The 144,179-nt window shown below is 38.4% G+C and overlaps 6 protein-coding genes and 1 long non-coding RNA gene across 12 annotated transcripts in view; 4 read left to right on the plus strand and 3 right to left on the minus strand.

The window, feature by feature from the left end:
• The window catches only part of khdrbs3 (KH domain containing, RNA binding, signal transduction associated 3), a 106,885-nt gene extending 105,591 nt beyond the window's left edge, over positions 1-1,294 (minus strand). For both annotated transcript variants that reach the window (XR_013289029.1, XM_077549498.1), the window contains exon 1: positions 889-1,294. Coding sequence is in view for 1 of the 2 variants with exons in the window: in XM_077549498.1 (XP_077405624.1) it covers positions 889-979 (91 nt within the window). In the remaining variant the exon portion in view is untranslated. The remainder of the gene's footprint in view (positions 1-888) is intronic.
• Positions 1,295-10,739: 9,445 nt separating this feature from the next.
• LOC144037618 (uncharacterized) lies at positions 10,740-12,054 on the plus strand. Its single transcript, XR_013288978.1, has 2 exons — positions 10,740-10,875; positions 11,777-12,054. It is a non-coding gene; the product is annotated as an uncharacterized LOC144037618 (long non-coding RNA).
• Positions 12,055-12,986: 932 nt separating this feature from the next.
• LOC144037617 (CMP-N-acetylneuraminate-beta-galactosamide-alpha-2,3-sialyltransferase 1-like) lies at positions 12,987-19,241 on the minus strand. 3 transcript variants are annotated; one of them, XM_077549214.1, is made up of 10 exons: positions 19,164-19,241; positions 19,012-19,080; positions 18,348-18,384; positions 16,843-16,960; positions 16,541-16,770; positions 16,271-16,458; positions 15,263-15,442; positions 13,835-13,880; positions 13,636-13,755; positions 12,987-13,458 (listed from the first exon to the last, which is right to left on the minus strand). In XM_077549214.1, exons 5-10 carry the CDS (start codon positions 16,742-16,744, stop codon positions 13,285-13,287), a joined length of 912 nt encoding a protein of 303 aa, XP_077405340.1. In that variant the 5' UTR covers positions 16,745-16,770; positions 16,843-16,960; positions 18,348-18,384; positions 19,012-19,080; positions 19,164-19,241; the 3' UTR covers positions 12,987-13,284. The 3 variants fall into 3 exon arrangements, with proteins under 3 accessions (XP_077405340.1, XP_077405339.1, XP_077405341.1); XM_077549213.1 differs by having other exon boundaries at positions 19,012-19,187; XM_077549215.1 differs by having other exon boundaries at positions 19,007-19,187.
• A 28,035-nt stretch (positions 19,242-47,276) lies between these two features.
• Positions 47,277-89,842, plus strand: LOC144037306 (CMP-N-acetylneuraminate-beta-galactosamide-alpha-2,3-sialyltransferase 1-like). Its single transcript, XM_077548682.1, has 7 exons — positions 47,277-47,608; positions 69,539-70,078; positions 76,666-76,859; positions 82,709-82,888; positions 86,428-86,473; positions 87,981-88,100; positions 88,176-89,842. The coding sequence occupies exons 2-7, from the start codon at positions 69,761-69,763 to the stop codon at positions 88,347-88,349; spliced, it is 1,032 nt and encodes a 343-aa protein (XP_077404808.1). The 5' UTR covers positions 47,277-47,608; positions 69,539-69,760; the 3' UTR covers positions 88,350-89,842.
• Positions 89,843-91,204: 1,362 nt separating this feature from the next.
• cpsf1 (cleavage and polyadenylation specific factor 1) lies at positions 91,205-101,767 on the plus strand. Of its 2 annotated transcripts, XM_077548447.1 has the most exons (38): positions 91,205-91,366; positions 91,977-92,142; positions 92,225-92,252; positions 92,328-92,461; positions 92,545-92,625; positions 92,984-93,135; positions 93,226-93,372; positions 93,459-93,598; positions 93,677-93,787; positions 93,867-93,960; positions 94,137-94,224; positions 94,379-94,519; positions 94,612-94,663; positions 94,742-94,815; positions 95,089-95,163; positions 95,253-95,333; positions 95,613-95,702; positions 95,780-95,959; positions 96,036-96,177; positions 96,280-96,458; positions 97,118-97,254; positions 97,332-97,512; positions 97,587-97,793; positions 97,868-97,957; positions 98,029-98,172; positions 98,253-98,405; positions 98,481-98,597; positions 98,668-98,758; positions 99,477-99,561; positions 99,727-99,868; positions 99,943-100,095; positions 100,168-100,344; positions 100,553-100,619; positions 100,794-100,841; positions 100,909-101,064; positions 101,134-101,263; positions 101,351-101,489; positions 101,565-101,767. In XM_077548447.1, the coding sequence occupies exons 2-38, from the start codon at positions 91,999-92,001 to the stop codon at positions 101,610-101,612; spliced, it is 4,398 nt and encodes a 1,465-aa protein (XP_077404573.1). In that variant the 5' UTR covers positions 91,205-91,366; positions 91,977-91,998; the 3' UTR covers positions 101,613-101,767. The 2 variants fall into 2 exon arrangements, with proteins under 2 accessions (XP_077404573.1, XP_077404571.1); XM_077548445.1 differs by having other exon boundaries at positions 94,612-94,815.
• Positions 101,768-101,808: 41 nt separating this feature from the next.
• Positions 101,809-107,561, minus strand: adck5 (aarF domain containing kinase 5). 2 transcript variants are annotated; one of them, XM_077548449.1, is made up of 15 exons: positions 107,419-107,561; positions 106,287-106,372; positions 106,065-106,214; positions 105,907-105,982; positions 105,595-105,795; positions 105,373-105,513; positions 105,189-105,302; positions 104,960-105,091; positions 104,800-104,883; positions 104,649-104,730; positions 103,797-103,875; positions 103,637-103,728; positions 103,310-103,562; positions 102,576-102,692; positions 101,809-102,489 (listed from the first exon to the last, which is right to left on the minus strand). In XM_077548449.1, exons 1-15 carry the CDS (start codon positions 107,440-107,442, stop codon positions 102,387-102,389), a joined length of 1,734 nt encoding a protein of 577 aa, XP_077404575.1. In that variant the 5' UTR covers positions 107,443-107,561; the 3' UTR covers positions 101,809-102,386. The 2 variants fall into 2 exon arrangements, with proteins under 2 accessions (XP_077404575.1, XP_077404576.1); XM_077548450.1 differs by lacking the exons at positions 106,287-106,372; positions 107,419-107,561 and having other exon boundaries at positions 105,595-105,790; positions 106,065-106,210.
• A 391-nt stretch (positions 107,562-107,952) lies between these two features.
• The window catches only part of ctdp1 (CTD (carboxy-terminal domain, RNA polymerase II, polypeptide A) phosphatase, subunit 1), a 42,399-nt gene continuing 6,172 nt past the window's right edge, over positions 107,953-144,179 (plus strand). The window contains exons 1-12 of the mRNA XM_077548448.1: positions 107,953-108,455; positions 109,225-109,308; positions 109,715-109,808; positions 110,159-110,287; positions 110,364-110,514; positions 111,130-111,220; positions 112,055-112,221; positions 113,382-114,356; positions 118,270-118,411; positions 119,470-119,685; positions 120,252-120,405; positions 130,455-130,690. Of these exons, the coding sequence (XP_077404574.1) occupies positions 108,166-108,455; positions 109,225-109,308; positions 109,715-109,808; positions 110,159-110,287; positions 110,364-110,514; positions 111,130-111,220; positions 112,055-112,221; positions 113,382-114,356; positions 118,270-118,411; positions 119,470-119,685; positions 120,252-120,405; positions 130,455-130,690 (2,729 nt within the window). The 5' untranslated portion in view covers positions 107,953-108,165. The remainder of the gene's footprint in view (positions 108,456-109,224; positions 109,309-109,714; positions 109,809-110,158; positions 110,288-110,363; positions 110,515-111,129; positions 111,221-112,054; positions 112,222-113,381; positions 114,357-118,269; positions 118,412-119,469; positions 119,686-120,251; positions 120,406-130,454; positions 130,691-144,179) is intronic.

Here is a 144,179-nt window from a genome sequence, read left to right on the forward strand (position 1 = left end):
AAACTCAAAATTTAAAAATGGTACTAGAAGGCTCCGAATGGTCTCGGACATATGGGACTGTTAACAAAACCGGAAACAAACAAAGAGAAGCAGCATTCTGTTTCTATGTTTCTCAAGTGTGTAACAAACTGTTGCTCAAACTGTATTTACATTTAAATCTGACCTATGAATATTGTTGTTCATTTTTCATTTGTTCATATTTTGTGATTTTTCAACTTGATAATCATTTTATTGGAAAAACTGACCAGTCTAAAACAGAAAAATCTTTTCACGTATCTTAATTTTATGCTGATATGTTTTTCAACTTTTCATTTAAACTTGTTTTAGATCTTTTTCCTTGCTCATTTTAAAAGCAGGGCACCAGTCAACCACAGGGTGCATACTTGTCGAACCAGGACAGTCACTTTCAAACCTATGGGCAATTTGGACTCTAAATTTTAGAGTCTTTAATGAATACAACATACATGTTGTTGGAGTAGCCGGATTCAAACCCTGAATCTCATAACTGTCAGGCAGACAAGATAACCACTCTATTTAATCGATTCATTTTCTCTATAAACAGACAACCAACCATTAACTGACTGAATTGAACCCACGCTGCCTACACAGAAGCAAGAATACTTTGTCTGCAAAATAACACAACTGAACTCATCGTGAGGCCACAAAGCTCTCTCCCATTAAGTTCATTTAGCTTCCACCGTCTAATAAGATCACAAATCAAAATACTGTAAAACTGCCCTGCATCATTACCGTTTGTAACATCAGAATACGATGAAACGTAATGCGTGCACGGATAGAATTCTTGATCCAGCTCAACTTGGATCTGATTAGGTGCACTTTGACCTAATGAGGGTGCAGGCACTTCCGCGTGCAGCGGCCGGTCCTTACCTTGCTCCAGTAGCCGCAGAGAGTGCTGGAAATTCGGGTCCAGCATTTCCTTCTCCGCCTGAAGCTCCGGCAAGTATTGTTCGCTCCCCATGGCGTCCTTGAACCCCCACCCCCTAAAAAAAAAACCTCTTCAGGTGCACTTCGAGGAAAACTTGAAGACGCTTCGAGCGGTTCCGACGAGCGTTGTCCCAAAAAAAAAAGGAGAAAACGACGCTTGTGCCTGGCGCTAGAAGAGCATTTTCTTCCCGTCCAGTCCTGGGCTCGCTCGCACGCGCACGAGCACACACAAACACACGACGTGAGGTTTAATTGCGAGCTTGAATGGTGTTTTGTTTATCCCATCCGAGAGGAACTCCACCGCGTGATCCGCCGGTCGTGTTTGCTCTCTTCTCTGATTGTGTGCTTGAAGCCCACTCTTAACGGATCCAGCGGCAAAAACCACGCCGCCTCGTGATTGGACGGCGGGGGAGCAGAGAAGGCGGGGCTAAAGGTAAAGGAACTGTCCGTCGTGCTGAATCGTTCCAAGTGCATACAGTGTGGTACCTTGACAAATTGAATTCGTTCCGTATGCAGACCCCCGATTGTTTTTTTGTGTACAGTATAACATTGTAATTAAACATAATAACAGACAATTTAAGGAAATAAACTGCAATTTAACTCGTATGTTGGGACAAGCCAAAAGTCACAATAATGCCTGCCCACTCTTTTCTTATACTTATTCTTAATTCCAAACATCTGGACATTTCTGATTTATTATTTCCACAATGCAAATTATTGTATTGCTTTTGCCTGTGACTATCATACAAGCCAGGCAGATTGTTATAGTAGTCAAACGAGATTGCATCACATTTTGAAATCAATATAATCCTCCCAAATCAAACTACGATGACCCAAAGTCCAATGCTTTTTAATGTGGGGAACATCGTTTCACCGCCATTTTGACTTGTGACGTCAGCTTGGAATTGTCAATATCTTGGTTTTCATATATCCTAGTTTTCGTAAAATCCAGTTTTCAACAAATTTGGTCCGAGTAGTCATATATCACACAGGAATCTTTCCCCCAAAAAATAAAAAAGAAGAACACTCGACTCGGCCATTCAAACAATGGATCATGAGTTAACTAGTTGTCATGTGATTAATTACAACTAAACCTTTTAATCGCCTGATGACCCTAATTAAAAAAAAAAAAAATTAAAAAATTTAATTAGGGATGTCAGACAATATTTTTTTTTAATTGTAATTAATCACATGACTTCAATAGTTAACTCACGGTTAATCAAAAATTTTATATCTGTTCTTAATGTACAATATTTTAAAAAAATGTTTTCATACTCTTGTTAACAAAAGTGGAGAAAAAAAATTAAACTAATAGAAATAGTCCAAATGAATTTTTGACGTCTATAGTCGTCAATGGCAGTGAATGAGTTAATGTTCAAAAACCTTTTTCATCTGACCTAGGAGATCACTCAGTTACGGCAAATATTGTTGTATGACGGTCAACATATTGTATATAATGCAATTTGAGTGTCAAAACGCACGGGTCGCACAGTGGATCGGGGCCTTTGGGGCAGCTTTGCTAGGCCGATAATCCAGCCTCTGTGATTAAGAGCCATAAATCAGATTTAGCTGAACGTATTCCCGTTTCGCAAGGATGCATTGGTTTCAAAATGACCGTACATATTTCTTATATGGACCACTTGAGGTAACAGTCGGCGTGTAATAGTCTAAATTAACAACCAGAAGCCTCCCACACGCTGCAATTGTCCTTTTAGCTTGTTGAAATCATTGATTGTTTGTAATTGTACGGACATGTTGTCAATAGTTCTCAGGGAATCCAATCACCTTCTTGGGGGTCAGGCATGCTTTACTCGCGGCCGTGTTTATGAATTAATGAAACAAGAAGACAGAGCTGCCTTGTGAGGTTGTTTTAGAGAACAATGTGATGAGGCACGACCTCAATCTACTTTTCGTTTTTGCAGACATTCTTGTCTTTTGTTGGAGACTCATATTCAAGATATATATTTCTTTGCGAGTGTGAAAAAGAGATAAGAATCCTGTCAATATTTGCGGAGGATGCTGATGTAGCCTCAGGTGGGCGGATGTACAGTATCTGTAGGCCGATCAACACCGGTTATATAATTGCCTTTTTTTTTTTCTTTCATAAAATTCTATTTTGCGGAGAATATGTGACACGGAGGCGAAAAAACAAGATGGAAATATGTCTTCTATTTATAAATTGTGATGTGGGAGATGGCTGGTGGAGTTTGTTAGACGGGGATTGGAACTTATAAAAGCTCTGCAAGTACTTTAATGAATACATTCAGGTGCTAACAGCGCGTGATTAATGAAACTGCAGCCACCGGGAGACAACATGCTCCTCTTTATGCATGTAACTTCTTGTCTTCGACCATTTTCCCCACTCGCTCCTCACTTCCCTCTTGGATATATGAGTGATTCGCCGCAAAGAGAAGCGCATTATGAATCAGCTTACTTTTTAATCTCGCCCGGAGACCATTAAAAACCAGCTCAAATGCACTAATCTCCCATGCAGGGGAGCACTTTATTTATAGATATGCTTGCCATCTGTTGCGCCCTGTCTTCATAAACAAAAAAAACCCTTGTGCTGTCGTCGTGGTCTAAGGCGCTGATCAAAGAGCCCCTCCCTCCCAAGATATTTTTATTTAAGTCCTACAAGGCCAGAAGCTGCGGTGCAAACCGAGCCGATGAGGAATGTCCTGTCAGATGGGTGCCTGGGGAAGAAGAATGGTGGGCGTTTTTCTACCGGAGTGTTATTTTCAACATTGGAAAAATGGACATTAGTCTAATTCTCTCATTTTTATGTAAAAAAAAAATCTCCAACTTCTTCATTGGGACATGTTCGTGAGATCTTGCGTGATTAGAACGGACTCACTTGTCTCATCGGCTTTCCAACACAGTCTGCTTCACTTCAAACTCAGAGGAATCATTAGATGCGGATCTGCTGTCTTTTTTTTTTTTTTTTTTTTTTTTAGTGGAAGCAACACAGAGTTGTGGAAATGATTGGCATGCACTTTGTGTCGAATTCTGTAACACCAAATAGGTGTACAGTAGTAAACAAGGGATGCTCTAAATAACTTTAAGTGGCTTTTTATGCATGACTGAGTTGCTGTGGAGGTAAAGTGGCAACACTGCCTCCTAGTGGCCATGTCAAATACTGAAAACATTCTTGAGGTAGCTCCAGCAGCAGTGCTGTCAGGTTTGATATGGAAAGATGATAAACTACTATAAACTTCAAAATAAAGGATTTGGCTCACTATTAATTACATTTAACCCTCTGCTACCGAGTTATAGCATTTTATTCTACTTCCAACATGTGTTAGCAGAAGGCTTTTTAGGCTCATTCCTAGTTGAAGCTCAATTAATTAAATAAATTAATATATTAAATTCCAGTATCTTGCATATAGCGAAAAGCGCTTTCGTTCGTACCCACAATAGTGAAAAAGCATTTATGGTGCATCTCAATAAAAGTCCAAAAGAGAAATTGTTGATTTGAACTGAAATTCCTACCTACGTTCTATATTAACAATTACCATAGTGTGCTTGTTTCTTATGTAACAAGCTATAATTGTCAAAAACAAGTTTAAAAAAAAATCACATTTCAGTGATATGAACTGAGAATTACAATATTCTAATTTATTGCTCCGTGCCTGTTTATGAGAAACATCATGACTGATAATAATTTTGTCTTTAAGAGAGGTATTAATCTAAGTTTGTGCTACATCATACTGAGAGGTTTTTCTAACAGTTTGCTAATCATAATTAGCTCCATGGGAGTGGTAAAATATTCAAAACAGTTCTCAGTAGGCTACGGCAAGTGAAAAATGGCAAGGGTTGACAAGCAGAGGTGGCAAATCCAGGTCCAGAAAGTAAAAACCCGGCCACAGTTTGGCTTTAGCCATTGATGCTAGCTAGCGGGTAAATGAGCACCATGGGAGCTAGCTGGGGAGCTATAGCTAGCTGGCACCCGGGGCTAAAGCCAATCTTTGGCAGGGTTTTTACTTTCTGGACCTGAATTTGCCACCTCAGTTTAACAGATAAGCAACAACAGTTTAGCCCAAAAGTGGAAATTAAAGCTCCTCTTCGGACAAATTAACTTAAACAAAACCCTCTTTTGAGTTTGGCCTTTTCCTCCTCCACACATTGCAGTGCTTGCTTCCCTTCACAAAAGTCACCGACCGCATGCTGTGGCTACTAAACGGCGCCATTAAGCAGCTATTCAGCACAATTATACTGCCAGGGCCCATCCATCAGTTACATTGATCACGCATGGTCGCCTTTGACGTGCACACACTCGTCTCCTGCCCTGGAAATGTTGTGCAAAAGAAACCTAATGAGAAACTGTCAGCAGTGCACAGGTAAACAAATCAATGGCACCCAGCGGTTCTACCAAGGTCATCACGGCGGACACGCCCGCGTACATGCACGCGCTTGCAATAAGACCAAACAAACTTGGAGTTAAAAGTGCGGCTCAAGTCTAACCTCCTCATAAATCACATTTTAATGGAAAAAATATCTGCCTCAAATAAAAACCAAATATCAAAATTTATATAATATATAGAATTTTTTAACCTAATTTTGGTTACTTAATTCTGCCTGTTAGCGAGAGCCACCACATCGTGATAACTTACATTGATGTTTCTGCATTTGGCAATTTATTATTATATTATATTATTAGTATGGGATTTTTTTTTAATAGGTTTTAGGTGAACTAGTGAATACACACACGCTCGCACGCACGCACGCACACACACACGCACATACACATAATCACCCACATACAAAAAAAATAAAATAAAATAATATATATATATATATATATATATATATATATATGCATATATATAAATAAATAAAATAAAAAATAAAAAAAGGAGAGCAATGATGACATGTCAAATCGAATGAACAATACTGAGCTCTCCATAGAAGAAAAAAAAGTAAAAATAAAAAAATAAATAAAAAAGTGCGGCTCAAGCGTTTAGAGTATGAAGGGCGTGATAATAATTGGGATTTGGGCGCTTAGAATAACATTTACATGATTTAAAAGGAGTATTTCTTTCAACAGTGCTTTTATGAGAAAGTTGACGAGGTGCTCTCATATTGGAGATTCTAATATTTTGAAACATCCATTCACTTAATATGAATTCACGTGTATAATGGAACGTATGGTGTTCCACAGGGTTCAATTCTGGGGCCTCTGCTGGTTTCAAAGTAGCGAGTCACCAGATGGCGCTCAAGCCAGGCCATTGGCACAGTTAGCAGCTTGGCTTACCTTGTGCCAAGAAACTGGCACTCTACTGAAATGACTTGTTCATTTTGAGTGTGTCTCAACACATTTTACTTAGCAGTCCGTTTTAATGCAAGCCAAACGGCATGTTAAATTGGAGCCGTAGTTAAAGTAATTGTAGGGATTCATCGTTTCCTTGACAGATAGACATTATGGTGACAAAATGACTTAAAAGCCGCCTATGACCCATCCTGCAACACAACAAATTGTGCCTTTATTTGTATTTTTTTTTCTCCCTAAGACAAATAGAACAAAGCACAATCTTCTTGACAGGCTGTCTCTCTGAGCTCTTCCAGCAGCTGTCAGGAGGCCTGCGTCGCTACTAGGCCTGGACCAGCACTTTCTGCTCTCCATTAAAACTGTCAGCTCCACTCAGCGATGGCCTTTAATCACTTCAAATATCCTTTCACACGCCAAATCCTCAACCAAAAGACAAAAGCCGCATCGAGTGACCCAGCGGTCAAACAGGAAGAAAAAAAACATGCTAGCAAAATTAGGACGGAATATGTCACATGTAATACTACAAAATGAAATATTTAGTATGAGTCCTGTCAAACATTATTTTAAACTGTATTCATAAAATGTGACCGAGCGATCTCATGATCCCTCCTGTCTGATGTTTCATAGTCTAAACTGTTAAGTGATTTGCAGCCTGACCTCTGACTGACATTTGCTGGCGCGAACGATGTCTATAACACTGCTAACATTTTTTCCAAAGCTCCATCTTGTATTGACACACAAGTGAACCCAGCAAACATACCAAGGTCAGAAAAGTTACTGGTTCTGCTAATACTATACTATATATATATATATGTGAAGGAAAAACATTCTTGTTTAGTAGTTGAAATATTTAATTTGATTGCTCAATCCAATTGTTCTGGACTTCTAAGCATTTCTTCAGTTAATGAACACGGAAGTGCGTCTAGAAGTGCTGCTGCTGAACCGGCAATTGTTCAACAATAAAGAAATTATTACATCAGCATGTGAATTATTAAGACAGTATAAATAATTCATATTGGATATAATGAGTTTTGGAATCAGTAATTCATTTGACATGATTTGGTAGTAAAAAAGAAAAGCCAGGCAGCTTGCCAGGTTTATAAAACACTAGGGGAAACCCTGATCTGTACAATACAGTCACTGTAATTGTTTTTGTGATGTTTTAAATGCCATACATAATTCTTAATATGACTTCAACTGAAAGATAATGAGACAATTGTGAAGAAAGCAAATGAATATTGTGTGAACCACGATCATTTTGTTCTATTTGGACACGTTCAACTGATTTTGACTTTTGAATGTATTGAATATAAAAGTAACAGACTGTTATCGACTCATCAGTGGCGAGGAGGTGTTTCCTGTCAAGAACTCCTTCATTCTTACTTTGCGCCTCTTCACCCTTTTAGGGATGATGCCCCCGTGTCTCCACCCGAGAGGCTCCAGTGTTGGGCAGGAAATCCTTCTTCAGTCTAAGGTGATAACGTCACTGGAGCTGAGGTGGAGGAGGTCTTCCTTTAACGCTGCCAGATGCTTGCTTGGCTGCCTTCCTGCCTTCCCCTCTTCCTCTTCGGACTCAATGGCCATCGATTGGCCCAGGAGCGACACTGTGTCCCAGGGAGGGGTAAGCAGATACACCTCACTGCCTCCAACAATCATCCGGCCCCTGTAGGGACAAGTCGTGGTAAATTAATAGTGTGCTTGCAGCGACTGGATATTGTTAATGTATTTGCTATTGATGGGGGGAAATAACATGAGTAGCTTCAGCCTTACTTAACACAAAACATAAATCCTCCAAGACCAATGAGGTTCAAGGCGGACAGGAAGTGAGTTGTCACAAGCTTCCTGCCTGGCGGGAACTTGGGCAGATAAATCTCATTTATGTAGGTTATAATACTATTTTTTTTAAATTGCGTTGGAATGACGCTACAATAAAGAATACATATTGGAGTCCATGACTATGCGCAGGTTCTGATGAGGATTTTGAACAATTTTGTGCAAAAAGAAGTTTGGGGTTGTTTGAGAAAAATACTGAATAATATTTGAACTGTATTTAATCAACTTTAAATATGATAGTGTTTTATTTTGCTTACAATTTCCTATTAAATTCACATGAAAGCATGAGGTAGCTCTTGAATGGAACACACCACATCGTTTTAATTTTTTTCCATGACTACAACTTAATCAATCTATTATAGTTCTAAAATAATAACTATTTTATGGAAAAAAAACAAAAAACTAAATCAGAGGTCACCAACATGGTACCTAAGTGATGGGACATTGTGATTTCCTAGAGATATTGTTCAAATGATGATTTGAAAATGTCAACACCTACAGTGTGGTGATTTTGTTATCAAATATGATGAGTGAATTCACTACAAAAAAATATCATTAATAATAACGGATAACTAAAGGTAATTTGTGCAAATGTGTTCAGAAGTTTGTATGAAACTCGTAGTGCTTCTCATTAATTCGTACCTAAGAAGCAGGTCTTGGTTTCATAAAGGTTGGGCGAACCCTGATCCAAATGATTGATTCCTTTCTCTGTGACCTCATTGCCTTAAAAAGACCATTACTTCTCCTATTTTTCGAGTTGACAGCACGGCTCCTTAACTTTGCCATTGCTAATAGTTCTGTTCACGTGTGGCAAAAAGCCCTACGAGGAGTGCATGTTACACTCCAGTGCGCAGAGAGAAAATCAGTCTCTCTTATAATAGCTCTGGGCAATTTCAGACCACGCAGAACGACGAGGGAATCAATTTTCCTGGTTAGGTTATAGATGGATTTTCTACACTGGGGCTTTTCATAAGTACGAGTGAAGATATGTCATATGAAATATTAAGAAATCTTGAGAGAAAGCTGAGCTACAAAGCGCACATTCCGATCCCGTTGGAGGCCGATTTGATGATAATTGGATGCTTTTGTTAATCTTTCCTTAAATCTACATGATTGTTGAAGTGTTATCAAGCACGTACTTACTATAATATATTAACCGGATGCCATCCAGTCCAACCAAAATCAACTCTAGTCTGCCCCCTTGTGGAGAATTTTTGCACAGCTCACAAACGGTTCAACTGAGGTTATGTCTATTTACCTTTTATAATGAAGCGTACCCTCTGCCATTAAACAGCCCATTTGTCAATCAGTATATCCTTGGGCAAGGCAACAAGCTCCACAGTTCTTGCTAGTGGCACGCACAATGTCAAGTTAAGTCCCCTCAGGTAAGTAATAGGTAGGTAATAAGGAGGTCAAACCTGTCCAAACGGAAAACAAGGTGTTCTAATTAAGTCCTGAATTAAAGTAATAGATGCATAAATTATTAAAAAATATGTCAGGAATGATGGCCATCATGTAACACACAAGCCTGTACGGGTGGCTGGGGGCGTGTGTGTGTGTGTGTGTGTGGGGGGGGGGGGGGTCTTTTTGGACTCAGGTGACAATGTCAAAGTGATGTTAATGAAAAATAATGGGCATTTGCTGAGTGACATTCCACATTGGACTTGATTTTACATTTACAGTACGTTTTTGGACAAATAATGTGTATTCACCTCTAATAAGCTCACTTGCTACATAATTGCTTCCATGTATTGACTGAAGTTTGGCACAGAGACAGCAAAATTAATGTGCAGAACTATTCACTCGAAAACACAATGTGGCCTTTTCAGATTAATAACATTGCCAGAGCCAGAGTAATATATATTTTATGAACATTTATTATGTGTAAGAAACAACTTAGGAGAATGAAAAGCAGCAGTTGCATTAGAGCAAATGGGACCGCCACTGACTAAATAAGACAATTATACTATTTTAATCAACCGTTTTAATTTAACCCACCAAAAATGACATAATTCCTTTTAGAATATTTTGGGATGTTAATTAAAAGGTAATACTTTGTATAAATGTTAAATGTATATTCTATTTATTGTAATTTTATGTTTATATTTGTGTTTACTTATGTAGTTCTAACAAGAAACTCTAATCTTCCCATCTACAACATTAGCTGAAATTCTAAAATAGCATTTTTTTAAACTAACATTTAGATTTTATTTGACATGATACAACAGTTGTTAACAGGTAACACTTTCGATTTCCAAATTTTCCAAATTATAAAGTAGCATTGTAGTATTGTTGTACTAATTTTTGTTTTTAAGTTGTGTTACGATTTTTTAAATCAATCTTTGTTTCTGCTACATGACCCAACAACGTTAACAAAAATATCCCTTTGTACTCGATATTTGATTTATGCTGATTTCATATTTACATATTTGTATACTGTAGTTTCGTAAGTCAAATTAACACGTCTGCATATGTATTACAATTGTATTTTGTAATACTGATATTTGTGTTCAAAATTCATTTGCGTTTAAGTAAAGGTGTAAAAACAAACGCAAATTTGTCTAATCCAATCATTGCGACGGTGGGCGGGACTCACGTTGCCATGACAATGACGTCAATGTTGGTGTCGAGTAACTATAAGGTCAAAATAAAGGCAAGTGAATGGAAGATGGGACTATTGTGCATGTGTGTGTATGTGCGGTAGTGGTGGGAGGGGTGATAAACAACAGGTTGCCCCGAAGTGGACATGACGTATCCCGAACGACTTTTAAAAATAACACCAGCCTCGGATGGACGTCGATTTGGCGGAACGAGGCTTTTTACTCGGCCCGGTAAGGAGACGTCATACAGCAGAAGGTTAGGGTCACGGAGAAGCTAACTGAAGCTAGCCATTAGCCTAGCACAAGCTAACACTTTGATTTAGTGGCTTTAACCGGCCGTTTGGCGGAATAAAGTTACTTTCGCCCGCTCGCCCGCTACAAGGGGAGTATTTCCACGCATTGACGCTTTTAAGTGGCGAGTGCGCGTGAGTTGAAGTGATCTTTTTTGGCTGTTTTGTGGCAGCCTTTGACCAGTGGCTTTTTGGCCTTTCATCAAGAGTTTCCCTGCTGTGTACATTCAATGACGTCACAGCACGCAACGTAGAAATATGCAGCGTGCTTTATTGCGTGCAACAAAAGCGTTTGACATAAACGCACGTAAACATGCAGAGGTCACGCAGTCGCAGCTGCCAAGGTGACGGAGAAACGCTTGCAACGACTCCCGTGACGTCAGACTATTTTTTTTTCTAACTCGCTACGTTTTAAAGTGAAATGTAACGAGCGTCATTGAAATTGATAATAAAATGGTGGATCGCGTCAAATTGCAAGCAATGTGTGTGTATGCATATGTAGCTATATTATAAACACAAATATATAAACACAAATGTCTGCATAATATATGCACAATTTATCAATATGTTTCAAAATATAATTATGAATAAGATGTAATGTTCTGACTTTTGCCAGAACATTGAATACACATTCGTGTAGCTTTACGTTTAAAAAAATATATAACTTTATTCTCATAAGTAGGGATTTTCAATACCACATTTTTTTTCAAAGAGATTCCAGTACCAGTACTCAATACATAAAATTTACAAAGAAAAACAATGACAAAAAAACAACAACTATATATCCCAATATATAAAATTACATGAAATTAATGGTAGTGTTTTGTTCTTCTATTTTCTAGATCCTGATCGTAAAACGGCCACAAGAGGGCGATTGATACTGGTATTGCCCACCGTCACAAGTACCGATACCTTGAAATAAGGCTGGTATTGGCACCGACACTTGTATTGGTACTCACCCTTCCCTACTTGTATTATAACAACTTTGTTTTTCCTCGTAAAGACTTGTCATAACGTTATAACTTAACATATCACATTACAGCTTTTGAGAATTGAATTTATTTTTGTAACATGAAAATTCATAAAATTCAGACATTAAAAAAAATTAAAAATCTTGTAATATTATGACTTTTTTTTCCCGTTGCTTTAAAGGATTTTCTTCTTTACATTCCACCCCCCATCAAAACCATTGAGTGGCCCCAGGTAGTGGAGGGACTGTAAACATCCCCGACTGGAAGCTGTCTACCCAACAGAGCTTTCAGTCTGATGTTTGCCGTCGCCTGCTACTTCCAGCCTCCGCCGCCATGGACCAAGACGAGTTTGCTTCTCAAATCCGGGCTCAGTTCATGTAAACATCCTACACTCAGCTGGAATCCACTACCGAAGTAGCTGAGAGAAGGGTGTTTACGTGCGCTGGCTTGGAACTAAGACCACAGGACAACCACCAAGAGCAAGTCCAATGACCTATTTCTTTATGAAAGTTTTTTTTTTATGTTGAGAAACTAGTATTTTTAACAATTACCTTCAAACGTATACTAAATTTAGAAACACATCTCTCAATTCACTTTCAATGTCTTACCACATGCCAATTAAAAGTAACTCTATTTGAAAAAAAAAGTTTCATTTCTGAGAGCATCAATACATTTTCTTCTTAATACTAATAACTACTCATATTTCTTTTAAAAATTAACCTTGGCAGAACTTGTTGTAAGTTGCACTTACCACATGTCACCACTAGATAGCAGCACTTCGCTTATGATCAGTACAACGGTACATTTACACTTCACCTTTTACACATGCTACTGGCCTCTTTTTTTATGCATATATCACTGTGGTTGTAATTTGCAATGATGTAGTGAGGGTGCCAAAACATGCACGTGGTGTACTAAATCGAAATAAATTTTGCATTCCTCGTTGTGAGCTATTTTTGTGGCACAGGAACTTGACCTTGGATTTTTACAGTGTAAACAGTTAATTTGACTACATTTCCATTTGAGGTAAGAGCTGCCTCTTCTTTGTTAAGCACTTCATAAACATTTGCTTGGGCAGGCATTCCTGGGAGACATTGTTTATTTTATTATATAGTTTGTCTGTGTGTTTAACACGTTGGGAGTCTTCTGATTATATTAATAAAATTGACTAAATTTGTGCTATCAATGTGTTTTAACGTGTTTGGCATTACAATTCAGTGCAAATATTTATTCAAACCTTTCAGAGAAGATGGAATTTCATAATATATAAAAAGTCCTTGTTTTTGCCGTGCAAAAAAAGAAAGAAAATAAATCCACCTTACATACAGTATTTGAAAACAACATTTCCACAATGGCAACTACTCAATGTTTTTACAATTTTAGAAAAGGCTGTTTTCAAAAAAATGTATTTTTTTATCCTGAGCCAGCTTTTGGATCAGTTGATACTCCTCATTTCCATAGTGCAATCCAGTTCCGAGTTTTGGATTCTTGAGTTTTTCCCAGTAGTGACTCCAGTTTCCATTGCTGTCTGCCCCATAACCAAACACATGGACCTGTAACGGCAAGTATTTAGCCCCAATTTCAAACGGGTTGACAAAAAAAAAAAGAAAAAACAGTTTGTTTTCACCAATTTCATGCAGGAACCATAAATTATATTGAGGAACCAGATTCACATCAATACATGACTCATATATATGGATATTGAAATATTAGAATAAAACAGGAAGCACCTTTTCACACATGTGCAGGGCGAGAATCACAGCCAAGATGCCCGTTGAGGGATACCCATGTTGTCTTCTCAGCCACGTTCGATGAACATATGCAATGAAGCCTGGATTAAGCACCATCACCTTTTTAATGAAGTGAAAACAAAATCTGATTAGATAATAATTCAATATGGAAATCCAACCTTTGAAAATCAATACTCACCAGATTTTTGTTGGCCCGAATGGTAGACCTAACTGGTTCATATGTCCTGGTAGAAATTACACAAAGGGTTACATAAACTTATATAAAAGTTTTTGTTTAATTGTATCTTGTCTACATACTGAAAATAATTAAAGTGCTATTGATTCCAGGCTCCAAAAAAAAGAGGTTTTTTTTTTAAATAAGAAAAATATTTAATATCGCAAAACTGTAATTAAAAATAATTAAACACATTTTATAACAGTTTTTTTAATGCTGTTGTGCTGCTGCCCACCTAGGCCACCTGGGGGCAGTGTAAGACAGACAGACGAATATACTGTACATTAGTGTCCAAACTACATGCAGTGGGCCATTTGTGGCTCGCCATACATTTTTTAGCGGCCCCTGGCATACACTAAAAATATGCCACTTTTTTGTTGGAAGAACGTTTGCCCTTGTGTTTTCTTTTCTTTGCTCACAAGTCGATATATACATTTGTTAAGGGTGTGTTGCTTTTGCTTTCAGGAAGGACAGCAGAGAGAATGGGACTGGTCCTAACGGAATTGTTCAATTTGTTACACAATAATAGGTGAGTAGAGAAAAGTTCTGAACGAACCTTCACCCGATGCGTTTTTATCATTAACCCATTCACTGGCAACACAGCTAAAATGGATCTTTGACGTCTATAGCTGCTAATGGCAGTGAATGAGTTAACTCTTTGACTGCCAAAAACGTTAAATAACGTTTAGTAAAATCTCACGGAGGAGTGCCAAAGACGTTAAAAGACGTTTTTTTCAAAACAGGTGAAACTAACCATTTTCTATTGTTGATTACTGAAAAACGGAATAAGGTAGAAACAAACTGTTTTTTCTGATGAAAGGTGAGAGTCCAATCTTTCATTTGGTAGTATGTGTGTTTCCATAGTCCAAACACATAATTTTCTGTGGACCTTGAAAGATCAGTCAAAAATGCTTAAATCGGCTGCCACCCACGGCATCCCTTTTTTGAAAACGTCTGGCAGTCAAAGAGTTAATTCTCACAATACTATATGCAACAAAAATATAAACACTTTTGTTTTTGCTCCCGTTTTTTTTTTTTTTTTTATGAGATGAACTCAAAAGATCTGAAACATCTTCCGCATACACAATATCACCATTTCTCTTACCTTTCAGAGTTGCCTTTCATTGTGGGCAGTCTAAAGGCACACCTGTGCGCTAATCATGTTGTCTAATCAGCATCTTGATATGGCACACACCTGTGAGGTGGGATGGATTATCTTGGCAAAGGAGAAGTGCTCACTATCACAGATTTAGATGTTTGTGAAAAAGTTTTAGATCTTTTGAGTTTATCTCATAAAAAACTCGCCACATTTTTTAATTTCTCCTGCATCTCTCGTATTAAGGCCTCGTTGGATCAAGGTAAACAATGACAGCAGATAATAATTTGACTCACTCGCCACGAAAACCCGTGGTGAGGGCTTTTTCAAGCCACACCATGTCCATGATCTTGAAAGGGGACAGCACAAGATGAGTGATGTTGTCCAAGTCTGTGGCGCTCTCTGGATACATGAGGCGATGTGTCGTTTTGGCGCCCACGTCTTCTTCATAGCCTTTGATTGGACTCTTGTTCATTCTGTGTGATTCAGTGAGGATGTTTGTTCAGAATATTGTTATTGTAAGAAAAACATTTGACATATTGATTTAATTGCTAAAAAAAGAAAAAAAAATCCTCTATTTTTTTCCTCTCATTAGTACAATTTAATATGCATTTTTTAAAATTAGTATTGCTATAAAAAAATGATTTATCTATTTATAAATGTTTGGGTATTAGGATTGCATTAAAGGAAAATGACCAAAAATTTATTGTTTAAAAAAAATAAAAATAATCTACCTCAATTACTGTCAATTTATAATTTGCTACATTGTCAAAGATATTTACATGACAGTGAACAAAATTACAATGACATTTAATTACAGTAGAATGAATCAGAATAGAACAGACTTGAACTAAAACGTTTTCACAATGGCTGTAGCTGTCAGATAAGAAGTGGGTGCCCGGATACAAAATAAATGTTGCATTTTTTTTTTTATACAGTACTCAGCCATATATTCTTTATCCTCTCCATAGAATGACTTGTAGGCAGGACTTATATACTCCCCCAAGGTGCCCAAGGCAGGCCTACTTGATGTAGTGTGATGAACTGATTGGTTATTTTCAGTTCTATTTAATTATGTACTAATAACTGCATATTTTTATAAAGTAAAGAATTACGGTATGGAGTACTTTTTTTCCGAATTAAAATTACAATGAATTTTTTTTTAATGTTATTTTGGGGGAAGGCTGGAATGGATTAATGACATTTCCATTCATTTCAATGCAGAAAGAGGATTTGTGATGTGATTACAAGGTCAGGTGTGCAAGTGTACGAAATGAAGTGAATCATTCTTGTACGTGATTTACCTTAGCACCACGTCATGGCTATCGATCAGCCGTCCATAATGAGAGTCTTTCAAATTTGCAGAATTGCCCACCACTGCGCACATCCTGAAGCGCTCCGCTCCCTTCGAGATGGCCGGAAACGTCTTCAACAAGCTGTCCACTACCCTTTGGTAATAATCGAAGCTCTGCTTTTCCAGCTGCTGCAATTGCTGATACGTAAACACAAGCATGTTAGATGAGCTGAAGTGACAATCGAGTATGATTTTACAAATCAAAAATTGCCGTACTCGCCTTCCACCAGTCGAAAGCATCCTTTGAAACGCTGTTTTTCTCGGTTAAAAACGGTTGGACGGATTTGTCCAAGTGTCGCGCGAACCAGCGGTCGTCCTCTGACCGACTTGCGTACAGAATATAGTTGGACAGCGAATCGCTGAAGTACACGCACGCGATGGTGACCATTAGCAGCACGGCTAGCGCCTTCACCGTGGAATTCATCTTGATTCTTGTGACACAGTTTCAGTCTGCGGGCAGAGTTTAAAGTGAAAGTCATGATTCAAGAAAATGACTATTTTTAAGAAGTCTGAATATATTACATTTAATTACGTCCATCCACTTTTCGTAGTGCTTTCATCCTCATTAGGGTGAAAGGGGATTTGGAGCCTATTCCAGCAGACTTTGAACAAGAGGCTGGGTTCAACTTGCACTGGTCATCTGCCAAAGAAAAAAGAAAAAATACAATTCAACCAAGATTTAATATCTCAAACCAAGGAAAAATGTGCTTGTTCTTGGTCATGATTAATCAAAAAGATGTGATTAATCTGATTAAAACAATTAAAATTATATATAATATATATATATATGAGCTGTCAAACGATATTTTTTAAAAATCAGATTAATCACATCTTAGAATTTTGATTAATCACGATTAATCGCTTAACAACAAATTTTTATCTCAATTCCCCCCCCCCACCCCTCGCACCGGTTATGTGTTCATTCTTTTGACATTTAATGTTATGAGGACTTTGTCTCCAATGTTTACAAAACACTACAGACACTTATGTTCATGCTTTATGGTTATGTACTCCGGTTATGTATTTCTGGACTAAAGTCTTAGAAAAACTTTCCGCTATTTTGGACTGTAGGATACCTTTATCTCCAAACTTGTGTTTGCTAGGTGACCTAACAACAACTGACTTACCACATAAACAATTTCAATCTACACTTGTAGCCCTTACTATCGCTAAAAAAAACAATTCTTGTTAACTGGAAAAATAAACAAACTCTGAATATCGACCAATGGTCTAACCTCCTCATAAATCACATTTTAATGGAAAAAATATCGGCCTCAAATAAAAACCAAATATCAAAATTTATAGAAACATGGTCTACGTATATAGAATTTTTTAACCTCATTCTGGTTACTTAATTCTGCCTGTTAGCGAGAGCCACCACATCGTGATAACTTACATTGATGTTTCTGCATTTGGCAATTTATTATTATATTATATTATTAGTATGGGATTTTTTTTAATAGGTTTTAGGTGAACTAATGAATACACGCACGCACGCACGCACACACACACACACATACACATACTCACCCACATACAAAAAAAAATAATTATATATATATATATATATATATATATATATATATATATATATATATATATATATATATATATATATATATAAATTGTTTTTAATAAAAATATAAAAAAGGAGAGCAATGATGACATGTCAAATCGAATGAACAATACTGAGCTCTAAAAAAAAAAAAATAATAATAATAATAATGTTATGAGGACATCTTCAACATCTTTTGATCCACTGCACACGCTCATCCTCCTCTTTTTCTAATCAGTTCATTACTTGCATAATTTAAAATGGGGGGGGGAATTATACTTTGACATGAACAAATATTCTAAATGTGATACGCAAACATTCATTAATGTTTACTTTAATGCATGAAATTATGTTTATTTGCCAAAACACAACCTGTGCTACCTTTAACGTAGCCATCCGCCGTCACGCTAAAGGCTATATAGGTATATAGGTATATACCCACTCACACACAGAATAAAAAAAAATTTTTTACCCGGGCTGAAGACAAGTCCGCCAGGTCCTGCGGGTAACTGTGTAGGGGAAACAGAAACCTGGGAGTGAGTGGGAGTACCGGTATTTGGCCAGAAACTCAGGAGGAGTGGCAAGGACAAAAACAGGTGTGTACAGAGGCAGAACTAAATGGGGCTTTGCCCCAGGTGTCCACCTGGGGGGGCATCCGCATTCCAGCCCCCCACCTAAATTTTCATTGATAGTCCACCGGAGCTATCCACTTGATCGAACCCTAAGCCCGCAAATGTCATCGTTCATTGGTCAAATTCTGGTACAGCAGATTTGTTGTTCAATCAAATGAAAGGAAGTTATCTATTTATTATAAAAGAGTGCCCGAATTTATTTCAATACGAATGTGAGTTGAAACAGCTTGAAAATATCTATTTTGTCTGACCACGTCATTCTGTAAACAAATTCATTCCTTCTTCATCTTTTTTTTTTTTTGGCATACCAAAAATGGTCACATATCAAATAATGGAGAGGTTGAACTAATTCAGTCAAGCAAATTCCGCATGTCACTCTTTACATGACTTGTCATATCAGCACTTTCTACTGTAGAACCCAAAACAAAGTAGCTAAGGTAATTTGCTGAAGGTGCCGAGCCAGGTCAGGTACTTGTTTTTGCGTGCGGTTAATTCTCACCTTACCTGTTGTCATTGCTCATTGCTCTGGGGGAGATTGTTGACATATCTTCCAGGAGCGGGACTATGCATGATCTGAAGCTCAACAACAACAACAAAAAGCATTATTGATTTTAGTCATCAGAAAAACAGACTTTCTGTTGAACAATTGGAATCACCTGTGTAGCAACAGTCAAGTCATCACTTCCTGGGTGCGGCTTTAAACACGTTCTGCCACTTGTGATGTCACTTATCATCCGTCAATCTAACAAACCAAGCCCTGAGATGCACAAACGTTGAGATGTGGATCGAGCCTCTAAAATATGTTTGTGCAATATTGAATTGAGTTTTTATTATTTTTGCTACTTAAAACTCATTCACTCGCTGCCATTTTCACTGAAGCAACCCCCTTCGCTCCCTGGATTTGAAAACTCATTTCGCAAGGCCCACAGAATATTGTATCCTATTACTATACAAACAAGAAAATCCTTTTTTTGTGGTTTCTACTATCACTGCTCTCCTGCCACGCAACGTTGAATATTTATCAAGTTATTTAAGTTAATTATTTAAGTTTAATATTGAATGTCACAAATCGTACTCACCGATCTCTAACTTCAACACGGTCGAGCTTTGTCGTCGGTGTTGACTCAGTGACTACTGTTTGACCGGCAACACAGCCCTCGTTGTTCATCATTGGATGCGCATGAGCTTGCAAGTTTTCATCCTTAGCGGTGCCTGTTTTAAAAAAATAATCATAATAATTTCGATCATACGTAAAAATAAGAGTACCGTATAACACAGTAACTTCCTGCCCTCATATATTTATTTTGTTATTATTATAACAACCACATTTAGGAATATTCACATCTATCTATACATAAAATAAAATATGATACTATTCGCTATTCTACCAAATGTAGTTATTAATATTTGATTAATTTTCAATATACACGTTCATAAATTAGTTCCTATGCTCATTTTAATAAATACACTTTAAACTCTTATTATAACACTAAACTATTCATATTCATACAGTATTTGTAATTAGCAATATTATAACCTTATCTTACCTATAACAAAAATATTAATATAAAAATTATATAAATCTAAATAATATTAATATGTAAAGTCGTGCAGCAGCTAATTCCAAACCCTTTTCTCTAAAACTCCCCCAAATTTGTATATTTATTTTTAAACTGATTCTCCCCATTTAATCTATTCCATATTTTCACCCACAGATGGAAACTCAAAAACGTTTCATACGTAGTTGTCCTTGAAGATTTTAATTTCTCTTGTCATTGTTGCATTTTTACTTTCTAACCTGCATCATTTATTTAGGAGAAAATTCAATTCATGCAAAATACCAGCCCAAAAAATGATCTGACATTTTGACTAAATGCTAACAAAATACCAGTCTCATGCAAATGTATGCACGATTGCCTTTTTAAATTGCGAAATTGCAACACCAGCAGCAGCAGCAGCAGCAGCAATGTTGCCAATCGGGTCTATTTATAGCTTAAAATCATACAGATGACAGGATTTCACTTCGCTGTTGGGTTTTCAATAAACTCTAAGCACACCTTGAAGGTTAAATACACAAAGAGGATGTTGTGTTTGTAAAATGTTCTGGTCGAACTTGTTTACACTTACAATGAGGAGTCTCAGTTAACATTTTACTACTGTGACTTGGGGGGGGTCAGGTTGCATGTTTTTTTTTTATTTATTTATTTTTTTTTCATTTTTTATGAATGCATATCAGTGCCAAGGGAAAATGTTAAGACCAGAACGTCACATAGGAAGCATGTAAAAAAAAAAAATATATATATATATATATGTGTGTTTATGTATATATGTATATATATTTAAAAAAAAAAAAAAAAAGAGAGAAAAAAAAAACAAAGGAGAGCAATGATGATGTCAAATCGAATGAACAATACTGAGCTCTCCTGGGGAAAAAAAGAAAGAAAGAAAAAAAAAAAAAAACTTAGGAAGCATGTAAGAGAAATAGATGAAAAAGAGAAGAAGAGGGAAGAAGAAGATAAAGAAAATTCAATGAATGAAATATTAACGTTACAGTATACAATAGCAGCTGTCTAGAAACTATTACGGTTGTTCTGGTTTGTTGACACAAAAGTATTCAGTGGTTCAAGGACTTCAGTTGCCATGAAGACGGGACGGCATGTCCCTTTTGTTCTCTTATTCCTGCATTCAAACCTGGTAGATATCTGGGGCATTCTGTCCAGCTTGATCCTCCCACATTTCATCTTATTTAAACACACTTATTAAAAATGACTGTTTAAACACATTCCGAACAAAACAAAAAAAACTAAATGGTAGAAAATAAACTGATTGTTTATAACAGTCAGTCGGCTTGGCCACGAAAGATGTAACTTTTTACATTCATATTGCATTTCCAATTTCTAGGCTCGAATGGCGGTACTATTAATAGAATACAAAGTGAAATGGTCATTTTTAGGGCTGTCAAAATTAAAGCGTTAACTCTGGAGATTAATTTAAATTCTTTAAAGCGTTAAATAAATGAACTCCATTAACTCAGTTTTATTTACTTCCTGTCACGGCCTATAACCTGCAGCCAAACTTAGCCACGGGCACAAAGATGGACAAAGACTGACTATACTAGTTTTACTTCCAGTTTTACTTGCTTGACGCTTGTTTAAATCTTAAGTATATGGTGGACTTTGCCAAGCCAAATCCAAATAGCAAATTAGTTTTAGTACAGATTATGATTTCATCCATATATTATGCACATTATGCACCAAAAAAATCTCTCATATTTAAGTAATAGTTATTGATGATATGATGTTAATGATAGTGAGGGACCCCTCAGGGTTACCTTCTAAGGCCACTAATGTTCTAGTTTAACATGCAATTTCATTCACTGGCTGTGGTGTCCACGTGAACATCCATCCACACAACATTTATAATGCAATTGTGTGCTTCTTACCCGGAATTCATCACCCCTTTATACAAGCTGGTCTGAAGAACTCCATTATGTTGTATTAGCCGCATGTTCACAACATCCTTTAACTCGGTGAGTGATGACGCGCCTCAGCGAGTTTGGCAGCAGCAGAGACTCATCCGTTTTAGGTGGGAGAACTCGATTAGTCCTGTCTGATTTACGAGGTACGGGCCGAACGTTGCCGTTCATTTGCGGCTTGCTTAAGTGCATCACTGTGACACATGGAGAGGGTTGACAAAATATTTGTTTAGTCAAAAAGAGTGCGTGACGAATGCACGCCGTCGGGCCTGTTTGACGCTAATGTGAGACAAACATTTTGATGCAATTGAGAGTACAAATATAGATATAGGCAATAATTTGATCCGAATTTTTACTGGGCCAGTACCTGTTCTGTCTAAGCTGAGTCAACAGAATAAACACACTGCAGTACTCATTGTTTACAAGTCAACTTCATAAGCACTCTTGTGGTTTAGCTGCGTAACTACACCTTAAAAAAATCTACAATATTGCCTCCTTGCATTTTTCCAATTTTATTTTAATCGCACTGCAATAAGGGTGTAAAATTGGTTTATAAATGAGGTATTATTATTGCACCTGCAATGTACGAAGCTTCAAGAAAAGAACGAGAACTCTTATTTGCCAAACACATTTGGCGCCATTGCTGTATAAATTGCTGAAATAAAAATGTCTTTCATTTTACTAAGTTGTGTTTCTGTCAATTGTACAGTAGCAGCTAACAATTTTTTTTTTTAAACGGTAATAAGTGAGCCCACGTTTATAGCTAAATAGCTGTTCTGATGTAAAAAAAATACAAATTGTACTCATATTTCAGTCAAAATTTTGTATTTTTTGAAAATGTCAGCGAGGCGTACCTCAGGGTTGTGTCCTAAGCCTAAGGCCAATTGTTTTCTCCAGTAATGATATGCTTATTCTAGTGTAAGGGTCATATAATACACTTTATTGATACACAATAATAATACATTTTGAAAATATATTAACATAACAAAACTGTTTTCAGGAGATTATAACGCTATATCGTAATTGTAAAGTGGTATATACTATAAATTTAAACAACTACTGCTGTAATTCTTTTTTAGGCTATGAGTCAGTTAATTTTCTAATAAAAGATTTTGTCCAGCGTCTATAATGTAAGTCGACAACGGAGCCAGTTCTCCTTCATTTTCTGCCGCAATCACCACACCATGAATAAATTCAAAAATGAGCTCCAATTAAGCGGTAGTTTCAGCTGTTGAGCAGTAACGAGATGCTAATGAAGAACTCCAGTCTTATGCCGGGACCCAGTGATTGCTTATACAGTTCAGCCGCTTCGCCATTTTTGTCCTCTGGCACGCTTGACGGACTTGGATGGTGTTTGGTCAAGGGAAGTCCCGGCTAATTACTCTCAAATCCCTCTGACGTCTGTTTGTGACGATAATTGCCGAGCTGCACTTTCACCTCGTCAATTGTTCCCATTTTCAATTTGAATTTTTAATAACCTACTTATGGAGGAAGGCAGCAATGCAAGAAAGGTGATAGACAGTTTAGTATACTGCAAGTCAGTAAACACAATGGACAGGTTTTTAGAGCGCATAAACAAGTCGTAACAGTTTATATGAGTATGACTAGTCGGTCTGCAACCTGCGGCTCTGGAGCCGCATTTGACTCCCTGTGGATCTAAAAAAAAATTGGGTAAAAATTTAAAAAATATATACATTTTTTTTATTTTTAGATAAAATATTCTTTAATTAATTCATAATTTCGATGAAAAATAGAATCATTAAATATTCAAAAATGTCACAGTCCTAAATTTTTAAGAGTGACAAAAGGTAGATTAAAAAATTTTTAGAATTTACCAAAAAATGTCCAAAAAAGAAGAGGAAAAGCAGAAAATTGCCATTAAATTGCCCACAAATTCAGATAATTCAATTTTTTTTAAATGCAGAAAAGAAAAGGTTTTAAAAGTAACCATAAAATGTCCTAAAACAAAATAAAAAGTCAGATTTTTTTTTAAGCAAACAAAAAAAAAAGGCAGAAACAAAATGTTTAAAATGTAACTATAAAATGTCCAAAAACAAAATAAATCCCCAAAATTACAATAAAATGTCCACACAACTGACAAACAACAACAAAAATCAGAAAATTTATAGCAAAAAAGGCACCCAAAAAAAATTGAAACGCGAGAGAGACCCAGAAGAATCCACAGTATTACTAGAAGATAAATGGATTCAGGATGGAACTCTGTGGGACGCCTCGTTGATTTTTTTTTCAATACCAGTTACTGAAATAGGAGTATGAAGTTAGTCATGAGGTAACTTAAAAATCACTGAGTCTGTGATTTATCATTGTCATCATTATCATACAGGTTTATAACATATTTACACAAAAAATATTATATGAAGTATTTTTAGAATATTTATTACAAGTCAGTTGTTCTCTCATTCTATTCTAAGAGTTTGAGTTTGGGGGTGAAACATTGCTAATGCATCATCCCTATATCAGATGTTTCACGGCATGTTTTTGTTGACTGTACTGCATCATCGCTGTCGCATCAACAACAACAACAAAAAAGGCCTTACAGCGTTGACATTTGCAAACGACAAGATAAATAGTGCCAATAAAAAAGAAGCACATTTGGTGACAGCGTGATTGATGCCTTTACACATGAATAGGGATGCATATCTGATATTTAGAGATGTTAATTAAAGCCGTTTTTTTTTTTTCTTCTTTTGACGTTTGCAAGGCAGTGAACGTTTCTATACAAAGTGCATGTGTTTTAATTAAACAGCGGACAGGAAATCCTCCCATGAATGTTTAATACATTTGTGCACAGTCAAAATGATGACAAACATGAATACGGGGGGAAATTATGAAACAAGTTATTCCCTCCTCCTCCTCCTCCTCCTCCCCTTTGCCTTATTAAGAAACTTTCAAGTTATCAAGAGGGAGAACTTTTAAAGTAGGTGTTTAATTCATGCGTCCCTGCAGTGATTTCATCTCTCATTGAACATTTGCTTCATTTAACTGACACGTCCCTACTCCCTATAAGCCTCATCATATTAATTTTAAAAAATGAGCCCTTGGTTTTTTTGAAAGCAAAGTATTTGCTGACTTTTGCAGAGATAAATCCAAGGAGATTCAGTTAATGCTCGTTTTGAAAATATGCTAAAAGCGCAGCAGTCTGGTCTTGAAATATGCAAGCCTTCCGGCAAGTCCTGCCTTTAAAAACTTTTAATTACAGCCATGCGCGTCTCCTCATCTAAACTTCCTACCTATCATCAAGATGCATGTATAGCATGCTTGAGATTCTTGGTTTAAATCCTTGCCAGGGTGTTGCGGTTCGGTTTATTTTGAGAAACTTGCAATTGGAGCGGCAGTGTTTATTCCAAAAAAGGGAATTTCAAACATTATCGTTCTGCTGTCAAATTGGTGGGTTAGGAGTTGTACTGACCTTAACTTGAGGAGTTATGTTGTCTCATGAGAAATGTCGAAAGAGCCATTTTAGGCCAAATAAATAGCAAAAATCTGTCTGGAGCCGTAAAACATTTGAACAGTATGATGAACTAAACAGTGTGTTAGTTCGTCTAATGTAGCGAGGGCCTAAGAGCTAATTAGAGCTGGATTATTATTTTTTGCTATAATTTTTTTTTTTTTGGGTGGGGGTGGCCAATTTTGTGGACATTTTTTTTTTGCGATTTTTTATTTTGTTTTGGGACATTTTATAGCCTTTTTATATATAAATAAAACACTTTTCTGACTTTTTTGGCAATTGCAAAGTGTCATGTTTATTTTCAGTCTTGTTTAGTCCCTGTCATGTTTAGCCTCTGTTTTCCTTGTGTGTTCCCCTTGTGTCATTTCCTGTTTTATTGTGAAAAGTCTGACTCCTCTCGTTTCAGGTCACTTGCCCTTCCTTGTTTGGTGTCTTTGTCAACCCTGATCCCTGATTGTGTCCACCTTTCCCCATTACCCTCATGTGTCATCCAATCAGTGCCCTCAGCCAGGTGTGTCTTGTTATGTCATTAGTGTTGGTGTATTTAGTCGGTTGTCTCCCCCCTGTCTGTGTCGGTTCATTGTTGCCACTGTCGTAAGTCTTTCGCCACGTCACGCTGACCTCTTCGTCTGATCAGGATGTATGTCATGTTGTTAGTCTCGCCTTAGTTGTTTGGTCATGTTTAGCTTCATGTTTTGTTAGTTCAGTTTATTTTGTATTTTGAAGTTAGCTTTTTTTGATTAGAAATTAAAACCTCTTTTTGGACTGCACCTCTGCCTCCTTGCTCTGCCTTCCCGCATCTGGGTCCTAAAGCCCCCACTGACACAAAGACATTTTATGGTAATTTTGGGATTTCTTGGACGTTTTATGATTACTTTTTGAACGACTTTTTTTATTCAATGTCCTGTCATTTTTGGCAATTTCATGGAATTTTATAATAATTTTCTGCTTTTTCTCTTCCTTTTTGGAGATTTTATGAACACTTTTTTGACATTTTCAGGTAATTTAAAAAACTTTTTCAACTACCTTTCAACTCTCTTTTCTGAAAAATTGGGAATTATTCTTTTTTTTTTTATATCTAAATCGTTAATTCATTTAAAGAATTTTTTATCTAAAAAAAACTTTTTTTTTTTTTTTTTTTTTTTTTTTTTTTTTAGATCCACAGGAGAGTGACTAAAAAGAGCCACATTAATTTCAAAAATTACACTTCTTTTTTTTTTTTCGAGAGCCACAGGAGAGGGACTAAAAAGCCACACGTCGCTCCAGAGCTGCAGTTTGCAGACTCCTGGTTTATTCCATTCCTGCCTTTTTTTTCCCCCATCTGCGTCTGATATGTCGTGTTTTGTTGGTAGGCCATGAATGCACCTCAAGCACAGTCAAAAGTTTACCTTTTACAACTTTCATGACATAGAGGAGACCCTGGTGGGATCCAATCTTGCATTTGGATCTACTTGTAACTGTTTCTCTTCCGATGCGCACTCACTCGTGACGCAGGCCGAGCTCCTATTAGCACATTACAGCGGCACGCGGTGAAAGTGGGCCGCATGCCCGAGTGCAACCCCGGAGAATTCTGCCACTTTAACATCACTGTCGCATCCGATTAAGAGAGACGGAAGGTAGACGCTTTCTCCTCTGGCTGTGGAGATGACAGGAGCATACACGATGCGCCGTCAGAAGGTCATAGCTGATCGGAAATTAAATGAACTTGCTGAAATAACCTTTTCAACTTTGGCTTTGACGCTAATTTTGTTGCATCGTCTGCCACATACAATCAAGTCACAAATGGCTAAGACCCTTATGAATATGTTAATCACCAGGTTAATAACTTGAATGTATTACCTTTATTACACATCACTGCTCTGCCAAGTTATTACCTTCTTTTTTTTTTTTTTACGTATCAAATGGTGTTTTAAAAGAGTGACTCCACTTCCCACAAGTTATTCATAGCCATTAAGCGCTTCCCGGTGTGATTTGTTTATCCAGCCTTTAATGGATGATTAATTCTGGCGCAACCTTGGAACAAAACAGCTGTCGTTGTTTTCCCCAAAAAGTTCAGCGCTCGCCTAAGGTAATAACCATCCCTCCATTTTGCAAAATGATAGCCCTCATGGCGACTTGTCGCTAGGCGGAATCCTCCAGACTGTGAAGTGTTTAATTGAATATTTTCATCTCCCCATTGTATTTTTTTCCCCTTCTTCCGTGAGTAAGAGCCTCTTCTAGAGAAAAGTCTTGTGATGAAATGGATTTTTCGCAGACTTTTTGGACATTCAGGCTGAGTTTTACAAGCTTCCGCAGCAGCCAAGTCTCCCCAGTGAGAGATGATTCATGATCTGCTGGCTGGCGGTGCCAGAATGGGGTCATCTGCATAGAACGACTCCATCACTTCAGACAGCAAAGGGCAAAACTCGATACCACATCTTGTTCTACAAATTGATATTTTCTTAATAACGCTCTACGGATGCTTTATCTGGCCATTTACTTTAACTAGAAATAAAATCTGCACCGATTCATATGTCTTTATCGCCTATGGATCAAATGAAAACGACAGGTCGCTCGATATCGCCGACCGTGTCTGAAATTTCCGCTTCTGCTCCATGTTTGAGCGTTTCAGTTCCAGCTTTCATAGTCAGCTCACAGCTTCTTTTTTTTTTCTAAAACCTGGCAGGTGGCTTATCAGAGTGCACAGCTGGGTTAAACACACATGTGGTATGTGCAATCCAACATGGGCTGGCATAAAAATGTTGGAATTAGCCGTTAAAAAATATGTTGCTATTTTAATGATTTATATTTATTTATTTTTTTATTATTATTTTTTTTTTCTGGAGAGCTCAGTATTGTTCATTTGGTAATTTTTTCATCATCATTGGTCTCCTTTTTTTAAAATTATTATTTGTTTTTAATATATATATATATATATATATATATATATATATATATATATATATATATATATATATTTTATTTTCTATTTTTTATAGGCTTTAGGTGAACTAATGAATGCACGCACATACACATATTCACCCACATACAAAAATGATTTATATTTATATCGTCGTTCAGTATTTGTTTTGTAAAATTGTTGTCATGTTTTTTTTCAGTCTTGTTTACTCCGTCATGTTTAGCTTCTGTTTTCCTTGTGTTTTCCCCTTGTCTTGTCATTTCCTGTTTTATTGTGAAAAGTCTGACTCCTCTCGTTTCAGGTCACTTGCCCTTCCTTGTTTGGTGTCTTTGTCAACCCTGATTGTGTCCACCTTTCCCCATTACCCTCATGTGTCATCCAATCAGTGCCCTCAGCCAGGTGTGTCTTGTTATGTCATTAGTGTTGGTTTATTTAGTCGGTTGTCTCCCCCCTGTCTGTGTCGGTTCATTGTTGCCACTGTCGTAAGTCTTTCGCCACGTCACGCTGACCTTTTTGCCTTATCAGGATCCATGTCATGTTGTTAGTTTTGCCTAAGTTGTTTTGTCATGTTTAGCTTCATATTTTGTTAGTTCAGTTTATTTTTTTCTTTGAAGTTAGCTTTTTGATTAGAAATTAAAACCTCTTTTTGGACTGCACCTTGCTCAGCCTTCCCGCATCTGGGTCCTAAAGCCCCCACCTTACTGACAGATGTGCATGAATGAACTAATACATCTGCATGTTTTTTTCTTCCCACTCCCTTTCAGGCAGCTCGTTTTTACATTTATCTGAAATAAACACAAATAATCTAATCTAATAATTTATAATCTATATAAAATAATCTGATCTAATCTACATTTAGGAAAAATAGATAGAAATTGCTTGTAAATGAACATTTGTATGTTTTCTTCTTCCCACTCCCTTTCAGGCAGCTTGTTTTTACATTTATCTGAAATAAACACAAATAATATAATCTAATAATCTATATAAAATAATCTAATCTAATCTACATTTCGGAAAAAAATAGATAGAAATTGCTTGTAAATGAAAGTTCCACCCCAAAAAATCTGTTTGCAACATTTGCACTAATCCGATAGTAAACTTCAACTGACAGTAAATCGGGTCGCTTGTATCTCAAAGCGCCACTGTACTTTTTCTCCTCTTCTTCTGCTGTTAAAGAAAAAAAAACTGGTCTCTCCTTAATATATTTTGTGGACAATCTGCATGAAGTGACCCGTTGTCCACTCCCCGACTGGGAAATTGCCAAAGTAATTGGTTTTGTCTTCAAAAAGCCTGCCTTCATCTTTATGTATTAGCCGTCGTTACTTCCTGCTTCTGCACCGTATTCTCCGGTGAGTGCATTAAGTCGAGGAAAACATTTCCCACCTCTCCTTGATGGAGGGGATTTTTAAAAATGAGGGCTATCAAAGGAGATTAAGGATAAGCACACCTTTGAGTGCGCTGTAGTGGAAATGTGGATTTTGTTTTTTTCCGAAGGATGCGGAAGGCATGCCTGATGATGTTTGTTATTATTTTTGGTTGCCTTGCTGTTCATTTCCCGATGAAGCAGCACTGATTATGCGATATCCGTGAACGGGGAAATTGGAATTTTTCCGGCACGGTGGATTACAGGGGTTGTGTCAGTCAACGTAAGCCAGGCTTGGTAGGCAGGGTGTCGCTAGGTCGGGTAGCAAAGAAGACTCACTTTGATCACGGCAGCCTGGAAATGAATAATGCACATGCTGCACACTTTTCATGTGCTTCCAACCTGTTGTTGCAAACGTTCCACAGGCATCGCCCGTCCTCCCCCCTCCCCAAAAATTGTAAACATGCTTATGGGGCTTTGAGTCAGTTGTAATACAAAAATAGAGAAATGTTACTTTGATTCTGTCTGCAGGAGTCTGGTCACATCAGGTTTGGAGGTTTGTAATTCACCAATTTCAAGATTAACTTCATTTTTGTCTCGAACAGAGGCGCACAAAGCGTAGTCGATTGTCGGTTATTTTTGATTGACAATGACTAAGAATCTAATCTTCTTATCTGAAGGCAGATTATGAAAGTGTTTGCCATGAGACCAATTGCAGATTTGTTTTTCAACTATGTCGCTAACATAAATGATTTTGTCAGAATATCAGGGAATCTAATGATAAACCTGGGGTGGGAAAAGAGTGACGAGGGGTGGCCAGGGCCATCCCTGGCCACCACGTGGCGCCGCCACTGATTCTTAATATTGATAAAATACAAAATAATACATTTTCATCATAGTAAAGTATGACTCATTTTGTGGTTGCAATTATTTGATTTTATTTTTTTAAGTAAAATTTATATTCAAGATTATTCTCATAATATCATGAGTCATTTTTTAGACAGATTCAACTATTACTTTAAAAATGAATTAATTATCTTAATTGTTCTCATATTACAACTTATTCCTTGAGAGCAGCTTGTAAATTAATCAAAATTATTTTCATAGTGTAATCTATTTCTTGATTGCAACTCTTCTATTATTTTTAGTAAATATATATATAAAAAATCGAATATTCTCTTTGTGACTTGTATTCCGATATTATTTATTTATTTTCATATTAGAAGATATTTGTTAGCACGACGACTATAAGTGGTATTTAAACCTGTTGCATTATGTTGTATTTTTAAAATACAAAATAGTTTAATCAATTCTTTCCATACTACTTATTTCTTGATTACAGCTGTTCTAATATTATAAATAATAATGACAATAAATCAATTACAGTTTCAAAATTGAAGTTATCTGGGACAAGCATTCTCCATTGCAGTGTTATTGCAACGTGTACTGTATACATTGATATTATCGGCCATCAGTCTGGGAAGCGCAGACATCTTTCGACTTGTCCATTGCAACTCTTTTCCTCTCCCCGGGTGTGTGTTGGCTTTCCATCTTGTCTGTAAATTGGATCTGGGATCAACGCCCCTCCCCCCCCCCTTTTTTTTTCCCCTATAAAAATGAAAGACACCCGTAGAATCCACAAACCGCAAGGATGAATTCCTGTGACGACGGGCAAATTGTATTTTTTTCCCCCTCCCAGCTCCAGGATATATAGTCTGCAATTAATAAACATGAGGCTCCGCGACATCTGGAGACGCTTTGAACAAGGGCGTGGCATCACTATCTTCTTCGTTGGGAGTACCTATGCAAAAACACAACCACAGGGTGTGAACACTCTTTCTTTTTGAATGGCTCCATGTTGGATTTGATGCAATGCTAATGATCAAGAATCCAACTGATTTTTCAGTGTATTTTATATACATTATCCGACCTAATAAATCCTTAAAAAGCCAAGTGGCAAAGAATCTCAGATAGCAAACTCTAAACAAAAAAAAATATATATATTTTTTCATCCACATACAAAAAAAATTAAAATACAGAAAAAAAAAAAAAAAATATATATATATATATATATATGTATTAAAAAAAAATTAAAAAAGGAGAGCAATGATGATGACATGTCAAATCGGTAAAATTACCGAATGAACAATACTGAGCTCTCCAGAAGAAAAAATAATAATAATAACTGCTGAGTCAAACAAAGTTCGAACATTATAAGGTGGCCCTGGTTTAGCCACGCCCACCCCAAAACCCCTTATCTCTGCAAATGAATTGTGCATAGTTCTCAGTCTTAGCACATTTTTTTAGCAATCATCTTCAAACAGTCACCGGCTCTTACATTTTTAGATGTGTTATCAAACGGTACATTTTGTGCTCCCTCGAGTGCTTTGCAGCTCCTTGTGAATGGACAATAGTTTTCCATTTCACCTTGTTATGCAACGACTGCGTCGGGTTTGTGCCAAGAAGACGTAGCCCCACTCGACTCTTTGACAGCCCATTTAACCTCGCCTTGGGAGGGGGCTTTAATTCCGCCGACGCAAATAGCCAGCTCTGAACTTGTCGGCTCGTTTTGAGGAAAGGTCAGCGCGGCGACATGGCATGTGGATTTTTATCACAAGTGACAATGACATCACGCTTTGAAAGGGATTGGATGGAAGGGCAGAATTTCGCCTTTTAAGCGCGAGGGAACTTTGTTGTTCAAGAGCAGGCCTGCATCGTGTTGATGCTACAAATAGAAAAAAGAATGTGGGTCGCATATGATGAAAGATGACTAATTCATTATTACCATGCATAAGATGCATTTGCTGTTGTGTCGAAATGTATAATTAATCAGCAGCGTTGGAGTGCTTTCTAAAGACCTCAACTAATGAAAGTCAAAGAATAATTTTAGGTATTATTGAGATTTAAGCTTACTGACATGGAAAATGCGTGTTGCAAAATTGACGTGAACATTTTCTGTCCCTCACAACATTTTGAGAAGGCAAGGTTTTCCATCTGAAGTTTCTTGAAACATGATCTGGTGTTGACAAACTACTACCACCATTTATGAAAACACTGAACTCCTAGAGGAGGCATTTGCGCAAAGCTAGGAGCAGTCTATACAGAGGGATGTACTGGAGCTCAGTATCAACAAAAGTTTGAGTCGGTGGATGTTCGAAAACTGATGACCAGGCTTTACCTGTATCAACTTCGGGTTGTTCAAGATTTTGATTTCTTTCATACAAAAATTTGGATTGCTAACTCGCGAACCATCAGGCTTCCCGTTCTGTCTTCCTCTGTTCCACATTGTTCCATCCATCCATTTTATTTTTTGGGGATTTCTCAGACAGGTTGTGATTGTGTATACAAATTCCTTGTGTGCTTTTACCTAATTGACCAATAAATCCGATTCCGATTCTGATATCTTCTCCAACCGGCACCGAACTGCAGTCGAAAAACTTTTTGACAGTTAGTGGCAATTTCCCAACACTGCCCGAGTGTCAATTGGCGAGCCGCCGGCAAGGGAATGATGTGCTTACAAAAACGGCAAAGCTTAAGCTGTCAAATGCCGCCGGCCTCACGTCTGTCTGAAAGATACCGGGAAGTAAATTGAAAAGGGAGCCTTTAGTGACTTTTGGGACACCTTGTATGTATCTTGGATCAATAAAAACTCTGAAACACTGGCCAAGTCTATCACTAATCTACTTATTGTAGTGATTAATTCATAATCACAGTCAATATTTGAATGAAAAAAAATATATATAATTAATCAAATGAAAAGCAAGTTTGTTAGTAACTATGCATGGGACCACAAGTCTTTACGGCGCTGCGCAAACTAGTTTGTAACACTGAAACCAAATGTCAGGAATTAAGTACGCCCCTGGGTGGACTTTATAAAACCTGAAATGGTCCCTGATAGCAAAGCGGTTTCCCAACCTTGATCTATAAATGATTGAACAGGGAGATGAAGAAATAAAGTGCAAATATTTGCAGGCAAGCGCCGTGACGAGATTGAAACTTGTTTTACTTCTCAGTCTGCCACGAAAAATAATGATTTAATTTATAGAAAAATTCAAAAAAAAGTGTCAATTATGACAATATATACTGTCTATACAGAAAAATAAACTAATGACTGAAATTGATTTCTTGTCACTGTGGAATCAATGAAGGTCCAACAAATCCCACTTGGTATTGATCTTCTGCATCGCATAGGGAGTAAAAACATCTTTACCGCTCGCTAATGAGTTCAGCTCCCGGTTTTGTCAAAAAATAACACACACAAAAATCAATGTCAAAACAAAGATGCTTTCGTTTAGCCGATAATATATGTTGGATCAATGTTGTTTCTCCTTTCACACATGTCCATGCAAGGAAGAGCCTCCGTTGTGGGTATACACTCCCGACTTCCAAGTGCAGATATGAGGAAATGAAGGGATAAACAATGTGGGAATAATCCAATTACTGTATGGTCAGGGAGAGTATGAGGAGGAAGCGTCTTGAATTCAAACTGCAAACTCTGCTGTAATTACTGAAACGCTGCAGTATGTTTACACAAAAGCGTTCTTTTTTTTTCTCTCTCTCTCCTCAAGGTCACTTTGGAAAGAAAAACGTCATGCGAGGAGGCCAACAAAGAGGTAGCTCTCCAGTCTCAACTTGGCACCGGCAAGAAACTCTTTATTATTATTATTTTATTTAAATTTTTTTATTGAAGCAACCCAGAAAGTTGGGCCAAATTGACTAAAGTAGCGGGTCGGTCCAATTTTTGATTTTTTTTCTCTTTTTCAGAGAGTATATATATATATATATATATATATATATATATATATATATATATATATATATATAACAGATTGTCTCTCAATCCAAACAATTGGCTTAACTTTAAAAACAGTTGGGTAAAAAAAAAAATACAACCCAAATTGGGTCATAAAGAAACTAACCCAACTTTTTGGGTTATTTACTTAACCCAAAAAGATACATGCCCAAATTGGACCTCCCAAAAAAAATCACTCTTAAAACTATTGGGTCAGAAATTAGACAATTTTTGGGTCAAGAATTGGACCGACCCGCCACTTGGGTAGATTTTACCCAACACACCAAAAACAATTGGGTTATTTTTAGCCCAATTGTTTTAGGTCAAAGGGGACCACCATACTAATTGAGTTGTTTTGCATTAAAAAAACCCAATTGTTGGGTTGTTTAATGCAAAACAACCCAGAAACTTGGGTCAATTTGATTCCTTTTGACCAAAATGGCGTTATTTTTGACTCCGTTTCTGATTGTCTGTTAATCAGTAAAGGACTAAGGTCAGCTGGAATTGACCACAATGGTGCACGCTAAAAACTGGTAAAAAAAAAAAAAAAACCCTATTAGGGTAAAAAAATGGACTCATCCACTACTTGGGTCAATTTTGACGCAACTTTCCATTTTGTTTCATACAAAACAAAACAATTTATATAAAATGAATCTTTTGGGGGGTTGTTTTGTGTAAAACAACAGAAATTTTGGTCAACGTGACCCAAGTAGTGGATCAGTCCATTTTTGACCCAAATGGGGGGGTGGGGGTGTGTGGTCTGGGTTGTGTGTGGACTCAGCTGTTTTTTTGGTTTTTTTTTTAGAGTTTGTGGAAAATAAAAGGTTGGATCTAGTAGGCATCGCACAGTGAAGTGGTTAGCACATTTACCTCACAGATCTGAGTTGGGGGTTTGAATCTCTGCTCTGGAGTCTTCATGTGTGGAGTTTACATATTTGCCCATTGGTTGGCTCGTGACCAGTCTAAATGTACTCTGCCTTTCGCCCACAGTAAACAGTTGTACCATTTGTTATTTTTTATGTACACAGTCAGGTGGAATATTAGGAGAAGAGAAAGAGCGTACGAACCACATTTACTGAAGGTCAGCTGGTCACATTGTGAGAACTGCTAATAGCTTGCAAATATAGCAGGAAAACATTTCAAACCGTTATGTGATCATTGGGAGAGAGTAAAAAAAAAACATTTGATGAAATAAATAAAGTGTGAGGCAGTCTGCTTTCACATCCAGCAATAATAACAGCATCCTTCACCTTCGCCACCTTATGTGGAGGTTGCACACACTAGTCACAAAGCCATTTAATTGCATCTGGGGGTGTTGTTTCCTATGATTAAAAAAGGAAAATAACGGCGAGTGAAAAAGGATGAGGCTGTGACACTTTAGTCACAGTGGGGAAAATTGAAATTATCCAAGATTTTGCTTCACCTCCGTTTTTTACGACCTCATTACTCATTCATGCACGCCGCGCGCCGCGTTTAAAGCCCTCTCGAGCACCCTTGTAATTTGAGTCCTCGTCGATGTGGTGGCTGCAGACATAAAGCTGAGAAAATCCCAGGGTCTCTTGACAAAATGAAACCCTTCGTGTTCTCATCGCGAGAAAATTTGTCATCCCCGGGACCCTCTCAAGGTGAGAAAAAGTCCTACTGGTTTCGTAAAGGACGCAAACATGCCAGGCGGGACAAAAAGGGCGCCGGCGCTGTGTTAAATGTCAAACGGAAAGCAGGGAAAGACTTTAATTAATATGTCGACCTTTTGTGTCCTCTTCTGACTGACACCGGCGGTTTATTATTAGAGACAAAAAAAATTGGAAGTCAAAGCAGACTGGTGAGACTCGGCCCTCCGCTGAATATCAAAACGCGCGGTTGAGACCTCGGGACCCAGCGTGAGAAACGCGGGGCTCCCAACGCGGGGCGCCCCTCCCGAGCGTACGCGTCCGACATGCTTTGAAGTTCTTGGAAATGTGGCAAAAGAGGCTGTTTAGCACGCCGGCAACACTCCAGCTAACAAGTGGAGAGGCTGAAAGGGAAATAGAGTGAAAAGAAGAAGAGGAGGAGGAGGATAAAAGCCTGTGGTGGATAGCGGATGGGAGTCGCATCCTCCAAATCCCCGCAGTTGTTTTGATCCTCAGGTGTTTGTGTGTGCGCTGCAACATTCACTCACTTAATAAGACGCCATTTGTCTTTAATCCTGCTGACACCAGTTTGACACCAACGCGTTATTCGCCAGAGCCAATTGTGCAAATGTATGGAAAGCCGTTTGAGGATTTAGAATATTCTTAAGGTTCGTGTACTAGCGCGCTATTTGTCCCTAGTAGCACAATTCAGTCTCCAGTGATCGGGCACAGCAGTAAATTTCAATTGTCTATCCGTCACTCCGAAATCTTTATTTTAGCTGCGCTTACGTCATCGCTAATTTGCAGTTCATCATTTTAGGACCATCCGTAAAAAAACAGTTTACAAGGGTTGCCAGGGTTGTCTTTGTTTTTTAGGTTCGGTTGGTGGCCGAAAAATCGCTTCCGTCAACACTTATTACATCAGTTTGCGTCAGTCATCAGTCCGCAAGGGAAACGGGAATCCATCAGTGACGAACTGATGGACCAACAATCTGTACTGATGGAATGCCCACCTGCTGCTAGTACCCCCAAAGTTGTCCTACTAGTAAGGACAAAGAGCAAACTAGTACATGGACTTCAAGGATATTGACTCTTGTTTTGTGGAAAACACTACTTCACCTTTATATTTTTATGCAGGATCGTGAGTGGTCGGCGGCAACAATGAATACACAGAGACTTGATATGCTTTGCTAGAATGATTATCCCTTTCATTCCCCGCAAACAGCAACAGTCGCAACTCGATTTGCTAGAATTGACCTTTTATTCCCCGCAAACAGAAATACTCACAACTTGCTTTGCTAGAATAATCGTACCTTTTATTCCCCGCAAACAGCAATCAACGCACCTCACTTTGCTAGAATAATGGTGCCTTTTATTCCCCGCAAACAGCAATCAATACACTACAACGTTAAGCAGCATAATATGATGATCATCAGCGCTTACCTTGACACTAGACCGGAGAGCCGACGGTCCGGGTAGAACGAGCTGCAAAACGGCTGGGCGATCGTACGTGTTCCGCAGCTGACTCTGTCGGGACCGCGTGCCGCTCCGTCTTTTATCCATTAGCGTGGTAAACCGGGCTAGCAAAGCCCTTTCTCAGACACTTTCGAAAACATGTTTTGCAAAGCAGGGAAAGCTGTAGTATAAACAAGGAAGAGTTCCCAGGCTGATCCCGCCCTTTATTTACAAATTGTTGGGCACCTGGATATGTACAACAGTTCAGGACAACAACATATCCTAATATAAGAGGTTTCATGAGGACATATCAAACCATGTTTTTTTTCCCTTCAACTCTCAAAAGACTTTACAGAAAGCAGTTTACTATTCGTTGTCATTTATATAGCGCCAAATTCCAACAGAAGTTGTGGCTGGACATATTGAGAAGATCTAGAACCACTTGCCACACGTATTAAAAGACATACTGAACCTCACATGTTCTGCATGTGGACGGCAGAACCCGACCGGCCATCGAGAATTTCCCGAACAGCCGATCCATGTTCAGGCCGGTCGTACCATATCGATTCAATATTAATCAGTACATGTCCCTGACTTCCCCTGACTGGTAATCGGTAATCGGATGCCCCACGTCGGCAAATTGATATTTTCCTAGACCGAACTTTGTTCCCTGCTGGTGGGTTAGACCCGATGTTAGCATTTTTGCAGATCACTCCGCCCACTATCCTATCCTGCGCCAGACCACCCAGCTTGGCAGAGACCAGGTTGACAAATTTACAAAATCTGGATCCGCCGACTCGCTGGATTCGCACCACGTCGCAGATGTGCTGTGTACAAAAATCGAATGGTCGTCTGTCTCAACAGGTTACTGCAGACATAATAATAAATCTTAAAAAAAATATGAATAATCAATATGTTTACTCAATTTTAACTTGCACATGGACAAGTCAATGCCTTATGACATTATGGGGGAAAAAATGATACGTTTTTAGCATTTAGCCTACAACGACGTTCCAACGTCAGTGCTATTGTCCTCGTTTTGTTTCTTTCTTTTCACACATTGCAATTTCGAGTTTTACCAAAAAAAAAAAAAAAAGTTTCTCGCTTCCCCTTCTGGTGACAATCCAATGAGTGACTCATCCCCCATACAAGTAATTGCATCACCCTGCTGTGTCTTTTCTCAAGGATGAGACGAGACAGCAACTTTTAAACTTATTTCAGTAAACAGCAGGACCAGTTCTCTGGCTGCAAAAGCCAGCTGCTGGTGAAGGCATTATTTGATTACTTTATTAAGTGTAATCTTTTGCGTGTTCAAATAAATCAGAATTGAGATTTCATGAAAAAGTTTCCCTTGCAAGGATTTTATTAAGAGCTCTTAAGACACAGGAAAAAAAGCTTACATTCGAAAGGTGATGTTAAGCTTCCAGTGTGTCGAATATGGAAACACACAGTTGCTTTATACTAGTACAAAAGATTCTCCCCCCCTTAGACTTGACAAAGAATTTGTGTTCTTAATAAGCAGGCACAAGATACTGACATGATCATCTCAGCTCCCCACCAGCTTCGGAGAAATGATGTAGACAGGCTTTGACCTTGGACCTTCAGTTTTTACGACCAAATGACTAATGACATGAGAACTTGACAACTTTTAAAACATACACATTCTTATCTCAAGAGCTGGAAGGGAGTGAGAGGTTCCAATATATTTCACAAAATCATTATCACAGTGTTATTCATTTAACTACACATAGTTATATGGCATCTATATACTTATAAGTAAATTCAAAAACAGTAAAAATATAAATTGAAAATGTTAAATGTCAACACTGGCCACGCTGTGATTCCACTGAGAACTACAGCACTGAAATCAAAAGTGAAGACAGTCAAGAGTTTGGTCCCCGAGACTTAATTAGACCATCACCCGGCTTGAAGTTCCCAGTCGGAGCATAGCAGAGGGAAAAGTCTCAATCCAAAAGAATCAAGAGGAGTCTTGGCACCGTTCCTTGGGGTATTCCCAGCCGTCCTCACAAGCTCTCCAACTATATTTACTGACAGTGAGCACTTTTGATTACACCCCCAGTCCTGTTCTCAACCCCCGCGTAATCAATCTGCATGTCTTACACACACACACACACACACGCACACACACACGCACACACACACACACACACACACACACACACACACACACACACACACACACACACACATTGGCCCTGCAAGCCTAATATAATTGGACAAAGATTTGAAATAATGGCATTATTTTTCCTGCCGGCTGCAGCCAATTGATCATGTACCGTGCACAACACCGGCGGGGTCTCAACGTCTCACGTGGACCCGCTGCCACACGGGGAGCCGCAACACTCAATCGTCCGTGTCTCACACGGCGTCATATTGATGGCCCGGAGACATAAAAACAGCGGCCCTCCAATAGCTCCGAATGCCAACTTTGATTTATGGTCGCACATCTTTACTATTTGGCTGACAGAGAGTAAAAGTTTGGTGCGACTTATTGATGGGCTGTTGTGCCGCCGTGACAACACCCCGGATTCTACACTGCCCTAAATCTCCATTTCCAGTCATATGTAGCGTAGCGGGGTACCTCGACACAGTCAGCGATGCACTTTTAGACGTTTATTGAACGGGAAAAGCGGTGAAACACAAAAAGACAGAATGAGAACACTCGCAAGTCAAAACTCACATACAGAGAACCTCACAGTGACTAGTGTTTGTGATATCACTCACTAGGCCACGCCCCCTTTGAATGCACACAGTTGTTAGCACTTCTGGCTTGTCCCAACATACCCGCTTAAACCTGCTGGGTTCAAAGTTACCCAATATGGGTTAAAAATATATATATAAAAAAAAACATGGGTTGAATATAGCAAGAACTGCTGGGTTCAAAATAACCCAATATGGGTTAAAAAATCATTTTAAACCCAGCAGTTCTTGCTATTTTTAACCCATATTGGGTACCATATTGGTTTATTTTTTAACCCAGCAGTAATTACATTTTATTGGGCTACAGTGGTTATTATAATGGTTATTTTTAATAATGGATTAATCGTATTATCAATTTGTCGATTAATCAATGAATTGTATTTAAAAAAGCAATTCCTTTATTAACTCATTCACTGCCATTGACGGCTATAGACGTCAAAAAATCATTTTAACTATTTCTAGTTTAACATTTTTCCCACTTTTGTTAACAAAAGTATAAAAACCTAGATTTTTTTTTGTATTAGAACAGATATAAAATTTGTAATTAATCGTGAATTAACTAGTGAAGTTATGCAACTAATTACATTTAAAAATTGTAATCGCCCGACGCCCCTAATTTTTAATAACTTTTTCTTTATAAAAAACATTATTAAAAATTTAAAAAAACATTTTTTTAAGACAAGGTTATTAAAAATTAAGGGCATCAGGTGAAAAATGTGTAATCGTAATTAATCGCATGACTTCACTAGTTAACTCACGATTAATCAAAAATCTAGGTTTTCATACTCTTGTTAACAAAAATGGGAAAAAAATGTTAAACCAATAAAAATAGTTTAAATGAATTTTTGTCGTCTATAGCTGTCAATGGCAGTGAATGAATAAAAAATAGGGCAATATTATAAAATGATGATTCAATTACTGGTTTAGTCCACAACATATCAGCAATTAGGCAAAAAAAAATTAGCGGGCCAAAATAACAGCAAATGTTTTGTTTTGATCCATCCATCCTGCTTTCATTGTGGATTACAAAATCCGAGAATATAGACAATTTTAAAATAAATAATTATCTGAAATTATTATTGATTAATTTGATAATCGATTAGTTGTCGATTAATCGCATAATCGTTGTACCTCTACATTTCTATAAAACCAGTTTTTTTTTGTCACATTCTCTATTCATTTGTTTGCTATTTTTTTCTATACAATACAACGCTATTCTTCTTGTGGGCAAATATGTGTGCGGTCACTTGATCCTGAATGTGCCTTCCCCACCTGCTTTTCATTATCCCCAATTGCGTCATATATTTAACCTCTTGTCTCATTCTGTCTCGTCGCCAGTCTGTTGAACCATGCCGTCATGTTCCCACAGTCCTTATTCTTGCCTGTACTGACTCATAGTGGGCTTTGTTCCTGTTTGATTATTGACCTTGTCTCTTTGCTCCCATTTTGGATACCATCACCGCCTTCGCTGGCTGCCAACCCGTGTACCGAACCCAGTCTGTTTATTGAACAGTGTGTTTTTTTTTTTTGCCTCTGAGTCTTTTGGGTTTTACCTTACATCATGAAAATGTTTAAAATTGCCTCCAATAAGTTTAAAAAACATGAAATTCCCCCGACAAAGAGACCTAATCACTTTGAACTCACTATACTTTTTTATTTTTTTATGTTTTGGCCTTGAGGATTTTTTTGTTGCAGCACTACCCTTGCCGTTTTTTTTTTTTTTTAAGTTGAATATTTTTTCCTATTCATTATCCGTCCCTCAAGGCCTCAAGGGCTAAATGTTGGATTCTAAGGGACCAAAAAGGTAAAAGTCAAAAAGCAGAAGGTCTCTCTCACTCCATAAAGATAAAAAGATGTAGTGTTTTGTCTGAAAGTGTGCAACATCGCTATTCGTTCCCTCGATAACAGCTTCTAAACCTCAGAGTCATCTCCCACTCATCACTGCATTCAGTGCGCCAGCGCAAGTTCTTTATATTTACTTCTATCAGTGAAATGACAGTTTTCCATCTGTTACTCAAGCTTGTACTGAACGCCACAGTAGATTGAAAGCACATTTGAGGCTAAAGTTCAACCCAAGATATCGACGTGCATAGAACGAACGCTTCTAAGGACCCAGCGAAAATGTACAGCCTTCATCCAGCTTGAGTCCAGATGGGTCACACAATGTTCTGGCACACAATCAAACTACCCAATGCACCGCACCTTGTGAAATATTCATGCAACCGAGGACACCCTGCTTGTCATTGTTGGAGAAAGGAGCATGAGTAATGTATAATAAAAATATAGTCCCTGAGTCAAAAGTGCTGCAAAACTCGTGAAGGTGAGAATTCCAGCAAGGACCTGAAATGAGCAAAAATCCATCTTCCATTCATTGCTAATTGAACATCAGCGGGTGAGCCTTCGCGGGGGCGGCTGGCTCGTATTGATCAGCCAGGTCAGCAGAAAGTGCACCAATCTCATCGTATGCCTTTATTTCTTGAATTAATCATTACAAGTTGACATTGAAATTTCATGACCTTTGGACAAAGGTACGCTAACAAACCTAACAAACCAGTGGGGCTGTCAGCCCATGAATCAACCAGTTGATCAGAATTTGGAAAATGTTTTTTCTGGGGGGCGGGGGGTTGCGAGTAACCTTCAGTGTGCGTTTTCCATACAAATGTGGCTTTGACTGGCACTCTGCTAAACTTCCTCAAAGCGCTTTGGGATTCCTCCAAAAGATGAATGATGGGGAGTTTAGTTGGAGCAACGCGTCGCACATAAAGAATTTGCTCTCTTTTTTTCAAGGGAGGGAGTACGTCAACGACTGTTGATTTTCATAAAGACTGTCTACGGTTAACAATGTCAAAACGCCGATTGATTTTGTCATATCTGACACATGATTCCTGACGTAACTGTCATGTGAGGTGCGCAAATTGAACCCAAAAGCAGACAGTACACTGAAGTTAAAAAACAAAGAGCATTTATATACAAAACACAAAAAATGAGCAAGACCATAGCAACTGACAACATCATCAACACAAGGGACACATACAGGACTGGACCTAGCAACTGCATAGCAACATAAACATCATCACATGATACATATAGAGGACAGGACCAAATAAACTGCATAGCAACTGATAACTTAATCACAAGGAACACATTAGAGGACAGGACCTAGTAACTGCATGGCAACTGACAACAACCATCACAAGGGACAAATACATGACAGGACCTTACTGCATAACAACTAACAACATCATCACAAGGGGCACATACAGAGCATCACTTAGCAACTGCATAGCAACTGAAACATCATCACATGGTATATATATATATAAACTGCATAGCAACTGACAACTTCATCACAAGGAACACATTGGAAGATAGGACCTAGTAACTGCATAGCAACTGACAACAACCATCACAAGGGACAAATACAGGACAGGACCTTACTGCATAACAACTAACAACATCATCACAAGGGACACATACAGAGCATCACTTAGCAACTGCATAGCAACTGAAACATCATCACATGGTACATATATATATATATATATATATATATATATATATATATATATATATATATATATATATATATATATATATATATATAGAGAGAGAGAGAGAGAGAGAGAAACTGCATAGCAACTCATCACAAGGAACACATTGGAAGATAGGACCTAGTAACTGCATAGCAACTGACAACAACCATCACAAGGGACAAATACAGGACAGGACCTTACTGCATAACAGCTAACAACATCATCACAAGGGACACATACAGAGCATCACTTAGCAACTGCATAGCAACTGACAACATCATCAACACCAGGGACAAACACAGGACTGGACCTAACAACTGCATTGCAACTGAAACCTCATCACATGGTACATATACAGGACAGGACCAAAGAAACAGCATAGCAACTGATAACTTAATCACAAGGAACACATTAGAGGACAGGACCTAGTAACTGCATAGCAACTGACAACAACCATCACAAGGGACAAATACAGGACAGGGCCTTACTGCATAACAACTAACAACATCATCACAAGGGACACATACAGAGCATCACTTAGCAACTGCATAGCAACTGCCATTCAGTTTCTTGTTTGAGAGTAGCGAGATGCGCAAAAAGTACTGAACTATTGAACAGTCTGACATATGCGTTCAAAAGTTCAGAGTAGGTCAAATGAAGTTCACCGGTAAAGGTTACACTGAATTTTAGGTTCATCCTGATATTTCACCCAAAAGCCAAATATGCCAAACTTTTTGTGAGAAATGTATTTTGACGGGAAAAAACCTGACAGACATAAATGGCCATAAGTCAAGTGGAGCTTCCCGCATCATTCATCATTTGGTCCGCTGGTCCTTGCTGAAGCCTTAAAATGGCTGTCACAATACCTGATGGCGGCCGTCTAATCAACTGTAACCATTCCGAGCAGATGCGCGCGCACACGCACACACAAACACGCAGTCGTACGCTCGGGTGGCCTGTCGAGTCGCCATCACGAGCGGCGCTCACCCATCTGTTGAGCGGAAGATTGAATGCAAATGTTGCCAAACGCCGGTAACGTGCAGGGGGGGGGGCTTATCTTTTATGTAAACAAGCGCTTGCTCAGAGGCATGTTGCTGACAAATCAAAGTTGTATTGAAATAAGATATAATCTGCAGTCTTCAAAAGCAAAGAGGCACTCTCTATTTTTGTAATGCGACTTCACTGCTTTAAAAACGTTGTGGGAATTGGGATTGACTGCATTTGTTTGTTTGCCGTGACAACATTCCCCGCCTCCTTCGTCTGCTATTAAAGAGTGTTTCTCTTTGTCTTCTTTATTTTCACAGTGGAGCACTACACAATGATGATTTACCGTGATCCGGTATATTTTATTCTGCACCGTTTATGTAACTATTATTTTTTTTACTATCCACACTCTTTTGACATGTTTCTACTTCTACATTTGTTAACCAATTTTCACTATTTCAACTTTAATGCATTGCAAACATTCACGCTATGTAGGCTATTATTTTTCTCATTTCAAAGATAAAAAATTATAGTAAAAGTCACTATTAGTTTCCAATGACACGTTCAACCCAACATATTCACATCATCCGTATTAAAGATTCCGCAATATCTGCTCATTCAGTTCACCTTTGGAATGATTTTCAACATTACAAAAATTACCACGTACCAAAAAAAATCCCCATTTTTACTCATTCACTGCCATTGACGACTATAGACGTCAAAAATTCATTTAAACTATTTCTATTAGTTAAACTTTTTTTTTCACTTTTGTTAACAAGAGTATGAAAACCTAGATTTTTTTTATTGTACATTTAGAACAGATATAAAATGTGTGATTAATTGTGAGTTAACTATTGAAATCATGCTATTAATTACGATTAAACATTTCAATCACCTGATGCCCCTAATTTTTAATAATCATCTCGTCAGGCGATAAGAATTTTTAATTGTAATTAATCGCATTACTTCACTAGTTAACTCACGATTAATCACACATTTTATATCTGTTCTAAATGTACAATAAAAAAAAATATTTCTAGGTTTTCATACTCTTGTTAACAAAAGTGGAAGAAAATGTTAAACTAATAGAAATAGTTCAAATGAATTTTTGATGTTTATAAAGTTTGGCTCCTTTGACGATAAGATCCTCATTCTCAGACAGTTTTTTTGAGCTACTTGTTCCGACTGATGCGTTCAATGCTGCGTGTTTTCTGCAGTAGCGAGGTGAAAAACCTGAGCTGACCCGAGCTCAGTCCTGTGTAATGAAAAAGTGAGCTAGCAGGATGACACAAAAGCTATGCAGACAATTTCTATTAACACAAAGAAAATGACCTTGTTCCGCTTGCAAAGGAGTTAAGACTTGAACTCTGTTTCTTCTTTATTGAGCTTTAGTTTGGTTTGGTTTGAGATTCAGGACTTAACTCATTCACTGCCATTGATGGCTATTGACGTCAAAAAGTCATTTGAACTATTTCTAATAGTTAAAAAAAAAATCCACTTTTGTTAACAAGAGTATTAACAACCTAGAAAAAAATAAATTTTACATTTAGAACAGATGTAAAATTTATGATTAATCGTGAGTTAACTATTGAAGTCATGCGATTAATTACAATTAAAATAAATTAATTGCCTGACGCAATTTAAAAAGAAAAGATTATTGTTAACAAGAGTATAAACAACCTAGAAAAAAATAAATTTTACATTTAGAACAGATGTAAAATTTATGATTGATCATGAGTTAACTATTGAAGTCATGCGATTAATTACAATTAAAATAAATTAATTGCCTGACGCGATTTAAAAAGAAAAGATTATTGTTAACAAGAGTATAAACACCCTAGAAAAAAATTAATTTTACATTTAGAACAGATGTAAAATTTATGATTAATCATGAGTTAACTATTGAAGTCATGCGATTAATTACAATTAAAATAAATTAATTGCCTGACGCGATTTAAAAAGAAAATAAAAGATTATTGTTAACAAGAGTATAAACAACCTAGAAAAAAATAAATTTTACATTTAGAACAGATGTAAAATTTATGATTAATCGTGAGTTAACTATTGAAGTCATGCGATTAATTACAATTAAAATAAATTAATTGCCTGACTTTAAAAAGAAAATAAAAGATTATTAAAAGTTAGGAGCGTCAGGAGATTTTTTTTAAAATCGTAATTAATTGCATGACTTCATGAGTTAACTCACGATTAATCAAAAATTTCATATCTGGACTAAATGTACAATTAAAAAAATCTAGGTTTTCATACTCTTGTTAACAAAAGTGTGGAAAAAAATGTCAAACTAATAGAAATATTTAAAATGAATATTTGACGTCTATAACCGTCAATGGCAGTGAATGAGTTAAGAGAGTTTTTGTTGTATAATATTGCTGTAATAATTCCTTTGATTTGTCTGTGGTTGCATTAACTGACTTTTTTCTTGAGAGATTCACTCCATGTATGCGCGAGGATGCTGAGGGGCGTGTAAGCCTCATGCCTCTCATTGCCTGAAGGCGACGCATGCATCCTCCTCATCTCCTCCTCTTCCTCCTCCGGAACGCGTGGACACGTCGTTGGTGTCAGGAGGACCAACCTGCTCTTTGTGCGCAGCGAGCGAGCGAGCAAGGACGGAAGGAAGCAAGGGAGGAGGGAGGGAGCCAGTTGCGCGGCGTGCTTTTCTCCTCCAACTCCGAGCTGCAATCTTCCTCTCAGCTTGCTTCTGCTCGGATCGGACCCGCGAGCTGCCGCGCTGGAATAACGGGACCACACATGCCAGAAGCCTCCGGGGCTCCATTTAAAAGTGAGTACATGTCCAAGAACAGCGTTATTTTTTCCGCTCAAGCACGTACAGTCTAATTTTACGCGTGTAATCTCATGGTGTCTTAACATGAGGGTATGTTAAAAAAAAAAAGTGAGTAAGCTTGCAACTTTTCATCATTCGCGCTACTCTTGCATGCATACTTTTTGATTTCAAACTACATAGGCACAACATGCGCTTTGATTGAAAGTGCACATGCTGCAAAGGCATTCGCACGTTGGAAAAGTCGTCTTTATGGCGAACATCTGGGCTTTAGATTTTGCCTTTGTTGGCTCATGCATTGCTGCAGCAGCCCAAAAAAAAAAAAAACGTGTGTTCAAGCAACTGTTGCATGCTCTACATATTACTACTTTAGCCACAAAAGAACAAAGTTTGAGATACTTACATGCTTTAAAAAAAAAAAAATAATTATTTAGTAGTGTGGCTCTATTTTTGCATATACAATATATGGTTAATGTCTAACAAAAACATAAATCTGCAATTTTAGTGAGTAAAAAAAAAAAACATCACAACATTTATTATGTATTTTTGTTTTACTGTTTTAACTTTTTTTCAAATATTTTATTTTATATTAATGTATTTTATTTTTATTTAATACTCTATATAGCACAAAGAAAACTACTGGCCAATTGGCCATCCATTCACTATGAAGCCTATTCTTGTATCTATTTTAATATAAATATATATATATATATATCCATCCATTTTCTTAACCGCTTATTCCTCACTATATATATATATATATATATATATATATATATATGTGCAAATCGTGACTTTCTTGTCTATTAGCATTGCAAAGTCCAGGTGCAAGAGTGTTGACATCCCATGCCTGCATTGTGTAGCAGATGTCACCTCATTTCACTAATGAAGGTGTCCATAGAATGCTGCTCCATTTCCCCAAAGTACCCCCCCCCCCCCCCCCACACACACACACACACACACGCCACCTCGCCCAACCTCCCACCACCAACGCCACCCTCCTCCAAATCTACCTCACTCTTATAAATAATAAGCAAGCCGGAATACATTAGCTACAGTGACCTTGGGAGACTGCAATGCTGTCTTTCATGAGGAGGGGGTGATATGTGCGGGGTAAGGTGGGGGGCGCGGGGGGGGGGGGGTGCCCGGTTGCAATTATGAACAAGGGAAGCAATTATAAGTTGAAGCTGTCAAAAAAAAGAGCTATTTGGAACCTTGTCACTCAGACATGCAGCTGATTAGCAATCATTTAAGGTGTGTGTGTTGGGGGGTGGGGGGGGACGGGGGGGTTGTCAGTGCTAGCTTATAAGGGTAATGAGATGTAGAAAAGTCGGACGAAAGTGCAGCTTTCCTCCGCCATCATCAAAGTTTGGGAAAGTTAATCCCATGATCCAGCATTTTATTCGCATCTCTACCATGTGGGCGGGGCTATCATTTCAAATGATTTTCCCCTTCTGGTATTCACCTCCCGACAAAAGAATCTCAGCAATTCAAGCAGATACTGGACTGTTTTTTTTTTTTTTTAAGAGCAAGGTCAAGTACCGAGAGTGTAAGGGCTGGGAGTGCACTCCCCCAGGTGGTGATCGTGTGCGAGTTGTCCAAGGCCGCGTTGGCAGACAACGTGCTTTTTTTTTTTTTTTGAAAATGTCTGCTCTTCTGTGAATCTGAACTTTTCCTATAGATATTTGCGCAACTCAATTTTTACCGTTTTGCAATGTTATCGAAGCTCTTAACTCTTTGACTGCCAAAAACGTTAAATAACGTTTAGTAAAATCCTATGGAGGAGTGCCAAAGACGTTAAAAGACGTTTGTTTCAAAACAGAGGTGAAACTAACCATTTTCTATTGTGGATTACTGAAAAACGGAATAAGGTAGAAACAAACTTTTTTTTTCTGATGAAAGATGAGAGTCCAATCTTTTTTTGGTAGTATGTGTGTTTCCATAGTCCAAACACATAATTTTCTATGGACCTTGAAAGATCAGTCAAAATGCTTAAAATCGGCTGGCACCCACGGCATCCCTTTTCTGAAAACGTCTGGCAGTCAAAGAGTTAAAAAATAATTTTTTGGAAAGATGTACCACGGGGCACAATACTTTTTACATGGCATTCGCCATATACGGGTTATATATATATATATATATAATGTATATATAAACGAAGTGCCATCCATATATGCACTATTTTAAGCGTGAGGTACCCTAACCTTGTTCAATATTTTGGTTGGTTTGGTATTAAGTTGAATGTCACTCATTGATCTCGAATCCAAAACACTCCACTCACTATCACAGATTGATATTTACAGATTTGAAACGCCAGACCCTCTTCCACGCCTGCCCATTTGAAAATGACTGAAAATGACGTCCCTGGCAATGAATTTGTTAAAAAGTGTTTTTTTTTAAATGAATAGACCCGCAGTCTCATTTTTGATTAATTTGGACCTACTGTATTTTGTTATCTATCATGATGATGGTACTAATAGGTGGTACTTTGTGTTAGACGTTTCAGAATGACCATATTACAATACTGTTAATGAATTACAAAGTATCTTGATAGCAGATGAGCAAAAACTCCCAATTTATTTACAGTCCTGCCTTGGTGGAGGCCTTCCGAGGAGCGGCAAATGCATCGGGCTGACCAGAATGCTTGTTATAGTCGGCAGTTAGGGTGCCACCTGTTGCTTTGGCACACACTTGACAGACTATGAATTCTCATTTGGAAAGAGATTATTTTTTCTTTAACTGCAAGTAAGGGGAAATGTTTTTTTTTATTTTTGTGTGTCGGAAATAGAAATGGAGGAGGGATTCATTTTGCTCCCGTAGGGCTAATTATTGGACTCCAAAGTGACTGTAGCTTTTCCAGAGCGCAAAAAGGTACACATCCGTTCCCAGGTTGTTGCGTGTCAAAGTTTGGCCGGCGTCGCTTTCAGGCCACCAGGGATGTGCGCCAAATAGATTGCCTTCACAGCTCTGTTGTGTTTTTCCTCTCCTGTATTCTCCCAGGCTTTGCTGATTCGCCCTCTGTTTCCACTTAACTGTTCTGGCTGTTATCCAGATGACACCTCAGCAACATTCTTTTTTTTTTTTTTTTTTTTTTATGCATGGATTTATATGCTAGAGGACGCATGCAGTGAATACACCACAATGTACTATTTGGATAACATGCGCGCTCTTCGCCCCGGATTCCTCGTAAATGGTTCCCAGACGAGGATTTAAAGGTGGCGCGCTAACAGCCGTCCTGCAGATAGAAGTGCACTTAGGAGCCTCCTGCAATTTTGTTTTTGCGTTGATGGTTAATGCACATTGGCAGGTGCCTTCAGATGGATATTTAAAGCAGTCTGTGATGGCTGAGATCGAGTCATAGATCACCTTGGCTGCAGTTTTAGATGCTTAGTTTTGTGTTTGTACTTTGCGGTGGCTACAACTGCACTGGATCATTTATTTGGAGGTGTAATTGAAATGTTGATTTTTGCCATTTTTAGCTACATGCAAGTGACCAAATTACAGTGAAATCCCATTTATCATGAGGGATATGTTGAAAATACGCAATATATCGACCATACAAACCATATATATATATATATATATTAGGGGCGTGAATTGTCTAGTACCTGGCGATTCGATTCTTATCACGATTCAAAGGCCACGATTCGTTTCGATACCGATTAATCCCAATGCAAATCTATCAATTGATTATTGCGATTTTTTTAATTTTTTTATTCAAGGTTAGAAAATACTCATCAGTAAACTTATACATGTCCACTGTGAGATTTGTATGAAAATGTAATTATTTATCTGAAAATTCAAGCTTATAACTGAGCCACTGCATTTAACAAACGGGTTGAAGTTTCATGTTTGAACAGCACTGAAATAAAAATATTAAGGCTTAACTCTTTGACTGCTAAAAACGTTAAATAACGTTTAGTAAAATCCTATGGAGGAGTGCCAAAGACGTTAAAAGACGTTTGTTTCAAAACAGAGGTGAAACTAACCATTTTCTGTTGTTGATTACTGAAAAACGGAATAAGGTAGAAACAAACTTTTTTTTTCTGATGAAAGATGAGAGTCCAATCTTTCATCAGTAGTATGTGTGTTTCCATAGTCCAAACACATAATTTTTTGTGGATCTTGAAAGATCAGTCAAAATGCTTAAATCGGCTGGCACCCACGGTATCCCTTTTCTGAAAACGTCTGGCAGTCAAAGAGTTAATGTTCCATTAATATAGCATTCTTCCATGCTTAATGTGTAAATCCTAACCCTAAGTAAGATGTTTTATTGAATATTCCCATAAAAAATTGATGTTTAAAAATTTATTAGGCCGCATATATATATATATATATATATATATATATATATATATATATATATATATATATATATATATATATATATATATATATATATATATATATATATATATGTGTGTGTGTGTGTGTGACAAATAAATACATTTCATCTAAAAAATGTTTGGCAATGTGACAAATATACAGATGGCGAATTGCTGCATGTGCCTAAAAGTTTTGTCTCGTTACATAAACACAAAGTGCTCCAATTTCACGAACAACGTAAATCCTGCAACGAGGCCGGTTAGACCCGGTGCTGGTATTTGCACAGATGCGCACAGGCTGGTGGATCTGAGAGAGCGCTGCTGTGGACGTGGTCACAGATAAAAATCAATTGTGGCCTATGAAAGCAGCTGCTCACATTTGCTTTAAATGCGGCAAGCTAGTTGCACGCTAAAGTTTTGACTTCCCCCTGGCTTCCTTCCACAATACATAAGGTGTCACTCTTCAAGACAGCTTGACAGACTTCCTATGTGCTGTATTGTTTGAAGGACGAAACTAATGGTCAGGCCTGGCAGCTCCACTGTAGGCAGCCTCCGTCTGGTCGCCGGGATAATTGGCAGGCTAAGCTGCAAAGCACCTGGCCAAGCCTTTTACCCGTGGCCAGGCGCTCCCAGCAACAACAAAGTAAAAGGTACAAAAAAAAAGAGGGGGATGCACATCAAAGTGTGCCCTAAGTTTGCCAAACTGGACAAAGTAAAAACTGAATATTGGAGGCCATTGCGGGAAAACAGCCACAAAATAACGAGCCAGGTTGTTAATACAGTATGGTGAAGTTCTTGTTGGGAGATAAAACTATTAAGGTGGAAGTCAACCTTAAACATCTCTTGACAATATGTTCTTTGTGACCTCACTAGTCTAAACATGACATTCTAAGTAATATTACTTGTACATTTGTGGAATATGAGTTATGAAGAAAAATCCAGCCATTTTTATCCATCTTAGGGGATTTTGCCAATTTCTGTCGACTGAAGATGACATCAACAACGACCAATCACAGCTCAGCTTCAGAAAACAGATGATGTCATTATCAGTTGACCGCAAAATGGCCGCCCTCTAAGCTAGTTAAAAAAATAATAATTTTTTAAATATCTGCCTCAAATAAAAACCAAATATCAAAATTTATAGAAACATGGTCTACGTATATAGAATTTTTTAACCTAATTCATCCTAATTCATCGTGATAACTTACATTGATGTTTCTGCATTTGGCAATTTATTATTATATTATATTATTAGTATGGGATTTTTTTTTAATAGGCTTTAAGTGAACTGATGAATACACACACGCTCGCACACACACGCACATACACATACTCACCCACATATATATATATATATTTTTTATTTTATTATTATTATTATTTCTATTTTTTTTTTTTTTAATAAAAAAATTAAAAAAGGAGAGCAATGATGATGTCAAATCGAATGAACAATACTGAGCTTTCCTGAAAAATAAAAAAAATAAAAAATAAAAAAATAATAATAAAATAAAATAAAAAATAAATAAGATAGTTTAAAAAAACGGCTGAATATTGCTGCTTAACTTAACACAATATCAACCAAAATGCCATCTTTAGACTAGTGGGGCTGCATAGAACATATTATTGTCACCAAAAAAAAAAAAAAGTGTACGTGTGAGGGGGGTTACTTCCCCTTTAAAACAACACTAAGCAACTTTCAGTTTATGAATGTTATGCCAGAAGGAAGACCACATTTCCCATGAGGACAAGCGCGTTCCATCGTTTTTGAGCTCGCACCAGTCAAATTGACTTGCAGCGTTCCTACCATCCTCCTCAAAGTTGTTTAGGGCCAGTCAAAATGATACAGACCTCCTCAGACCATGGCAAAAGTAACATTCAACTAGTTTTAAGTCGATGTTTCATCAGTGGAGTTATAAAAAGTTTCTTAGTGCTACTTTCAAATCTTGGTAGGTATTAATACAAAAATGAATTGTACGGCTAAAGACCTCCTCTCAAATAAATGCCCTGAAGAAGATAAACACCACTACAGTATTGAGGAAATACGACGTGATTAAATTGTTCAGGTGTACGTAACGATGTGCTCAGTGAGTATAAATCCACAACGGGGGCCCATCAAAATGTGCGCCGTAACCCTGACAACAGTCTTTTGTGGTATTACAGCACACAGTCACAAAAAAAAAGGCTTATTGTGTTTCGCTCCACCAGCAAGTTCACACTAATTTCCAAATGCGTCATGCTTTTTTTTTGTTCCCTTTTCATGATGCGAATTTGCGACAGACTTGGTGAAAGGCTTTGCAAGCATGGCGTGTTGGCGCCTCGGGGCAGAGCCTGCCGGAGTTGTACAGCTGTGAGAGAAAATGAACGGAAACTAAGGCGACGAGGAATAACGCTTGACGGCGTTACACGGGATAATCTTAATAAATGGGCATATTGCTGCTGTAATTACTGACAAAATCATTAGTTCCTCTAAGGCTTCGCCGCTACCAGAGTTTAATTGCAGCTCATTAACATATTTTGGGAAAACAGCCTGTTTTGATGATGAAATGGACTCATCTTGGAGTGGAAATTGAATCGTTTCACTCTGGAGATTTTAATAAGTGGCAGAAATGTAAATATGCCAGTTGGTCTCACCTGACACTGGTGTGAAAATGGGAGATCGTATTTTTGCGCGATTGTGGAATTTTTGCTTCATATCAGTGGATATTGTGCTGCTCCTTCTGTTATGCGCTTCTTAGCCACAAGGGGGCAGCAGGTTAAGTCACATACAAGTATATTTGACAACAATTTTAATGCAACACTTTAGTTTTTGCTTACTTAATCTGTGATAGTGAGCACTTCTCCTTTGCCGAGATAATCCATCCCACCTCACAGGTGTGCCATATTAAGATGCTGATTAGTGCGCAGGTGTGCCTTAGACTGCCCACAATAAAAGGTGCAGTTTTGTTTTGTCGGGTCTGAGCGAATATTTGTGTCCAAATGATTACACCGCAACAGTAATGCTATTCGTTAGCCCATGTATGGCTTTTTCATAACATGAGAGCATTATGCTAACAGACATTAATTCAAAACACTGCTTTAATTCTTATTTTATTTTGATTATTATTTGGCAGTTTTAATTACTTCACTTGTAAGTAACACTCTTCGTTTTCTGGTTAACTTGACAGTAATTGTTTTAAGAGTTGTGTACTATTTGCTAAACTGCTATTTGCTGTGTAATGAAAAATGAAAAAAGTGTTAACGTACTATATGACATTTTATGACTTTTTTTTCAGCCCAATACCAGTACTGATACCTCCAGTATGTTTGATATATACAATTACATGTAACACAACTTCGATGATAATTTGCCAATGTCATGCATAAAACTATCGTTTTTTTTCTTAAAGGTGCATTGTGCAGTTTAAAAAGGTAATATTAAAGCTTTTTCGACATCATGCATTCTCCACCAATGCCCAGATGAGTACGAAAAGCCCTGACAGCTTTTATCTTCCCTTTATATTATTAGTAGAGTGTGCAGGTTTGTCTTACCTCATTTGAAGTCATGACTTTGTTTGTCAGCTGCGGCTGTCGCTTTAAGATCGTGCACATACTCGCACGCGCACCATGAACGAGCCTGACACGGATGCTGCAGTTACGCTTTGGGCCAGAGGTGGCAGTCGTGAGGAAAAAAAAAAAAGTGACAAACTGCACAAAGATCCTTTAACTCTTTGACTGCCAAAAACGTTAAATAACGTTTAGTAAAATCCTATGGAGGAGTGCCAAAGACGCTAAAAGACGTTTGTTTCAAAACAGAGGCGAAACTAACCATTTTCTATTGTTGATTACTCAGAAACGGAATAAGGTAGAAACAAACTTTTTATTCTGTTGAAAGATGAGAGTCCAATCTTTAATTTGATAGTATGTGTGTTTCCATAGTCCAAACACATAATTTTCTGTGGACCTTGAAAGATCAGTCAAAATGCTTAAATCGGCTGGCACTGGCGACATCCCTTTTCTGAAAACGTCTGGCAGTCAAAGAGTTAAGTATCATTGGATGGTATCGGCAGAATCCACGAGTACTCGATAAGCGTAAAATAAGGGTGTAGTATCGTGCTCGCCCATCGATAATTGCTATTGTCACCATCTGAAGAATTTGACCGCGTCAAGCTACAACTAGCAATACTTGCTTCAATTTTGTTCAATATCTATTATGAGAATAAAAGTTTGCTCAACTGAACAATGTTTGCTCTCGAGGAGATTCCCCCCTCAGCATGTACCGTAAATGGAATCCATAACGGCACACATATGCCGCTCGTTTTCCTGCGCCCGATTGTGAATAATTGCTGTCTTTGCTAATTCTGTAATCAGCAGCGCAAGTACACCAGGCTTTGGCTACAGCCGGCGTGCGTATCACACGTCCGCAGGTGCTCTCTCATTTCCAGCTTTTTTATTGCTTTCAGCGCTAAAATGGAAAAAGCTATTAATCACACTGGATTTATTATTTTTTTTTTTTACCCTTCTACCGCCATTTTCATATGGATATGTTCAAGAGCAGGGAAAAAAGGTGTGTAAAAAGGTGAGCTGTATGTACCTGACAGCCCCTCATACAATTTTTTTTTAACTCAATGCGCCCAGTTTGCATGAAATTAAAAAGCTAAAAGAAATAATAAAAATCCTGCCAATTTCCATTTTCACAGAGCTTCGACCCCGAGATGCTTCTTTCCTCATCACTTTTTTTTTTTTTTGCAGTGCATTTTTTTGCATAATTAACCGGATGGCGGTTATTTTTAGGGTAAAGTGGCGTCGGCCCTGCCGCTTGCGACCGCACAGCCCGCAAACCTTGTGAATATGCAAATGAGGTGTTCACATCCTCGCAAGTGGGAAGACTCCGGCATCCTCGGCGTTAGGCGCTTACATGATGAACACGAGGATCTGATACTGAAAATCCAAATGAATAGGATTGTCTCGGACTTGAATCCTGCTGACGACTAGCTCCGCCCCCTTGGAACTGTTTGTTAAAAGATCAATATGTTTTGGGTAAGCAATGAAAAGGACAAGATGACATGGAAATTGTGACATGATAAATGAATGCCAAATCTGACCCCTGACCTCAACTACATCAGCCCCTTTCGATCTACTTCTTCACAATCAATAGTTTTTTGCTCACTTGTCATAATAATGTACTAGGATGATAGATGTTTCATGACAAGTTACTTAGATTCAACCTTGAACTTTACTTATAATAAACCTTTTTTTGGATGCTTGGTTAAAAAAAAAAAAAAAACCTTCTTTAGTTGGTGCAATGAAATCATTAATTTGGTCATTCAATGACTAAAAGATGCAGCCATATTTCTATTAGTTTAAAAAAAATCCACTTAAATATGATTTCTTGTGCATTTGATTGTACATTTAGAACAGATATTAAATTTGCGATTAATCATGAGATTAATTGATTAATTGATTTAGAATTACACCCCTAACTTACACCCCTAATTTTTAAATTAAAATGCCAATATTGACAAGTTCTTAACCCCTAGGCGTTATTGTGACCATTTTTTGGCTTTTTGTCGGTTCTGACCAAGCCATTTCAAAATAAAATACTGCCCACGGTTTGAAAAAAACATTTCCATCATAACTGTAAGATGTAATGGAAAAAGTTGTATCGGCGCATCCCTGTTGCCATCTGATGCTTCCGGGTCGAAGCCAAACTGGTTCGGTCCATTTCACTGGGCTTTGACGTTCAGTTTTTCGGACGCTGAGCAGGTGCAGGGGGGAGGCGGTCCTCCCGTCCTTTTGATTCCCGCCTCACGTCGGCGCCTCCCGCGAGTGCCTCGCAGCGGGGCCGGCTTCCTCTCATTTGGCACAAGCGGGCGACGGGGGCCCTTCAAGAGTGTGTCGCTTCCATTTGGGCTGATCAAACGCTTCGTTTTGCCAGCGAGGCTTGCGCGGCGCGTGTCGCTATCAAAGACGAAGCGGCGAGCGGGTTGCAGTGAAACAGACAGAGCCCTCACCTTCGCTTAATCAAAGCAGCTGCCACAAGGGATGAGAAAAAGTTCTTCCACTCTTGGACTCCCCCACCTGTATCTTTGTCGCACGCACACACATACGGTCTCCTTGTCAGATTAGACTCGGCACTTTGACACGAGGCTCGTAATCAGCTTAAAGGATAATAGCGCCATTATTGAGTTTTTTGCTTTCTCTCCACCGGCCACTCATCTCACCGTGGGCCAACCTTTAACGTCACTCTCAGCAAATTCAAATCAGCAGCTTTTCGCACTTGTTCCCGAGTGCGGCGGTTTAATATAGTGCCGCCTGTTTGATGGAGGTTGGCTTGCCGTTATGATGTTGGCGCTGATATATCAAGTGCTAGATCAGGGGACCTACTGCGGATCTTTCCTTCATCTGTTGTGGCTTTCTGACTGGAAAAAAATATTGGATTTTGAATGACTTCATTGGTTTTTGAAATATAATTTTAAATTTGGAGGCTACGATGGTCTTGTAATATTATAATACCAGTATTTTTATTTATTTTTTTGTGGCTGCCAGACCCCATGTAGCTATGTAAGTAAATAAAATAATGTTTAATGGTAACTCATTAAATGCCAAGAACGACTTAAGAAGTCATTAGAATGAAAACATTCAATGCCAAGGCCGAGTTATGTCGTTTTTTTTTTTTAACTCATTCAAACCCAAAAACGTGTAAACACATTTCTTTAATACTTTGTCCTTCACTCCCAAAAATGTATTTTCATGTTTGTTTTGTGGAAAACACTACTTCACCTTTATATTTTTACGCAGGATCGTGAGTGATCGGTGGTAACAATGAATACACAGAGACTGATTTACTGTGCTAGAATAATTGTGCCTTTTATTCCCCGTAAACAGCAATCTACACTTGGACTGTGCTAGAATATCGTGCCTTTTATTCCCCGTAAACAGCGATCTACACTTGGACTGTGCTAGAATAATCGTACATTTTATTCCCCGCAAACAGTAATCAACACCTGTGCTGTGCTAGAATAATTGTACCTTTTGTTCCCCGCAAACAGCAATCAACACACCTCACTTTGCTAAAATAATGGTGCCTTTTATTCCTCGTAAAGAGTAACCAATGCACTACAACGTTAAGCAGCATAATATGATCATCATCAGCGCTTACCTTGACACTAGACCGGGGAGCCCACGGTCCGGGTAGAACGAGCTGCAAAGCGGCTGGGCAATCGTACGTCTTCCACAGCTGACTGTGCCCGGACCGTGTGCCGCTCCGTCTTTTATTCTTGAACAAAAAGTTGTGAGCGTGAGAAACCGGGCTGTCCAAGACTGTAGTATAAACAAGGCATTCACTCCCAGGCTGATTCCGCCCTTTATTTACAAATTGTTGGGCACCTGGATTCATACAACAGTTCAGGACAACAACATATCCTTCTATAAGAGGTTACATGAGGACATATCAAACCATGGTGATTTTCCCTTCAATGTTTTTTATGTTTTTTAATGCAAGAGCATACATAAGGCTTTGACGCAGCTTCTGACATGAAGAGGTGGCTTAAAGCAATGGTAGTTATTACAAAAAAAAAACGGCCAGCAGGTGGCAGCAGAGTATAAGAGATCAGCCAGGGCCATGTTGCAACAAGCTCTTTTTGTCAACGCTTTCACCAGAAATGTAAATATCGATGAAACTTGGCTATATTCTAATGCTAATTGCTGCAAAAACGAAACTGATACAAATATACTTTTTTTCCTGATAAAATAAGGGAGTCTAATGACTGGTAGTGTATGAGGAGGAGTTAATATGGGTCTAATGAGCTTCCCCTTTAAATTGCACGCAGTTGAGGAGTGGTAACGAGCCAAACCACCAGCCAAACCGGGTAGCGGTTTGCCATCTTAGATCGAAAAGTATACTCTACATGCAGCCGCCTCCTCAGTAAGTAACAGAAATATTACACGTTCTTCGCAGGGGATAAAGAATATCTATCCAGATTGCGTTCTCATCTGTCTTTGTGTTTAAATATCCCTTTCTTAAAGGGTTATACCGCCGTGACACCGATACTATTCATTAGCCATCTATTGTGTTGCCAATTATGTGTTAGCATTAAGATAGCAGACTTTAACTCATTCACTGCCATTGACGGCTATTGACGTCAAAAATTCATTTGAACTATTTCTATTAGTTTTACTCCCCCCCCCACACACACACACACACTTTTGTTAACAAGAGCATGACAACCTAGAATTTTTTTATTGTACATTTAGAACGGATATAAAATTTGTCATTAATCGTGAGTTAACTATTGAAGTCATGCGATTAATTACAATAAAAAAAATATAATCATCTGACGACCCTAATTTTTTATAATCTTTCCTATTCTCTTTTTTTTTTTATTAGGGGCATCAGGCGATTACATTTTTTTTAATTGTAATTAATCGCATGACTTCACTAGTTAACTCAAGATTAATCACAAATTTTATATCTGTTTAAATGTACAGTAAAAAAAAATCTAGGTTTTCATTCAAGTGGACAAAAAATGTGAAACTACTAGAAATAGTTCAAATGAATTTTTGACGTCTATAGCCGTCAATGGCAGTGAATGAGTTAAGGCAAAATTCTGTTGTTGGTGCATGTTTGCGCCTTTGCAGGGGGGCGGGGGGGGGGGGGGTGAACGAGGAATCTAATCGTGATCATAATTGCACATTTACTCGGATCAAGTCAATCACTTAATGAAATCTTAAAGATAATATGGGCACTCAGAGCTTGTCCTTTCATTTAATTAACATTGATTGTTTGAGTGCACGTAAATCTACAAATGAAATGCCGCCACGCGGTCGCACGACATTTTCCTTTAAAGATGAGGAGTTTGGCACGAGGCTCGGGTTGATAATATTGATGGAAAAAGTTTTCCGCTACGGTTTCTCCATAAGGTGGCCCGGCCCGGCGCTGGCTAGTGGGAGTTCTCAGCATGAACAACCTGCAGTGGTCAGATAACACTAGGGCCGTGTAGATTAGACGAGGTGGAGCTAACGCTTCTTCCCGAGGACGTTCAGGTGATTTAATACTTCCCGTCTTAATCCCCCACACACACACACACACGCATTGGCGAGAAAAAGTCCCCTGACTTTCTTTGCATGCTTTGGAACTTCCAAAGTCTCCTTGTTGTTTGATTTTGCAAGTACAGCAAATGACATAATGAACCCATGATAGCATTCTTTGGCATTTCTTTGGCTTTGTGAGTGGAATTTTACTGGTGACCCAGTGGTGACCCAGGGCAAATCAGGACACTTAGGTAAGTTGCTATGTTACTCATATGTTCCCTTGAAAACTGTATAACCATAGGATAAGAGCCGACCTCATTTGTCCCGGTGCGATCTACGGTACGGGCCGCATTTTTGCGGAAAAATCTGGGGATTTTCTAAGGATGGAGAGTAATATGTGCTGCTTTCAGCAGTCCCATAATTAATGAATTAATTAATGTTTGTGCATTTTCTGTACTGCCAATTTTAGAGTATGTAATATTTTTCAATAAATGAGTGGAATTTAAAATGTTTGAAGTAATCCAATTGATCGGTGCAGCGTCTGCAGTGATGCGGACGCTGTATCGGTCCGTTGTGGTGAAGAAGGAGCTGAGCCGAAAGGCAAAGCTCTCGATTTACCGGTCGATCTACGTTCCTACCCTCACCTATGGTCACGAGCTGTGGGTCGTGACCGAAAGAACAAGATCCCGGATACAAGCGGCCGAAATGAGTTTCCTCCGCAGGGTAGCCGGGCTCTCCCTTAGAGATAGGGTGAGAAGCTCGGTCATCCGAGAGGGACTCAGCGTCGAGTCGCTGCTCCTCCACGTTGAGAGGAACCAGTTGAGGTGGCTCGGGCATCTGGTTCGGATGCCTCCTGGACGCCTCCCTGGGGAGGTGTTCCGGGGCATGTCCTACCGGCAGGAGGCCCCGGGGACGACCCAGGACACGCTGGAGAGACTATGTCTCTCGGCTGTCCAGGGAACGCCTTGGGGTCCCGTCGGATGTGCTGGCTGAAGTGGCTGGGGAGAGGGAAGTCTGGGCTTCCCTGCTAAAGCTGCTGCCCCCGCGACCCGACCCCGGATAAGCGGAAGAAGGCGGACGGACGGACAATTGATCGTCAATAAATGAATCAATTATTTAAATAATCGTTAGTCGCTCCACTAGCCATGTGTGTGAAAGGAAAGTCAGATGGTCAGAACTGACGCCTCCATATTACAATGTGAATGTTATCAGAACGCCTTAATTGCTTGTTTATTTTTGTCGTCTGCGAATAATGCAGCAATAATTGAGGCACACCTTCAATTTGAGGAAGGATATTGAACAAGTAAGAAGTTAATGAGATCATTAAAAATAATAGTATCACACCGCTATGGTACCGTAATCACTTCACTGGTTGGTTGCGGTTTGAGCAAACAAACCACGCTGTGGCGGTCCTCCAGAGGGAGCGGCATTTCATTTTGAGGTTAACTCTTTGACTGCCAGACGTTTTCAGAAAAGGGATGCCGTGGGTGCCAGCCGATTTTAAGCATTTTGCCTGATCTTTCAAGGTCCATAGAAAATTATGTGTTTGGACTATGGAAACACACATACTGCCAAAACAAGATTGGACTCTCATCATCCATCAGAAAAAAAAAAGTTTGTTTCTACCTTATTCCGTTTTTGAGTAATCAACAATAGAAAATGGTTAGTTTCACCTGTTTTAAAAAAAAACGTCTTTTAACGTCTTTGGCACACCTCCATAGGATTTTACGAAACGTTATTTAACGTTTTTGGCAGTCAAAGAGTTAATCTGGAACGCGATCAAACACACACACGACCCGATTGACACGGCGAGAGAGTTGCCAAAAAGAAGAGAAGGCAACCATTTGGTGTTATGCGGAGTGAAGCGCGATCCGGCCTAATTAAAGCTTGTCGGGAATTAAACAACGAGATGCAGTTGTAGGACAAGACGTGCTTGGCCACTGTTTCCTTTCAAGCAGTCTGCCAAATTGTCAGCCAAATCCTCCGAGTCTATTTCCACATTGTAAGCTGGTCGGCTGCCACATGTGTAGTGGAAATTTTTAACGACGAGCCGCCTTGTACTTTAATCTCCCCTCACAAATTGACGTCGTGTGGAATACGAGTTCTTCTTTCCCGCGTGACGTCACTGAGCGTGAAAAGAATCGTGGCGGAAAAGGCGAACGATGACAAAAAAAAATGCAAATTAATGTGATCGTTTCCGTGTTGTTCCCTGAGTCCTAATGATTAATGGGACAAGCCTGGCTTGGAGATGGAGAACTTCCTTGACGAAGCACATTAATAACAAGGCTGCTTTACATTCTCACCCCTGCTTCATCCTCCTATCAGCGGAAGTGCAGGAAGCCTAATAAAAAATGCTGCTAAAAACACTGAAAAAAAAAAAAAAAACATGCAAATGGATTAGAAAGCTACGTTTTGTTAAATACAGAGGCAGATGTCCCATTTCACATTGGCAACGCACATCAATAATCTTGGCTGCCCTACATTCTTTTCACCTTGCTATCAATTCTTAAAAACAAAAAACAATAATGTATGTATATATTGCACACACACACACACATATATATATATATATATATATATGCACTTTATTTTAATTGTAATAATGTAATAATGTCATTTTAATTGTAATTAATCATACTTTTCATACTCTTGTTAACATAAAAGTGGGGAAAAATGTTAAACTAATAGAAATATGACTACATATTTTAGTCATTGATTCAGTAATTTTATAATAATTAATATAATTGAGATAAAAACATTTAAAAGATATATATACTGTTAAAAAAAAATGAGTATGATATTGATTTGTATTGAGGTCATTTTTTTCTGCCACTAGATGGCATAATTGCATTTGTAAGGCATTGGTGAGAGTTCAGTGCATTTTTCTTTTTATATTAAGAGCTATCTAATATTTAACATGATGCACTCAATCGTTTAAATCAAAACCGATTTTCCGACTCAACGTTGTGTGTCTGTGAAAGGAAACACAAATATTTGTATGTGAAGAGATGGACGAGTGTTGTAAGAAGTACAGTAAATGGACAGATGACTATTCTTAGCAATAGGGATAAAGCAGCGGTCATTTGTTGTAAAAACGGTGGCCGGTTAGCCCGGCCCGCGCTGCACTCAGCCGGGATCAACAAAATTTGTAACGGCTTGAAGCCAAGAGCAAAGTGCTGTGGTGAGTGTTCCAAAATGGCAAAGTGGAGCTGGGGGAACAATTGACGGCGTGACGGCTCATCTCCAGCTGAACTGCTTTGGGCTTCCATTCAGGGACACCGGGCGAAGGAGGAGGTAACTCTCCGGGGAAATGTTGGTGCTCCGGGCTGCTGCACGGATGAGTGTGTGAAGGACATAAGCATTAAAGCTTAGAACACGCCAGTGTGCGTAGGAAGCATTGTTGCTGTTCCAATAAAAAAACGTGTCCAAAAAATACACAGGAAAGCTGCCATTTTAGTTTGTGCTGGCCATTTCGTGATCATTTTTGGTCTTTTATCTGAGATACTAATCCAAGATTTTGAGTTTTTGTCATTGTGATTTTCCAAAAATATTTTAGAAATAAAAAAAAAATAAAATAAAAATTATTGGGGAAAAAAAGTTGAACTTTATAGTCTGCAAAAGCAATGCAGCAGAACACGGATTTTTTATTTATTTATTTTTTTACTGATTTAATAATAAATGATACAGTGTGTGCTTTTCTGCACAGAGTGTAACAAGGTGGTCCAAATCAATACCAGTACCAAAAAAAAATACTTTTTTCGCTGGGCTTGAATGCTCTCGCCTTCAAAATGTCAGGAGCAAAATAACCACTCCGGTTTGATTTTAGCCCGTAGACTTTTTTCTTAACAAACCCGATGCCTCGTGAGGTTTACGCGCGGGAATTAAACATCATTCAGCTCAACCTATCAGCGTCTCAAATAAAGTTGAACTTTGATTTTTCTCACAGTCGGGCTTAATTCGCCTCTCACAAAAAAAAGCCCGGCTGCTTATCTTGTGTTTGTTTTTAATCCGACAACAGATCTACCTTCATATCGGCGAGCTTTCAGCGCTGAACTTCTTCACTTCCTTTAATCATGTGAACAGACTTCAATGCACTCTGAAAGCCTCTTTATGCACTCGAGCAAGAAACAGCCGCCGCAGTCTTTTTTTTTTTATATGAAGATAAAACGCTGCCTGAAAGCCAATATGTGAGAATAAAACTCTCCCAAGTAAAGCGCCAAACTTAAAGCCTCTGCGGATTTGCAGATGTGATGCCGTCAAATGTAAAAAAAATAAAATAAAAAATCTTTTCATTTCACATTCTCTTAGTTACAGTATTAGTTTTGGAGTGGGAAATTCATTTTTTTCCTCCCCTCCAGACCCGGATGACTTTTGAAAATTTAACACTGGTTATTAAACCAGCACATCTTTTCTGGCATTTTGTTCATAAATGTGGCAGTAGAGTGAACCCCTTCTAAATCATGATTCACCATTCGCAAATTTTTCAGTGAAACTTTATTTATATGGGAGTGAATTGTATATGTGCTATAGAGTGACCTTATAATTTTTTTTTTTTAAAAACACTAAACCTTGTGTATTTAGCTTCCTGCTGACAAAAAAATACAAAACGCTTGTTATAGTCTTTAAGCAATGGATTTTTGAACAAAAAAAATGAAGCAACACATGTAGACGGACAATACAGCACGTGCATGTGTATTTTCTTTATCCCCTGTGAAGAAAGGGCCTCTTTTGTGATTAAGGGCTATATAAACTTGACTGCAGTTTACAATCTGATAATATTCTTAGATTGTATCTTCATGGCTATTATACTGCCCCCTGGTGGCCAAGTCCCACACACCAAAAAAAAAGCTGATTTGAAAGATTGCTTCACTTTTTAGGCCTTTTTGAACAGTTTAGCCCTATTTTTAATAGTCATTTTTGCCGTATTGCATTTTTTTATTTATTATTTACCCTCAGTATTTTAGTTCTCGTCTGTCTAACCGCCACTTTGCATTCCCTCGCGTCTTTACAAGTGCTCCGCTGTATTCATGCGTCTGATTTATTTATCCACAATAGTCTTTGTTCCGTTTGTTTTGTTCCGAGCTCCCTTGTTTTCGCTGATGGTATACATGCCTTGTCAGGCCTTCAGCTCCGACCTGCCAAAAAACGAGACGTCGACATCCCGCAAGACATTAGCTTTCCTTTTTGGGCCGGCGTATCTAATCCGTCGTCACATCCAGACACGGCAGCCAACGTCACAGCCAGTAAACACGCACAGAAAATGTCCTGCAGGTCCCAAAAATCATTCCTCTTATAGGAAGTGAAAATAGGGCAAAAATATCGAGCAAACAAAAAAACGCTGACGTCTGTCCTACATCTTGAATCGTAGCCGCTGGGTTAGAATCACACAAGTATAAAAAAATAATAATAATAATAATTTCCCATGGCTCACCTGTTTTCTGGGTTCGGTCATGTGACGTTCGCAAGTAGACACTGTGATGTAATTTTCAATTCGAAGGCAAGTGGCAGTAAAAGACAAAATGGCCGACTCATGAAATAGATTAAAACGGGTGGATTTTTATTTTAATATTCAATAAGCACAATAAATCAGATTCCCGAGTTTAAATGAGTTTATAGAACATATAAAGGATTTTTTTGGGCTTTGTAATTTTTAACATTTTTATTTAAATGTAATATTCCAACTATTATTCTTTGCAAAATTGCAAATTTATTCTCATGAATTCACAACATATTTTAACAATTTTAGAACTTTATTTTTGTTTATTTCAACATTTTTTTTCTCATAAATCTACAACTGTATTCTGGTAATATTTCATCTTAATCCTCTTAAAATCATTTGACTTTTTCCACACAAAAAGTTACACCAACCCCCCAAACGTCTCACGCCGTCGCCAAACAATTTCCGAGGAACAGAAACCGAAAAGACTTTTCTTGTAGCGACATCCCGCAAAGGTGATGACTTTTCAAAATGGAAGATTAGGGTCCCCTCCCCGTTCTGCTCAGCTTTCAGTGCAGCCTTTGCTGTCTCAGCTTGGCAAACTTTGATCAGCGCAAGTCTGCCATCCTTTAGTCAGACAAGGTCAGGCGACCCAGAAGTGATGTCTAAAAACGTCGCCGAGCTTGTCGGCGAATACTCGAGCTTCAAAGTGATCCGAGTCAAACAACAGCCTCGTTTATGGGAAGGAGCAGAGCGCTGTTCATTCGAGTGTCCCCGGGTTGTCAAAAGCTTCCCCCAGTAGACAATAACCCAACTCGGCTCGTATGCAAATCTGTAGTCCACTGTGACTTAGAGCGGCAAGCGGTGCCTTCTTGTGCGACGGCTTACGTCCTTGCTGCTGATGATAAGCGTCTGAAAAGGATGTGTTGAAAAAAAAATATAGAATGGCTGGATGGATTCATAGATATATATATTTTACAGTCTGTGAAGGATGACTAATAATACTGCAGTTTACTCAAGAGCTGTGACCGTCCAGCTCCGTGTATATCCGTTTCTGCATTATACTGCCCCCAGGTGGCCAAGCTGCACACTACAGAAGGAGCCAATGTCCATTGAAATGAGGCAAAAAATTAAATCACCTAAAAAGCTTAATACTCATATTTGTGAGTAGTTTTACAAAATGTGCAATTCTTGCTCATGAATATATTAGAATTATTATTAATAACCTGAACAGGGTTTCAGGGTGAATTTAAGTGGTACATTTTTGATTAGGAATAAGGGGTGGGACTAGATAAGTCATTTTATGAACAGAATCTTGTTTGTTTTTTTGTGTTAGTTTGTTTTATTGAATACTGTTAGAACAATGATGTCATAGCTAAAAATATATATAATTATGTTGTGTATGCACAATCGTTTACATATACTGTATATGTATACGTGTATTTCTTTTCTTTTTATTTTTTTTAGCTCTTTGACTGTCAAAAACATTAAATAACGTTTAGTAATATCCTATGGAGGAGTGCCAAAGACGTTAAAAGACGTTTTTTTTCAAAACAGAGGTGAAACTAACCATTTTCTATTGTTGATTACTGAAAAACGGAATAAGGTAGAAACAAACTTTTTTTCCTGATGAAAGATGAGAGTCCAATCTTTAATTTGGTAGTATGTGTGTTTCCATAGTCCAAACACATCATTTTCTGTGGACCTTGAAAGATCAGTCAAAAATGCTTAAATCGGCTGGCACCCACGGCATCCCTTTTCTGAAAACGTCTGGCAGTTAAAGAGTTAATGGGCATAAAGTCAAAGTGGTTGTTCATCAATCATGTAGAAATTTTAAGAAAAGATCATTTAAAAAAAATAAAAATAGAATAAGTCTATGTTATTGTAAACATTTTTAATTTTGACACATACCACAAACATGATAAAAAAAAACACTTTTACTACATTGTCACATTACGTGAAAATGTCATTATTTTACAAGAATATGACGTACCTAAGAAAAATATACAGACCCCCCTCCCAACTTTTTTAATCGGCCGCACATGGAAGCCTTCCTGCTGATCGACTTGTGTCCTCCCCGCTGCTAATAAGCGCCTGAGCGCCTCCTGCTCTGATTGGGAAAGCGACGGGCCCGCTGTGGCCCCGGTGGCCTCTGAAGCCAATCGTCTTTGCTTCCCTCCAGGGGTTAACCATTTAAATGACCTGATCGATTTCTAATCAAGAAAGACCAGCAGGCTTTCTGGCTTTGCTACAAATCTTCGCTACAAGGAGGGGGAGGGGGGGGGGGGGCTTGTTAAGAGGAAAAGGGCACTTCTATTATTATTTGAGTATTTCTAGGGATCACTTTGCCTTGTATTACAACCTCCTCGTGGTATGTTGATTGCGCCATATCTTTACTGGGAATCTGTCAACTAAATGTAGATATATATATAGCATTTATGAAAGTCCTAACGTCCTGGTGGAAGATCCTGTTTAAGTGCAGAGGGCGAAATGAAAAGACCAGGCGCTGTGGGAGCTGGCATCGGAGAAAATACGGACCCAATAAAAGCCATGCAACCTATTTTTCAGCCTTTTGTCAAGTGACACCGCCGAAAATGCAAAATCCCACTAACCATCCCACTAATGGTTAGTGGGATGAGAAAAAAAATACCCAACTGGTTAACATGTAGCAGTTTTTTAGTAATCCTACAAAAGAAAAAAATTACAAACAAAAGCAATTAACCGCAAAAAGGACAGTTATGAAAAAAATAAAGTAAAATAAGGAAATTATTAATCCAAATAAGCAAAATTATCTGCCAATAGAACAAGAAAATTTTACTTCAATTTACCTGCAAAATTTTGAAAAATAAGAAAAATTAAAAATTAAATAATACAATAAAAAAATCTAGTTTTTCATACTCTTGTTAACAAAAGTGGAAAAAATAATTTAACTAATAGAAATAGTTCGAATTAATTTTTGACGTCTATAGCCGTCGATGGCAGTGAATGAGTTAAGTCAAAATAACTTGTCAGAGCAAAATAAGCAAATTAGGTTAAATTCAAGAGATTATATCTGGGATTTCAGTTTTTGCAGTGTGATAGAATCTTCTCATACTCATCCTTGTGTGTGTGTGTGTTTCCATGTAGCCTTAACTAAATGTCCTTTTGTTTGCATTTTAGGTAGATGATTAAACGCGCGGATAACCCGTGAGCCGCTGACCTTATTGAGTCGACGTGGGAGCGGAACGAGCTGCATGAACCTCATTAGCCCGACCATATCAAGCAGAGAGCCGGCCATTTCTCGAATTTGATAAAGGACGTTCGAGATGTGAAAAATCGAGAAGCTGAGCGCCGAACTGTTTAAAAAATCATCCCCTGCTATTTTGATCCTCGGCGCACTCAATGTTCCCCCAACTGACTCCCAGCCGTGACAGCATGACGCGCCCCAAACTCAGGAAGTTGAAGACGTTGGCTGTGTTGTTGTGCATCGTGACCTTCACCACCTTCCTCTTCAGCTACACCTTGCGGGAGCCGTCCAGCTTCTTCTTTAAGTACGCCTTCCGCTTGGCCGCCGCCCCCAAGGGCCCGTGCGCCTGTCCGCAGTGCATGACCGAGGCGGATGACCACCTTTGGTTCACGGAGCGTTTCAACCAATCAGTCCACCCGCTCTTGACCAGGGATAACAGCGCCCTATCGGACGAAACCTTCAAATGGTGGCAGGTACGGTGCCTGGTGTTTTCATCCATTTGTGTTCAGTGGTGATTTCGGGTCTCCAGTTCGGGTTCGAGGGTGGCCAGGAGCGGCCAGTCAATCAAACAGGTCACATATAGACAACCGCTCACACTCAGGTTCACACTTTTAGACAATTTGGAGATGGCAAGGTCCAATGTTGTATTTGCTTATTTTGGGCTCACAGCATATTTCAATAACACAAACACAACCCATGAATTTTGTTATCATTCTAAAACTAATAAAAATGTTGCACTTTTTTTTTTTATTCCAAATTGAAGATGCATTTGAATGACATCCAGGTAATTTAATCAAATTTTGTTTTCTGTATTTTACAAGTGAAGACTATTGAGTCCAAACCTTTACAAGGTTTAGAATTTTTTTTTATATATATTAATAAAGTCTCCTCTTGTAATTATAAAATGACATCTTTGTTTTTATAAAATACTAGATTTTTAGCTTTAGCAAAAATGTGGATAATTTTAAAGAAATACAGTACCTATATGTGCAAATCGAGCATTTTTTTCCCCTTTAAAATACATTGCAATATAATATTCATCTAATTTGTAGTTTCTGGTCATAAAACGGGCACAACAGGACAGCTAATACTGATATCAGCAGCCGTCGCGAGTATCCGATACCTTGAAAAAAAAAAGCTGGTCATTGACCTGATACCAAAACCTGGGATGGGTACTCGCTCATCCCAAGTAAAATTACAACTTTATTTTCATAAAATATGAGACTTTTAGCTTTAACATTTCCACAAGATTCAAACTTTATTCTGTTAAAGTTAACATTTCCCCCTTTAACAATATGCTAATTACTTTTAGCAGGGTTAGGGTTAGGGTTAGCAGAAAGGAGGCCTTTATTTTTAGTTTAGACTGAACAAAAGGGACTTATGGAGAAATACAGACAAAAACCTGGGCAAATAAATAAAAAATAAAAACGGATGCTCACAACATTGTGGAGTGGCCACGTGTTGGCATCGACTGAAATACGATCTGTTTCCAAATTATGTAAGATTATCTTTAAATCTGGGATCTTGTAAAATGCCGTATATTTAACTCCATCCAAGTGCCTGTTGTGTTTTGCTGCTGTTTTGGTTAGCAACAGAAGAACTCATCTCAACTGCATACAGGAGGCGAAGCTGATTGAATATCAGTTGGTTAGCCTTGGTGGAGGTTATTGTGTGTCACTTTAGTCAACATATGGATTTAGTTTGTTTTCCAAGCAACGGTACTTTTTCCTAATAAATTTAAATCAGCCCAGCACCTAATTTAGTTCGTTTTCACAAAATTCACGACATGCAACCATCCTACCACGTTTATCGCGTAGGCAGCCGAGCACATCTTCTATGCCGCGTTCACCTCACACCGTGTCCAATTAGAGGCCAGAGTAGAGAAAATAAGAGCGCAGGGTTGCCTCCTGTCACAAGTGATTTGAGCAAACGCCTCTCAGACGAGGCCTCATGAAGCAAATGTCACGCGTGTCAGCAGCTGACTGCCAATGATGTCAAGGGCGTGACCTGTGCATGAGCCTTTGCTATTTTGTTTATAATGCATGTCAAAGCTAAATGGATAGGAAAGTACACTATATTCCCCAGTTAAGCCTTTATACTCCTGTTTCATTTTAGTTATGTTGAAAGCCCGTTTGAACGGTTGCTAACTAAAACAGCAGCATCTACTGGAGTGTCTAACCAGTTTCAAATGAATTAAACTGTCAACATAGCATGTTGTAAACGAGTTTCTGTATTAACTCATTCACTGTCATAAATTAATTTTAAAAAAGATTATTAAAAATTAGGGGTGACAGGCGATTACATTTCTCAATTGTAATTAATCGCATGACTTCCCTAGTTAACTCACGATTAATCACAAATTTTATGTCTGTCCTAAATGTAAAATAAAAAATTATAGGTTTTCATACTCTTGTTAACAAAAGTGGAAAAAAATGTTTAACTAATAGAAATAGTTCAAATGAATTGTTGACGTTTATAGCCGTCAATGGCAGTGAATGAATAAAAAAAAAAAAAAAAAGATTATTAAAAATTCGGGGCGTCAGGCGATTAAAATTTGTAATCATAATTAATCGCATGACTTCACTAGTTAACTCACGATTAATCACAAATTTTATGTCTGTCCTAAATGTAAAATAAAAAATTATAGGTTTTCATACTCTTGTTAACAAAAGTGGAAAAAAATGTTTAACTAATAGAAATAGTTCAAATGAATTTTTGACGTTTATAGCCGTCAATGGCAGTGAATGAATAAAAAAAAAAAAGATTATTAAAAATTCGGGGCGTCAGGCGATTAAAATTTATAATCATAATTAATCGCATGACTTCACTAGTTAACTCACGATTAATCACAAATTTTATGTCTGTCCTAAATGTAAAATAAAAAATTATAGGTTTTCATACTCTTGTTAACAAAAGTGGAAAAAAATGTTTAACTAATAGAAATAGTTCAAATGAATTTTTGACGTTTATAGCCGTCAATGGCAGTGAATGAATAAAAAAAAAAAAGATTATTAAAAATTCGGGGCGTCAGGCGATTAAAATTTGTAATCATAATTAATCGCATGACTTCACTAGTTAACTCACGATTAATCACAAATTTTATGTCTGTCCTAAATGTAAAACAAAAAAGTATATGTTTTCATACTCTTGTTAACAAAAGTGGTAGAAATAGTTCAAATGAATTTTTGACGTTTATAGCCGTCAATGGCAGTGAATGAATAAAAAAAAAAAAAGATTATTAAAAATTCAGGGCGTCAGGCGATTAAAATTTGTAATCATAATTAATCGCATGACTTCACTAGTTAACTCACGATTAATCACAAATTTTATGTCTGTCCTAAATGTAAAATAAAAAATTATAGGTTTTCATACTCTTGTTAACAAAAGTGGAAAAAAATGTTTAACTAATAGAAAAATTTCAAATTGATTTTTGACGTTTATAGCCGTCAATGGCAGTGAATGAATAAAAAAAAAAAAAAAGTATTAAAAATTCGGGGCGTCAGGCGATTAAAATTTGTAATCATAATTAATCGCATGACTTCACTTGTTAACTCACGATTAATCACAAATTTTATGTCTGTCCTAAATGTAAAACAAAAAAGTATATGTTTTCATACTCTTGTTAACAAAAGTGGTACAAATAGTTCAAATGAATTTTTGACGTTTATAGCCGTCAATGGCAGTGAATGAATAAAAAAAAAAAAAAGATTATTAAAAATTCGGGGCGTCAGGCGATTAAAATTTGTAATCATAATTAATCGCATGACTTCACTAGTTAACTCACGATTAATCACAAATTTTATGTCTGTCCTAAATGTAAAATAAAAAATTATAGGTTTTCATACTCTTGTTAACAAAAGTGGAAAAAAATGTTTAACTAATAGAAATAGTTCAAATGAATTTTTGACGTTTATAGCCGTCAATGGCAGTGAATGAATAAAAAAAAAAAAGATTATTAAAAATTCGGGGCGTCAGGCGATTAAAATTTATAATCATAATTAATCGCATGACTTCACTAGTTAACTCACGATTAATCACAAATTTTATGTCTGTCCTAAATGTAAAATAAAAAATTATAGGTTTTCATACTCTTGTTAACAAAAGTGGAAAAAAATGTTTAACTAATAGAAATAGTTCAAATGAATTTTTGACGTTTATAGCCGTCAATGGCAGTGAATGAATAAAAAAAAAAAAGATTATTAAAAATTCGGGGCGTCAGGCGATTAAAATTTGTAATCATAATTAATCGCATGACTTCACTAGTTAACTCACGATTAATCACAAATTTTATGTCTGTCCTAAATGTAAAACAAAAAAGTATATGTTTTCATACTCTTGTTAACAAAAGTGGTAGAAATAGTTCAAATGAATTTTTGACGTTTATAGCCGTCAATGGCAGTGAATGAATAAAAAAAAAAAAAGATTATTAAAAATTCAGGGCGTCAGGCGATTAAAATTTGTAATCATAATTAATCGCATGACTTCACTAGTTAACTCACGATTAATCACAAATTTTATGTCTGTCCTAAATGTAAAATAAAAAATTATAGGTTTTCATACTCTTGTTAACAAAAGTGGAAAAAAATGTTTAACTAATAGAAATAGTTCAAATGAATTTTTGACGTTTATAGCCGTCAATGGCAGTGAATGAATAAAAAAAAAAAAGATTATTAAAAATTCGGGGCGTCAGGCGATTAAAATTTGTAATCATAATTAATCGCATGACTTCACTAGTTAACTCACGATTAATCACAAATTTTATGTCTGTCCTAAATGTAAAATAAAAAAGTATATGTTTTCATACTCTTGTTAACAAAAGTGGTAGAAATAGTTCAAATGAATTTTTGACGTTTATAGCCGTCAATGGCAGTGAATGAATAAAAAAAAAAAAGAGTATTAAAAATACGGGGCGTCAGGCGATTAAAATTTGTAATCATAATTAATCGCATGACTTCACTAGTTAACTCACGATTAATCACAAATTTTATGTCTGTCCTAAATGTAAAATAAAAAATTATAGGTTTTCATACTCTTGTTAACAAAAGTGGAAAAAAATGTTTAACTAATAGAAATAGTTCAAATGAATTTTTGACGTTTATAGCCGTCAATGGCAGTGAATGAATAAAAAAAAAAAAAGATTATTAAAAATTCAGGGCGTCAGGCGATTAAAATTTGTAATCATAATTAATCGCATGACTTCACTAGTTAACTCACGATTAATCACAAATTTTATGTCTGTCCTAAATGTAAAATAAAAAATTATAGGTTTTCATACTCTTGTTAACAAAAGTGGAAAAAAATGTTTAACTAATAGAAATAGTTCAAATGAATTTTTGACGTTTATAGCCGTCAATGGCAGTGAATGAATAAAAAAAAAAAAAAGTATTAAAAATTCGGGGCGTCAGGCGATTAAAATTTGTAATCATAATTAATCGCATGACTTCACTAGTTAACTCACGATTAATCACAAATTTTATGTCTGTCCTAAATGTAAAATAAAAAATTATAGGTTTTCATACTCTTGTTAACAAAAGTGGAAAAAAATGTTTAACTAATAGAAATAGTTCAAATGAATTTTTGACGTTTATAGCCGTCAATGGCAGTGAATGAATAAAAAAAAAAAAGTATTAAAAATTCGGGGCGTCAGGCGATTAAAATTTGTAATCATAATTAATCGCATGACTTCACTAGTTAACTCACGATTAATCACAAATTTTATGTCTGTCCTAAATGTAAAATAAAAAATTATAGGTTTTCATACTCTTGTTAACAAAAGTGGAAAAAAATGTTTAACTAATAGAAAAATTTCAAATTAATTTTTGACGTTTATAGCCGTCAATGGCAGTGAATGAATAAAAAAAAAAAAAAAGATTATTAAAAATTCGGGGCGTCAGGCGATTAAAATTTGTAATCATAATTAATCGCATGACTTCACTTGTTAACTCACGATTAATCACAAATTTTATGTCTGTCCTAAATGTAAAATAAAAAATTATAGGTTTTCATACTCTTGTTAACAAAAGTGGAAAAAAATGTTTAACTAATAGAAATAGTTCAAACTAATTTTTGACGTTTATAGCCGTCAATGGCAGTGAATGAATAATAAAAAAAAAAGATTATTAAAAATTCGGGGCGTCAGGCGATTAAAATTTGTAATCATAATTAATCGCATGACTTCGCTAGTTAACTCACGATTAATCACAAATTTTATGTCTGTCCTAAATGTAAAATAAAAAAGTATATGTTTTCATACTCTTGTTAACAAAAGTGGTAGAAATAGTTCAAATGAATTTTTGACGTTTATAGCCGTCAATGGCAGTGAATGAATAAAAAAAAGAAAAGAAAAGATTATTAGAAATTCAGGGCGTCAGGCGATTAAAATTTGTAATCATAATTAATCACATGACTTCGCTAGTTAACTCACGATTGATCACAAATGTTATATCTGTTCTAAATGTTAGCTAAACTAACAGAAATAGTTCAAATGAATTTTAACGTTTATAGCCGTCAATGGCAGTGAATGAGTTAAAAAGGATGTCACATTATTGGAGTTGTAGTAGATTCTGAGGTGGTCGCTCCACAATGTTGTGTGCACGTTCATCTTGCTAGAAGCTACTGTGTGTGACTTATTTGGGAACATGGCAGTTTAAGTCTTGTGATTCAAAACCATTTAAATCCAACAGTCACCTCATTAGAGCGCACAAAATTATTTATCGGGAGAAAATAAATTCCGGTAAGCTCAGAATGAGTTGTCCAACGGGAAAAGTCTCGTCCTGCTTCCTGCCTGCTTGGCACAAAAAGCAGTGCGCACACACGCATGCTGCATTTATTTTATCTGCTGCCTCAGCGAGTGGAAAGCCACCAGAAGACAACCAGCCCCTCCCCCCCCTCCTCTTCCTCCCCCTCCACCCCCTGAGGACATGTCAGTAATGTGTTGGCCTCCTGAAGCTCCTTTGCCCTTGTTCAATCGCTTCCGCTTAAATTTAGCCCGCAGCCAAAGCGCACGCTCTGAGGTCGCTGTTTTGTGTGCTACCACCACCCCCCCCCCCCCCCCAACCAGGGGCTGCAGTTGGAGAAGCATCCGGCCAACTTCAGCGAGGTGGTGGAAGAGCTTTTCCAAGTCATTCCGGACGACGCGCTCTACGCTGACGCCGGGCCCGAGCGCTGCCGGACCTGCGCCGTTGTGGGCAACTCTGGGAACCTGAAGGGGTCCCAGTATGGAGGCCTCATCGACTCCAATGATTTCATTTTAAGGTCAGCAAGTCTTGTAAATCTGCCGTTATACTCGATGGAGATTGTATTCATACAGTATGCGTTTATGTCCCTTCCAAAAGTATTGGGACGGAAAGGTCAATTCTTTTGTTTTTGTTGTATACTGAGGGACTTTTTGTTGTATACTGAGGGACAAGTTCCAAATTCCAGCTTTGATTTCATGGTGTACCTCGACGTGTGCTGCTCAAGTGAGCAAAAGTATCGGAACAGACATTATTAAATTACCTTAATATTAATTAATAATGTTTAATATTTGCGACCCTGACTTCTCCAGACTGTTGCATTCTGAATTTATATGAATGGAAGAAACTTTCAATGAACTCATTCAGTGCCATTGACGGCTATAGACGTCAAAAATTCATTTGAACTATTTCTATTAGTTTAAAAAAAAAAATCTACTTTTGCTAACAGTATCAAAAAACCTAGAATTTTTTTTTTGTAAATTTAGAACAGATGTAAAATTCGTGATTAATCATTAGTTAGGTCATGTGATTAATTACAATAAAAAATGTGAATCGCCTGACGGGCCTAATTTAAAAAAAAATATATATATTAAAAATAAGGGCCGTTTAATCGTAATTAATTGCATGATGATTTTATATCTGTTATAAAAATTATAGGTTTTCATAAAAAAATTATAATCACCTTTTGCCCCTAATTTTTAATAATCTTTTTTTTTTTAAATGAATTTATGGCAGTGAATGAGTTAATTGTACAAGAACAATAATGTTATCAAAGTCATTCTAGACATAAATATTAACTTTTTACTGCTGAAAATGCCTCAATGATTCAAGTGTCTCTTTAAATGACCCCAAAAATATATATAATTAGGGGTGGGTGGATCAATATCGGACTGATATCCGGCCTTATTTCAAGGTATTGGCGCTCTGTTACCAGTATCGAACTAGAAATTTAGAGATTAGAAGAATAAAAAAAAATCCATTAATTTCATGCAAATTTAAAGAAAATTTTTATATTGGTATCTATAGGTATTTATTTTTCGGGGGCAAAATGTTACGTTTTTCAAAAGTCCTAGTGGTATCGGTACTTGGTATCGGTGACTACTCAAGGGTTGACTACTTATGTACTAATATTACACATTCGGCTACTTAAAATCAATTTTTTTCGGTATTGAGTCAAAAGGTCACACGGAGCAGCAACACAACAAGCCGTGTAACAATGGAAATACATAACAGCAAATGCTTCATCCATAAATATATTTGTTCTAAATACAGATAAAAAGCAAATCATTTTTTGGGGTAGTTGTGTGCACATCCATCAGCAGTGTCTTGTGTTGCTATTTGCTGGCCTGAATAGAGGATCAGTCGAAAGCTTATATTGGCGAGCATGATGTAAGCCGGTGCAAATAATTTGATTAAGATGGATCTTTAAGCCAGCATAGCAAAAGGTTTTTCGGTGCGTCGCATTTGTTTGTTGTTTAAAAATGGCTTTAGGAGCTCAACTCTTGAAAAACGAATGACACCCTTTTCCCAAAGGAATATCGGACTGCTGAGACGCTAACAGAGATTGATCACGCAAGGTGATGCGTCAAAGTCTCGGCTGCGATGGCGTCTGCTCATTTAGTAAGGGAGTAAGACTTGTCTATAGCTCCGGAACCTGACTTTTGGATTCAAGTTTGTGAAAACGCATTTAAAATGACAAAACACACAAATTCACAACTTATCCAATATAAAATTATTCACAGAACATACATTACTCAATATATGATGAAGAAAATGGGACTCTCAGACTCCGACATTTGTCTCCAATGCTTACAAAACACTACAGACACTTATGTTCATGCTTTATGGTTATGTACTCCGGTTATGTATTTCTGGACTAAAGTCTTAGAAAAACTTTCCGCTATTTTGGACTGTAGGATACCTTTATCTCCAAACTTGTGTTTGCTAGGTGACCTAACAACAACTGACTTACCACATAAACAATTTCAATCTACACTTGTAGCCCTTACTGTCGCAAAAAAAAACAATTCTTGTTAACTGGAAAAATAAACAAACTCTGAATATCGACCAATGGTCTAACCTCCTCATAAATCACATTTTAATGGACAAAATATCTGCCTCAAATAAAAACCAAATATCAAAATTTATAGAAACATGGTCTACGTATATAGAATTTTTTAACCTAATTCTGGTTACTTAATTCTGTCTGTTAGCGAGAGCCACCACATCGTGATAACTTACATTGATGTTTCTGCATTTGGCAATTTATTATTATATTATATTATTAGTATGGGATTTTTTTTAATGGGCTTTAGGTGAACTGATGAATACACACACGCTCGCACGCACGCACGCACACACACACGCACATACACATACACATACTCACCCACATACAAAAAAAAATATATATATATATATATATGTGTGTATATGTATATATATATGTATATATATTTAAAACAAAAAAAATATTAATTTTTTTAATTTGTTTTTTAAAAAAAAAAAAAAAGTAAGGGTGATGCTATTCTATTCTTTTTTTTTTATGTCTCACCTTTGATCGTCTTGTGGGGAAAGGCAAAGAAAATATGGCGAGCCACCACATATTCATGGATAGGCATTTGCAGATTTGCCTATTGGCGGCATTTAGTGGCATCTTGGTGCCAAGCAACTGTATTGAATTGAAAGGAGAGGGAAAAAAAGTGCTTCGGCGCCATCACGTGGCATCATAAAAACCTTTGAATTAACATATACACCGTATGTGTCTGTATATATGTGTGTGTTTATATACTGTATATATATTAGGGATGTTTAAAAAAATCGATTCGGCAATATATCGTGATATTACAGCACGCGATTCTCGAATCGATTTCGATATGAGGCCGAATCGATTTTTAAACATCCATTTATTATGGGAGTATTCAACAAAACGTCTTACTTAGGGTTAAGGTTCGCACGTCAAGCATGGAAGAATGTTATATTAATGGAACATTAAGCCTTAATATTTTATTTCAATTTGAAACAGATTGCAACAGATTGTTTGTTAAATAAAGTGGCTCGCAGTTATAAGCCTAAAGTTTTAGATAAATAAATACATTTTCGTACAAATCTTACAGTGTACGTGTACAAGTTTACGGATTAGTATTTTCTAAATTTGGGTTTTAAAAAAAATCGCAATAATCAATTTATAGATTTGTATCGGGATTAATCGGTATCGAATCGAATCGTGACCTATGAATCGTGATACGAATTGAATCGGCAGGTACTAAGCAATTCACACCCCTAATATATATATATATATATATATATATATGTGTGTGTGAACATCATTCTTTTTGCAGACTGCAGTGTCATGTTGTCCCTAAGCAGTTCCACATCACATTTTTTATTTTATTTTGAAGCACCGCTTAGTCAGTGTTGTGCTCCTCCGGCAACACCATGACATCATCACTGTCTTGAGCATGATTTCACCTTTGACCCTCGCACTGGCGCGAACCTTTTTTGCATCCGGGCATTTACAGAGTTTCTTTTTTTAATGTCGCCATTATAAATAAATAAACACAAAAGCGCAGATCCTTTACGAGACGCATAAAAATCAAAAGTTTCTATTAAACCCTGAAGTCTTTTATGCATCGTGATCCGACGTCTCGGCTCGTCTAATAAAAATGCGCTCGGCGCTCCTCTGGGGGGTTAGTCAGCCAGAAGCGCGTAAGCATTTGGAGATGTTAACCTTAAGAAAAAGGAGTAGCGGCAATCGGCGTGTGAAATGAGACAGTCGTGAAATACCGCTGACCTTTAAAGTGTTACTTGCTTATTACATGCTACGTGAGCACACACTGCACCCCAAGCGCAAGGGCAACATTTTCAGGATACTGTGAGAAATATCTGGATACATAAACATGTCAAGGTTGTTTACATCGACTGGGTGACATAAAAACATATTGAAATTAGTGGTTGGCTCAAAAAAAGGCATTTTGACTGTTGACATGAGAACGATAACGTTTTTTTTTTTATGTCAACTAATAAATACAATGCAATTATGTTTTATTCATTTTAAAATGTTGTTTATTCCCAAAAAAGTCAAAGCTGGATAATTTAAACTTTAATTTTGCATTAGTATTTATTTATTTATTAAACAAAATTGCTAAAATAATAAAACAAAATATTTTAATAACAATAGTATTAATAAATATTATTAGGTATATGCAAGAGCACCTTTTTTCAGACCGATACCAGTCACCGATACCAAGTACTTTTTTTTTTTAATTCCCTTAAAAAATCAAAAAAAGTTGGCAGATAAATTAGCTGTCAACTTGTTTAATAAATAAATAAAAAGTTGGCAGATAAATTAGCTGTCAACTTTTATTTTATTTTAAATTTCTAGTTTCTTATCACCGTTTCAAGAACCGATTCCTCAAAATGAGGCCTTGTATTAGCTTGAAACTTGTTATTGGTATTCGCCCATCAGTAATAATAATAATAAAGATAATAATAACTATGATTATTATTATTAATTAAAATATTTGATGATGACGATGATAATGATGTTGATAATTATTATTATTATTATTATTATTATAAATATGTAACAATAACATATCACAAATAAATTATATTATGATTGCGCTGGAGCAGTTGATAAAAATTAATTAATTTATTCAGTAGTCATTGGTCAAACACAAAACTAAAATAACAAAATAACTCAAACTCAAAATTGGATGCATTGTAGGAAAAAAATGTAAGTTAAATAAATTAACAGTTGCATTTTTATATTACATTAAGTACTGTACTTTCATCACTTGCACATACAATAAAGACAGTTAAAAAATATTATATTCAATTTATATGACAGATGTAATACACATTTTTAAACAATAATGAAAATAAAATATGCCATTATAGGAGAAAATTACCCATCTAAATTGGAATATACTTGCAAATCGTTTCCAACCTTTTTTCAATGGTTGCATGTTATTTTATTAGGGACACCCGAAAACTCGAATCCGATTCAGTCCAAGAATTTAAATAAATAAAATCGCATAACAAATGGAAGCAAAACGAACTGTGTAAAAATGCAATTTGTATATCAGAGTGCTATTATAATATCATGAAAAATAAGTGTGCATCCCACACTGGTGCGAAGTCCCCTGTTTACAAAGATAAAAATACTCCATTTTGATTCCCACTGTCTAATAGGTGTTAATTAACAATTGGCATGAAGTAACACTAGGACTCTTGCATGAATGTTACAAATGAACATGACAGTTATTGTGACTTTACTGTTATGATGCAACAGTAGAATATTGGATAAATGTAAAAAGTGCCCCAAAAAATTGATTGTGGTAACTATGTAATATATTTCTTGCTAGCGGCTGCATTTTATTATCTAATCTTTTCCAACACAGGTTGAAACTCGATGCCTTTTGCCAAAAGAGGCCCGTTAGAGTCTGACAGGTTTGGGTGGAAAATGTCAGCAGAGTGAGTAATGAGCAAAGTGATATTGCCAAGAACTCAGCAGACAAGACGGGCCACGTTACTCATAGTTGGTGCTGGGTGGGGGGGTGGGGTGGGGGTCATCCTAATGATTTGTCTCCTGTGGCGCTGACAGCATCCAAACTGCCTCTTGAATTCTCGGCAATTACCTCAGCTGCAGAAGCGACTATTGTTGGGTGTAATAACAGGGAGCCCTGCGTCGGCGCGCTGGAAATGGACACCGGATTGTTCTAAATTGCTGTTTGGGAGTCCAGAAATTGCCAGGATGGGACACATTGTGCTTCTCTTCGTGTGCTTACATTGTTCTGAAAATAAGCGAGTAGGCTGTTTTTATGTGCTCAGTCCAATTCTGTATACATTTTTCTTTTGCTCCAGAATGAACCAAGCTCCCACAGCCGGGTTCGAGGAAGACGTGGGCGCCAGGACAACGCATCATTTGATGTATCCGGAAAGCGCCATGGACCTGGACAACGAAACCAGCCTGGTGCTCATCCCCTTCAAGACTCTGGACCTGCAGTGGATCATCAGCGCCTTGACCACGGGCACCATTAAACAGTAGGTGCAAATAATTAATAATAATAATAATTAATACCCCAGCTACACTGATTGTGTTCATTTGTTTGATATAGCACCCACGCATCAGAACTGTTTTTTTTTTATTTTAACATAAACCTGCACGTAAAAACTAAAAAGGTTTATAACTGATGTCGCAAAATGGCGGCAAAGCATTTCAGTTTAAACCTCCTCAACTCACTTCAACAACGTTCTTTGTCACCAAGATGTCACAAGATGGAGGCAAATCATTACTCTCATCTACATATATTTTATAGTTCATATCAAGGCAGAGAAAACCCCTTTCCATCTTCTGATTGCCGTTAATGGCCTTAACTGCCAACCTCCAGCTAGCTAGGTAGTTAGCTAAAGCTAGCTAACGAGCTACCTTGCCCGCTAGGTAAGTAGTTAGCTAAAGCTCAAGCTAGCTAAAGAGCTACCTTGCTCGCTAGCTTTGTAGTTAGCTAGCTATTTAGCTAGCTTTAGCTTTAATGGCCTTACCTGCCAACATTTAGGATTGTTGACATTTTAATATTTCATTTTATATTTTAACTGTTTTGACTTTAGTTACAGTTGTGAAGATGTAGATCTTTATGAGTAATGCTTTTGACCTTCTTTGCTATCTTTTCTACTCTTTTCCCAGACATGAGAAAGTTAATATGTTTCTTTTGTTTATCTAAAAAGTCTAGTTCCTGTTCGTCAGAAATCCGGTTTTCAAAAGTTCAAGGACGATCTAGTATGCTGGGAGAATGTAATCTGATTTTGTACTTGGAGGGAGGGGGAGGCGTTTTCTAATAAAAGTCCCGTGTCTGAGAGAGACGACACACACTTGGACAGAAACATGGCTTGGTGAAATTCCTTTGTGTCATCAGAAGCTTCTGATTAAAAAACCTTGCAAGGACCCTCTTCACGAGATCTCAACTATGATTTATTTGAACACGCAAAAGATTACAAAAACAGGTAATCTTACCGGATGTTAGCTTTCTAGCTAGTTAGCTAGTGCTAACCTTGTTTACCACTACAAACTGTCCAATTGTTTTTTGAAGTTGTGCCTTTTCCAGAAATGACTTTCTTCAGGCTGCTGATTGGCTAAAGTGGCCTCTGAAATCTGGAGACTGGCATTTTCAATTGATGTATTTAGTGTGGGCAGAATTGTATGAGAAAAACAAGTAACATTTTATTTTTACTTGAAGTTAGATTCAATTTTCACCTGTATTTATGGGGAAATGGCATATCACAGGATTGATTTATGGTCCTATAAATCGATATTGGGCTGATAAAAGGAAAATTGATTGGATTCGATTCATCGATTTTTCAAACCCAGCCCACGGACTGGCAACAAAATTTCAGCTGGGATAAAATACACGTGCACAAACATGCGCCAAAACGTATTCGTTCGTCGTTACTATTCATCTAGTGGTGTGACGGGTAGTTTGACTCAAAATATTCTCGAAAATTAATATTGGTAGACGGTGTCATAAAACAACAGGTGTTGTGGTCATTAAGTGCATAAAAGTGCTTCACATGATTTGCTATTATTTGGAATACAGTTGACGTATTAAAATGATGAATGGGGCCAGGCCTAGTTTCAAATCTATATATTTTTTTAATTATGTGCTATTTCCTTCAAGCTATCCTCTGGCATAAATGTGTCTTCAAGGCAGTTTGTAAAGGTGAGGCGCTAAGATGCTTTAAAAAACGACAGAGATTTGCCAAAACAAGAATAATCCTCCAATAAATTCCTCCTCCGCATGCTAAATCCGCAATGGCCTGTGGTTTAATGACTGAGCCTTCCTGATAGTAAAAAAATAAAATAAAAAATGAATGTATACTTCTGCCTGTAAGTCGGCACCAGAGGTAAACCCAAACAAATGTGTCTAATAAAAGTGCAGTTGTTGCCCGAGCAATCATTCTGCATCATTAAATGTCATTTTACAAGCCGAAAGATTGCACACCCATCCGTCTAAGGTGGAATTGTGTGTGCGTGTGTATGTTTAAAGCAAAATCTTCATTCTGAGATAGCCGTACCGAAGTTGAGCAACTTGATATGTGGGAGTGTGCATAATAACAAAAACAAATTGAGTAATGTGTTTTGAAGGAGGAAAATAGCATGATATAATTTTATACCTTATATAAAAGCATACAATAATCATATAATTAAGTACAATTTAAAAATAATTGAGCAGTTTTTGTCACAGTTTCTCCTTGACCTCCTGGGGACAGTAGGCTATAAGACATGTACAATATAAAACATTTTGACGTATATTGTCCTGGAGACTCATATCTATGGAGGACCAAAACTGCAAAAAATAAAAATCGATAAATGACTGAATAAATCAATAAATAAATAAATAAAAGTGAAAATATAAGTCGACATTAAAAGTATAATTCAAAAATTAAATACAAATAATAATATAAATGGAAATAAAAGCAATAAATATATAATATATATATATATACCTAAATAAGTAAACAAAAGTAAGAATAAATACAAAAATTAAATGAGATTTTATCAAAAAATTCAAACAGCAGAGCCCAACCCAAGACACGCTTAGGACCGCCCCTCATTTGAATAACATTTCAACCTGACAGAGCGTCTGCAGCATGAAATAAATAAATGTGAGAGCAGAACGTGTTCATTTATTGATTGATTTTTCATTCTATTCACATATTTATTTTTGTATTTATTTCCACATTTATTTTTATTTTTATTTTTTGAATCTCATTTTTATTTTTGTTTATTTTTATTTATTTTTACTTTTATGTACTTATTTAGGGATATATATATATATATAATATATATATATATATATATATACATATATATATATATATATATATATATATATATATATATAATTTCCATTTATATTTATGTTTTATTTAATTTTTTAATTATAATTTTTTCTATCCGTTTTTATTTCCACTTGTATTAATTTCTTTTATTTAGGTAGTCATTTATTTATTTTTTAATTTTGACAGTTTTGGGCCTCCATACATCAGTTCAACAGCATATTCGTTCTTCACAGAGGATAAAGAATATTCGGCTACGTATTGTTTTTCTCACTGTTTGTGTTAGAATACACGTTGCTTAAAGGGTAAAGCCCTTTTCACACTGCGCTCACTCAGTGTAAAGAGTCGCTCGACAAATTACCAATTCCCAGCGTGCCCATATTTGGAAGTGATGATCATATTAATTATCCTAACCAGTGCATCCCATCTCACTCATTGCAATGCCGATTGCTGACGTTAGCAGTTCGGTCGCAGCAGCGCCGGGGTGACAAGCATATGAAAAATGATGCAAACATTCTACCCGAGCGCACGTGAATGTGAAATTTCAACAATTTTGTTCAAACACGTGTAACAACGGTGACACGGGGTCATCTTCACCGAAATGAGATGGAAGTCATACATGGACTACTGCATCATGTGCGTGTCACGCCACTGACGCCATAAACAGGCGGTAAAATGCATTTGATGACTTTTTCAAGGTGATGACAAAACATACTAACCTGCGTTTGGTTTTGTTTCTTCTCTCACAGCACTTACATTCCAGTCATGTCCAGGATTAAGGCAAACAAGGATAAGGTAGTTTTATGTATTTCCTTTCAAATATTCTATCTTTTGAAAGAAATATTTCATTTGTCTGCAGTTACAGCAATGCAGCAATATTCATCCCCATTCTTCAATGCACTTTACAGCGCATGAGCGCACATTATAATAAGAGTAAAGAATATGCAAATGAGGCAAATGGGGACTAATTCGTTGAAAATGAATGCCAATGTGTCAAATCAGTGGTTCTTAACCTTATTGGAGGTGCTGAACCCCACCAGTTTCTTTTGCACATTCTCCAAACCCTTCTTTATTGAAAAGTAAAATGTGATTATTATTTTTTTTTTTCAAAGTTTAAGACATAGCTATAGCGCAGAGGTCTGCAACCTTCGGCTCTGGAGCGACATGTGGTTCCTTAGTCTCTCTTGTGTGGCTCCCTGTGGATCTCTTAAAAAAATTGTAGAAATTAATATTGTTTTACATATATTTAAATTGACATATTTAAAATAATTCCTGATTTAGATAAAATAATAATAATCAAATATTCAAAAAAAAATCCTAAAAATGTCCAAAAGATGACCATAAAATGTCAACAAAGGAATAAGAAAAGCAGAAAATGACCATAAAATGTCCATGAAATTGTCAATAATGTCAGAGAATTTAATTTTTTTTAAAAGGCAGAAAGAAAATGTTCAAAAAGTAACTATGAAATATCCCCCCCAAAAAAATTACCACCGTAAAATATCCACAAAATTGCCAAAAATATGAGAAAATGTATGTAAAAAAAAAAAAAAGACAGGGAAATTAAGTTTAAAAAAAATCACCACCATAAAATTTCCCAAAAATTGCCAAAAATGTGAGAATTTATTTATTTATTTATTTTTCTCAAGGCAGGGGAAAAAAACGTTTTACAAAAATTACCACCATAAAATATCCACAAAATTGCCAATAATGTGAGATATATTTTTTTTTAATGCAGGAAAAAAGGTTAGAAAAAATATATATATACCACCATAAAATATCCACAAATTTGCATCTGTAGCAGGAAGATGGCAGCTCTAGTAAGGTGAGACTACAGCTATGTAACATGATTAGTGCTTACTCGACCTACGATTATATTGAAAAAAGGAATTTATGCCATACAACATATTTTTTTGCATACTAATGACATAAACAATCTTTCTTTAAAATGAATGAATTATTAGTTCACCACTAGATGGCACTAGGGATCACTGAATGTCTGGGGGCAATGAAAACAGGGGCCCAGAATTGAACCCTGTGGAACACCATATTTTCCGTTTTACACGCACATATTCGTCCGACCACTTTGTTTTTCCTCGACATAATGTGAAGGAATGACAAAAATAAAGAAATCACACGACGTACCATCGCGACAGTCAAAAGTCGACTACTGAGCGCAGCCAATGATGGCCAAGCAATGTATATCACCACGAATCATTTGAGGTTTGATTGAACCACTGTGTCAAGTTTTACTGCAAAAAAATAGTTGTGTGGGCAAACATTTTTTTCTTATCCTCTGCAGGTGTTGATTTACAACCCAACATTTTTCAAGTACGTCTATGAGTCTTGGCTGGATGGTCACGGACGTTATCCCTCCACCGGCTTCCTCAGCTTGCTGTTCGCCATCCACGTATGCGACGAGGTAACACCGCCGATGCAACATTGAACCCGATTCATAACTGAATATTTTGCACAGACGTTTGTGCTCATCTTGCAGGTGAGTGTGTTTGGCTTCGGCGCAGACCAGAACGGGAACTGGCACCACTACTGGGAGGAGAACCTTGCGGCCGGCGCTTTCAGATTCACCGGCGTCCATGATGGCGATTTTGAATTTAACGTCACGCATCTTTTGGCGGACAAACACAAAATCCGAATGTTTAAAGGTAGATGATGCCAGGAGGTGCATCAAATGAACATGTTTTCTATTTTTAGTTTCCGACCATATTGTTATATTAAAACTAATTCACTGCCATTGACGACTGTAGACGTCAAAAATCCATATGAACTATGAAAACCTAGAATTTTTTTTATTGTACATTTATAACAGATTTAAAATTTCATGCAATTAATTACGATTAAATGCCCCTTATTTAAAAATATATATATATTATTAGGCCCGTTGGCAAATTTTTAATAGTAATTAATCACATGACTTCACTACTTAACTAACAATTAATCACACATTTTATTTCTGTTCTAAATTTACAATAAATGTTTTTTCTAGGTTTCCATACTCTTGTTAGCAAAAGTGGATTTTTTTTAAACTAATAGAAATAGTTCAAATAAATTTTTGACGTCCATAGCCGTCAATGGCAGTGAATGAGTTAAGAGCCTCTATTAAGAGCCGTGTGCAATTTAATGACATCTAAAATCCTCAATTTGGATTTCAAGGACTCTGAAGTCTTTAATCACACTGTAAAGGAGACAAAGAAGACTGCACGGATTCCATTTTCCCTCATGAAGGCAGCACTTCATCACCAATCAGCTAAATGACACTTTACTGTACAGTCTCAATGCAGCTCTGCTTACCATTTGGCTTATGCAGTGTTTCATCCCTTCTGTGTCCAGACTGCAAACAAATGACTAATTTTATCGTAACCACTGTTTTCAAAACAGCGAGTGGAAATGCAGAACACCAACAGATCTTCATAATTGATGGGTGAGCGGTTAATAAAGAGGCCCAACTATTTGTGCACAAAAAAAAGTCAATTTTCCGTGTTTTATAACAGAGGCAGTATTTATAGTATGTGTCAAAAAAGAGCTCCATTTGTGTTGACAGACTAAATATAGCTCTTTGTTTAATTAGTCTATTTAAAAAAGTGCAATATATTCTGCACTGTGGTGCCTTATCTGTAATGATTTCTGTCACACAATTGAATGAAAACGATCAAGTGCCTTTGGTGAGTTTAGCTTGTATTTCGATCAGTGAAGTGAAACTACATTATTATTCAAGCTCCAGCCACTGTTCTGTAAAATGTTTACACATTCCACAGAAACACATTAATGATATGATACCAACGCTTGCAGACACCTGGCTGTGCAGTTTCAATGGAATAATGTTTATTCCTGGCTTGAAATCAACACTGATGTTGATGGTAGGTGGGCAAATGTGGGATTTTGTTTCGCTTCATGTGCCTTACAACATTTTTTTTTTTTGTCCTCCATATGAGAGCAGACTAATTCCAAATGAGCTGATTTAAATGTCATGTCTTTGTGCACGGCTGCCAAATATGTCAACAGTGCCACCAGGTGGACAACAGCTTTCACCTAGTTGGGGATTTTTTATTTATTTTTTTGGGTACTCCATGCCGGTGATCATGCTGTTGACTGATGTATGCTTTTCTGCCCAGTCCTCAAAATGAATAAAATGTTTTTTTTACCTACTGACTGAAAAAAATTGTAATTTGACAAGAAATGTCTGATTGGTATTTGTTACTCAGACTTAATTATTAAAAAATATATTTTTTTATAGACAAAAACCAAGCTATGAAAATGTTTTTTTCTATTTAATTCAAATACGCATTGATGACGTGTTTTGGTGACAATCGAAAGCGAAAACGATGTATTTTCTACTTCCTGGCTTTAAAAAAAAAATGTTTTGTGAAAGCTAATAATAGAATACTTTCCAAGTAGGCTATTTGCACATCTGCACAGGCACACAATACATTGAAAAGGCTTCTCCTCTCGATCAATGAAATCTCTTCCCTATTTAACCCATTATAAGTATTCAGTATCTTCATAAAACGGCAATGGCACAGTAGCGTTGTGTAAGCCGCAATGACCGGCAGACTTATAATAGAAGCGCATTAAGAGTAAATTAGTTGTTAATTCGACACCAGGGAACAACCTGATAAACCATTATGTCTACTTGCTTCATTAATGCCTTTTCTACTTTAAATGTGCACAAAGTGCCTTTTGCAAAGTTCATCATTAACACAATAATGATGGCTCCCGTTGCCACGAATGGCTTTTTCATAATATGCTGGCAAAGCATCCGTATTTTTCTCAAGGAAACATTGGAACCATTGTTAGCTGTGATCGCTCACCATGTGACCTCTCCCAGCCAATCAACAAAGGTAAGCGTTGCCATTTGATAGTGTTGAAAGGGGGGGGGGGGGAATGTAATGCATCCTGAAAGTATTACACATTCAGAAATACTGTGTAATACAAAACAGTACTGTATAGCATTACAGTATTGCTTTGACGCCCTCTTGTGGCATTTTGGTGCACTCCGTTGAGGAGCTTTATGTAGTGCTTTGCCACCATCTTGTGGCATCTATAGGCAATTACAGTATACACCTTTTCAACAGCGGTGCAAGAGAAGTGAGGAATCTGTTTAACTTCACACCCCAGTGTCGATTTAGACCTTTTTTGCCCACATAATTAGGTGACCTGAGCTAGACCGTTGTATCGCTGTGACCTTTCCTCTTACTATGGCATTTCTTATTCATGGCAATCTTTGGCAAGCCTACAAATTGACTCCAGTTAAGACCGTGTACGAAGGCACTTTTTTTAATGGGCTCGTCACACTTTGTTATTAGAAATGACTGGTTTTCCTGGAAAAAAAGAAAGAAAAATGACTGGTTTTCTAGATAAATTATTATTATTATTATTATTATTATTATTATTATTATTATTATTATTATTATTATTATTATATTTTTGCTGTTAATTTTAAAAGCGATTCACTTTGTAGTTATGAAAATGAACGCTAGGGGCAGCATAGGCTGTTTAGTGTTTGGAACAGCCAAAAAGGCAAACGAAGAAGACAGGAGCCGCTGCATTATAGCATATCAAGAAATTAGGTTTATTTGGCCCCTGTATTGCTCGTAACCGTTCCAAGGGAGATATGCCGAATGAAAAAATGAGCCACGGGTGTTCTCCATTCTGATAGTGTGTTCGATATAGGTACGTTCACGGTTTTGATTCATTTAAACACGGAAATTAGTCGAGTGCGGCAGACGCAGCCTCATGCTAGCTATTATGGCTAAGTGCGCCGCTATGTGCCAACGCTAACCTTTATTTACAAATTTCTCATGAACTCCATGTTTCGAATAAAAACATACACATCACCACCACCACATTGCGGTGCCTGTTGAAGTAATGTGTTAATCGAGTCATCGAATTCAATAATAGTTAGCGATAAAATCCAAAGCATCTTTAACACAAGGAGCATATCATTAACCAGTCTCAGTAATACTTTTCTGCTTAAATGTTATGCAGTTGTATTAAATAATGTTAGCACAGGAAAATAAATTTTCACAAAATAAGTGTATATTAGTAGCATCAAGCTAACAAAATATCTGAATTAATCAATGGTGAGACAATATTCTAAAATGAGCTTCTTTTAGTGAATACTGCAAATTATCCACAGATTTGCGTATGAATGGTTGTTCAAATTGATGTACATCCTGTCTCTTGCCTAAAGGCATACGCAATAATCTCCCCCCGACCTGACACATGTCCCATTTATTCTTGTGCTGCAAGATTTTAATGTTATGAACTTGACTCTTGCCAGACGCTGAGGGCCGCCTGCCGCCATGTATGCTGTGCACAGGCAGGCCCACACGCCCACCGCCGTGGAGTTCTCGGTCTACTGCAACTTCATTTCCAGCAAGGAGAACAATCTTGTGGTCGCGGGCACATCGCAGCTTTTTGTCTACAGGATTATCCACGATGTTGAGGTATTTGTGCTGCGCTGCGTCGTGAAGTTTGTCGAACCTAAACGGGAAGCTTCCACTGAGGTGTGGTTTGTTTTTGTTTCAGAGTACGTCAAAGTCGGACAAGCCCTCAGGTATTTGCAGATACTGTTTTCCAAGATTTACCTCCCTGTAAGGTGATTTATGGTGATATTCATTTATCTCATTAGATGCCAAAGCTCGCAAGGAGAAGTTGGAACAGGTGGCCTGCTTTTCGCTCTTCGGCAACATCATGTCCATGTCCAGTGTGCAGCTTATAGGATCCAGCAGGGATGCCTTGCTCCTCAGTTTTAAAGATGCCAAGGTTCAAGCAGTATACAGGCTTAAGTCATGTTTAAAAAAAAAAAGAAGAAAAAATCTTAAAATGTTTCTGTGTTCTCTTACCAGTTGTCTGTCGTGGAGTATGACCCGGGGACACATGACCTGAAGACTTTGTCTTTGCACTACTTTGAGGAGCCAGAGCTTAGAGTATGTGTAGTTACATTTTCATCAATTCATTCTCACCATTCCTCCATTATTTGCAGATTAACAGTTTTGCTTTGGTGCGTGGTGGCATCTTAGTGCCAAGGAAACAAAACAAAAGAGATTCAGAATCAAGTAGTCTTTAGCCACCATCATGTGGCATATACTTAATAGGTATTTACAAACCATGACCCTTTTAGTGTGAGTGTCAATTACTTGCATATTTTCAGTTTTTGTGGCAGGGCTTGAGCCCTAACCACTGGAATACCGTGCGCTCACAGTATGCCAAAATGCGGCCCACTTTATCTGCAAATAGGAGCAGGAAGTGACTATTAAATAAAAACAAACAATTCTCCTTTTTCAGGACGGCTTCGTACAGAATGTACACATTCCCATTGTCCGCGTGGATCCGGAGAATCGCTGCGCCGTGATGCTCATCTACGGCACTAAGCTGATTGTGCTTCCCTTCCGCAAGGACACGTTGACTGATGAACAGGAGGGCGGAATGGGGGATGGGTAAGTATGCCGCTTAGCCAAATCATTTTAACACATACACAGGCAGTGAGTATTAAAGGATCTAAATATTTCTTGCCGATGTCCCTGCAGACCGAAATCCAGCTTCCTCCCGAGTTACATCATCGACGTTCGCGAACTGGACGAAAAGCTGCTCAACATCATCGACATGAAGTTCCTCCATGGCTACTACGAGCCTACCTTGTTAATTCTTTTTGAGCCCAACCAAACATGGCCGGGGTCAGTCACATCACAGCCTCATCATTGACTAAACTAACAATCATATGTGATAAGTATGCCTATAAATTCTGCTGTGTGTATCCCAGACGTGTCGCTGTGCGTCAGGACACGTGTAGCATCGTCGCCATCTCTCTCAACATTATGCAGAAAGTTCACCCGGTTATCTGGTCCCTCATCAATCTGCCATTCGATTGCACGCAGGTCATGGCGGTCCCCAAGCCTATCGGTAAGTTCGGGTACTCCTACATGAATGTAAGTTGCTGTTTTTTTAATCACTTCTGATCACACTGTATTTGCCTTTTAGGTGGCGTGGTAGTTTTTGCAGTGAACTCACTGCTATATCTGAACCAAAGTGTTCCACCCTATGGCGTTTCCCTCAATTCCCAGACAAACGGGACCACTGCGTTCCCTCTTCGTAAGTCACATACTCCTAACATAATTTTTTACAGTATCACACGTGATGCACTTTAATTTCGTTTTTTTTTTTTTTTTAGGCGTACAAGAGGAGGTGAAGATCACCCTGGACTGCTCCCAGGCTGACTTTATTGCTCATGACAAAATGGTTATCTCTTTGAAAGGAGGCGAAATGTGAGTGCAATTAAATTCACAAGCAAACATTTGTACGGTAATACAAGATAACACATTTTTTTATTAACACTGGATGAAGCTATTGTATCTGATTAAGATGTCCTTGTATACTGTACTTATAAAGTAACACGGTGGCCTGTACATAAAAAAATAAATGTTCCGGTCTCTTGTTGTAGTTATGTGTTGACACTCATCACCGACGGCATGAGGAGTGTGCGGGACTTCCATTTTGACAAAGCAGCTGCCAGCGTCCTGACAACTTGTGTAAGTACTACACCTAGTCAAATTGCAGTGATACCTTCATTTCTATCGAATCAAAATTCACAATTGAAATGAGTTAAAATTCCATTCATCTGTTCATTTTTAGCTGATCCAGTTTCTATGTTGTTGACAATTGTGTTGGCTTCCCCCCCGTCAGATGGTCACCATGGAGCCGGGCTACCTCTTCCTTGGCTCCCGCCTGGGCAACTCACTGCTGCTCAAGTATACAGAGAAGCTGCAGGAGGCGCCACCAGATGAGGTCAAAGAAAATCAGGACAAGGAGAAAGAAAAAGACAAGGTGAACTTGTTTGTGTGTGTGCGTGTGATGATCAGCCAGACTGTAAAAAGCGATGCACTTGAACAGTTTAACAAAGTTGAATTAAATTCCAGGAGGAGCCACCAAGCAAAAAGAAGAGAGTCGAGTCATCCACCAACTGGACAGGTACGTTTCAAATTCTGTTTGGAAGTGTGCTCACTGTCATCTTTGTTTCATTCCTGTGCTCCATGTCGCTTTTTAAAGATGAGGTGGACGAGATTGAAGTGTATGGAAGCGAGGCTCAGTCGGGCACGCAGCTGGCCACATACACTTTCGAGGTAAAATGATCAAAGAACATTGACAATGGAACACGGTGGATGATTTCCAATTTTTTTTTCTCCAGATTTTAAAACTTTTTTTTATATAGCAAATAATGTGTCTGTTCTAGAGTCAAATTGTTGTTAAAAGCAAAGCACACTACATTTTAATTTATTGATGTTGTCTGAACTAATTTTACTTACAAGGTCTGCTGCGACCTTACGTTGGGCCATTTAACCTTGGAAGTTTTTATACTTCCACTTTAACGATCTGTTACATCATCATCTTTGCAGGTGTGCGATAGCATACTGAACATTGGGCCGTGTGCTAACGCCTCCATGGGCGAACCCGCGTTCCTGTCAGAAGAGGTATTTGGAAAACATTTGACATTTTGAAATCTCGCTTTAGTCATGTATCTCGTTAGGGGCTTTAACGGAAACGTTCCTTCGACTGGTAGTTTCAGGGCAACACGGAGCCTGACCTGGAAGTGGTGGTGTGTTCCGGCTTCGGGAAGAACGGGGCGCTGTCGGTTCTTCAGGTGAACAGATTATTCCGGATCCCCTTGTGTGTGTGGTTATGCATGCTTAAGCTATTTGCATCGTCCTCAAGACTTGTGATCGCAAGGTTGATCTATCACAGGTTGATCGATGGTGCTACATTAAATTCCGGGTTTTACCAGGGCTGCTTCAGAAATATGCGGAGCGGCCTTTAAAACGATCCAGTGACATTTCTTGCATGTTTGAGGATGAATGCGCAAGTCTGCTGAATTTGTGCTTGTGAATATAACCTCGTCATTTGTTCCCTGTGGTGGTGTTAGAGGAGCATCAGACCTCAAGTTGTCACCACGTTCGAGTTGCCGGGCTGCCACGACATGTGGACGGTCATCTCCAATGAAGTGAAGGAAAAAGTACCGTTAAGCTAACGCAAAGTTTCAATCAGTTTTTCTGGGTAAAAAAAAATTCTCAACGTTTGTTGTCATTTCAGGCAGGAAAAAGTGAGGAATCAGATGATGGGGGCGAGAAGGAGGTGGCTGAGGATAAGGAAGAAGGCGAAAAGGAGAAAGAAGAAGGCAAAAAGGAGGAAGAGCAGAAAAAAGAGCCGCCTCTGGAGGATGACGCCAAGAAGCACGGGTTCCTCATCTTGAGCCGAGAGGATTCAACCATGGTTGGGACCACGTTTTTCAACTCAACTGATTATTTTATTTTTACTCAAATGTAATCACCTACGAATGTCACTGTAGATCCTCCAAACAGGCCAGGAGATCATGGAGCTGGACACCAGTGGATTTGCTACTCAGGGAACCACCGTGTTTGCCGGGAACATCGGCGACAACAAATACATCATCCAGGTCTCCCCCATGGGCATCAGGCTACTGGAAGGAGGTAGAATTCAAATTAAAAATCTTTTTTTTTTTTTTACTAAGCCAAAACGATTCAATTACGATGAAACGATGATTTTTTTAAATTAATGTCGTGTTTCTCCAGTGACTCAACTCCACTTCATCCCAGTGGACCTAGGCACTCCCATAGTGCACTGCTCCGTGGCCGACCCCTACGTGGTCATCATGACCGCCGACGGCGTGGTCACCATGTTTGTGCTGAAGACCGACTCGTACATGGGGAAGACGCAGCGGCTCTCTCTGCGCAAGCCGCAGATCTCCACCGTGAGTGACGCAGAGCTCATTGAGGCATCACAGACGATGTAGTTAGATGACTCATTCATTGATGCTAAATCGAGGGTGATTGGAAATCCACCTAGTGTCTCATGATCAAGATTTTAATTTTTTTTAATTTCTGTGTACCATATTAAACATTGTTGAGTTAATATAACAAGTTTCAAACTAAACACAATAAGTTGTGTAAAGGTGTTAAAGCAAGGATCTCAAAATCATGGCCCGGGAGCCATTTGTGACCCGCATGATGATATTTTTTGGACTTTACATAAAAGTTCAATGTTAGTGTGGCGCTCACCTTTTTTGCCATGTTGTTGTTCTGCGTGTACAGTAATTCTGACGTGACAACAAATGAAAGGAAAAGATACCCTGTCACCAAGGTCACCAATTTTGTTCACGTTCTGAAGAACTGTTAACGTTACTGATAAAGATTGAAAAGATTGGATTTGTTGTACTTTTTTGACTACTTGGTTCACATTCTTGTGGAATACTTCAGCGCAGACAAACCCAGACTTTATCTCCAGCGGACTCCCATATAAGTTGAATTTGAGAATCCCTGCTTTAATTATACAGTAAAACATGAATGAAGTCTAATGAGTTCTCACGCTGCATTCAGTTTAATGGAAAGTTTTCAATTGTCTCCCGTCAAGCAATCACGTGTGATTGCGCTCTGCGCGTACCGAGACGTAAGCGGAATGTTCACCACGGAGAACAGGGTGAGCTGTACCGTCGTAGAGGACACAAACATGAGTGCGTCAGAAGCGGAGACAGTCATCCAGGACCTCAGGTGAGAGTTCACACACTTTTTTTCCCCCCCCTTTTTTTTTTTTGCTGGAGTCACATTGATGGGAAATGTTTGAGCAGTAACGCAGTGGATGATGAGGAGGAAATGCTGTATGGCGACTCCAGTACCAGCGCAGGACCCCATAAGGAGGAAATGAATCGCACTTCAGGTCTAGCGCTGCCCTCTGGAAGTGAGGGGAGCACGGCCAAAGCCGAGCCCACCCACTGGTGTATGATCGTCCGGGAAAATGGTGTCATGGAGGTATACGTCGCACATATGACCGCCTCACAATGCTTTATGTTTTTTTTATACGTCGACTTTTCTTTTTTTGAAAGATTTATCAGCTCCCAGACTGGAGATTGGTCTTCCTGGTGAAGAACTTCCCTGTAGGTCAGAGGGTGCTGGTGGACAGCTCCTCTGGCCAATCAGCAACTCAGGGAGAAGGGAAGAAGGAGGAAGTGACACGTCAGGGAGACATGCCATTGGTCAAGGAGGTGACTTTGGTTTCGCTGGGGAACAATTACAGCCGGCCGTATTTGCTGGTAAGTGACTTTCCCAATGATTTGCTCGAATTCTTGTCTGCATTCTTCCATTCCGGAATGTTCTTGTATCCAAGGTCCACGTGGAACAGGAGCTTCTCATTTATGAAGCCTTCCCTTATGATCAGCAGCAACCCCAAAATAACCTTAAAGTGCGCTTCAAAAAGGTAGGATGGATCCAACGGTCTGACTTCTGGAGGATGTTGATCTTGATTTGTAAACTTCTTCCCTACATTAGGTTCCGCACAACATCAACTTCCGAGAGAAGAAATCCAAATTTAAGAGAGATAAGAAGCCAGACGGCGTCACCAGCGATGAACCTGTTGTCAAAAGTCGTATTGCTCGGTTTAGATACTTTGAGGACATCTCTGGATACTCAGGGGTAAAAGCAAAAGAAAAGTGTTTTGATGTCGTTTTCATAACCACATTTAGTAGTCGTTTACATTTGCTGGCTTCTCTCAGGTGTTCATCTGCGGACCCTCCCCTCATTGGATGCTGGTCACCTCTCGGGGCGCACTCAGACTTCACCCCATGTCCATCGACGGGGCCATTGAGTCCTTTTCCCCCTTCCACAACATCAACTGCCCCAAAGGTTTCCTTTACTTCAACAAGCAAGTAAGCACCAGAAGCGCTGTCCGAAATATTCAATGACTTCCGCACAATTTCAACGTTTTTTGTGTGTGTCTACAGGGGGAGCTGAGGATCAGCGTCCTGCCCACCTACTTGTCCTATGACGCCCCTTGGCCAGTCAGAAAGATCCCACTGAGGTGCACTGTCCACTATGTCTCCTACCACGTGGAAACCAAGGTAAGACGACGACTCTGCCCCAGCAAGATTTGGTTTGTGATGTCATTTTTTTTATTACGGCCCCCTTTAGGTGTATTCTGTGTGTACAAGTGTGAAAGAGCTGTGTACGCGAATCCCCAAGATGACCGGAGAGGAGAAGGAGTTTGAAAACATTGAACGAGGTACAGCATCTCTACTAATCCCACTATATATAGGCTGGGTTATTATAGTTTGGGAATTTTCATTTTAGTTCGTTTTTATTTTGTTTTAATTTTGTTTTTTAAATTGTGGTAGTTTTAATGAGTTTTCAGTGTGGTTCTGTTAGTTTAGTTTTTTTTATTTAAAAAAAAAAAAAAGCTTAGTTTTAGTTTAGTTTTGTTTAGTTTCAATACAAATTTTTGTTTAAAAAAAAAAGTGTAATACTTGTGTGCAGTATTTAATAAACACCGTGGTAAAGTGAAAAAAGTAACGCATTTCTTACCTAGCATTGCATTCCGGCTGAGTCAGAAAAACTGATTGCAGCCATAAGTCAAGCACTCAAAATTGTCGATTAGGAGCGACGTCATCTAAAGCTGCTTTTCTATTCTGTTTGACACACTTTCAACCAGCCTTATTACGTTAATATTGAAATAAATATGTTTGAAATCACATTAAAAATTAACCCCAAAGACTCATGCATTAAATTAATTATTTTTGCTATAATTATAGTCTTATAATTTTATTTGGTTAATGAAAATATTTTGGGATTTTTTGTTATTTTGTTAGTTTTCGCTAACTAAAATAACCTTGTTTGCCGCAATATTGGGTTCACCTGACAGGCGCTTTCTCAAAGATTTCTCTTGGGAAAGCGTACCTAATGTAGTGCATCAACGCCGCACTGTCTTTGTTGTCATCTTGCAGACGAGCGCTACATCAACCCACAGCAGGAGAGGTTTTCCATCCAGCTCATCTCGCCGGTCAGCTGGGAGGCCATTCCCAACACGCGGTAAGAAGCGTGGGAAGCTTGACAAAAATCACTACAAACAGAATGCACAAATGAGTCTCACGTGGCTGCTTTTGGTCATTCTCCTCAATAGCCCATTAAGCCAGGATGAACTATGTTTATTCTTTTTCCTGCACATATGTTGACTTAGTGTCCTTTCTCCTCAAGGATCGACCTGGAGGAGTGGGAACACGTGACCTGTATGAAGACGGTGGCACTGAGGAGTCAGGAGACCGTGTCGGGCCTGAAGGGCTACATCGCCGCGGGGACCTGCGTCATGCAGGGGGAGGAGATCACCTGCAGGGGGAGAGTGAGCAACGAAAACAAGAGTTTTTCGTAGTTTCTTGAGAACATTTTTTTTAAGTATATATTTGTTTTTTAAAGATTTTGATCCTGGATGTGATTGAAGTGGTGCCTGAACCCGGTCAACCCCTCACTAAGAACAAGTTTAAAATGCTCTATGAGAAGGAGCAGAAAGGACCAGTGACAGCACTGTGTCATTGCAACGGATACTTGGTGTCAGCCATCGGGCAGAAGGTTAGTTTTACATCTCACACACTTAACGTCCATTGTGTTATAGCTAACGTATGGCTTTTGTGTCCCCCGCAGATCTTCCTTTGGGTCCTGAAGGACAACGACCTGACCGGCATGGCCTTCATCGACACGCAGCTTCACATCCACCAGATGTTCAGCATTAAGAATTTCATCCTGGCTGCCGACCTGATGAAGAGCATCTCGTTGCTGCGCTACCAGGAGACCAGCAAGACGCTGTCGCTCGTCAGCAGGGTGAGACACAAACGGCAAAAAACGTATCAGTGTCCAAACATATCTGGACAGTTGATACGGTATTGCAATATTTACACAATTATTTATTTTTATTTTTAATTAGTCCAGCTGCAAACATTGCTATCTCCCATATTTCATGTTTTATAGAATATTATTCTGTGATATGTTTGGTCACATTGGCGTCCTTTTCGTCTTGTTTTGAGAACAGGATGCAAAGCCCTTGGAGGTGTACAGCATTGAGTTCATGGTGGATAACAACCAGCTTGGATTCCTGGGTAAATATAAGGATGCACTGCTAGGAGATAATTACAGCTTGATTACATTTTCACTTAGTGGCGGTGGCGCAAGAAAAGCCTGGCAGGCCGCCAAGCTAATTAAACAATGGGGGGGGGGAACACTGAGTCTGAAAATAAGTAGCATCACTAATTTTCACTAATATCTCCTTTCAGTGTCAGATCGCGACAAGAACCTCTTTGTTTACATGTATTTACCCGAAGGTAAGTCACATTGTAGAGCTTACGCAGTTCCACACACAAAAGGCTGAGATGTTACCGGTGCGTGCAGCTAAAGAGAGCTTCGGAGGAATGCGTCTGCTGAGGCGAGCCGACTTCAACGTGGGCGCCCACGTCAACACGTTCTGGCGCATGCCGTGCAGAGGGGCCTTGGACACCAGCAGCAAAAAGTCTCTGACGTGGGACAATAAGCACATCACGTGGTTTGGTAAGCAAACCCTTTGTTTTTTTTTTCAAAGAATGCTCAGGTGTGCCTAATGCTTGTCTGTTTCCATAGCAACACTGGACGGAGGCATCGGGATGCTGCTCCCAATGCAGGAGAAGACGTACCGCCGACTGCTCATGTTGCAGAATGCTCTCAACACCTTGCTGCCTCATCACGCCGGTCTCAACCCGAAAGCCTTCAGGTTCCACTCAGCCCGTCGTGCTGTTTTTATTTCTTAGAAGGCAGGCCAAGTCCCTTACATCTTTTTTTGCCGCGCGCTACCCTGCAGGATGATGCACTATGAACGACGAGGCCTGCAGAACGCCGTGCGAAACATCCTGGATGGAGAACTCCTCAACAAGTTCTTGTATCTCAGCGTGATGGAGCGCAGTGAGCTGGCAAAAAAGATCGGTACCACTCCAGACATTGTAAGGAACAAACACAGAAATATATTCCGTTCCATACAAGCAATATGTAACACAGTCATTTGATTTTCTTTGCAGATTTTGGATGACCTTCTGGAAATCGATCGAGTAACAGCTCATTTCTAAGAGCCACATTCCAACATTTTATCCACCGCATGCCGTTTTATACCCAATGGAGAAAATCTTTGAGCCCAATTTTGATTGTTTTTCTAGATGTTTCAGATTAATTTTTGTTAAAAAAAAAAAAAAGCAGTAAAAATCCTACAAAAAAAATCTGTTCTATTTTCATTTGTTCATCAGCTAAATCATGACAATGGTGAAAAAAGGAGGTAGGATGATTTATTCTTTAACTTGAACATTTTGGTTGTTGCTTTATCCTTGGAAGTGAGAATTTCCTCAAGAGAAAATGGATCTTAATTGCAAACAGAAAAATCTTCTTGCGTATAAGTTAAATCACAAAGTAACACAATCAAGGATACTAGCATTAGCATTCATAATAGCTTCATCAAGCAGGGATTCTTAACTTTAAATGCCACACATTGTCTAACATACATATCACTAGATAATAAAGCTGCTTCGAAACAGTTAAGATACATGTCAACGATTTCTTTAAAACTTAAAACCTTTAAATATTTCATGTTTACATATTTAAGATTTGATCAATAAAACCATTACAATAGGCTTTTCAAATCATCCAAAACACTTGCTTTAAGGAGTACAGAGCTACAGCATGATACAGCCCTCCTACTCTCTTTTTTCACAGTTCATTGTGATTGAGGAGCGGAGCCTTGGCAAGCTTTCTGGAGTGGCTTCGAGACGAGCGAGGCGAAAAGTCCCATATGTCAGACTGCGTAGCTTTTTATGGAGAAGATCCCTGCCGTGAGGTTGGAGAGCAGAGCCCTATCTCAGGTACTCGTACATGTCAGAATCCAGAGAGATGAGACCCAAGTAGCTCAGCAGGTTTACCAGGGAGCGAGTCATGCTCATCAATGCCATCTCTGATCTGAAACAAGGGGGCTCATTGTCAGTGGCACGGGTCACGTAAAAAAAAAAAAAAAATGTAGCTCTAGAAATGTGATGTAAGCTAACCTCAAAGCGAGCTCAAACTTGAGGCCCTCCCATCTCGTCCAAAACCAGTGGACAACCCAGAATCTATGCAGCATACTGGTCCTCTCTGCCTGGATCTTCCCCCAGCATCGCACCGCACTGAAAGCCAAAGATCATAATCGTTACCATCACAACACTGGTGGTAATATTAACAGGATTTTTAAAGCTATTTTCTTGCCCACGTTGTACTGCCTATACACACGTGCACACATATACATATACACATATATTGTGGATTACAATTTTTAATTGTAATTAATCGCATGATTTCCATAGTTGACTCAAACGAAATGCACAACAAATTATTTTTAATAATAAACACTCTTAATATAAAAGTGGACAAATATGGTTACCAAATACAAATGTGATTGTATCTTTCAGTTCATTTATTCAGTAATTTAATAGTAATTCATAATGATTTTAAGGTAAAAAGATGTACTAAGGAGTGTGAAACATTTAGTGTAATTTTTTTGCCACTAGGTGGCATTAGTGTGTCATGTTGGACATTGGTGACAAGAACAGTACATTTCTTTTCAAATTCAGAGCAATTGTATACATCAATTGTATTTAAATTTGTAATACCTGTAAATATATTTAGTGCTTTTTAATGCAACATAATCAAATTATTCAAACGTTACATACACACCCCCTTTATTAGCTACAATCTAATAAAAATGAAATGGAAAAATGGCTTGTCAGCACATTCCGTTACCGACCTCTTGGCCATGACGAAGTAGCGATCGACGGGCGCTCCCAGGGTGATGTTGATACTCCGGACCGTGTTGATGTTGCGGAAGACCAGCAGCATGGGCCGGGGCATGGCCTTGAGCACCTGCATGACGCTGTTGAAGCGGTGGATGGCCATTTGCCGCATGTAGGCCGTCTCCTCTTGACTCAGGACGTTGGACAGACGCAGCTCGCGCATGTTGATGGGCCGCTGCAGCAGCATCTCGCAGAAGAGGAAGTACTCTGCACGGGTGAGATGATTACTTTGCAGCATTTTTTTTGGGGGGGGGGGGGGGGGTTGTTGACTTCAACCTTACCTTTGACCCCTAAGGCATTTGAGTACATTTCCATCGCTGCCTCGTCTCGCAGGACTATGGACCTCCATAGCTTACACAGAGCCACTCGGTCACTAAAGGGTGAAGAGAAATATTACGTAGATGGAATTTTTTTTCTCATCTTTTGAACAACGTGGCTTACTGTTGGCTGAGGTGTTCGTACAAGCCGTGATCCAAAAGTACCAACTCCACTTTGTTGTCAGGACCTCGCCTCACTAGAACTGAATTCCAAGGAAAGAAATGCATTTATTTACTCGAATGCAGAGAAGTCAGTTTGGTTATGTTTTTAAAGCGGAAATCAACCCAAATTTTTTTTACAATAATGTTCTTTGCAGCCCCACTAGTCTAAACACGGTATTCTGATTAATATTGCGTGCTGAGAATATGAATTAAGCAACTAATTTCACCCATTTTTACCCAACCTTAGAGGGCGGCCATTTTGCCATTTGCTGTCGATTTGAAAATTAGATCACAGTTGCTCAGGGCTCCGGTCACGACCAATCGCGACTCGCCTGTTTCCTGAAGCTGAGCCGTGATTGGTCGTTGGACTGCGTCAATTGCAGTTGACACTAAGTGACAAAATGGCTGCCCCCCTGAGATGGATTAAAAAAAAAAAAACGGGTGGAATTTGCTGCTTAACTCATATTCCACAAATGTAATATTAACGCGAATGCTGTGTTTACAACCTATTACTGTAAAAAAAAAAAAATGGTTGACTGCCCCTTTACTAATTCTATGAGTGTATATTTATTCAAATCTTACATATTGTGTCATAATACTGTATACAGTGAATTTGCAGGGGTGAGAGACAGTTCTGTCGTGAACAGTAAAAAAAATTAGTAATTAAAAAAAAAAAAAGGAATTGCCTATCAATGACACAAGATGGTGGCAAAGTACTACTTATGTCTAAAATGAATCTCCGCATGCCTTCTTGTGCAACATAGTCTTGAAAACGTCCTATTTCCCTTATCGTTCTTTTCTCCGACAGACTCACCGTTTCCAGGATGAGGATCGGCATGGATGAAACCCGTGTAAAATATTTGCTCTGCAAAAGCTCGGATCAGCTTGTCTGCAGTCTGAAATACAGTTGTTTCAAAAGTCAACTTACGACAAAACTTCCAGTCAATCTCAAGCGCGCAACTTACGTCTTTCAAGCTCAATCCTTGCCTTTTGATTTCCTCCACGTTGTTGATCTTACAACCGTTGCAAAACTCTGCAGTCAAAACCCTCTTGAAATGAAAATGGGGGATGGAGGGGAGCTTTTTAATAAATAAGTGTCGTTATCTTCAGAGCGTTTAAACTCACTTTACTGGTTTGCTCCCAGAACACTTTGGGCACCACGATAAACTTGAAGTGTTTCAGCTCATCGGCGCACCGCTCCGAGTTCCTGCCCTCGTTCTCAAAGTCCAGCTCTTGAGCCAGGGTCCCCTTCAGGTCCTAAACAGACAAAGAAGGCACATTATTCAGCAAGTTTCTTGCATTCTTTAAAGTGGACATGTGGAAAATTGGTTGACCTGATTACAAACTTTCTGACCTTTAGAACCCATCTGAATCCAAAACTGGGGTGCATGAACTTGACAATGTCCAGCAGGATCTCCAGCGTCCTGATGTCGCCGTCAAAGCGGTCCCTGAGGTCAATGTACTGCACCTGAGATGGTGGAATTGTGTTCACCGAAAGCGTCTCTTCTGAAGTTGCCGGGACATTCGTCGACGCTCACCTTCACAGCGACGGACGTTCCGTCCAACAGCTCCGCCTTGTGAACCTGAGCCAAGCTGGCGGCGGCTATAGGCTCATAGTCGAAGGTTTTAAAAATCTCCTGCGGGCTTTTGTTAAAGTCTTCTTGGAAAAGAGCATCCACCTGTTTCAACAACAGCAAAAACAAGCCTGAGAAATCTCATCATGTCCTCTTAATGTCTTGTTTTGCTCGCTCGATCCTCACCTCTTTGTACCTCCTGTTCAAGGCTCTGTCCTCCAGGACCTGCAGGGTGCGAATGTACTCTGGCGGCAGGAGGTGGTTGAAGGAACACAGACCTTGGCCCAGTTTAATGTATATGCCGCCGTTCTTTACCGCGCCCTCCACCATGCTCTCCGCTGCCCTCTGGTGGCAAGCTGACATCGCCGACGCGTAGGATGGGCTGCTCTAGCAAGTAAGACGTCACAGTCAACTTTTGACATAGTTTGCTTTGTAGTAGAGACTGTTCTCATTTTTAACAACAATCTACTAAAACATCATATCTGACGTGAAGCTTACCTCATCCAGACCTCGAAGAGCCACATTCGCGGTCCACCAGTAGTCCACTGATATCACAAGTCCCACAGAGAGAGACCTAAAACATTAAAAAAAAAAAGGTTTTACAAAGATAACGCTAATTTTTGATTGACATAATCATTATCAAGACTTGCCCACACCTGCAGAAGCGACCGAATCCTTCAGTTACTATCCTCATCTTCCGCCGCTCTCTCTGGTCTGACAAGGCGTACCGCGCGCCTGCCACCAGTGGCGCGCCCACAGCGACGGAGGCGAGCGTCTTCCATACTAAACCCCTGTGCTTTCCTTCCCTAGGAGATCAAACAAACGATAATTTTGTGCAGTCATTTTTTTATGATAAAAGTGTTGCTCATATTTAGCACCTGAGTGTACTGAAGCTTCTGGTGCACTGCATTGATGAGCCAGGATTTCTTTGGAGAAAAGTGAAATGATGCCGACATAGCCTGCACTAGTGGGGAGGAAGGAAGCAAAAAAATAACAAAAACAGGCATGAATATCACGTGACCGGGAAGCAGGGCTTAAAAAGCTTGTGAACTCTGGACTTTAAACAGAACAGCCCGTGTGGACAGTGTTGGCTGTTCTTTAATCAAGCATGTGCTAAGCTCAATGAGTTTACACTAGTATCTCGGTTTGGAAAGATGCTAGACCCGTCCAGCATTGTTAGCTTCCTTAGCAAGACAGTGGTTGTTTTGGATTATCATGTTTGACCACAGACCTGTGGCCCAGTTTCCAAAGGGAGGGGATCATATCTGCTTCAGTATGTCACGGTACATGCAGTACGACACTCCCACCACACACTTTACACCAGGTCAACCAAATAAGTGTATCTGGGTCTCATCAGACCACACAGACAATTTCATCCAGCCTGCCACGCTGAAAAACAAATACAAGTAAAGTTTTTTTTTTAATTATTATTATAAGTTAGCCCTTCAAATGCTTATAAGTGCACAGTAATAATAAACATTTCATACAGCCCTCGGAGTACGGACCCCAACTCCACCACGTCCCCGCGGATGGGAACTCCATCCCTTTGGTAAAACATGCACACGTTTGGTATGTGTGTGTTGGGAGGACAAAATGAGGGAGGGAGTGGGGGAGCAACCCAAGGCCAACGTGTCCAGCTCAGGACACTCTGTGTTGTTTTTGTTTTGGATCTCTGAATGTGAGGGACGCAGTGTCTCAAATTGGTGCAGGGGTACAAATGTATGACTGAAGAGTCCACTACTACTACGATTTAATTAATTCATAAAAAATACAATACGCATAGCTGTTAAATGTAATATGTAATAGTAGCTGTAAAATACTGAATTTTACAACGACGTGCATAAATTAGACTGTTCTTTGTAGGCCAAATTAGCAGACTGACAAATTTAGAAAGTAACCTGCATGACATCACAGTTCTGTTAGCCACGTCTAGTCCTCTGGCTAATTCTGGCTAACAAGGCTGAAATATTTGAACAAGATTTGTTTGGAAATGAAATATGAACAACATACAGCTCCCTGGATCGTCCTCTTCATGTTTCCGGCGTAAGTGCAGCTCACCGCCCGGATGATTGTATCCAAAGTGACTTTTTTCACATCAAATAACCGGACTGCTGACGAGTAACGTCCGCCTGGGCAGCCTGCAACTACCTTTACCACAGATGGCCTGCGATTGGTTAAAAGCGGACAAAGAGTGCAGATAAATCGAGATGATTTATGACCTACTTCCGCGTTCGCTATTTTCTGTCGGAGTTCAACACGTTTACGCTAAATCATCGATCGGCTCATACCCTATCAATAAAGTATATTGATAACTTTTGCTTTCCACCAGAGGGGAAATTCGGGTTTTGCAACAGTTAAAGTGTTTTTTGTTACGCTATATTGTAAATTAAGTGTAACATAAATGTAGTCATTTAAAGAATATAAATAAATGAATAATTATTGAATAATGAATGTTAGGGAGCTCACAAACAAACAAAAATGTACATTTTAATATTCTTTCTATTTTCAACTGGTTTATGGTACTCTCTACCGGATGTTGTCATCGCGACCTGCGTGTCTGCAATGCTGCCACATCCTGTTTACGGGCGGGAAGAGTGAACGGTGCTGGCTGTCGAAGCTTGCGGGTTTAAATCCCACCACTGTTGTTTTAATTTACCTGCAAGCTGATGCTTTACTGATTTTTAATGATTCGAGCGTTGCTATTTGTGGCGGATACGCTTTAAACGGGACAGTGCAAAAGATTTTTATTTTTTGCAGATGGAGGATCCTCCCGCTGATTCTGGCGGCGGTGGTGCAGCAACACTGGGCCCCGCGGTGCAAGTGTCGGACATCTGCTGTACGATTGGAACGCTCCCCTGTCGCCTCTTGGAGTGGAAAGTCAAGCCGGGATCTCACGTCAACGTGGACTCCGTGTTAGCGCTGTGCGTTCCCATACCCGCGGAGAAGGGGGCAGAGACACCAAGGCTACCCGAAAGGAAGGTGAAGGCGGACCGCGCGGGGGTAGTCAAGGAGCTGTGTTGTCAACCCGGACAGGTCATACCCCCTGGGTGAGTTACTTGTTTGGAGCCTGTTTTGGTACACTCGCAACGTGGTAGCTGTTGTATATTAACCGAATCGTATCAGTGTTATGCTAGCTGGCTAACGAGCTAACTACGCTAAAGCATGGTAGCAAACTAATAACACGCAATCAAGTTAATCAAATCATAGTGTTTCGGTTTTGAGGTCGACTATCAAAGTAAAACAGCTCTATTTCAGCGAAGGTCATTGGTGTCGCTACATTGCCCAAAATCTTATTGCATGAAACACTTTCAATAAGTAGTACAATTTAATAACTTTTATTATTTGCTCAAACGTGATTTAGTTTAACTAAGAACCGGGTAAATGCTTTTACTTTGAAAGCGAAAGTTAAGCGCCATTGAATGGCGTTTACCTTGACAACGCAAAATTCCGCGTGTGCAATGTTTTTTATGGGCTTGTCGAGTTCTTGACGTTTTGAAACGCCCTTTTAAAGATTGATATTCACTCAACAAAAAAAGTGTATAATTAAATTTTTTGTGCGATCTGGTGAAAACCTAGAATTCTCTCTCTCGCTCTCTCTCATTTACACTTATTAATAAAGAATCATAAATAAAACAAATTTTGAGAAAAAACAGTACTTGTGTTTTAAAGCTTACTGCTGTTGTCTAAGATTTTATATTCCTTTAACTGTCTCAAGAGGGAAACACAAACCTTGTTTATTTATTGTAACTTACCAAATAGCCTATTGATTTATTTAAAAACAACAACAACTGTATTTTGTCTTTTGTATTCCCCCAGGGGTGTCATTGTCAGAATAGCAGGATGCAGCCACCCTATCGTGATGAAAGGCTTGTGTGCCGAATGTGGCCAGGACCTGACTCAGTAAGAGCATGCAAGAACACGATGACGGTCAACAGTGACATCACCTATATGGATGATAAACCGCCCACATTTATGCACCTGACATTTTTTACGCCTTTACATCTACTGGAAAAAAACATTTAAGCATATGGTGAAAACAAAACTGTTATTTGTATTTGTGGTGCCTTCATTTTTAGACATCTCCTTTAGGTGGCACCAGAGACGACTATTGTGAAATAGTAGATTATTTGTGCTACATCCTCCCTTTGCCAGTTTCACTGAAACCATCCCATTTTCTAGAAATCAAGCCCACCTCTCATTCACCAGCATCTTCTTAAAAGCTGTTTTTTTTTTTTCTTGAGTTTCCCTATGCTCAAGTACGCAGCCTAACACCCACTCTTTCTCTCGTTCGCTCACTCCCTCTCAGACTGCAGAGCACAAATGGAAACCAGCAAACTCCCATCTCCACGGCAACCGTCTCCATGGTGCACAGTGTACCCGAGTTGATGGTCAGCTCAGAGGTGAGCAGAACAGAGATGCTGCTTGCTGCGGCTTTTTAGTACAGCAATTTTATCCAATGTTTTACACAATAAAGGCCACTTTTACTATATTTACTTAAATGTAAGTGTAATAGTCTAAATCAGTAGAACCTCCAAAGTCGAACAGAATGTTTTCCATGATACTGGTCAACCTTTGAATTTCTCCTTCATTACTACCAAAAAAATTGAATTATACAGATATTTTTTTAAAGATCATAATCACACTACTTTGTAAACAAGAAGCTAGTATTTTACAAGCTGTAAGCCTTTTGACTTTAGGGTTTGCACTGTACAGTGTCGTTAACCTCTAATAACCTTTACCTTCCAAACAGCAAGCAGAGCAGTTGGGCCGAGAGGACCAGCAGCGGCTCCACCGCAACAAAAAGTTGGTCCTGATGGTGGATCTGGACCAGACGCTCATCCACACCACCGATCAGCACTGCCAGCAAATGTCCAATAAGGTCTGTCTGTAAATCGGTGTTATGTCTAATATATTGAGCTACAAATGCAAATTTTTTCTTTGTTTTTCCCTCCCAGGGTATTTTCCACTTCCAGCTGGGGCGAGGCGAGCCGATGCTCCACACGCGACTACGGCCGCATTGCAAGGAATTCCTGGAGAAAATTGCCAAATTGTACGAATTGCACGTCTTCACGTTCGGGAGCCGCCTTTATGCACACACCATTGCGGGTAATTTGTGCTCCCATTTCTCTCGTAGGTTGGGGAAAACATCTACCATTTACCATTTGCACTTCTGGCTTGAGTCCATAAGGGGGCGCTATCTGCTAATATATTGCATTCAAGGTGTGATTAATATGCTGGTTAGCTATCGATTTACTTAACCTTGCCATTATGAGTATGTGAAAGCATAAACAACATCAGGATGTGTATTTTTGATTTCTCCCTTCACCAGTCTGCAATAAAACACTCAGTCATACATGAAAACCAGTTTATAAAAAAACAAAAAAACAGCTATCTGTCCCCTCAGCAGAATTTTGATTCATTGGAGTAAATAGAGCTAGCGTGATATAGGCTTTGCTTTATTCAGGTGGCAGTCTTCCATCACGCCGCGCGGTAAATAAACCCAGCGAGGCACTGTTTTGCAGCCATGTGATGAATGTTTAATGCATTTGGAATTGAAATTTACTGCCCTTGATGAGTTGAGAGGCCAGCCCGGGTCTCCGGCTGCTGTATATTTCCTGTCAAAGAAAGCACGATGGGTTATGAAATGATCCGAACGGAATGCTTGATTCAAAAGGGCCAAAACATGCTGATGTGTTCTTTACTTTACGTTTCCTTTCTCAGGCTTTCTGGACCCCGAAACGAAGCTGTTCTCCCATCGCATCCTGTCTAGAGATGAGTGCATCGACCCCTTCTCCAAGACGGGGAATCTTAGGTGGGAATATATGTGTGTCTAATTTACAAAGTTCCTCTGCAGCCATTAGATATTGAATCGTTCATTGTGGATTTTTTTATTTTATTTTTTTACAATAAGTCAGTACCCATAAAGTAAACAACATTAGCTAATTGATCACTGTCGCTAGTTCAAATTAATTGGAATCCGTAACAAGTGGTTTGGATGGAAGCAGCCGCTGGTGCTCTTTCGATCGCTAGCAAAAATATGGTAAACAGAAGCACAATCTTTGGCCATATGTATAAAAAAAATAATAATAATCAGATACTGCTCATTAACTCATTCACTGCCATTGACAGTTATAGACGTAAAAAAAAAAATCATTTTAGCTATTTCTATTAGTTTAACGTTATGTTTTTAAACTTTTGTTAACTGGAGTATGAAAACCTAGAAAAATATTGTTCATTTCGAACAGATATAAAATTTGTGATTAATTGTGAGTTAACTAGTGAAGTCATGCGATTAATTACGATTACTGATATTAATTGCCTGACTCCCCTAATGTTTGATATTTTTTTTCTTAAAAAAAAAAAGAAGAATAAAATAAAAATCATTGTAATTAATCACATGACTTCACTAGTTAACTCACGATTAATCACAAATTTTATATCTGTTCGAAATGTACAATAAAAAAAATTCTAGGTTTTCCTACTCTTGTTAACAAAAATAGAAAAAAAACGTTAAACTCATAGAAATAGTTCAAATGAATGTATGGCAGTGAATGAGTTAAGGATCCGCATCGAATTGTGAAAGAAAATGCATAATATCAGGACGTTGCCGTGTCAACAAGCTTGCTGTCCTTCATTGTCCTACCAGGTATCTTTTCCCCTGTGGGGACTCGATGGTGTGCATCATCGATGACCGCGAAGACGTGTGGAAGTTTGCGCCCAACCTCATCACTGTGAAGAAGTACGTCTACTTCGAGGGCATCGGGGACATTAGTGCGCCGCCGGGCTCTCAAGAAGCTCTGATGGCCAAGAAAGGTACAAAGATGAGATTATTATTATTATTTTTTTGTCTCTCTCAGGAAAACATGTCCTTGTGACTCACAGTGAGTGTCGCGCACAACCAATTCGATGTTCAGTGCTCAAGGATATGTTTCCAGTTCCTTGCACAGTCGTCAGTCGGCACTTTTAAGATAACAAGCGAGTTCTCTCGCAAAGCTCTCGTTGTTGGAATGCAGTCCAGAGTTTTAAATGAGGACATGAAGTGCGGCCTCTTTGCTTTGAGCTGCGATTAACTTTGACACGTCCGCCCAAAGAGCAATTTCTTTGACAAATGTCCCCCTTTTTTTTTTTTTTTTAAATATGAACTTAAGATTTGTTCAGATGGATCTTCAAAGAGATCTATGGGGGGAGGAGAAAGTGAAAAAGGAAGTGGACACACTGCAAAAAGGGCAGGAGAAAATTTAAGAAAAAAATATAGTAAAATAAGAAAAGATGAATCAAATGATCAAAATTATCTGGCGACAGAGCAATAATTTTTTTAATTAAAAATAATAGGCACATATCAACCACAGCGGTCTTAATGTTAAATCTTAAGTAATGTTTTTCCAAGCTGTAACATTTAGCACTATTTTCTTAAAATACATAAGAATTCAACTTGTGTTTGGCCAATAAGCAAAAAATGTCCTCAAATTTCAACCAATTCTAGTTGTGTAATTGGTTATCCTCTTAAAATAAGAAACAAAAGCTCTTCTGCTGGTCATGTCATGCAAACCATTATTTCAGCTTGTTATGAGTATTTTTTTCTTAATATTAGCTCTAATGTCTTATTAAGAAAAAGTTTGATATTTTTACTTAATTTGAGATCAATTTTTTTTACAAGATAATTTTTCTTGTTAGGCTAAAAACGAGGGGAAAAAATTCAGAAACAAGCGTTCAAAACATTTTTTGCAGTGTAGCTCCTAACGACACCAATTTAGATTATCACCAAATATATTAAAACACTCTTGAGTCACCAAATTTGTAATTGGATCTCATTTGTGCTAATTCTATAGCCACTGTGAAAAGAAGCAAATACTAGAACACATCAGTAAATCAATGAGAATATTTTTTAATATTAATATTACTAGAAAAAATGACATTCTTGTACCGAATTGTCCTCGAATTTGAATGGATTCCCGTGCCTTGTTCCCCTGCAGGAAACCCGCCCGGTCGACCCGCAGAGAGCACAGAAGCGTATGAGAATCTCGGAACGGACGAGCAAAATAACGGCCTGGGGAAAAAGTCCGTAAAAGACGGCGGGTCCGCTGCATCCCGCTGTTCTCAGGGCGTCCCGGCAAACGAACGGACGCTTCCCGCCACGTCGGTGTCAGATGAGGCATTGACGGATAAACGTTCAGAGGCTGACGAGGAGCCCGCGGCAATGAAAAGTCAAGGGGGTGATAGCCAGGAAAATAGTAAAGAGGAGATTATTAGCAGGGTAGGTGAGGCCCAGGACAGCACGAACTCTTTAACGCCAAACAGCGAGTCCAACAATCTGGACTTTGACCTTTCCAGCGACAGCGACAGCGAGTCTGTTCGGGAAAAGCCGCCCTCGGCGGACGACGGCGGCGAGGCGAAGAAATCCGAGCATGACTTACAAGACAACGGTGATGAGACAAAAGACGACAACAGTCAAATGCAAAGCTCCGAATCAGTAGAACCTTCGGACGTTCTCCTCCCCGAGTTGGGCAACGGCTGCTCGGACAGGAGGGAACCCGAAACCGAGTCGCAGAATAGCGAACAATCCGGGGTGACCGTGGGGGAGGAGCTCCTGGACCAGAGCATGGAGGACGAGGAAGAAGAGGAAGTGGATAACGACCGGGACGATCACCTCATTTACCTGGAGGAGGTGCTGGAACGCATCCACGGCGAGTACTACGCCCGCTACGAGGCGTTCCTGAAGACCGAGGTGCCCGACACGCCGGACATTCGCAAGATCGTCCCCGAGCTCAAGAGCAAGACCTTAGACGGCACCACGATAGTGTTCAGCGGCTTGTACCCGACCAATTATCCCGTAGAGAGGACTCGGGAGTACTACCACGCCAAAGCGCTCGGGGCCAAGATTAGCAAAAACTTGGTTTTGGAGTCTGAAGAACCCGAAAGGACGACACACCTCATTGCAGCAAAATCGGGTATGTAAAATCGGTTTCATTTGTGGTTTCTGGTACAGGGATGTGATTTTTCCGCTAATTCGCGGAATTCCGCTTTTTTTATCTCCAAAAATAAAAAATTAAAATTTCTTTTTTTTTTTTTTCTTTTTTTTGTGTATGCACATGACTCCGACAGATAACATCTTCTGCTATAACAAAGACATTTGTGGTATGCTCTAATATGAGTTACTTTTCATTTGGTCATGATACAATTATTTGTTCATGAAATTTGAACTCTTCAACATTATTTATGTGTTAACTTAGTAATCACATTAGTTAGATATGATGATATTCTCAGTGATAGTTTTTAAAAGCAAAGGCAGTCCAATGTTTTTGAATGTGACTGATTTTGAGTTGACTAAAACTGCCATTTTATATGGGATAGTTCAATATACATTCAAAATTTATGCTGTTGTTTTGTCTATTTCTTTGTCATGTGAGTGCATTGAAAGTACTTAAAAACACGGAAAACCCAAGAGCTCCGGGGGGCCCCTTGTCCCCCCACCAGGGCATTGCCCTGGACCTAGCTGGGTGCCGGCGGCCCCCAGACCCCCGGCTAAATTTTCAGATAATTTCACTTTGGTCAAATCACATCCCTGCTGGTAGTAACGCCTCAAAGTCAGTTTTGTTATATTTAGGAATGGGCATACATTGAACCCCTGCTGTTATGTGAATTTGGAAAATCCTCAAATAATTGATTCCTTATGACAGGAGAGGGATCATAAAACATCAACACAGAATTACGAACCTATGTTATATAAATAACTATTCAGCAGGAAATTATTCATCACAACCAAACCATTTCACATGGTTCATCAATTAGGGATTAATTTTGAGTTAACTTAAAAGTTCCACCAAATTTTTTTTAAAGCGAGATTAATGACAGCCCCTTCTTTGGGAAAGTCTGTACTGGGGGAATTCCAGTCGCATGGCAGCGTCCACGTCAAAATTGAGCAGTAATAAATGTAATTATAATGCGTATTTTTGTTGAGATTGGGGTCAAGTTGTATTTTACTATTTTGAAAATGTGCAGAATTTCACAAGTTACTTCATGTTAAAGATTAAATAGCTCTTAATATGAAAAGAAAAATGCACTGAGCTGTCACCAACGTCTTACATTTGCAAGTATGCCATCTAGTGGCAGAAAAATGACCAACACAAATCACTCTTTTTTTTGTGTGTGCGCAGTGCATCAACTAAATTTTATGAATTATTATGAAATTATTATATCAATGACTAAAAGATGCAGCCATATTTCTGTTAGTTTAACTTATTTTCCACTTTTTTGTTAAGAGTATGAAAACTTATAATAATTATAATATTTTTATTGTATATAAAATTTGCGATTAATTTTGGAGTTAATTCATGCGAAAATTTTTAATTGTCTGACACCCCTAGTTTTAAATCATTAAGCTCAACATTGATTTTTACACACAATAGCAATAATTTATCAAAAACTACTAGTATTGGTACTTGGTATCTGTGAGTTGAGTACTCATGCTGGTGTCGGTCTGAAAAAAAAGTGGTATCAAACATTTATACTGTTTAGTTTTAGTGTACGTGGTGCATTCAAGGACTGTCAACAAAACAGGATGTTTCAATTGTAGATGAAAAAAATACACAAATCTAACAACACCAAGATTGCTAATTTATGCAATTACAGGAGTCTTTTTAAGAGTGAACTCCAGGTTGGCATTTTTTTATTTCAATTTGAATTATTCGCTTTTTTTGAGGGAACATTTCCCAGCGCTTGGGCCAAAGCCATGTCTAATATTAGAATTGTGCTTTTGGCGCCATCTTGTGACAGCTACAAGCAATTTCAAACCATTATGGGTGGATGTCAATTACCCAAAAAGTAATTGCATGGGTTCACTGTACAAGGTTTCGAGGTAGCACGAAAGGGCATCGTAATCTTTTTTTTTTTTTTGGGGGGGGGGGTCCATTTTTCATTTCGTCCATTCCAGTCCATTGAGACGTGTCCATTAGCAATTTTGCTGGACTTATTCTGAAATGACAGAAGCTTTTCTCTGCTTAATGAGGCCGGAATCCAAGAAGGGTTTAAATGTCAAGCTAACTCGCGGAATTGGCAGCAGCCTGTATACCGAGCGTTGTCAAAATTGTTCTTGAGAGAAAACGGAGGATCGAGTTAGTTGGCGTTTGCAATAAAGCGAATGCAAATAGTGTGCCGTGTTCTCTGCATGCATTAACAAAATGCTTCCCGTTGGCTCACAAATCTCGGGAAATAATACTCATTGAAACTGAGACATGTGCCACCAAATCAATTTAGCCTTTGAAATCAAGCGAGCACGGGAAGTGGGGCCGTTGCCGTGAGACGCGCTTGGCAATCACTCACATTCTGCAGCAGCATAAGAAGAAGAATGGGGGGGGGGGAGCACAGAGGAAATCGGGACTTTGCGGAGTTTGCTTCATTTGGATCGAACCCCATAAAACTAATTGTGTTTGTGTTGTTAGATAACCCTAACCCTAACCGAAAATCGTTCTCTTGCCAATTTGCCTCATGATGCTAGTTTTATTTACCCAATGTTTTGTCTTTTTAGGCACGGTTTATCCTCTGCATTTAGAGCAGCATTTCCTTACTCCGCTAAATAACCCAATTAGAATCCTCCCTGGAGGCCAAATTAATAAAATACATCATCTATTGCTGTAATATCAACAGATATTAGTGCGGGCCCGACTTGATGTGCGTGAAGAGGCAAAAAACAGTCCCAAGCTATTAGGGGTGGGAAACCGTCTCACGATTCGATTCCGATTTTTGGGCCTGCGATTCGATACAGAATCGATTTTTGATTCAAAATGATTAGATTGACAATGATTTCTGCTTCAATTTAAAGATGTGCAAAGAATCGTCATGGTCTACTCCAGTCTGACTCGCTAATGCTAGTTAGCATGCTACTCGCGGCACTTTTATCACTCAAAAGAACGGCCATTCATACAAAACACTTCAAGAATGTATACAGAGGAGCATCTTAACATTATTCACCGGCATGTGCTCTGCCTATGCTGCAAATAAAAAAAACTTTTATTGTAAAAACTTGATTGATTGATTGATAATGTGGCTTCAACTTAACTCTTTGACTGCCAGACGTTTTCAGAAACGGGATGTCGCCAGTGCCAGCCGATTTAAGCATTTTGACTGATCTTTCAAGGTCCACAGAAAATTTTGTGTTTGGACTATGGAAACACACATACTAACAAATGAAAGATTGGACCCTCATCTTTCATCAGAAAAAAAAAGTTTGTTTCTACCTTATTCCGTTCTTCAGTAATCAACAATAGAAAATGGTTAGTTTCACCTCTGTTTTGAAACAAACGTCTTTTAACGTCTTTGGCACTCCTCCATAGGATTTTACTAAACGTTATTTAACGTTTTTGGCAGTCAAAGATTAACAGTGCATTAGAACCACACTGCCCCTCAGTGGCGAAATCCTGTATAACACAAACAGCGCTCCCAATAAAGGCAAACACAAACAAGGGCAAGACAGTACAAAATAATTTAAATCAAATCGATTTTGAGAATCGCAATTCTTATGAGAATCCATTTTTTGACAAGTAACCCCGGGTTATTGAGTGATTTAGTTTTAAGTATATAAGCTGACAGTCTACTCCTGTGCCTGTTGTGCCAAACATCAATTACAATTATTCAAGCAGAAACTCTACTCTTTGTGAAAGTGAAAGTGAAAGGGCAGTGACTGCAAGACCAATCTTCCTCGTTATCTCTGTACGAGTATCGACCTAGCAATTATTATTCATCTGTTTTTCTCTCCTCAAAGTCTGACCATTGATCTGAAATAGACGGAGAGTGTGTGTATTTACTAATAGGTTTTGATCGGACAAAAAAAAAAAAATAAATTCCCCCCGCCTTTTTGTCAACTAGGCACAGAGAAGGTCCGACAGGCGCTGGGCTGCAAGCACCTCCACGTGGTCAACCCCGACTGGTTGTGGAGTTGTCTGGAGCGCTGGGAGAGGGTGGAGGAGGCGCTTTTCCCGCTCAAGGAGGACTACTCCAAGCAGCCATGGTACAATTGCTGAGTTGAAAAGCAAACGGTTTTTAGTTAACTGGATTGCTGCTTTTTTGTTGGCGTAGTTGGGATTGGCGTTTGGCAGCATTTCCTTGATCGAAATTTGGGGGGAATTAACTCATTCACTGCCATTGACGGCTATAAACGTCAAAAATTCATTTGAACTATTTCTATTAGTTCAATTTTTTTCCACTTTAGTTAATAACAGTATGAAAACCTAGATTTTTTTTTTTGCACATTTAGAACAGATATGAAATTTGTGATTAATCGCGAGTTAACTCGTGAAGTCATGCGATTAATTACGATTAAAAACTTTAAATGCCCGACGCCCGAATTTTTTATCATTTCTTTTTCTTTCTTTTTTATTCATTCACTGACATTGGCGGCTATAAATGTCAAAAATTCATTTGAACTATTTTTTATTTATTTTTTTAATTCCCATTTTTGTTATCAAGAGTATGAAAACCTAGATTTTTTTATTGTACATTTAGAACAGATATAAAATGTATGATTAATCGTGAGTTAACTAGTGAAGTCATGCAATTAATTACAAATAAAAAAATTAATCGCGTGACGCCCAGAATTTTTAATAAACTTGTCTCTCTTTTTTTTTTTGATCGCGTCAGGCGATTCGATTTTTTAATTGTAATTAATCACATGGCTTCAATAATTAACTCACGATTAATCACAAATGTTATATCTGCTCTAAATGTTAAATTTTTTTTTTAGGTTTTCATACTCTTATTAACAAAAGTGGAAAACTAATAGAAATGGTTCAAATGAATTTTTGACGTCTATAGCCGTCAATGGCAGTGAATGAGTTAAATATGCTAATTTGAGTGTGGATATTGTTATGTGGCCACACTTTAGCATTTGCTCTGAGAAATGTACGTTTGTCTGCGCAGACAGTTCTTCGAGCCCATTGGTGAGAAAATATCGCTCTCAACACACCTCACGCAACATAAAATCAAATTGTTCCGGATAACCTTTTAGAAACGTTGTCGCTGAACTTCCCTCGATCCTTCTGAATTCTATTTTCCCTCTCCTGGTTGAAGGAGCAACACCCCGGCGGCTTTCCTCGACAAGCAGGGCTCCCGGCACAAGCCCCTTTTCCAAAACCCGCCCCCCATCCAGCACAGAGCTCCACTCGCGCCCCCCGAGGTTCGAACCTACGACCCTGTCACCGGGAAGCTGATTCGCAAGGGCCCTCAGGCGTCGCTGGCGGCGCCTTACCTCCAGGCACCTGATCAACAAGAGCAGTCGTGTCTCAGGTACTTTGTGTATTGTTCAAAATGGCGCTTTGTCTTTGTTGCATTGACAAAAGACTTATTCATCACGCGTCTTAAATACTGTATGCGGGTTTGTCCACCAGGTCCCATTGACTTCCATTCATATAGCTTACTGTGCAGATACTGTACTTCCCCAAATGACTCCCAATGGAGACTTATACGTTTCCTTAGCCACTCCGTATGGTAGTAAAAAGTCACACTTAAGTGATTATTTGTTGCATGTCTTCACTTTATATCAGTGCGGTACATTCAGCAGTGGCCATTTCCCTCACATTTCATGATAATGAGCTACCATGAGGGGAAAAAAAATAGGATGAAGTAATTCAAGGATTACAGACGCAGCAGATTTGCATCAACTTTGATTCTAATCATCAAAGAAGATTTAATTAACTGGGAACTTCCTTTTTCCGCTTTGCATGAGATTTCCATATTGCGTAATCTCGGCCTTCGCTATCACTTTCAGTCTCTGAAGTCAACCCTAAACTAAAAAAAAAAGAAGAACTAGTTCGTCCAGTATTTATTTAGCTTACTAACATTTTATTGTTCAGGGGCGCATCGAACAGTCAGCAAGATGCGGCAGCGGGACCCAGCCAGGATGACGAGTCGCTGGGGCCGTCGCGTCGGAAGCGTCAGCAGAGCATGTCAGAAACGATGCCGTTGTACACTCTTTGCAAGGAGGACCTGGAGAGCATGGATAAAGAGGTAAAAACAGGCCCCGGGACTGCGCTGATTTGCTTTAAGGTCGGTTGCTTTGACTTGCGTAATGGGTATTTTTCTAGATAGTTCAAAATCATAGGGTGTGCACACTTTTGCAACTAGATTATAGTCATTTGTTTTTATTCTCCCTTTTGAAAATATATATTTTTAATCAATTGAGATTTTGCACAGTAGCTCATTTGCTCCCAAAAATTTATTTAAAAAATTGCCATGGTCCCAAAAACGTAACTATATGTTTTTTTAATTTTATTATTTTTAATTTAAGCTAGCGCATACAGAAGGCTTTGATGCGGCCTCTGAACTGCAGAGAATATTTGAATCAATAATAGTTATTACAAAAACGGCCGGCAGGTGGCAGCAGAGCAAAAGAGATCAACCAGGGCCATGCTGCAAAAAGACTCCTTAACCCAATGTTTTAAACAAATGTGTGAATAATGATGAAACTTTGCTATATTCTAATGCTAATTGATGCAAAACAGAAACAGATACAAATATACTTTTTTTTCTGATGAAAGAAGAGACTCTAGTCTTTCTTTAGTAGTTTCCAATTCTGTGTTTCTATAGCAATAGAACACAATATTCTGTGGGCCTTGCAAAATCAGTCAAAATCCAGTAAAACAGGAGCAAAGGAGGTTGCTTCAGTGAAAATGGCTAGCTGTGAATGAGTTAATGGTGGAAACAAGTTGTAAGATTGTTTTGGGGGGTCATGGTCTCATTTCATATCACAAAACCTGGCATTTGATCAGGGGTGTGTATACTTTTTATATCCACTGCATGTTTATCTTTCAGCTCAGTCACAGGTTGCACTTTTTGTACAGGAATGAGAGTTAGTTTCATTAAATGTGCCCCAAGGACTTGGATGTCATTCTAATTGGTCATGGTTTGACTGAATAGCAAACAGCCAGCGCAACTCATTTCAAGTAACTCATTTAAAGTTAATTTGGAAACTGCTGTGCCATGCCTTTCCTTATTTTTATTATTTTTTTCCTTTTTCTTCAACAGGTAAATATTTAAAGAAATGTACAGAATGCAAGTACTGAGCTTAATTCAATAAGAGTTTTATATACTTTTTTAAAAATCGGATATATTTATTAGGGGTGGGAGTCTTTGAATGTCTCACGATACGATTCCGATTTTTGGCTCTCCAATTCGATTCAGAATCGATTTTCGATCAAGAATGATTTTTTAATTCAAAATGATTTGATTGACAATGATTTTTGCTTCAATCTCTAGATGTGCAAGATATTGTAATGATCTACTCCAGTCTGACTTGCTAATGCTAATTAGCGCGCTATTCGCGGCACTTTTATCACTGAAAAGAACGTCTCCACACTGGGGAAGAAAAAAATTTTTTTTATTGGAATAACTTGATCGTGACTTTTTCCTTCTACTCTCTAATGTGGCTACAACTTAACATTGCATTAGATTGCGCTGAACCACACTGCCCCTCAATGGCCAAACTGGGAACAACATGAACAGCGCTCCAAATAAAGGCACACACAGACAAAGGAAGGACAGTATAAAATAATTTAAATAAAATCGATTCTGAATCGTGCTAAATGAGAATCGATTTTTTTGGGCACACCCCTAATATTTATAGCCACATTGTTTATCATGGGTGGTTTTCTAATTACATGCAATATTTTGCACTTTGTCATTGCGAACATTGACTTTCCTGCCGGCAATACGGTTTGAAGAAACATGTCCAAATCGCGCCCATGCTTGTGATTATTTATCGTCACAGGAAGGTGGTTAAATTGTTTTTCTCTTATTAATCTGGAAAAATGTCTCCTCATTGCATCTGATATTAAGATGAATGCCAGGGAGACTCAAAGTGTGTTTGTGTTGCAGTTTTTTTTTTTTTTCTACTCGATAACTATAATAGCTTTCGAGGATGTTGCTATGGCAAGCCTCGGCCTCGGCTGTGAAAATGATGTCACTAATGTTGTTCCATTATGTCCTTCCACTGAGATATCTGCTGGATAATCTGTCCAATAATTGTCGCTCCGTGTGCATTTTTATTTATCGATGACGCACAAAGACCTGTCTTGTCTCTCTCTCTCTATCTTTTTTGTGTGTTTTTTTTTTTTTAGTACCACCGCTGTTATTAATTAGCACTGTTGTGTACATTGCCACGGTGTGATGGACATAATTAATTTGCGCCGTAATTAAATGCCAGGCTAATATAGCACTAGTCAGAGATGGAGTTGGTTAATGAGGTGTTCAGTGTTCACGCAATGCTTTGTTACTGAATCGCTACATTGCACTCGTGTAAATGTGTTTTTTTTTTTTTTTTTACATGACCATAAAGTCAGTGTCGTTCATGTCGATGTGTTAATGTAACTGTTATTTTCCTCTTTTACGCTTCTTTAACTCATTTACTGACATAAATTCATTTAAAAAAAAAAAAAGATTATTAAAAATTAAAAGCAAGAGGCGATTAACTTTTTTAATTGTAATTAATTGCATGACTTCACGAGTTAACTCGCGATTAATCGCAAATGTTTCATCTGGTCTAAAGATACAATAAAGAAAATTATAGGGTTTCATACTCTTGTTAACAAAAGTGGGAAAAAAATGTTAAACTAATAGAAATACTTCAAATGATTTTTTGACGTTTATAGCCGTCAATGGCAGTGATTGAAAAAGAAAGAAAAGATTATTAATAATTAGGGACGTCAGGCGATTCAAGTTTTTGATCGTAATTAATCGCATGACTTCACTAGTTAACTCGCGATTAATCACAAATTTCATATCTGTTCTAAATGTACAATTAAAAAAAATTCTAGGTTTTCATACTATTGTTAACAAAAGTGGAAAAAATGTGAAACTAATAGAAATAGTTCAAATGATTTTTTTTACGTTTATAGCCGTCAGTGGCAGTGAATGAGTTAATGACACGTTAACATCTTGTCATTCATCGTATTGTGGCCAGGAGATGTTTAATTACTCAGAAAAGAGGCAATTATTCTCCAATTTTTTACACAAAATTTTACATAGAGGTTTTATTCTTTAAAAAAAAAAGTGTAAGTATGCTAAATAAGGTGATGGTAATGCACCACAAGTATTTGCCAACTGCCCAAAATAAAGTAGAAAAAGAAATGGAAGATGAAAAAAAATAGTAATAGTAGTCATGGCAACTCAACTTTTCACGGCAATAACTAGCTCACTTGTTTAGCATGTAGCATCCGCCACAACAAGGATCGACTATTTAGTTAAAAGCGGAAGTTTTGACTCATTCGCTGTCATCAACATGATTAGCGAACAGGGATTTTGGGTGCCACACCACCCATCCGTCTGTTTTCTACAGTGCTTATTCTCACAGAGGTCGCAGTTAAACATTTCCTCCGAACATTTGAGAGAATGACCCGGATGAAAGGGTCCTTTTGCGCAATCATTGCATTTCAAATGTCACCTGAGCTTAAAGGGCAGTCTGTGACATTCGTAAATGTTCTCCAACTTGAGGGCACAAGGAAAACGAGCCGGTATTTAATTGAGTGACTCGAGATACAAATCGGGGAGTCTGGTAAATGTCGCCAGTGGTGACGTGTCGTTGACGCAGATGTGACGCATAGCTTTACCTGGCAAAAGAAACGCTGTAATGTATTTAACTTGCTGTAAACAGAGGTGGCAAACCAAAGTCTGGAAAGAGAAAACCCTGCCACAGTTTGGCGTGAGCCCCTGACGCTAGCCAGCTAGCTTGCTCCCTGGCAAGTAAATAAGCACCATGGGAGCTTGCTAGCTCCCTAGCAGGTAAATAAGCACCATGGGAGCTAGCTAGCTTCCTAGCAGGTAAATAAGCACAATGGGAGCTTGCTAGCTCCCTAGCAGGTAAATAAGCACCATGGGAGCTAGCTAGCTTCCTAGCAGGTAAATAAGCACAATGGGAGCTTGCTAGCTCCCTAGCAGGTAAATAAGCACCATGGGAGCTAACTAACTCCCTAGCAGGTAAATGAGCACCATGGGAGCTAGCTAGAGAGCTAGCAGGTAACTGAGCACCATGGGAGCTAGCTAGCTTCCTAGCAGGTAAATAAGCACAATGGGAGCTAGCTAGCTCCCTAGAAGGTAAATAAGCACAATGGGAGCTTGCTAGCTCCCTAGCAGGTAAATGAGCACCATGGGAGCTAACTAGAGAGCTATCTCCCTAACAGGTAAATAAGCACAATGGGAGCTAGCTAACTCCCTAGCAGGTAAATGAGCACCATGGGAGCTAGCTAGAGAGCTAGCAGGTAACTGAGCACAATGGGAGCTAGCTAGCTTCCTAGCAGGTAAATAAGCACAATGGGAGCTAGCTAGCTCCCTAGCAGGTAAATAAGCACCATGGGAGCTAGCTAGAGAGCTAGCAGGTAACTGAGCACCATGGGAGCTAGCTAGCTTCCTAGCAGGTAAATAAGCACAATGGGAGCTTGCTAGCTCCCTAGCAGGTAAATGAGCACCATGGGAGCTTGCTAGCTCCCTAGCAGGTAAATAAGCACCATGGGAGCTAACTAGAGAGCTAGCTCCCTAACAGGTAAATAAGCACAATGGGAGCTAGCTAACTCCCTAGCAGGTAAATGAGCACCATGGGAGCTAGCTAGAGAGCTAGCAGGTAACTGAGCACCATGGGAGCTAGCTAGCTTCCTAGCAGGTAAATAAGCACAATGGGAGCTAGCTAGCTCCCTAGAAGGTAAATAAGCACAATGGGAGCTTGCTAGCTCCCTAGCAGGTAAATGAGCACCATGGGAGCTAACTAGAGAGCTATCTCCCTAACAGGTAAATAAGCACAATGGGAGCTTGCTAGCTCCCTAGCAGGTGAATGAGCACCATGGGAGCTAACTAGAGAGCTAGCTCCCTAACAGGTAAATAAGCACAATGGGAGCTAGCTAACTCCCTAGCAGGTAACTGAGCACCATGGGAGCTAGCTAGCTTCCTAGCAGGCAAATAAGCACAATGGGAGCTAGCTAGCTCCCTAGAAGGTAAATAAGCACAATGGGAGCTTGCTAGCTCCCTAGCAGGTAAATGAGCACCATGGGAGCTAACTAGAGAGCTATCTCCCTAACAGGTAAATAAGCACAATGGGAGCTTGCTAGCTCCCTAGCAGGTGAATGAGCACCATGGGAGCTAACTAGAGAGCTAGCTCCCTAACAGGTAAATAAGCACAATGGGAGCTAGCTAACTCCCTAGCAGGTAAATGAGCACCATGGGAGCTAGCTAGAGAGCTAGCAGGTAACTGAGCACCATGGGAGCTAGCTAGCTTCCTAGCAGGTAAATAAGCACAATGGGAGCTAGCTAGCTCCCTAGCAGGTAAATAAGCACAATGGGAGCTAACTAGAGAGCTATCTCCCTAACAGGTAAATAAGCACAATGGGAGCTAGCTAACTCCCTAGCAGGTAAATGAGCACCATGGGAGCTAGCTAGAGAGCTAGCAGGTAAATGAGCACCATGGGAGCTAGCTAGCTTCCTAGCAGGTAAATGAGCACCATGGGAGCTAGCTAGTGCCTAGGGCTAAAGTCAAACTGTGGCAGGGTTTTTACTTTCTGGACCTGGATTTGGCACCTCTGGCTTTAAATGTAATATCGTTTTTCTGGATTATTGTTTTTTGAACAGATATGGGAAAAATATTACTCTAGAATCCAGGTTATCACTGTTTTTAAGATTTTCATATTTTCCAATCATGTTGTGGATTGTTGTACGCCTATATTTCCTGAAGATTTTCAATCCAATTCCAAGTTCTTTGAAAGCCAAGCCGTTTGTTCGTAGTAGCTATTGCTGACTTGTTCAGTTAAAAACTTCACCTGGAAAGTTGAGTGCAGCGGTTTTCAGTGTTTTGCGAAGGGATTAACGGGATCAGTAATATGGAACTTGCACGAATGAACGACTCGAGTGTTCGACACAACACGTCAATGTTTGTGTAACCACCACAGGACGCCCTCGGAGACTCGACTCATTAAAGAAGGCAGCCTAGTCATCACTCAGGCTAATATCGATCTCACGCATCCGAGGTTTAATCCTTGTCTGACGGGTTAGTGTGTAAGAGTGACGTGATGCATCTCGTGAAGTAAACCGTAGATCTTCCCGTGGGGTCCAATTGCTAGTGGTCCTGTCACAGGTTCTGGCCCCGTTCATCTATCATGGCACCTCCAACCGATCTTCTTGATGTATGTCCTCAAACTTGGAATGCTATGAATATTTCCATGCTCTCATTTCAATTGACACAGTTTGTGGCAACTGATTGTTTTCATTCTTCAATAAGTAATTAATTATCAGATTAATCGACAACTGTTTTAACTAATTTACTGACATAAATGTATTTTAAAAAAAAAAAAGATTATTAAAAATTTAAGGCAAGAGGTGATTAAAATTTGTAATTGTAATTAATCGCATCACTTCACCAGTTAACTCACGATGAATCACAAATTTGACATCAATGTACAATAAAAAAAATCTAGATTTTCATACTCTTGTTAACCAAAGTGGGGGAAAAAATTTAAACTAATAGAAATATTTATAAAAAAAAAAAAAAAAAATACGTTTATAGCCGTCAATGTCAGTGAATGAATAAAAAATTTAAAAAAAAAAAGGAAAAGAAAAGATAAAAAATTTGGGGCGTCAGGCAATTAAAGTTTTTAATCGTAATTAAACAAACATCTGTTTTTATTTTGGAAAACAATGACCGACTTTTTTTTAAATCACTATACGAATACAAATTATTAAATAAACACCACACTGGTTAATAAACAGTAATCACAGGGGAAAAAAATGCTTTTGTAATACACTTTAATGCAAAATTAAAATGAATCAAATGAGTCGATTAATCGATTCTAAAAATATTTGATAGTGACTCACTTTTCATTGGATAGTGCTGGTTTGGGCTTCCTCGACGAGCCCAGTTATTTCACCAAACCCTTCTTTATTGAAAAAATAATCCCTGATTGCGCACAAAATCTAGTGTCATCATTTTAATACTGTTTGACTCCGCATAATGCAAAGCGGTACCGCAAATCTTGGATAACGAGGGATGACACGACATTCACAATCCCTGCGGAGTTCTTGTGTTCTACTCAAACATTTCCCGTCTCGTTTTGTCTTTTGATGTAGCAACAGGCGGTTGTTTTGAGTTAACAACTCCAGTCAGCCCTCCCACCTACACAAGGTAGCAGCATGGCCTCGAGTTTACCCCGAGCTAATGAAGAACTAAGATGTATGTTTTCTTGTCTGCCTCTCCACTTTTGATTCATATCACATCCCTCCGGGGGTCGGGTAAGCCTTCCCGTATAAATACCAAGGCCTTCCTCCTGCAGCAGCATTAAACGACTCCTTGCCAACTTACCAGCTCTTCATACCTTTTCACAAATGAAGTCAGTATTTCAGACTTAAAGCCAGATAATCCCTCTTCAGTGGGCGTTTGTAAAGATGTCAGCCCGGCGAAGACTTATTTCACAGTCACCTGACGGAACAAAATTGGCAAGGACATATGGTCCCCGATTGGAACAGTCCTGAGCTTGGCACCTTCCCATTCACTTCTACTTTGTGCTGTAATGGTGCATTTAGCTGAAAAGTAAAAAAAAAAACGGACGTCAAATTATAATTTTTTTCCCAAGTGAATACTAATCGGTGAATATGTCACCGTTGCTCAATCCAATATTGATGCCTTCAATTTTAATGCCTAATTCTAAAGGAATTCGTCCAGCCGAGCTGATCGTGCCATTGGATATGAAACTTGTTCTGTAGGTGGTTGTTAACTCTTTGACTGCCAAAAACATTAAATAACGTTTAGTAAAATGCTATGGAGGAGTGCCAAAGACGTTAAAATAAGTTTTTTTTTTCAAAACAGAGGTGAAACTAACCATTTTCTATTGTTGATTACTGAAAAACGGAATAAGGTAGAAACAAACTTTTTTTTCTGATGAAAGATGAGAGTCCAATCTTTCATTTGGTAGTATGTGTGTTTCCATAGTCCAAACACATAATTTTCTGTGGACCTTGAAAGATCAGTCAAAATGCTTAAATCGGCTGGCACCCACGGCATCCCTTTTCTGAGAACTGGCAGTCAAAAAGTCAGTTAAATTTCACTCAGACATATAAACAACAAAAAAAAAAAAAGTCCATTTTCCACAAATCTATTCCAAACAATACAGTAAAACCAACTCGCAGCAAGAAAGTTGCCTCAAGAAAAACCTCCCGACTAGATTGCCAACGTTACGATGAGATTAATCTTGGACGGCTCCATTTTCAATTTTCTTTAGAGAGAGAGAATTTTTCACCTTGCAACCACTTCAAAAAAAAATAAATCCACTGGCTTGGAATCACACTTTGACTGCAGTGCATTTACAGCCAGCTTCTAAACTAGCTTCAGGGGGAGCGTAAGAGGGGAGGGGTGGCGGGTTGAAAAGCCTCCTGTGCACTTTGCGTGGCCCTTTGATTACAGCCTGGAAATGGATGTTGCGGGAACTTTGCTGCGCTATGTCTCGCAATTGTTAGTACAGTACTTCCATTTTCAGCAAAGGTCAAATGGGCCGTGGCAGTTTTTGAAAATTGTGAAGCACATGACTGCATCCCACATCTATTGCTCCGATATGATGCTGCGCCGCGCAGCCGGGGAGCTCAACGTTTGCTTAGAACTCACAGCTCGGGATGGCGGTTTGCATCTAATGGGATAAGGTGTCAAACGCCACAGTTCTCCTTGCTTTTTAGTTTACACACTTTCCTTAAACGACAAAATACAAAACCGTATGACACCGCCACTATTGGTAGTGTTTAATATTTTTTCACAAAGGACATTAAAGTTAAATGGAAATGTTTGACTGAATCACATTAAAGTCTCATAAAGGCGCCGAATGACATTTGTGTGAAGAATCACTTTTGCTTTTTCATTAAAGGCCATTTGGAATTATGTAGCAGCAGATTTACTGACTTCCTACTGGGAATTTAAAATGGCTTTCTCTCCATAAAAATAGAACAATATTCAGGGGTGGCAAATCCAGGTCCAGAAAGTAAAAACCCTGACACAGTTTGGCTTTAGCCCCTAGTGCTAGCTAGCTCACTAGCAGTTAAATGAGCACCATGGATGCTAGCTAACTAGCACCTGAGGCTAAAGCCAAACTGTGGCAGGATTTTTACTTTTCTGGACCTGTATTTGGCACCTCTGAATTACTTTTTCAAGCTAAATGAACTCAACTTATTCCTAAACGCTGTAATGTGTCTAACATGCTTTAAACAGAGGTGGCAAATCCAAGTCCAGAATGTAAAAACCCTGCCACAGTTTGGCATTAGCCCCTGACGCTAGATAGCTAGCTCTCTAGCAGGTAAACGAGCACCATGGGAGCTAGCTAGCTAACTATCACCTGAGGCTAAAGCCAAACTGTGGCAGGATTTTTAATTTTCTGGACCTGTATTTGGCACCTCTGAATTACTTTTTCAAGCTAAATGAACTCAACCTATTCCTAAACGCTGTAATTTCTTAAACATGCTTTAAACACCGGTGGAAAATCCAGGTCCAGAATGTAAAAACCCTGCCACAGTTTGGCTTTAGCCCCTAGTGCTAGCTAGCTCACTCCCAGGTAAACGAGCACCATGGGAGCTAGCTAGCTAACTAGCACCTGAGGCTAAAGCCAAACTGTGGCAGGATTTTTACTTTCTGGACCTGTATTTGGGACCTCTGAATTTCTTTTTCAAGCTAAATGAACTCAACCTAATCCTTTGTTGTGCACCGGCGTGTTTATACGCTGCCAGAACTTAAATCCAATCCATCCTTATAATTTGTTCAGGGTCACGGCATGTGACTGTCGCCAGTCAATCACAGATCGATTGTCAATGGAGCGCTGAGTGGGAATTGATCGCGTGCCAGCTGCATGAAAGCCAGCGACGTTATTGACCCTGTAGCGCTTCAATCTTTTACTTAAGTGCTAAGTGAACAATGTCTCTCGTTAGAAGCCTCAAATATAACAGATGTTTTGTTTTGTTTGCCACAAACAACAACACTGCTGGTGATGAATTGGCGATCCGCAAGTGTCATTACCGAGTCCATAATTTTCGCTACCCTTCTTGTTTAATAGGTGGATGACATCCTGGGCGAGGAGAGCGACAACGAGAGCGAAGAGCGAGGGAAAGAGAAAGCTGGTAATGAGGAGGAGGCGGAGGACGAGGAGGAGCAGAAACGGCAAGAAGAGCAGCAGCACCGGCAAGGAGCTGGACCGCTGACTGGAGGAGGACTGGGTCCTCAGGCGATGACTGTGGACGAGCCGGTTCTGACCACATCCGCCGAGGCTAGTCTGCTGGCTACTGTATCCAGGTGAGACACGCCACCACGGTCTTCTTTGGCTTTTTCAAGGTCAACACTGATTATTAGTAGTCAAGGAGGAAACATAAGATATTAGTGTAAAATTCAACAACAACACTTTTTGTTTTGATTTTAAACTATATTGACAGTTTTGTTTAAAAATTATAACAACAATGGCAGGTAGCTTGTCAGGTTCAGTCAACTGAAAACGATCAATAAACAGACAAGGGAGAAAGCTCGTGAGGATCTCCTACCGCTCTGAAGCACACTCTGCCGAAAACTCTTTTTATTTCCTTAGGGCGGTCCCTAGTTACACAGCCGTTGCTGCTCTAAAGGTTGGGGGATCACACAGCAGCAACGTGAAAACCATCCCGGATATGAGTCATTGCGCCGATAATAACGCAGACGTGTTATACTGCTGAATATATGCTTTGCAATACTATAAGAGTAAATATGGGATAACTTGTGTACCTTTATTCTGACAAAACAGCCGCATTTTTTATAAAGTAGAAATGTAAATAGATCCATAAATGAAAAGTTCCTGTATCTCACTGTGCGACAAATGCATACGAATGGAGCTCATTTGGGGGTTTCTTCAGGGTTTTTGCCACCACGACTATTATATTAAAAAATTTAAAAATAAACACCACTTAATCAGTAAACCCAGGCTCGAACCAGACTGAGTGGTGCGCTGCCATGGCGACACGTCCAAACAGACATCAGACATGTCTGAGCAAACAAGAGTTCTTTATTGCTGAAGGACATTTAGGTTCATTTTCAGTCTGCTGGTATCCCGGCATATCTTTTTGATCTGATTTATTATTATGAGTATGTAATTCGGTCAACGCATTCATTCTCAACAGGTGCTCACAGGTAAGACATTGTGAATTTACATATGCCTGCCTAATAATTAGAGATAGGCCAATATTGATAATTAGTCATCAAAGACGTCGATAACCGGTATTTGGAGCTGATATTCATTTTCGATAAAAAGGAAAATATTGGCATTAAAATTTGAAAAATAATTATCTTTTTTTTTATATGTTTATTGAACAACTTTTAGGGTTTGTAAAATGTTAGACTAGAAAACTGGATATTGGAGAGAGAAAAAATCTTTAAAAATCTAACAAAAAGTTAAATAAAATCTTAAACAAGTAAATAGCGCCCTAATGTTTTCTACTGTAAGTAAAGTTTTCCAAAAATTTCTAACGTATTCAATTCTTACTTTTAATTCCAGCCACAAATAGAAAGTGCATAGAGTTCCCAGGGTCAACAGCATCTCTGAACATTTTAATCATTAGTCCCCTGAAGTTAACACATTTTTAAATATTTTTTTAAATGGATCAATTAATTCTGGTCCGACTAAGGTGCGAGTGGTTCTGTCTGTTCAGTTTCTGCTCAGCAATCTGTTGCTAAGATACACGAGTCACGCTCTGCCTGTTCCTGATCATCACAATAGTTTTGCTGTCGTTCTCTGCTATATGGCTGGTTTTGGCGGCCATTTTAGTGACGGTGATTGTACACAATTCTCACCAGTTGTGTATAATTAGCTTAACTCATTCACTGCCACGGACGGCTATAGACGTCAAAAATTCATTTGAACTATTTCTATTAGTTGAGCATTTTTCACACTTTTGTTAACAAGAGTACGAATACCTAGAATTTTTTTTTTATGTGAAAAAAAATTGTGATTAACTCATTCACTGCCATTGACGGCTAAAAATGTAAAAAAAAAAATCATTTGAACCATTTCTATTAGTTTAACTTTTTTCCCTCTTTTGTTAACATGAGTATGAAAAGCTAGATTTTTTTTATTGTACATTTAGAACAGATATGAAATTTGTGATTAATCGTGAGTTAACTCGTGAAGTTATGCGATTAATTACGATTTAAATATTAATCACCCGATGCCCCAAATATTTAATAATCTTTTATTTTCTTTTGTTTCATTTTAGGTATTTCTATTAGATTAACATTTTTTTCCACTTTTGTTAACAAGAGTATGAAAAGCTAGATTTTTTTCCATTGTATATTTAGAACAGATAACAAATTTGCGATTAATCGTAAGTTAACTAGCGAAGTCATACGATTAATTACAATTAAACATTTTAATTGCCTGTTGCTCCTAATTTTTTAATAATCCTTTTTTTAATGAATTTATAGCAGTGAATGAGTTAATCGTGAGTTAACTAGTGCAGTCCATGCAATTAATTACAATTAAAAATAGTAATCGCCTAACGCCCCTAATTTTAAATAATCTTTTCTTTAAAAAGAAAATGAATATTTAAAAAAATTAAAGAAAAGATTATTAAAAAATTAGGGGCATCAGGTGATTCGAATTTGTAATGACTTGACTAGTTAACTTATAATTAATCCCATATTTGACATCTGTTCTAAATGTACAAAAACAAATTCTAGGCTTTTCATACTCTTGTTAACAAAAATGGAGAAAAAAAATAAACTAATAGAAATACTGTAGTTCTAATCAATTTTTGACGTCTATTGCTGTCAATGGCAGTGAATGAGTTAGTTAGCTTATTCCGTCAGAAAATGACCTCGAGGCTGACTCAGACCGGTGATTATTTTCAGCATAATTTCCACAATCCCCTCATGTAGCTATCAAGCAAGTCATGTCATTTTAAAAAATAATAAAATCCATCTGGCAGGGAGAAATTTCAATCTGTTTACCTTTGAAGCATATTACATCACTTTCTTTTTCTTTTCTTTTTTCTTCTGGTAAGCATATTACCCTAAAAAGTGTGACTCAAGGGACTTGGCAATGAAGCAAACGACCCAGTTTGAGGCTGGACTAATTGATGTCTCTTAAAAGAAGCAAAAGTAACGGCCCGAATTGACTGCGCTTGACAGGCAAATAAAAACACGCCAGTACGTTTGGAAAGTCGCTATGATGCAGAATCATCTCTAATGGGTAAACTCCTCCATTACTGTCACTTGCAATTAGATGCTAAGCGTCCGCGTAGACACCTGCCAATACTAAAAAGCCTTAAGAATTTTTTTTTTTTTTAAATGAAATAGCTGTTTCTCAATGTTTTCATATTACACTGAAACCGAAGCTGGAACACGGTACATCGCCGGATGCTGAGTTTCCCCATAGGAAATAATGGAAATTCAATTATTCAAGGCAAACTGCTGCCATCATAAATCCTTTATTAATTCTGTTTCATGTAACAGTTTACCATTTTAATGAAAAAAGTAATAAAACTCTTATAAATGACACACGAGGAAGTGTAAAATCAATAAACACTGTCACACAGGTGTCAAACCGCAGGGACCGGATCCGGCCCACCTCACCACTTTATGTGGCTCACTAGAACAAATAACAACATCATGTTTATTGCTAAAATGTTTTTTTTTTTTTTTTTTTTTTTAGTTTTCCACCAAATATGTACCAAATTGCTATTCGTACGTTTAACATAATAAAAAAAAAAGACAATATCCGTTCTTAACTCATTTGCTCCCAAAAACGTATAAATACGTACTATTATAAACATTACCATGGTCCCAAAAACGTATATATATGTTTTTATTTATTTATTAAAAAAAATATATATAATGCTAGAGCAGGGCTGTCAAACTCATTTTAGCTCACGGGACGCATGGAGGAAATGATATTACCAAGTGGGCCGGATCGGTAAAATAATGGCATATAGCTTAAAAACGATTCTCTATGCAGATTTTCACTATTTGTGTGCCAGCTCTAAATTACGGTGCTCAACTGTAATCATATTGTTCCCAAAAAAATAACACAAATGCAAATTGAACGCGGCAACACTTTGCCTGTATGAGTTCCGGATGAGTTAAATCTACCTGCTTTATAGAATATTGTTGGTGCATTTAATGAAGTTATAAGGACATTAATCCTACCAGTAATTTAATTTAACTAGTTTATGTCGGTCTATGATTTATTTTTTATTTTTTTAAACAAACCGTAACTTTAAGTTGTGTGTAAAATAATAACATCCGGGACGATTCCGTGTACAAGTTGCAATGCTCATCTGTGGGTCTTGCGAAATCAGTCGAAATCCAGTAAAACAGCCGGGAGCGAAGGGGGTTGCTTCAGTGAAAATGGCTGGGAGTGAAATTAATATAACTTATTTGATCAATAGTTATATGGCTGGGTATTGATTCTAATTTCCTCAATCGATTCGTTTTCGACTCACAAGAGTTCCGTTCGATTCGATTTAGATTTTCTTCGATTCGATTCACTTCAATCCGATATTGATTCATTATGGAACATCAAGTCTTCTTAAATATCAAGGATATGATAAAAACTATACAAACATTAAATTTAAAGTTAAATGATTTTGTGGTATAATCACTTCAATGTTACAGCAAAGATGAGAAAAATATTTTCCTAATTCTAATTCAATAATTGTAAACACAAATGTCTTTCATAAATGTAAGAAAATACTCGTAAATGTCAAGAAAACAGTTGCATTTTCTTTATTATTTCTTTATTTTCTTATAAATTTGTGGGAAAAAGAGATTTGACCATAATCGATTCATGTTTTTGTTAATTGATATCAGGCTCGAAAAGGAAAATTGATTCGATATGGATTATTAAACTGACGATTATTTTTGAAACCCAACACCAAATAGTTATTCAGTCAAATGTGGTCATTTCTTGTCGGATCCACAAAGCAACCTAATTGGACCCTCTCGCCGCTCGTCGTCAGGCACCCTCTGCTTTCATTTCCTGTCTCTGCGGCCACGCATTTATTCGGAGTGACACCCCCGCCATCACCGTTGCCGTCTCTCGTGCTAACTTCTCAGCGGCGTGAAGGCGATGCGGGTGGGCAGCGCTTCGTTAGGGTCCGCGCTCAGCTGGTCAGACAGCCAGGTGTGAAATTCAAAAATGTGTTTCATCTGTCCTCGTTTAGAAAGATTGGATCGTGCGTCTGTTGTGACTGTTGTGGGGGGGGGGGGATGTATGCGCCGCCAGCTCACCTTCTGCTGCCTCTACTATCATTGAGCTCTCTGCTGTATTTGAGGGAAGATAAACAGCTATTTTGGACCCTGAAAAAAACAGATTTTATGCACAACGGTGACTTTTATGCTAATAAACTGTCATCATTTCTGTCTTGTGACACTTTTTTAACGTGGCAAACATTCGATCAATCGCAAGCTGCTTCACTCCCAGCCATTTTCACCGAAGCAACCCCCTTCGCTCCGGGCTGTTTTACTGGATTTTGACTGGGCTTGCAATTAGCACAGAATATTGTGTTCTGTAGCTATAAAAACATGGAACCTAGCCAAAGAAAGATTAGAGTCCCTTCTTTCATCAGGAAAAAATATTATAAAATATTATATATATTTGTATCTGTTTCCCTTTTGCAGCAATTCGCATTAGAATATAGCTAAGCTCTATCAATATTCACATTACTGTTGAAAACACTGACAAAAAGAGCTTGTTGCAACATGGCCCTGGTTGATCTCTTATACTCTGCCGCCACATGCTGGCCGTTTTTTGTAATCTACCATTGCTTTAAGCCACCTCTTCAGGTCAGAAGCTGCATTAAATCTTCTGTATGCTCTTGTGTAAAAAAAAAAAAAAAAAACATTAAAAAATGTGTAAATATGTTTTTGGGAGTGAAGGACAGAGTATTAAAAAACGCGTTTACACGTCTTTGGGTTTGAATGAGTTAATGATCAAACCAGATCAAAGAAATGTAATTGACGACAATTCCGTCACTGGCGCTGCTTGTTAGGTTTCCCGTTGATGCCATAGAGAATAATATTTTATGCACTCACGCACGGTTGTCAGATTCACACTTTGAAAGGTGATTTGTGCTAACCAACCCAGGAAAGACATTTGCGTTGATTTGATTGGTCCATCAATTCCATGTCCTTGCGATCCACCCGTCGCGTCCCCTTTGGAATCCTAATGAGTTTTTTCCCCAGAGAAGTCCAATCCATTCTCCCGACTCCACAGGCCGCCGTGTTCTTTGCTCTGTGCAAAAAGTGCACCATCTTTTTCCTCAGGAGAATGTGTCGCATGTCTGTATTCCCAGACGGGTCCCTAATAGTACCAATATACCTCCTCGGTGGAGATTTAGTCCCGCGCCGCTGATGAAACTACTCTGGTAGCAATTTCTCGTCAGGTCATTGTTGCCGCGGTCCCGGAGCAAAATCGATTTTCGTTTGAAAGCTTGGGAATGAAAAGCATTTTTTTTTTTATCTTGTGTTTATCACCCCGAAGCTGATGAATGCTGTACATGATAAATGAAGATACACATGAAAAGACCGCCCCTTGTTAAACTTCACTTAATGCTAACAACTAGCATTGACGACACGTTTCAGTTTGCCAAACGATCCAAGAATGAGTGAAACGATCCAAAGAATATTGTTGCGCAATAACGACCCAAACAAACAAATTGCAGCCATTGTTGTTGTTGTATTGTTCCACAAACGGCATTTGTGCTGATAAATATTCATCATGGCACAATACCGCCGTTACGCAATGGCGACTTCAAATTGAATCTTATGCGTGGACTTTCGTTCTACAAGATTTTTTTTTTGTCATCAACATGTGCTGCTCTTCCTTGTCCCCATAAGTTCCATTTCCTGTTCTAAAAGGTCCATCAGCACATTTGAGATCATGTTTGATCCGACTGAGATGAAATCTTCCGAGTCAGGTTTATTCACCGTATTCAGTGTTTCATTGCAGTTGTTGGATGATAATAACTCGGCGAAAAAAATCATCTCTTCTTTGAGGATATTAACTCATTCACTGCCATCGACGGCTATTGACGTCAAAAATTCATTTGAACTATTTCTGTTAGTTTTCACATTTTTCCCATTTTTGTTAACAAGAGTATAAATACAAATAATTTTTTTTATTGTATTAGAACAGATATAAATTTTTGATTCTTTTTTATTTATTCACTGCCATTGACGGCTATAAACGTCGCAAATTCATTTTAGGTATTTCTATTAGACTAAATTTTTTTCCACTTTTGTTAACAAGAGTATACAAACTTTTTTTCCATTGTTTATTTAGAACAGATAACAAATTTGCGATTAATAAACCAGTGAAGTCATACGATTAATTACAATTAAACATTTTAATTGCCTGTTGCCCCTCATTTTTAATAATCAATTTTTTAATGAATTTATGGCAGTGAATGAGTTAATTGTGAGTTAACTAGTGCAGTCATGCGATTAATTACGATTAAAAATTGTAATTGCCAATTTTTTATAATCTTTTTTTAATAAAAAAAAAGATTATTTAAAAAATTTTTTTTTAAGTAAAGATGATTAAAAATTACTAGCATCAGGTGATTAAAATTTGTAATCGTTATTAATCGAATGACTTCACTAGTTAACTCACGATTAATCAAAAATGTTATATGTTCCAAATGTACCCCAAAAAAATTTGGCTTTCATACTCTTGCTAACAAAAATGAAAAAAAAATTAAACTAATAGAAATGGTTCAAATTAATTTTTGACGTCTATTGCTGTCAATGGCATGGAATGAGTTAATGTTCCAGGAGGAGTTCGTTACTCATTTATTTTAATGGGCAATTTGGATACAATTAGATTCCCTCGAATGTAAATCTATAACTGGAAACCCCATCATGGTTTCAATAGCAACCCCAAGCAGCAGCTTGGTTATAAATTGCCCGTCAGTATTGTTTTTCTCTAATGGAATAATATGCTCCCGCCCACTATAAATTCTCCACTTTTCAATAAACATTGCAAAAATAGTAAATCAACGTATTTTGCATTGATCACCTCATTAGCCCCTGGCACTCCAATGGAGTGTTTCTTCCCTGCTATGGATTGAGTGAAGAAATCTATCACAAAAGGTTTCAGGTTGTTTGTACTTTACCGTAGATAGAATTATATAACATTGCATGTTTATGATCTTGATGCGAGGCACTTATTGATCGACGGAAATATAAGCGACGCCGTCATATTAAAAATGATGCTTATTCCTCGCAAGGGTCACGGGGTCGCAAAAAAATAGCTAAAGAAAACCATAGCAAACGTGATGTTGGACCAATCGAGCAATTACTGGTTTGACGGTGGTTTGAAAAAGTGAAGGTTTCAGTAATCGCTAATACTGGCTGTCACCGATAATGAATTATTTTCTTTTTTTGAGGGGACGTTTAAGCAGGTCACGATATGATTGGCTGCTTGCAGAGTTGAGTAAACGATCCGCCTGCAACTTTTTGCACTGTCCTTACAAAGAAAATAAAAGTTGCCAGCGGGTACTCTTTAGCCCCAAGGGCAACATGAGTAGCCCGTGGATCTGTTCTAAAAATAGTTCACCAGTGATGGGACACAGTGACTTACTAAGAAGAATTAAAACACAAGAATGTTGACTTTTATTTAGTCATACACGTTTCTTCTGTATCAAAAATTCTATATTTTGTTTAAAAATAAAATCAATTGCGTTCAATGGAGGCAAATGCTTTTTTGTTCACCTAAATATCTTCTTTTAAAAAAAAAATACTGCAATATTTTTGCTCACGGTTATCATGCCGTCATAATCTAACATTGGCCCACGCCTCTCACGTTGCGTCACGTTAATCCTTTCCATGCTCACTGAATTGACATTTGTGTGATTTTTTTTATTTCCAAACGTTTGCGTAAAAAAAAATCCCAAATCGGGTGACCTGGATGGACGAGTGTAAGAATTACAAGACTGTCTGCTTCACATTGGAGTTATGCGAATGTGAAGCCATTACCTCTCCATAAGTTAGACACCCTTAGAGTTTTCAAATGAGATGCGCCCGAAGGCCCTTTTGTGAGTAATCGTCTGGATAGATTTTCGGATTGCTCTGATGGTGCCGCATTCCCTTCGTGTTTGTTCAAATGATTGCATTGGATTCATGAGCGCTGTTGGCATGTAGCTACTGACTGACAGGACTTTGTTGTTGTTTTTCAATGCACGTCATCTGCTATACGACCCCTTTTTACTGCTCAGTGCAAAAAAAAAAAAAAGAAAATTTCTAACAAAATTAATTGATGGCGTAAACGCGTCCGGCTGTATTGATTGTGTCGCTTTTTTGCTCGTGATGCTCCGTCACAGCGCTTTCTGTTCAACTGCGCTCTGTAATTATAAAAATGTGTCAGGCTTAAGCCAGAGCGAGTAACAAAGGTTGCTTTTGGACATGCTGTCGCTTGAAAGGAGAATTTGAGCTTTGTTTGTCTTTTAAAGGTTGCCTGTCAGTTGCATTACGGGAATCATGTTAATGCGTGCGCTGCCAGTGCTTCCCTGACTGGTGAGTGCTTTTGACAGTCGAAGAAAAGAAAAGAAAAATACAATCAGCAGCATGTCCCTTTTATATAGTTGGCTCCGTCATTCTCGAGTGTTGTCACCTTCCCCTCGAATCAAATAATTGCAACTTGAACGCCGTCCAATAAAAGAAAAAAAGGAAGACGTTTTCATACTCTTGTTAACATAAAAGTGGGGGAAAATGTGAAACTAATACAAATGTGACTGCATCTTTTATTCATTGATACAGTCATTTCATAATCATTCATAAAATAGAGTTAAAAAGAGCGTGATACTGATTTGTGTTGAGGTCATTTTTCTGCCACTAGATGGCATAATTGCATTTGTAAGACATTGGTGACAGCTCAGTGCATTTTTCATTTCATAAAAGGAGCTATCTAATCTTTAACATGAAGTAACTTGTGAAATTCTGCACGTTTTAAAAAATGGTAAAAATACAACCTGACCCCAAGTCTCCACAAATATATGCATTATTATTATGGGACTGCTGACCGTAGCAAGCAGCACATATTACTATTCCTAGAAAAAAGGGTTTATTATTATTATAGCACACCGATTTTTCCGCAAGAATGCGGCCCGTACCGTAGATCGCACCAGGACAAATGAGGTATCAAACGATGCGGCTCGATCTGACTCGGTGCGGCATTATTTTTCTAGGAATTCCCACTTACCATGGCGACGCAATACCCCAAAAACTACCCCAAAAAGTGCCATAGGAATGAATGGGAAATGGAAAGACAAAATCACACACCTAAAGCACCTTTTTCCAAGACACGCTGCGCGTGTCCGTACGTTGTCCGACCGATACGAATTTTAGCTCATTTTGTTGGAATTTTTCCCATCTTTAGCTCAGTGTCGAAATCTTTTTTTAAGGAATGAAAACTCTCCCCTCTGTGCGGGTTCAAAGACAGTGAGTGAATTAGCTTTCTCACACACTCTGTTGGCTAATTAGCCTAACAGTGCCGGGAACAAAATAATCAAACAAATTGAAAAAAATTTCACTTCAACTCGTCACCATGGCCACAATCTTTTCTCACTAGACGTCCAATCCTCACATTTTGTAGTCACGAGTGTCTTCTTTCAGACAAACTAACTTTTATTTGGCTAAGGTGTCATTTAGTACCTTTATTTTCACCTTAAACAGGAGAAGTCGGACTAATTCGCCTGCCTTTTACATGTTAAATTCAGGCGCCTTTCGCTCTTCATTTCTGATAAATCATACGTTTTCAACCTGCTCTCATTTGGTCATTTTTCATCCGATAAAAAAAATGAGAACATGCTCGTGTTCCCCAAACCCTTGCCGTTCTAACGAGCCATTTCTTGAATTTGTATCTTGAAGAGTTAAGTCGTGGGAGGCTCTTCTTTGAGGTGTGCGTCTCTCATTCAATCTCAATGGAATGTGGGGCGCGTGACTGCTCAAAGTCAAAAATGGGTATGAGTTCTTAAAGAGACAGTGACATATTTTTAGATTATGGTTAACTTCCACATTTCTTGACCGATTCCAGTCATTTAAATTATTAACTGTTCAGCTCATTTACATTTTTTTAAATACATGTTCAGGGACAGTGAGATACTTTTAGTTGATGTTCATTATGGTTAACTTCCACATTTCTGGACCGATTCCAGTGGTTTAAATTTTAAACTGTTCAGCTCATTACCAAAGAGTCAGCAGTCCCATTCAAAATTTCCGCGAGAATTTTTTTAGTTACATTTATTACTGCTAAATTGTGATCGGGAATTCCCCCAGTACAGGTTTTTTTTTAAATTTAAGTCAAAATGAACGCACTCATTTTAACACCTTAAGTAACATTTTAGCTTTGATAATTGTTTGTTTTGTTGATGTGCTTTCACGTACTGTTTTTTAAAAAGTCCGATTTAAAAACCATACGAAACGTAGCAACATGTCTTTATTTTAGCTAACCTGTTTGTTGAACAGCTGTGGCATAAATTGTACATTAGGTGTCGGGTTTAATACATTCCAACACTTTATGCGACAGATTTTCCAAGGCACGACAGCCCATTCTGACTCAAGCAGCATCTTTTGTGCGAACCTTCCTCCTCTAGACGTAGCTCAGCCGTGCGAGCAAGGCAGCAGACGGTGACCAATCATAAATGCATACTCAGGCTTTTTAATGGATGAAAAGAGAAGGGAAGAGGGAATGAGAGCGCTGCGATACCAAAACTGCAAGTAATCGGACCCTTTTTTTTTTCCTTCTACCTCTTGCTTCATCCCTGCAAGCTGCTTCCCTAAGCATTTTTTTTTTTTTTCATATTGTTCGGTTATAGCTCAATACAACTCCCAGGGGAACGGTAGCCTATTTCGAGCTGTTTGTTTATGGCTACACGTTGCAAAAATGCGTAACAAATTCCTGACATTGTGAAAGTACCCTGAATGCACCATCTGTGCCGTTTTGGAGTTACTGTACTGTAAAAATGAAACATGCATCAAGAAAAATAACATATTTTATATTTCAAATACGACACATGCTTTGTTTTAAAACCATCGCCTGAGCTAATGCTAAAGTCAATGTAAAATTCCATTGACATGCTAACGTGAAATTAGCATCGAGTTTTGGGAGTCTTCAAATAGCAAATATTCACTCACAAAACAGAATACTCAAAGGCACAAATGTTTCCAAAACTGTGAAAAACAACTTATATTAATCAAATTCAATCACGACTTTCTTCTTCTACTCTTATCTTAATACAAGTTCGTACTCCATGCTGCCCCTAAGAGGCCAACAGCAGTAGGCCTGTTTTTTTTTTTTAACTGCTATTATTTTAGTACAGTATATTCTTATTTCACTTTGCTACAATTTTAATTACTGGTTGGTCTTTAAAACTATATTTAAATCTGAGTTTTCAAGCATTTCCGCGCACATTTCCACCTGATATTGCACGGAATATGATCCTGAGGTCCCGGGGTAAGCCCATAAATCCCAAGACTAGAAAGTACAAATATAACAAAAATAAAATGCTATAATGATAGCTTTGAGTAATTGACTAAATACTGAGTTTTGAAATCAGTGAATAATCATTTTTATTAATCCTGACTTCAATATCAATCGAAAATAACGGTGATTATTTTGCCCGTAATCTGCTATTATGGTTTGAGTATGACGCAGTGATATTTTGTCTTTCTTAAGACTTGATATTGCCCATAGCTGAGAATGTGAGTGTGAACGGTTATTTTTTAATAATTGCCCTGCGATGAGCGATTGATTGGCCCTTCTCCCAAAGTCGTCTGGGATCGACTCCAGCTCGCTAACGATCCTAATGAGTGCAAGTCATCAGTTAAAAAAAAAAAAAAAAAAAACGAATGGATGTACATTTCTTAGACTTTCAACATCAGTCTGAAATGTAGCCACGACTCTTTTGGCCAACTGCGACTTACTGCATCGACTTTTAATCAACAGTGTTGCTAAAAGAGACACTATCTTCTTTTTAATTACCCAAATCGCACCTCTAAGCGTTATTGATTGGGAAGCATTTGGACTGGTATGACTTATTACTGAGAATTGCATCTGGCAATGGAGACTCCTCGTTAGGAGTGCCTCATTAGCGGGCACCTTTTTCGCGCCGGGGCAATTAGCGCCACGCGGAGGCTACGCTTTTAGCTCAGTGCTCTCCGCCCATTCACACGGCTGAGGGGGAGGGTGCGAACGGTGGGGGAGGGAGGGAGGAGAATCAAAGTGAGTTGTTCTGTGGTTTGATTTTGAATATTTTATGCGGGGATGGTGTTCAAAAAAACACATTTGCTTTTAAATAATCATTTCCAGCTGGAGTGATAGCCTTGTAAGGGTTCAGCGCGCATAATAAATTCCGCCGTCTCATTTTTTGCCTCATTATGTCCTCCTTGTACGTCTTTTTACCTGCCCATTCCTAGTTTAACTCTCAAATGCGTGATAGAGTGTCTCCAGATAATGGGATGCTTTCTGCCAACATGAAGGTGCATTTGCAAGACATATTTGCAGATAATTAAGATGAAATAGCTCCATAAAAAAGCCTCTCAGCATTTCCTTTGAAGAAGATGTACTAAAGATTGCTTTAAGACACAGCAGCCAAAGGTCAGACTTTAAAAAAAAAAACAACGGATTTTTCTCGAGGGAAATGATTGATTATTCTCGATGATCTTCGCGCTGCCAGGGCAAAAGGTAGCATCATGCAAACTTCTCTCCACACTTCATATTTGTGAGCTGTTAACTCATTCACTGCCATTGACGGCTAAAGACGTC

This window comes from Vanacampus margaritifer, chromosome 17 (assembly GCF_051991255.1).
Source record: "Vanacampus margaritifer isolate UIUO_Vmar chromosome 17, RoL_Vmar_1.0, whole genome shotgun sequence".
Classification (NCBI taxonomy): Eukaryota; Metazoa; Chordata; class Actinopteri; order Syngnathiformes; family Syngnathidae; genus Vanacampus; species Vanacampus margaritifer.

Bases quoted from the DNA above. Each gene is read 5' to 3' on its own strand.
- adck5 (XM_077548449.1), bottom strand. From the start codon at position 107,442: ATGAAGAGGACGATCCAGGGAGCT. The intron at 105,303-105,372 runs GTGAGCGTCGAC...CCACCATCTCAG, and splicing joins GAACGTCCGTCGCTGTGAAG to GTGCAGTACATTGACCTCAG. The intron at 102,693-103,309 runs GTCGGTAACGGA...TTTGGCTTTCAG, and splicing joins TACTTCGTCATGGCCAAGAG to TGCGGTGCGATGCTGGGGGA.
- cpsf1 (XM_077548445.1), top strand. From the start codon at position 91,999: ATGTATGCTGTGCACAGGCAGGCCCACACGCCCACCGCCGTGGAGTTC. The intron at 93,599-93,676 runs GTAAGTTCGGGT...TTTGCCTTTTAG, and splicing joins GGCGGTCCCCAAGCCTATCG to GTGGCGTGGTAGTTTTTGCA. The intron at 95,164-95,252 runs GTATTTGGAAAA...TTCGACTGGTAG, and splicing joins CCGCGTTCCTGTCAGAAGAG to TTTCAGGGCAACACGGAGCC.
- LOC144037617 (XM_077549214.1), bottom strand. From the start codon at position 16,744: ATGAATTCCACGGTGAAGGCGCTAGCCGTGCTGCTAATGGTCACCATC. The intron at 16,459-16,540 runs GCGAGTACGGCA...TTTACGTATCAG, and splicing joins ATGCTTTCGACTGGTGGAAG to CAATTGCAGCAGCTGGAAAA. The intron at 15,443-16,270 runs GTAAATCACGTA...TGAATCACACAG, and splicing joins AGCCATGACGTGGTGCTAAG to AATGAACAAGAGTCCAATCA.
- LOC144037306 (XM_077548682.1), top strand. From the start codon at position 69,761: ATGTTCCCCCAACTGACTCCCAGCCGTGACAGCATGACGCGCCCCAAA. The intron at 76,860-82,708 runs GTCAGCAAGTCT...CTTTTGCTCCAG, and splicing joins TCCAATGATTTCATTTTAAG to AATGAACCAAGCTCCCACAG. The intron at 82,889-86,427 runs GTAGGTGCAAAT...CTTCTCTCACAG, and splicing joins ACCACGGGCACCATTAAACA to CACTTACATTCCAGTCATGT.